General features: G+C 43.5%; 6 protein-coding genes and 1 long non-coding RNA gene across 13 annotated transcripts; 2 read left to right on the top strand and 5 right to left on the bottom strand.

Moving 5' to 3' along the window:
* Window positions 1-3,743: 3,743 nt before the first annotated feature.
* Window positions 3,744-78,734, bottom strand: LOC110486468 (myosin-10). Of its 4 annotated transcripts, none has more exons than XM_036941156.1 (40): window positions 77,431-77,453; window positions 76,956-77,328; window positions 66,132-66,288; window positions 45,524-45,551; window positions 43,220-43,322; window positions 42,774-42,806; window positions 39,480-39,572; window positions 39,008-39,071; window positions 38,071-38,169; window positions 37,704-37,847; window positions 37,523-37,618; window positions 36,444-36,562; window positions 36,141-36,293; window positions 35,836-36,009; window positions 35,577-35,750; window positions 34,649-34,763; window positions 30,210-30,403; window positions 26,928-27,049; window positions 26,528-26,597; window positions 26,133-26,293; window positions 25,867-25,975; window positions 25,576-25,707; window positions 24,991-25,197; window positions 24,696-24,833; window positions 24,460-24,583; window positions 24,196-24,367; window positions 23,175-23,532; window positions 22,826-23,032; window positions 22,636-22,740; window positions 21,950-22,102; window positions 21,551-21,799; window positions 21,204-21,416; window positions 20,813-21,025; window positions 20,520-20,681; window positions 20,228-20,356; window positions 19,881-20,093; window positions 5,585-5,794; window positions 5,182-5,289; window positions 4,496-4,652; window positions 3,744-4,401 (listed from the first exon to the last, which is right to left on the bottom strand). In XM_036941156.1, exons 2-40 carry the CDS (start codon window positions 77,298-77,300, stop codon window positions 3,989-3,991), a joined length of 6,216 nt encoding a protein of 2,071 aa, XP_036797051.1. In that variant the 5' UTR covers window positions 77,301-77,328; window positions 77,431-77,453; the 3' UTR covers window positions 3,744-3,988. The 4 variants fall into 4 exon arrangements, with proteins under 4 accessions (XP_036797051.1, XP_036797052.1, XP_036797053.1 ...); XM_036941158.1 differs by lacking the exons at window positions 3,744-4,401; window positions 4,496-4,652; window positions 5,182-5,289; window positions 5,585-5,794; window positions 77,431-77,453 and adding exons at window positions 16,579-18,270; window positions 18,376-18,548; window positions 19,080-19,188; window positions 19,472-19,680; window positions 78,400-78,718; XM_036941157.1 differs by lacking the exons at window positions 42,774-42,806; window positions 77,431-77,453 and adding an exon at window positions 78,400-78,734.
* Window positions 8,246-10,737, top strand: LOC118938302. The gene is made up of 5 exons (XR_005035555.1): window positions 8,246-8,439; window positions 8,599-8,730; window positions 9,588-9,990; window positions 10,161-10,430; window positions 10,646-10,737. It is a non-coding gene; the product is annotated as an uncharacterized LOC118938302 (long non-coding RNA).
* Window positions 10,739-12,157, top strand: LOC118938297 (ubiquitin carboxyl-terminal hydrolase 26-like). The gene is made up of 4 exons (XM_036941165.1): window positions 10,739-10,783; window positions 10,887-10,960; window positions 11,401-11,470; window positions 11,572-12,157. The coding sequence occupies exons 1-4, from the start codon at window positions 10,765-10,767 to the stop codon at window positions 11,712-11,714; spliced, it is 306 nt and encodes a 101-aa protein (XP_036797060.1). The 5' UTR covers window positions 10,739-10,764; the 3' UTR covers window positions 11,715-12,157.
* Window positions 78,735-79,379: 645 nt separating the features above from the next.
* Window positions 79,380-82,432, bottom strand: ddx47 (DEAD (Asp-Glu-Ala-Asp) box polypeptide 47). The gene is made up of 11 exons (XM_021558094.2): window positions 82,248-82,432; window positions 81,837-81,930; window positions 81,505-81,693; window positions 81,342-81,413; window positions 81,042-81,232; window positions 80,806-80,922; window positions 80,560-80,706; window positions 80,285-80,422; window positions 80,108-80,178; window positions 79,883-80,012; window positions 79,380-79,795 (listed from the first exon to the last, which is right to left on the bottom strand). Exons 1-11 carry the CDS (start codon window positions 82,380-82,382, stop codon window positions 79,625-79,627), a joined length of 1,455 nt encoding a protein of 484 aa, XP_021413769.2. The 5' UTR covers window positions 82,383-82,432; the 3' UTR covers window positions 79,380-79,624.
* Window positions 82,433-82,706: 274 nt separating this feature from the next.
* LOC110486466 (WW domain-binding protein 11) lies at window positions 82,707-89,106 on the bottom strand. 3 transcript variants are annotated; one of them, XM_021558092.2, is made up of 12 exons: window positions 88,935-89,106; window positions 86,771-86,857; window positions 86,485-86,516; window positions 86,298-86,391; window positions 85,980-86,176; window positions 85,722-85,855; window positions 85,459-85,610; window positions 85,110-85,349; window positions 84,855-84,977; window positions 84,358-84,642; window positions 84,036-84,221; window positions 82,707-83,750 (listed from the first exon to the last, which is right to left on the bottom strand). In XM_021558092.2, exons 2-12 carry the CDS (start codon window positions 86,832-86,834, stop codon window positions 83,101-83,103), a joined length of 2,157 nt encoding a protein of 718 aa, XP_021413767.2. In that variant the 5' UTR covers window positions 86,835-86,857; window positions 88,935-89,106; the 3' UTR covers window positions 82,707-83,100. The 3 variants fall into 3 exon arrangements, with proteins under 3 accessions (XP_021413767.2, XP_036797049.1, XP_036797050.1); XM_036941154.1 differs by lacking the exon at window positions 88,935-89,106 and adding an exon at window positions 87,116-87,134 and having other exon boundaries at window positions 83,101-83,750; XM_036941155.1 differs by lacking the exon at window positions 88,935-89,106 and adding an exon at window positions 87,038-87,075 and having other exon boundaries at window positions 83,101-83,750.
* A 789-nt stretch (window positions 89,107-89,895) lies between these two features.
* LOC110486465 (bone gamma-carboxyglutamate (gla) protein) lies at window positions 89,896-91,681 on the bottom strand. The gene is made up of 4 exons (XM_021558091.2): window positions 91,527-91,681; window positions 91,246-91,293; window positions 90,977-91,070; window positions 89,896-90,226 (listed from the first exon to the last, which is right to left on the bottom strand). Exons 1-4 carry the CDS (start codon window positions 91,585-91,587, stop codon window positions 90,124-90,126), a joined length of 306 nt encoding a protein of 101 aa, XP_021413766.1. The 5' UTR covers window positions 91,588-91,681; the 3' UTR covers window positions 89,896-90,123.
* A 3,849-nt stretch (window positions 91,682-95,530) lies between these two features.
* LOC110486464 (matrix Gla protein) lies at window positions 95,531-100,095 on the bottom strand. 2 transcript variants are annotated; one of them, XM_021558090.2, is made up of 5 exons: window positions 99,967-100,095; window positions 97,859-97,953; window positions 97,726-97,755; window positions 97,384-97,486; window positions 95,531-96,075 (listed from the first exon to the last, which is right to left on the bottom strand). In XM_021558090.2, exons 2-5 carry the CDS (start codon window positions 97,917-97,919, stop codon window positions 95,925-95,927), a joined length of 345 nt encoding a protein of 114 aa, XP_021413765.2. In that variant the 5' UTR covers window positions 97,920-97,953; window positions 99,967-100,095; the 3' UTR covers window positions 95,531-95,924. The 2 variants fall into 2 exon arrangements, with proteins under 2 accessions (XP_021413765.2, XP_021413764.2); XM_021558089.2 differs by having other exon boundaries at window positions 97,859-97,950.
* Window positions 100,096-125,126: the final 25,031 nt, after the last annotated feature.

Raw genomic sequence — 125,126 nt, 5'->3', positions numbered from 1 at the left:
GAAACCAGTATACACAGGCAGTTAGAAAAGCCAAGGCTAGCTTTTTCAAGCAGAAATGTGCTTCCTGCAACACTAACTCAAAAAGTTCTGGGACACTGTAAAGTCCATGGAGAATAAGAACACCTCCTCCCAGCTGCCCACTGCGCTGAAGATAGGAAATACTGTCACCACTGATAAATCCACTATAATTGAGAATTTCAATAAGCATTTTTCTACGGCTGGCCATGCTTTCCACCTGGTTACTTTCCACCTGGCTCAACAGCACTGCACCCCCCACAGCAACTCGCCCAAGCCTTCCCCATTTCTCCTTCTCCCAAATCCAGTCAGCTGATGTTCTAAAAGAGCTGCAAAATCTGGACCCCTACACATCAGCCGGGCTAGACAATCTGGACCCCTTCTTTCTAAAATGATCTGCCGAAATTGTTGCCACCCCTATTACTAGCCTGTTCAACCTCTCTTTCGTGTCGTCTGAGATTCCCAAAGATTGGAAAGCAGCTGCGGTCATCCCCCTCTTCAAAGGGGGGGACACTCTTGACCCAAACTGCTACAGACCTATATCTATCCTACCCTGCCTTTCTAAGGTCTTCGAAAGCCATGTCAACAAACAGATTACCGACCATTTCGAATCTCACCATACCTTCTCTGCTATGCAATCTGGTTTCAGAGCTGGTCATGGGTGCACCTCAGCCACGCTCAAGGTCCTAAACGATATCTTAACCTCCATCGATAAGAAACATTACTGTGCAGCCGTATTCATTGATCTGGCCAAGGCTTTCGAATCTGTCAATCACCACATCCTCATCGGCAGACTCGACAGCCTTGGTTTCTCAAATGATTGTCTTGCCTGGTTCACCAACTACTTCTCTGATAGAGTTCAATGTGTCAAATCGGAGGGTCTGCTGTCCGGACCTCTGGCAGTCTCTATGGGGGTGCCACAGGGTTAAATTCTTGGACCGACTCTCTTCTCTGTATACATCAATGATGTCGCTCTTGCTGCTGGTGAGTCTCTGATCCACCTCTACGCAGACGACACCATTCTGTATACTTCTGGCCCTTCTTTGGACACTGTGTTAACAACCCTCCAGGCAAGCTTCAATACCATACAACTCTCCTTCCGTGGCCTCCAATTGCTCTTAAATACAAGTAAAACTAAATGCATGCTCTTCAACCGATCGCTGCCTGCACCTGCCCGCCTGTCCAACATCACTACTCTGGACGGTTCTGACTTAGAATACGTGGACAACTACAAATACCTAGGTGTCTGGTTGGACTGTAAACTCTCCTTCCAGACCCACATCAAACATCTCCAATCCAAAGTTAAATCTAGAATTGGCTTCCTATTTCGCAACAAAGCATTCTTCACTCATGCTGCCAAACATACCCTTGTAAAACTGACCATCCTACCATCCTCGACTTCGGCAATGTCATTTACAAAATAGCCTCCAATACCCTACTCAACAAATTGGATGCAGTCTATCACAGTGCAATCCGTTTTGTCACCAAAGCCCCATATACTACCCACTATTGCGACCTGTACCCTCTCGTTGGCTGGCCCTCGCTTCATACTCATCGCCAAACCCACTGGCTCCATGTCATCTACAAGACCCTGCTAGGTAAAGTCCCCCCTTATCTCAGCTCGCTGGTCACCATAGCATCACCCACCTGTAGCACGCGCTCCAGCGGGTATATCTCTAGGGTCACCCCCAAAACCAATTCTTTCTTTGGCCGCCTCTCCTTCCAGTTCTCCGCTGCCAATGACTGGAACGAACTACAAAAATCTCTGAAACTGGAAACACTTATCTCCCTCACTAGCTTTAAGCACCAACTGTCAGAGCAGCTCACAGATTACTGCACCTGTACATAGCCCACCTATAATTTAGCCCAAACAACTACTATTTCCCTACTGTATTTATGTTATTTATTTATTTTGCTCCTTTGCACCCCATTATTTTTATTTCTACTTTTCTACTTTTCTACCACTTTTCACATTCTTCCACTGCAAATCTACCATTCCAGTGTTTTACTTGCTATACTGTATTTACTTTGCCACCATGGCCTTTTTTTGCCTTTACCTCCCTTATCTCACCTCATTTGCTCACATCGTATATAGACTTGTTTATACTGTATTATTGACTGTATGTTTGTTTTACTCCATGTGTAAGTCTGTGTTGTTGTATGTGTCGAACTGCTTTGCTTTATCTTGGCCAGGTCGCAATTGTAAATGAGAACTTGTTCTCAACTTGCCTACCTGGTTAAATAAAGGTGAAATCAAAAATAAATAAAATAAATAGACAGGTGTGTTCCGTTCCAAACCTTGTACAATCATGTACAAGTATTTCTTTTTTTATTTTGTATAAATTTGCTACAATGTCTAAAAACCTGTCTTCACTTTGTCATTATGGGGTATTGTGTGTAGATTGCTGATTTTTTATATCCATTTTGAATAAGGCTGTAACATAACAACATGTGGAAAAAGTCAAGGGGTGTGAATACGATCTGAATGCACTGTATAAGAGGCAATCTCTATCATTCATTCATGTTGGGTAAAAAGAGGAAAAAGTTAATATTACAACAATATTGTGTGTCTGTGCACAGTCTATCTACGCACTCCCTCAGGGTTTTAATGTAACCACAAATACAATGAAGTAATGGAACAATGAATGGCAATGTAACATAGACCATACATCACATATCAGTTTGGAGACAGTCTTGACCCACAACTACTGTGGGAAAGACTAAGAGGACATCAATGTGTTGCACAATAAATATAGAAGAAAAACAATATTTTTCTATAATGGATATGTTTATTGGTCTTTTACAACAACAACAAAAAAAGTCTAGAAATACAAGAAATAAAAGGAGATAATGAATACCTGGTCGTCAACAGCCAGTCCACTAATAATAACAACCTTCAGGATGTTAAAGCTTTGAACCCAATGAAATTCTACTTTCTGCCTGGCAGACAGAAGGCTCCATAAATCATTCTGTTATAACACTGGTTCACACCAACACGATGGGAGAGGTGCTTATGGTATAATATGACACTAAAGCTATGAAACTGGTTCAAACACTATACACTTTTTTCCCCCTCATGTCTTTATTGAGAAGTGTCTTTCAAAAGAAACAGATAAACCTTTTTTCCCCCAATTTGTTCTGGCTTAAAATAATAATAAAGGCCTCAAATATGTAATTAGTCATTTACAAAATGGTCATTTATGTTTAATATTTAATAATCAAGGCATCAACAAGTGTGCATATTCAAATTGAATGATTGCTCTACCCTGAACCACTGAATTAAAACCTGAAATTTCCCTTCTGTAAATCATGCTAATATTATTCAGCCATTTGAAATGCATTGAAATGAAGGTGACACGAGATGTCAAAGAGACCTTTTTGAGTTAAGTATTTTGTACATGGTACAGAAAACATAACTGAATAGCCAGAATTATACATAGCAATATTATAGTATGTCAAGCACACATTTGGGCTGTCTTTCTAAAAAAAAGGGCCTTTGCTCCAAGTCTGACAAACCTAATTCCACACATTATCGTACACTACTTAAAGTAGATTGATATGTCAAATATAAAATGGTGGGTTATTGGACAAGGTTATATTGGTAAAGTTAACAGGGTCTTTTGCTGGTCATATATATAGGGGGAATGCTGAGGCAACATGGCGTGGTACAATCTAATTCACTACAAACCTGCTACCAAAGAGTTAGTCACATAGTTATTTTTATACTAAACTAAAAAAATTTGGTGTGATCGTCATTTAGGCTACCATTTAAAAATAATTCCCTCGCTTATGCTGTGCTTTGTTTTACATATCCTGGTCCAATACTGTACAATCATGAAAGACACATGTTTTTACCGACGTGTGTGCAGTCGTCCACCTGTGTGCCAGTAAACCAGCTGAAATGACAGTGGTTAATTCTAGCTAGAGGGCTGTTTGATTCTAATGGCTGTTCCAGGGAAGTAGCTTAACATAATTATGGTAATCTCCTGCTATTTGTTTTCGAGTGCCTATGCACACTCAGACGCCTATGCAATAAAAATGCACTATTATTTGCAATTGATGTTAAAAACGAATCCAAGGCATGATGTGCGGTATATTCATATGGAGGAGGTGATGGATTTGCTTGGCCCTGCAGCTTGCCATAGAGGGGTAAGGCAGAGTGGTGGGGTCCACTGCTGGTGTCTGGGGTTAGGAGGACAGGGGTAAGGTTTGGGCTGTAGGGAGCGCGTCTACTCTGTTTGGGGAGCTGCTGGCGTCTCGTTGGCATTGGCGTCCGTGGTTTTGTTTTCCACCTCATCGTCGGATAGGAGGTCGAGCGATGTTCCCTCCACCTGCAGCTGACGCCTGCCCGAGCGGCTGGAGGAGAAACTGATGGGGCCTCCACGCCTTCAGGGGACAGAGAGGTATTAGTAACGAGGACCATCAATTTGGCCAATATACACAACTGTTTGTGTGTGTGGGGGGGGGGGGCTCTAAATACCTGAGGCGGCTCTTGAGTGTGTTGACCTCACGGCTGAGACCCTCGCTGCTCTCAGTGGCATCGTCCAGCTCCCTCTGCAGCTTCCTGCGGTAGGCGTTGGCACGTGCTCCTCAAGCTGCCTCTTCAGCTGTTTCATACGAGAGTTGGCCTTCTCACTCTGACCCAGCCAGGTGTCACAACAGACATCAACAATGATGAACAGTCAATACTAATACTTACAATACTCAGCATTCCTATGGTCCAGTGGTTACTGGAATTAACCTACTGTAGGAAAGACTCCAATCCTAAATCTTCACACCTATCCAATCCTGTCCCACCTTTACAAGTTGTACTGAATTGGATAGAAATCCTTCTTTAGCTGTGGAACATCTTAAAAATGGACTATGCAGAATTCACCTAATTTCTGTTTGTGTCAAAACAAGCAGTCATTGTGTAGAGAATCCATAACCAAAAATCTATATATTTTCAGCTGTTGTACAAAACCGAAAGTAAAAGACGCAAAAACTAAACTAAAAGCATAGAAATGGAGCACTTAGAACGGATCTATCGCTTCTTAGACTTGTTTTCAATGAGAATTAAATATCTCTAACTCAAATTTCTATGTTAATTTGGTTAAGTCTCCCAAAAAGTGACATATTGTAGCTTTAATATCTGGGACGTCCAAACTTCCGTGACAAGCTCCTCACCTGTTCCTTGTACTGGTCGGAATGGCGGCGCTCGTCCTCCACCTGCATGCACACCTCCTTCAGCTTCTTCTCTGTCCATCTCACAAGCTTATTGGCCGCTGCTCGCTCCCTGATAGGAGGACAGAGGAATGAGGTCATAGGACAGTTAGAGCACCACAGGAACCGCACTGTAACAAAGGCTGTCAGTCATAGATCTTCAAGTACATCTCTTAAGATTGCTTTTGACTCATTACATTAATCACGTTAAGATTTAGATCACATTCAAGAACCTCTCTTCCAACGGGCTTAGCTTGTTCTAAGGCTCATGGCTCAAGGCTCATGAACTCCTCCTGAGTCTTGGTCTCCTATTTCACCTTGTCTAATAAGGTATGGAGTTGTTATAAGAGAGTTGCTGTGTTTCTACCTTAGCCTCCTGCTCCAGCTGCTCCTCCAGCTGCAGTATCTTGGCCTCCAGGGCGGTGATGGAGGCCTTGAACTGGCTCTTCACGGAACCCTCCAGCTCGCCCAGCTTGGCCCTCAAGTCCTTGTTCTGCCTCTCCAGCTGCTGGCGCGCATTTTCACTCTTCTGGGCCATGCTGCGCTCTGCCACAAGCTCCAGGGTCAGGGTGTCCACCTGGGGGAGGAGAGGGGGAAGAGAGAGGTGGAGAGAGGAAAACAGGGAATGAAGGAGAGAGGGGAAAGTGAGAGAGAGATAAGGGTACTTTTTATGGTAGGGCTGAATAATGGATTGTTCCATGGTGGTAGTAGGATCTACAATCTACTCTGCGAGAACAAATGATGCTTGCATTTATGTCATGATCTGTTGACAGTTGTGACTGGTGTGGTAGTGACCAACTGGGTTTACAGAACAGCAAATATACAACAAATGTACTAACGTTAGTATTTTTGTTTAGTTTACAGTCACTAGGCAGAGTGGCAACTTTTCAATGAGGTACGGTCAGAGATTAATAGATCCTTTTGTGTTAAAGTGCTCCTAACAGTATACGCTGATGAAGACAGCTTGTCGGTCGGAAAGGTTGGACATTAGGTTATTAAATTATTGAGTCTGCGCTAGAGTGTGCAGCTCTCCCTTTCTTTTTCAAAGGTCCTCCTAACAACCATTGCAAAGCTACATTCGATCTGTATCAGATGAGCGTAAACTGAAGTGAAATAGGCATTTTACTTTCCATAATAAAATGTTTCTCTTAAGTATCTTAAAAAGATAGAAGCTAATAAATATGTTTTATGTTTACTGTATATTGTATAGGCTGTAAATGTGTCTTTACGTTTGTCTATTAATGGCAGCACCAATTCATAGTCAAATTCTGTGAATGTGTGAATGTAGGCCACTTGGCTAATAAAAGTTGTTTTGATTCTGATAGACAGTAACATTACTTTGAATGTCCTAGCCTCTTCCCATATCCCATACAATCACGCGTCAGTGGCCCAGGGAGCGTGGGAGAAAGATAATCCAATGTTTTCTCAATAAAAAACAGGTGTATTGGCAAGAACCTAGTTATTTTGTATATTTTATGAAATAGGAATAACTCTGAATACATGCTAAATTCATTTAGTAAATTATTTTTCAACATTTTGGTGTGTGTGATTTGTTGGCTATTTACGCTGGTAACGCGTAGACAGGCGCATCATAATTTGGTTTATGACATCACAATGTGAAATAGGCAACATATTTTGATGTTCTGCAAACTAAGGCACAGTCTACAAATACACTGAAATGGGATGTTTGTGTTGCTGTAAAAAGGTATGTGTCAATTCTGGGCTAGAATTTGTCTAATTCTGTTACAATTTAGAGTATATTCTATTCTTTTCAGCTATTACTAGTTGTTTCATTGTCTATTTATTTGTGCCAAATGGCAGGATTTGGGACAGAGGGTATAACTGTATGGTTACAATGGTTTTATTTTTATAAACATGTATTTTTGCTATTTGTTAGCCTATGATACAGAATTCAATATGATTGGGCGACAAGTTCTTTATTTTATGGTCAGATCACGTGGTTTGGGTGTGACATTTGCTGCTAGTTCAAATATAACATATATAATGTTTCTCCAAACAGAAAAAGAAGTGCAGAGTTCGCCTCGGGATTGGGAGCCGCTGTCCATCGCCGTTCCCAATCCCACCCAAACTGACGTCATTGGATGCCAGCATGGTAACTGCGTCAGTTTGGAAAAACCGGGAGAAGAAGAACGTAAAGGATCACCACCAACTTGATTCTTCCTTTGTCTCTTCTTTCCATTTGAAACCTTCTACAACATCTCTGACGCCCCTCGACCCCTTGTCTGGCCGAACACCAATCGGCACTCCATCCCCCTCACCCCCTGGATCCCCTGCCAGATCCCCTTCCACTCTCTCCAAGTTCTTCGGCCTCTCTTCCCTCTCCTCTCTAAACATGTCATCTCTCTCTTCTTCTTCTTCTTCTTCAGTGGAAGGATCACAGACCTCCTCCACTTTTAGTGTTTCTTCTGTTTCCCTGGCAGTCTCAACTCAGTTATCCTCCTCTGGAACTCCCCCCAGTCCTGCCTGCCCTTCCTCCACAACTCACGTCTCCTCCCCTGCCCCCCAGTCCTCCTCTCCAAACCCCCTGCACCGCCATGGAGAGACCAACAAAGACAGTGAGACTGCCAGGTACTGCAGCCTGATATCAAATTTCATGCCAACCAACACCATTAAATTGAAATGAAAAAGCCAATATAATATAGCTAACCTAATGCATATGTCTGTGTGTCTTTACAGAGATCTTATGAGCTCTGAGGTCAAAGAGGTGGGGGCAGTTGTTCCACAGACAAAGAGAATGGTACCCCTATTTGCTGGCATTGCAGGTCTGTAAACGGGTGCCATTTTTTGGTGCTACTTGTCTCAATTCATCTTTGACAAAGCTTCTCTCTTACCGCTCTCCGTCTCTCGGTCTCTCTCTGCAGAGGCCTCCATTGACCTGAAGGCTTCCTCTGTCTCCTTGGAGAGGTAAGTACTGTAGACAATAGCCACCTTCATCTCACTCAACTCTACATAAGAGTGGTCACTCACACCATGACATGGTAAGGAATATATGTATGCCTGTACATTAAAACAGTGTTCAAACAGACCGATTGGTGTTGAGCTACTGCTACTGAGGCCTCTACCCTGTCTCTCTTCCTCCAGGCCATTGGTCAGGTCTCGGGAAGCCATGGCTCGCCTTCCCAACCTGTTCAGCAAGAGTAGCACCCAGCTGGGGGAGCAGAGCTGCACAGGCGAGGGCGAAGACAACACCAAGCTCCTCGGGTAAACACACACACATCTACACACACACACATACACCTACTCTTATCTCTGAGCTCTGCTTTTTGTTTTAAATACAAATCCATTACAAATCCATTCATTAGTTTACCTTTGGTCCACAGTTCAGATACTAGTGTGTAACTGATGGCTTCTTTCCCACAGGTTGCCTAATATTGGCAACACCTGCTTCATGAACTCTGCTCTGCAGTGCCTGCTGGGGCTGCCAGCATTTTGCAGAGACATCCTGAGACAGCAGAATATCTGGAGTTCCTCCCCCTCCTCTAAACTGCTATGGTATACAGCCTCGCTCTCACCCTCCTGTCCCACCTGTACACACACTGACCCAAACACCTAGACGCTTATAGTTACAGTACACAAGTTCCGCCTCAATGTATGTGTCAGTGGAAGCTGCTGAGGGGAGGACGGCTCGTAATGATGTCTGAAATGGAGCAAATGTAATGGCATCAAACACATGGAAACAATATGTTTGATGTATTTGATAGCATTCCACTGATTCCGAACCAGCCATTACCACGAACCCTTCCTCCCCAATTAAGGTGCCATCAACCTCCTGTGGTATGTATGTATGTATGTATGTATGTTTGTATGTATCCATCCATCTATCTATCTATCTATCTATCTATCTATCTATCTATCTATCTATCTATCTATCTATCTATCTATCTATCTATCTATCTATCTATCTATCTATCTATCTATCTATCTATCTATCTATCTATATATCTCTCTGTATGTATGTATGTATGTATGTATGTATGTATGTATGTATGTATGTATGTATGTATGTATGTATGTATGTATGTATGTATGTATGTATGTATGTATGTTTTTATGTATGTATGTATGTATGTATGTTTGTATGTATCTATCTATCTATCTATGTATGTATGGATGGATGGATGGATGAATGGATATATATTGTCCTTCGTACACTCTTAGTGTCTCATATGATTTTTAAGATAAAACCACACCCAACTCAGCTTCTGATTAACACCAGAGATGATTTCCTGTCACAGTCAGGAATCAGTTGAATCATATTTGATCAGAAGTTAAAGTAGAAGCACAGAGCTAATCTGTGGCCAAGGTGAGAGAGTGAAACCTGAATGCATGCTCTTTGTCTCCCTCCACAGCTGCTTTGCCGAGTTACATCAGGCCAGGCTTTCTGGAGGCACTGTTAATGCTAAGAACAAGGAAAATAAGAAAATCCTTCAAACAGTCAAGCGCTGTCTTTCCGTTGTCAATGAGGACTATGAGGACGACAATGAACAGGTAAGATATTATTTGCTAAAAGACTCACTTAACAATAAACCTGGGACACGTGACAGTGTTTTTCCTCAGCTCTGTTTCAGTTGTAGTTGTTGATGTATTTTCTGCTTCTTTCCCATTCTTCTCTTAGGATGCCCATGAATGTGTGTTGCTCCTCCTCTTTCAGCTGAAGGAGGAGGGTATGGCATTAAAGGGCTCACCAGAGCCATACACCTGCCCCGTGAAGCAGTTAGAATTCAAGCTGAAGACTTCCCGTACCTGCACCAGGTAACAGCTGTCATTTGTATACGGTGTACCTTGATGTCATCATCACATTTGTAAGGAGGTTTAATGTCAGCATAATATGCAGGATACAGAGGTAAAGCATTAAGATAGTGTGTAGAGGATCAAAAGGTTTGTGTTGGATAGCTGATGCATTTCTCTCCGTACTTCTGAAGCTGTGGAGTTATAGTGTATGGTCAGGAGGATTACAATCACTTGTCCCTGAGCCTGAGCCATTACCTGCCACACAGCCTGGACCTCTACTTTAAGGTCAGCACTTAGCTTAAACCAAGAGTTAGTATGTCAAGGAACACTATCATTAATGTCATAATGTTCATAATTGTATTGCTATCCTTTGTCACCTAGCCATCTGCGTTAGAGTGTGCATGCAGGGTGTGCTCAGGCAGCATGGCATCTGTGACTATGCACTTCCTCACGCTGCCCCGGTGAGTCCCCCCATCATCATCTCAGATTACAATTGACAGTCCTGATCTAACTCACCAAACTGGGTTATTGAATTGAGTACAAGACTGATTCCTTTGTCTGTGTGAATGCCTACCTGGTCGTCCGTCCGTCCGTCCGCCCGTCCGTCCGCCCGTCCGTCCGTCCGTCTGTCTGTCTGTCTGTCTTTGTGAATGCCTGCCTGTCTGTCTCTGAGCAGGGTCCTAATGCTTCATATCAAGCGATTTACTGCAGGCGACTGGGAGCCAAAGAAGGTGGATGATCCCATGTCCATCCCTGCAGAAATAACCCTCCCAGCCATATGTGGGAAGACAGCCCATGTCCAGTATGGAGCCAGGTTGGTTTACACTCTGTTTTGGGACATTGCACATTGAGTAGCCAACACACACCATGATTTTCACACACTAGATATTTATTTTCAATGCCATCAATTTACACAGGGCAAGCTCCCTGGGGAAAAACAACATGGACAACAAACCTGCAAACTCCCCGAAAGGCACCCTTGATAGACCAGGTAGGACATTGTGTTACTGACATCATGCACAATACCCTCTCATGAAACAGGACTGTTGAGGAAAGCAAGTCGGAAGCTGAAGTTAAGAGTATATTTGTTGATAGGTTTCCACTTCACTTTCTGGTTTGTATTTACACTATATTTGATATACCCCCACCAGCTTCAAATTCCTCTGACCAGCTAGAGAAACCAGCTGACAGTGAGGAAAAGCAGCAGGCAGCCGCTGTGGTGAGGAGAGAGAGAGAGAGAGAGAGAGAGAGAGAGAGAGAGAGAGAGAGAGAGAGAGAGAGAGAGAGAGAGAGAAATAGAACAGATAACAGATAATTAGATCCAGTTGAGATAGTTGAGATAGTGGACGGATCAAGATAAGGCAGTTATAGAAGGCACCCCTATCCTGTAGACAAAATAACAATCCTATTATTAAATGTGTTTCCTTACAGAGACACCAGCCAGACAATATCTACAAATTGTCAAGTGTGATCTCACATCTGGGAGACAACATGTATACAGGTATGCAGGCATGCAGGTATGCAGGCACGCAGGTATGCAGGCACGCACACACAATTATGAAAGCTAAATGTACACTCTATTTTGTTTCCCTTGTTCCCTAGGCCACTACATCAGTGATGTTTTGGACAGCCGTGGCAGTGGGTGGCTCTGCCTGGATGACACACATGTCTTGAGGACAGATGAGGCCACTGTGCTGAAGGCGATTTCACAGACTGCCTACATCCTGTTCTATGTCTGCAGGTAAGGCTCTAGGCCACAAATTTGAGAAGAATGTCACAAATGGAGTCAATGACGACAATCAGTCCCTTTCACCTGTAATCCCTCTGTATGTGTTATTTTTCAGACATTGTATGTACATGTAAGATCTCCCTGTCATTTCTCATTGAAGTGGAGCAGGTGAAGGAGACCAGGCCCCTCACTACCAGGAGAAGGATCAGGAGAACCCATCATTAAACTCAGGGAGAGGCACAGCGCTCAGGGACCACCTGGAGTAGCACCTACCACACACCAAGAAACATCAGATTAATCGAATTAGGCTGCCCTACACCACCCTCAACTGCCTTAGACCACCATAAAGCTGCCCTAGACCACCATCAGGCTGCCCATCACCACCATCAAGCTGCCCTAGACCACCATCAGACTGCCCTACACCACCATCAAGCTGCCCTAGACCACCATCAAGCTGCCCTACACCACCATCAAGCTGCCCTAGACCTCCATCAAGCTGCCCTACACCACCATCAAGCTGCCCTACACCACCATCAAGCTGCCCTAAACCACCATCAACTGCCTTAGACCACCATCAAGCTGCCCTAGACCACCATCAATTCTCCCTACACCACCATCAGACTATCTTTCACCACCATCAAGCTGCCCTAGACCACCATCAGACTATCCGACATCACGCTGCCCTAGACCACCAGAACACCAGGCTGCCCTAGACCACCAGAAGACCAGGCTGCCCTAGACCACCTGGACATCAGGCTGCCCTAGACCACCAGGCTGCCCTAGACCACCAGAAGAAACAGCCTACACCACAAAGCATGTACCCACTCTAGGCCATCTACTGTATGTTTACAATTATATAAATATAAAACATCTCACCGACCGAGTGCAATTAATCTTCTTTTACTGTACATGGTAGTGAATAAATGTACCTACAGTGCATTCAGAAAGTATTCAGATCCCTTGACTTTTTCCTCATTTAGTTAAGTTACAGCCTTATTCTAAAATGGATTAATTTATTTTTTCTTCTTCTCATCAATCTACCCCAGAATGACAGCAAAAACAGGTTTTTAGATTTTTTTGCAAATTTATCAAGAAAACATAAAGCTAAACTATCACATTTACATAAGAATTCAGACCCTTTACTCAGTACTTTGTTGAAGCATCTTTGGCAGCGATTACAGCCTCAAGTTTTCTTGGGTATGACGCTATAAGCTTAGCACATCTGTATTTGGGGAGTTTCTCTCATTCTTCTCTGCAGATCCTCTCAAGCTCTGTCGGGTTGGATGGGGAGCATCGCTGCACAGCTATTTTCAGGTCTCCAGAGATGTTCAATCAGGTTCAAGTCCGGGCTCTGGCTGGGCCACTCAAGGACATTCAGAGACTTGTCCCCAAGCCACCCCTGCGTTGTCTTGGCTGTGTGCTAAGGGTCGTTGTCCTGTTGGAAGGTGAACCTTCGCCCCAGTCTGAGATCCTGAACGCTCTGGAGCTGGTTTTCATCAAGCATCTATCTGTACTTTGTGCCGTTCATCTTTCCCTCGATTCTGACTAGTCTACCAGTCCCTGCTGCTGAAAAACATCCCCACAGCATGATGCTGCCATCACCATGCTTCACCGTAGAAATGGTGCCAGGTTTCCTCCAGACATGGCGAATGGCATTCAGGCCAAAGAGTTCAATCATCAGGTTCCTGATAGCTCAGTTTGGCCAGGCGGCCAGCTCTAGGAGTCTTTGGGGTTCCAAACTTCTTCCATTTAGGAATGATGGAGGACAATTCCTTCGACCTCAGGGTTTGGGTTTTGTTCTGACATGCACTGTGAACTGGGACCTTATATAGACCTTTCTTATACAGGCCTTTCTAATCGACCTGGCCGGGGTATCCTGGAAGGATATTGATCTCATCCCGTCAGTAGAGGATGCCTGGTTATTTTTTTTAAATGCCTTCCTACCCATCTTAAATAAGCATGCCCAATTCAAGAAATTTAGAACCAGGAACATATATAGCCCTTGGTTCTCCCCAGACCTGACTGCCCTTAACCAACACAAAAACATACTATGGCATTCTGCATTAGCATCGACCAGCCCCCGTGATATGCAGCTGTTCAGGGAAGCTAGAAACCAGTATACACAGGCAGTTAGAAAAGCCAAGGCTAGCTTTTTCAAGCAGAAATGTGCTTCCTGCAACACTAACTCAAAAAGTTCTGGGACACTGTAAAGTCCATGGAGAATAAGAACACCTCCTCCCAGCTGCCCACTGCACTGAAGATAGGAAATACTGTCACCACTGATAAATCCACTATAATTGAGAATTTCAATAAGCATTTTTCTACGGCTGGCCATGCTTTCCACCTGGTTACTTTCCACCTGGCTCAACAGCACTGCACCCCCCACAGCAACTCGCCCAAGCCTTCCCCATTTCTCCTTCTCCCAAATCCAGTCAGCTGATGTTCTAAAAGAGCTGCAAAATCTGGACCCCTACACATCAGCCGGGCTAGACAATCTGGACCCCTTCTTTCTAAAATTATCTGCCGAAATTGTTGCCACCCCTATTACTAGCCTGTTCAACCTCTCTTTCGTGTCGTCTGAGATTCCCAAAGATTGGAAAGCAGCTGCGGTCATCCCCCTCTTCAAAGGGGGGGGACACTCTTGACCCAAACTGCTACAGACCTATATCTATCCTACCCTGCCTTTCTAAGGTCTTCGAAAGCCAAGTCAACAAACAGATTACCGACCATTTCGAATCTCACCATACCTTCTCTGCTATGCAATCTGGCTTCAGAGCTGGTCATGGGTGCACCTCAGCCACGCTGAAGGTCCTAAACAATATCTTAACCACCATCGATAAGAAACATTACTGTGCAGCCGTATTCATTGATCTGGCCAAGGCTTTCGACTCTGTCAATCACCACATCCTCATCGGCAGACTCGACAGCCTTGGTTTCTCAAATGATTGTCTTGCCTGGTTCACCAACTACTTCTCTGATAAAGTTCAGTGTGTCCAATCGGAGGGTCTGCTGTCCGGACCTCTGGCAGTCTCTATGGGGGTGCCACAGGGTTAAATTCTTGGACCGACTCTCTTCTCTGTATACATCAATGATGTCGCTCTTGCTGCTGGTGAGTCTCTGATCCACCTCTACGCAGACGACACCATTCTGTATACTTCTGGCCCTTCTTTGGACACTGTGTTAACAACCCTCCAGGCAAGCTTCAATACCATACAACTCTCCTTCCGTGGCCTCCAATTGCTCTTAAATACAAGTAAAACATTAAATGCATGCTCTTCAACCGATCGCTGCCTGCACCTGCCCGCCTGTCCAACATCACTACTCTGGACGGTTCTGACTTAGAATACGTGGACAACTACAAATACCTAGGTGTCTGGTTGGACTGTAAACTCTCCTTCCAGACCCACATCAAACATCTCCATTCCAAAGTTAAATCTAGAATTGGCTTCCTATTTCGCAACAAAGCATTCTTCACTCATGCTGCCAAACATACCCTTGTAAAACTGACCATCCTACCATCCTCGACTTTGGCGATGTCATTTACAAAATAGCCTCCAATACCCTACTCAACAAATTGGATGCAGTCTATCACAGTGCAATCCGTTTTGTCACCAAAGCCCCATATACTACCCACCATTGCGACCTGTACCCTCTCGTTGGCTGGCCCTCGCTTCATACTCATCGCCAAACCCACTGGCTCCATGTCATCTACAAGACCCTGCTAGGTAAAGTCCCCCCTTATCTCAGCTCACTGGTCACCATAGCATCACCCACCTGTAGCACGCGCTCCAGCAGGTATATCTCTAGGGTCACCCCCAAAACCAATTCTTTCTTTGGCCGCCTCTCCTTCCAGTTCTCTGCTGCCAATGACTGGAACGAACTACAAAAATCTCTGAAACTGGAAACACTTATCTCCCTCACTAGCTTTAAGCACCAACTGTCAGAGCAGCTCACAGATTACTGCACCTGTACATAGCCCACCTATAATTTAGCCCAAACAACTACCTCTTTCCCTACTGTATTTATGTTATTTATTTTGCTCCTTTGCACCCCATTATTTTTATTTCTACTTTTCACATTCTTCCACTGCAAATCTACCATTCCAGTGTTTTACTTGCTATATTGTATTTACTTTGACACCATGGCCTTTTTTTGCCTTTACCTCCCTTATCTCACCTCATTTGCTCACATCGTATATAGACTTGTTTATACTGTATTATTGACTGTATGTTTGTTTTACTCCATGTGTAACTCTGTGTTGTTGTATGTGTCGAACTGCTTTGCTTTGCTTTATCTTGGCCAGGTCGCAATTGTAAATGAGAACTTGTTCTCAACTTGCCTACCTGGTTAAATAAAGGTGAAATCAAAAATAAATAAAATAAATAGACAGGTGTGTTCCGTTCCAAACCTTGTATAATCATGTACAAGTATTTCTGTTTTTTATTTTGTATAAATTTGCTACAATGTCTAAAAACCTGTCTTCACTTTGTCATTGTGGGGTATTGTGTGTAGATTGATGATTTTTTATATCCATTTTGAATAAGGCTGTAACATAACAACATGTGGAAAAAGTCAAGGGGTGTGAATACGATCTGAATGCACTGTATAAGAGGCAATCTCTATCATTCATTCATGTTGGGTAAAAAGAGGAAAAAGTTAATATTACAACAATATTGTGTGTCTGTGCACAGTCTATCTACGTACTCCCTCAGGGTTTTAATGTAACCACAAATACAATGAAGTAATGGAACAATGAATGGCAATGTAACATAGACCATACATCACATATCAGTTTGGAGACAGTCTTGACCCACAACTACTGTGGGAAAGACTAAGAGGACATCAATGTGTTGTACAAGAAATATAGAAGAAAAACAATATTTTTCTATAATGGATATGTTTATTGGTCTTTTACAACAACAACAAAAAAAGTCTAGAAATACAAGAAATAAAAGGAGATAATGAATACCTGGTCGTCAACAGCCAGTCCACTAATAATAACAACCTTCAGGATGTTAAAGCTTTGAACCCAATGAAATTCTACTTTCTGCCTGGCAGACAGAAGGCTCCATAAATCATTCTGTTATAACACTGGTTCACACCAACACGATGGGAGAGGTGCTTATGGTATAATATGACACTAAAGCTATGAAACTGGTTCAAACACTATACACTTTTTTCCCCCTCATGTCTTTATTGAGAAGTGTCTTTCAAAGGAAACAGATAAACCTTTTTTCCCCCAATTTGTTCTGGCTTAAAATAATAATAAAGGCCTCAAATATGTAATTAGTCATTTACAAAATGGTCATTTATGTTTAACATTTAATAATCAAGGCATCAACAAGTGTGCATATTCAAATTGAATGATTGCTCTACCCTGAACCACTGAATTAAAACCAACGCTCTAACACTCAATAAAACTTCAATAAAACATGAATTACCCTTCTGTAAATCATGCTAATATTATTCAGCCATTTGAAATGCATTGAAATGAAGGTGACACGAGATGTCAAAGAGACCTTTTTGAGTTAAGTATTTTGTACATGGTACAGAAAACATAACTGAATAGCCAGAATTATACATAGCAATATTATAGTATGTCAAGCACACATTTGGGCTGTCTTTCTAAAAAAAAGGGCCTTTGCTCCAAGTCTGACAAACCTAATTCCACACATTATCGTACACCACTTAAAGTAGATTGATATGTCAAATATAAAATGGTGGGTTATTGGACAAGGTTATATTGGTCAAGTTAACAGGGTCTTTTGCTGGTCATATATATAGGGGGAATGCTGAGGCAACATGGCGTGGTACAATCTAATTCACTACAAACCTGCTACCAAAGAGTTAGTCACATAGTTATTTTTATACTAAACTAAGTGGATTGTAGTATCTCTATGACAGTGGTGGTTTTGATGAAAAAAATTTGGTGTGATCGTCATTTAGGCTACCATTTAAAAATAATTCCCTCGCTTATGCTGTGCTTTGTTTTACATATCCTGGTCCAATACTGTACAATCATGAAAGACACATGTTTTTACCGACTTGTGTGCAGTCGTCCACCTGTGTGCCAGTAAACCAGCTGAAATGACAGTGGTTAATTCTAGCTAGAGGGCTGTTTGATTCTAATGGCTGTTCCAGGGAAGTAGCTTAACATAATTATGGTAAACTCCTGCTACTTGTTTTCGAGTGCCTATGCACACTCAGACGCCTATGCAATTTAAATGCACTATTATTTGCAATTGATGTTAAAAACGAATCCAAGGCATGATGTGCGGTATATTCATATGGAGGAGGTGATGGATTTGCTTGGCCCTGCAGCTTGCCATAGAGGGGTAAGGCAGAGTAGTGGGGTCCACTGCTGGTGTCTGGGGTTAGGAGGACAGGGGTAAGGTTTGGGCTGTAGGGAGCGCGTCTACTCTGGTTGGGGAGCTGCTGGCGTCTCGTTGGCATTGGCGTCCGTGGTTTTGTTTTCCACCTCATCGTCGGATAGGAGGTCGAGCGATGTTCCCTCCACCTGCAGCTGACGCCTGCCCGAGCGGCTGGAGGAGAAACTGATGGGGCCTCCACGCCTGCAGGGGACAGAGGGGGCCAGGAGAGGTATTAGTAACGAGGACCATCAATTTGGCCAATATACACAACTGTTTGTGTGTGTGTGGGGGGGGGGCTCTAAATACCTGAGGCGGCTCTTGAGTGTGTTGACCTCACGGCTGAGACCTTCGCTGCTCTCAGTGGCATCGTCCAGCTCCCTCTGCAGCTTCCTGCGGTAGGCGTTGGCACGTGTGGCCTCCTCCTCAGCCTCCTCAAGCTGCCTCTTCAGCTGCTTCATACGAGAGTTGGCCTTCTCCATCTGACCCAGCCAGGAGTCACAACAGACATTAACAATGATGAACAGTCAATACTAATACTTACAATACTCAGCATTCCTATGGTCCAGTGGTTACTGGAATTAACCTACTGTTGGAAAGACTCCAATCCTAAATCTTCACACCTATCCAATCCTGTCCCACCTTTACAAGTTGTACTGAATTGGATAGAAATCCTTCTTTAGTTGTGGAACACCTTAAAAATGCACTATGCAGAATTCACCTAATTTCTGTTTGTGTCAAAATAAGCAGTCATTGTGTAGAGAATCCATAACCAAAAATCTATATATTTTCAGCTGTTGTACAAAACCGAAAGTAAAAGACGCAAAAACTAAACATAAGAATGGAAAGCATAGAAAGGGAGCACTTAGAACAGATCTATCGCTTCTTAGACTTGTTTTCAATGATAATTAAATATCTATTCCTCAAATTTCTATGTTAATTTGGTTAAGTCTCCCAAAAAGTTAATATCTTTAATATCTGGGACGTCCAAACTTCCGTGACAAGCTCCTCACCTGTTCCTTGTACTGGTCGGAATGGCGGCGCTCGTCCTCCACCTGCATGCACACCTCCTTCAGCTTCTTCTCTGTCCTTCTCACAAGCTTATTGGCCGCTGCTCGCTCCCTGATAGGAGGACAGAGGAATGAGGTCATAGGACAGTTAGAGCACCACAGGAACCGCACTGTAACAAAGGCTGTCAGTCATAGATCTTCAAGTACATCTCTTAAGATTGCTTTTGACTCATTACATTGATCACTTTAACATTTAGATCACATTCAAGAACCTCTCTTCCAACGGGCTGAGCTTGTTCTAAGGCCCTCATGAACTCCTCCTGATACTTGGTCTCCTATTTCACCTTGTCTAATAAGGTATGGAGTTGTTATAAGAGAGTTGCTGTGTTTCTCACTTAGCCTCCTGCTCCAGCTGCTCCTCCAGCTGCAGTATCTTGGCCTCCAGGGCGCTGATGGAGGCCTTGAACCGGCTCTTCACGGAGCCCTCCAGCTCGCCCAGCTTGGCCCGCAAGTCCTTGTTCTGCCTCTCCAGCTGCTGGCGCGCATTCTCACTCTTCTGGGCCATGCTGCGCTCTGCCACAAGCTCTAGGGTCAGGGTGTCCACCTGGGGGAGGAGAGGGGGAAGAGAGAGGTGGAGAGAGGAAAACAGGGAATGAAGGAGAGAGGGGAAAGTGAGAGAGAGATGAGAGTACTTTTTATGGTAGGGCTGAATAATGGATTGTTCCCTAAAAGTCAGAGGAACAAGGGTAGTATGATTACAATGATCAAGTCTGCAACCTGAAAAGGTTTCCTCCTGGCTCATACCTGCATGGTGGTCTTGCGGAAGCGGTCGTTAAGCAGCTCCATGTTGCCCTGTTCCTCCTCTAGTTCCTCCTCCAGCTGAGCAATGCGAGCCTCCAGCCTCCTTTTCTCATCCATCAAGGCAGACTTGCCCGAGGTGCTGTTGGAGATCTCGTCCGCTAACTCATCCCGTTCCTGCTCTGCGTGGCGCCGCGCCCTCTCTGACGCCGCCAGGTCCTACAGGGCAGAGGTCACACAGAGGTCAAACACAGGTCACCATTTCTCACAGTAAGACGAGCCAGTCTAGACTACAGGAAACAGAAGACCAAAACACAGAGTTATGACAGGAGCAATACTACAGCCCACTGTACCTCATGCAGCTGGAGAACCTCGGCCTCCAGGCTCTTCAGCTTCTTCTCGTTCTCCTTGGATTGGGAGAATATCTCATCCCGAGAGGCCCGGGCGTCCTCCAACTCCCTCTGGTAGTCTTTCATCTGGGACTGAGGGAGAAAGTGGAGATATATTTTGGTCAATAATGGGATATATATATATATATATATATATACACATACATATATATATATACACACACACACATACAATTTGTTTTTACATTTATTTTTATTTGTCTCGTCTGTTCTACAGATAGTGTGAGTTTATTACCTGCAATTTGCGTAGCTGCTTGATGGCTTCGTCACGGGCCTTGTTGGCGCCCTCTATCTGTCCCACCATGTCCATCAGGTCCATCTCCAGCTTCTTCTTAGCAGCCAGGGCCAGAGCTCTCTGCTTCCGCTCATCCTCCAGCTCTGCCTCCATCTCACGCACCTGAGGAGACCAGGACAGACCAGGTCAGAGGAGGGGAAGGTGTACATTCTCTGAGAGTATGACAACATATTGTTCCTGGAATTTTTTCACACAATTCTTGTTTGTATGGAAGTGATATGTCCTCTATGCACCTGTTTGACAAGCGCCCTTTTCTTCTCGTCGTTCTGGTCGTCTCGCCCTGCCAGGTCTCTCTCGTACTGGGCCTTCATGGCCTGCATGTTGACCTCCAGACGCAGCTTGGCGTCCTCCGTGGCCTGCAGCTCGTCCTCCAGCTCCTCCAGCTGAGTCCTCATCTCCTCCAGCTGCTGATCCAGAGTCCTCTTGGACTTCTCCAACTCATGGACCTGGACGATGGTAGAGAAGATACTTTGAGGTGATGCTATTTGGAATGAACTGGCTTTTATAGTTTAAGTTTAACCTAGTTTATTTCTGTAGGATGCAGAACAGTCCATCTGAAAACAACAGATGCAAACCATTCTGCCCTCAGCTGAACAAAACACCAGTATTCAGTGCAACACTCACGTTCTTGCCCACGTCGTCCTTGGAGCTCATCAGGTCCTCCATCTCACTCCTCAGCTGCTTGTTGAGTCTCTCAAACTCCTCCTTGGCCTCCAGAGCCTCCTCCAGAGCCCGGGCCAGAGACAGGGACTTGGTCTCCTTCTCCCTGGCTTCTGCCTCAGCCCTGTCCTTCTCCTCAGCATAGCGTGCAGAGATGTTCTTCTCCTCAGCCAGCAGCTACAACACAGGGTAAAAACTGACTTACAGAGGGAAATGTCCACCATCTATCTACACAATGTCATTCCATACTGTGCTCTAAGACCAAGCCAATTTAGCTACCATTATGGATGGCTTAGAGTGATCAGTCAAACCTGGTCAAACTTCTTCTGCTTCTTCTCCAGGTTGGAGACGATGGTTCTCTGGTGGTCCAGATCCACCATGAGGTCGTCCAGCTCCTGCTGCAGGCGGGTCTTGGTCTTCTCCATCTTCTCAAAGGCGATGCCCTTCTCCTCCAGCCTCAGGGTGGCCAGCTCCATGTCCTTCTGCAGCTTCCTCTTCACTTCCTCCAGACCCTCCACCATCCCCACGTCATCCTCCAGCTTCTTCTTGGTGTCAACCAGCTACACATACATAAAGTTTATAATGATAGGATGCTCACTGAAGGATGGCTACAGTAGGTGGTAGATTGTTATGGTGATAACATCTGTATTGCAATTAATGTGTAATATTATTTGAATAGATACAATTAAGCTGTAAGGCGCTGTATTGACCTGGGCCTGCAGTGTGCACAGCTGTTTCTCCAGGTTTCTGCGCGCCACCTCGTCCTCCTCCTGCTGCTCCTGCAGGGTGCTCTTCTCCTCCTCCAGCTGGCGGATACGACTGCTCATGTTCAGCTTCTGACGCGTCTCTTCCTGGAGAAGCTCCTACACACACAGACAGAGAGAGACACAGAATGCCACCTCCTCTTAATGTAAAATGCCCAATACAACCACTTTTATATCAAATAATTTCTAGGTAACAATGAAGTACTTTATTGTAATAGATTTCCATTAAAATGGGCAAAGATAGCTTTTAGCAAAACACAATTTTTCAAGCAACAATTTCACTGGGACTGTCTGGGAGTGGGGAGTGGGAAACTGAAAACTAGCTGCTATTGGCAGATAGGTTTGGATCTCCCTTTGTTATTGGTCTATTAATCAGTTTACATGGCAATGTCACCATGGAAAGCCGAAGCTCCTACGCATGCAAACCTGCTGATTAGAAGGACTTGCTGGTTGAAAATACAATTTATGCAACTACCAGGAAATAACACTGATCAAATTTGTTCAGTGTTAGTTTCATTAGTTGTTGTACAATATGATATAAAAGACAGGAAAACAAGATTTTGTCTGCACTGGGCCTTTAAGATAAACATGATGTATTCCTCTCCGTTGAGAGGTTGTCCAGTCTAGCTCACCTGTGTGTCCTGCAAAGTGCTCTCCAGGACAGCGGTGTCTTTAACCAGCTTGATTCCCTTCCTCTCTGCATCTTCCAGCAGAGCAGACACACTGTCCAGCTCCGTCTGCACACACAGCAAACAGCCCAGTTGAGAGACCATCACCAGCAGAGGTTAACGTGTGTGTGTGCTGCAAATGGCCCTCTCTCACCTGTAGTTTGAGGGAGCGGTCGGCCAGCTCTCCCTTGCCCTTCTCTCCCTCTGTGACCCGGGCCATGAACTCCTGGAGCTGGGCCTCCAGCTTCTTCTTCTTGTGTTCTGACTCCGTCTTGGCCTGCTGCAGCCCCTTTACCTCACTGACCAGCTCCTTGTTGGCACTCTCTGTGCTCTGCTTGTTCTTCTCCAGGTTGACCTTGAACTGGACACAGACCAAGAGATATTACAATAGGAATCATGCTCAGACAACACATAACATTTAAAACAGAGGAAGTACTACCTCAACCATGTGAAACATTTTCTCTGACTAAACATGACCATGGGGTTGTTGTGAAGCCACCCACCCTTTTGGCCTGCTCTAGCTGCTCAGACAGCTCCTCCAGGGCTGTGGAGTGTCTCTGTCTCATCTCCTGGATCTGGGCCTCGTGGTTCTTGGTCTCTTCGTCGATGGCCTTCTTCAGCTCCGTCACCTCCTGCTCACGCTTGGTCCTGAGCTCCTGCTGGGCTGCGGTGGTGTCCAGGGTGTCCTCCAGCTCAGTCTTTAAGGCCTCCAGTTCCTCACTCAGATCTCTCTTGAGCTTCTCAGCCTTGTTCCTAGAGACCTTCTCTGATTCCAGGTCTTCCTGCAGCTCTGCCAACTGGGCCTGTAGCTCCCGTACCTGCTTCAGGGCGTTGTTCTTCTGGGTCACCTCCTCGTCTCCCCTGACACACACATTTTAAATTCTTTATTAGGATGCAAAATACAACATTGTCGTACAAGTACAAAGGACCCCAAATAGTCAGGCCTATGGTTGGAGAGTTGAACTAAGTTACTATGCATGTATTTTCCACTGGGTGGCAGTATCAGACAATATATCCTGAAATAAACACAGTTACCTTGTTTCTGTCACTACCATTGAGTATGTGAGTTGGTCCTGAAAGAGCAGAGTGTTTTTAATGGCCAGTGTTCAACACAGACTAGACGTGGGGCCAACATTTACACATTCCAACCCAGTGAGATCTGCTGAATAAATAGCTGCTGGGTGGTCTGGTCAGCACTGTTTTCATGACAAGAGGGCATAAAAATGGTAAATGCTCATAGGGTTTTAATAGTCAGATTACAAGATTACCGGTGCAAGTCTGGCCAACTGTAGACCTACCATTGTTAAATATGGCATATAAAAAGACAGGTGTTGAGACAATTAAAATAGGAGGACATTTGATGACGGCGCTACACAGCTATGTGATAATTACTTCAGTCAGAGAATCAGACTTCCTCGCAGTCAAACACCTTCCAATTGCAAAAGACAGCTGAACTACATCTCCAGGTGGCTTCCATCCAGCTTTGGCCCTGTCTGTCAATCTGTCAGTCTGTCAGTCTGTCACCTGGCCTGTATAGCCTGCAGCTCCTCCTCCTTCTTGGCCAGCTGCACCCTGAGCTCCTCTATCTGGGCCTGCAGCTCAGCTATCTGGTCCTGCAGGTCTGTGGTCTCTCCATCCAGCTTCCTCTTGGCCTTCTCCAGCTCCTGACGAGTCTTCTCCTCCTTCTTCAAACGCTCTGAGGGGAGAAGGGAAGGAGACCGATGGTGTTAAAGTGTCTGGACTCACTACCTATAACAAGTGAGACCTTGTAGGTAAGAGGACACCTACCTTCCAGGTCCACCATCATCACCTCCTGCTTGTTCTTTGTCTTGCCCAGGTTCTTGGCCTTCTCCTCCTCCTCAGTCAGCTGGGACATCATCTCATTGACACGGTCATCCAGGAGCTTCTTCTCCTGAAGGGGAAAAGAGGAGTCCGGTTGTTTATAATGATAGTAAAGTCCAGCAGCATAATGTTAGTAAGGTCCAATATTTCTCAACCCTAGACTGCCTTTCATCTCCACTCACCTTCAGGAACTTGGAGTTCTGGTCCTCCAGGAGCAAGATGTCCTCCTCAAATTTCTTCATCTTGGCCTCGGCTGTCACCTTCTCCAGCTGCAGCTTCTGCCTGGCAGCCTCCTCCTCATCCAACTGCTCCTCCAGGTCCTGGAAGAAATAAAATCACAGCATTTATTAAGAAGGTAACTGGTAGAAATGCTTTGGGTCCACAGAAAATGTATTTTCTGTCATAAAACACGTGCAACCACTTCCATGTTCAATCTTCTCAAGCTTCCACTCTGCAGCCTCCATGTCTCATCAGTACCTGGATGTGAGACTGCATCTTCTTCTTCTCACTTTGCAGGCCCTGGGTCCTCTCCTCCTCCTCTTCCACTCTAGACTCCAGGTCATGAAGGATCTCCTCCAGCTCCTGCTTCTTAGCGGCCAGACGGGCTCTCATCTCCTCAGCCTCGGCAAACAGCTCCGTCTCAGCCTGCAGCTGCTCCGCTAGGATGTTCTTCTCCTCAATCAGCTACACAATGCAAACATGGGCATAATGGACTGAACGGTACAATGCGGAATTGAAATTCATAAAGGGATGATCCTTAGGGTCTCCCTTCTACCTGAAACCTTTTTGGTTTCAGGTAGAACCCTTTTTGGTTTCAGGTAGAACCCTTTTTGGTTTCAGGTAGAACCCTTTTTTGTTTCAGGTAGAACCCTTTTTGGTTTCAGGTAGAACCCTTTTTGGTTTCAGGTAGAACCCTCTGTGGAAAGGGTTCTACATGGAACCAAAAAGGGTTATTCAAAGGGTTCTCCTATGGGAACAGCCAAATAACAATTTCACGTTCTAGATAGAAAACAAGGTGCTAAGAGTGTAGTCTACTATAGTTGGTGTGGACTGGACACTGACCTGTGAGTGCTTTCTCTCCATTTCCACCAGTTCTCCCTCCACCTTGGTCTGCTTCTCCTTCACCTTGACAAGCTCATCGTCCTTGGCCTGCATCTCCTCCTCCTGCCTGGTCACCTGCAGCAGGGGCTTTACCTGGGGGACAGAACAGACCTGGGGTCAGCCACTGTTCAAACGTAGATGACTAGGAGCCTTATCATATAGCTATATAGAGAGACGTGACAATGCTGGTGTTACAAAGACAGATTAGCCATATACAGTAGATATAGTGTACTGTAATGGAGACATGCCCACCTTGGTAAAGAGTCTCCACCACTGCCAATGCTTCAGCTTCAGGTAGGCAGAACAGTTCCTCTGAAGCACCTTCAGACAATTCAGTTGCTGCTGCTTCTTAACAAACGCCCTGTCAGGTGAGAGAGGGGAGGCGTGGTCAGACATACTGACCAAGAAGGTCAAAGGAAACATATATCTGTGGCATCTTTCTGTCCTAAGAAGTGTTGTAGTGGTCACGAAAGGAAGGAATTGAGGAAAGGTAAGGCCATTACATATAGAGAACTCACTTGCGGGCCAGGTATCCCCGGCAGACAGACTGGAAGTAGATGATGATGTCTGTGATCTTCAGGTCTCTCTCCTCCTCCAGGTGAGCCAGCACTCCAGCCCTGAAGAAGATCTTACTCTGACCAATCCTGAACAGATTAGGATCCAACTCCAAGGCTCGGATCTGGAGTGAAAATGGGTCATAGATTTAAATCCAGGGAAGGAAGGCCAAATCATAATAAACAGTGTCATTTAAGCGATGCCCTATAAATACTAAGGAAAAATCATGTCATGGGTGTTTATGAAGTCGATATACATTTAACATGCTTACCGTGCTCTAGCTTGTAAAAGGACAAAGAGCCTCTCCCAAGTATTCAATGTGCTAAACACAGTAAAATAGTGACACACAAATCCTCACCATTCTCTCACAGGCTTGCTTGCCATCCATGAAGCCCTTGGGGATGGCGTTGGGGGTGAGGATCTCATACCTGGCAACAGAGTGGACATGAATGTGTAAAGGCCCTGGGTCATTACACCACACCTCCATGTTGACTAGGACCAGGGTGTGAGGAGAGACGTGAGAGGCCTCGGATCTTACAGAAGCCTCACTGTTCAGAAATAGAACAGCTCCATGAGATAATCAAAGCACAACACCCAGGGCAATGGGAAACCAATGCCACTAGACACTGTATAATCTCTCTCTCTAAAGTAAACACAGGAGCTTATCAATTGGGTTGAAATACATAAATAGGCTGTATGAGGTATGAGGTGTGTGTATGAGGTGCGTGTATGAGGTGCGTGTAGAATGAATACAGTACCTCTGTCTGAACTCCTGGAAGACGATACGGTTGGGGAAGCCCTGTCTGCAGATACGGATCCCCTCCAGAACACCATTACACCTCAGCTGGTCCAGAACCAGGTGGGGGTCTAGCTTACCAGCCTGTAGGGAGGGAGGGGCATTGAAGTGAGAGGTCAGGGAGAGATACAGTACAGTACCAAACTTCATGCAAAGAAGATTATTCTAAACTAATAGCAATTAAAATGCTGTTACTGTTCATTCAGCTTTTAAAATTTCATCCAGAAAATATTTTATAGGGAAACAATGTTACTTCAAATATATTTGTGTAATATTATGCAAAATGCCATTCTACAATTAGGATTGCATAGGGACTAGACTAACTACTTGAACACATTCACACCAAAAAAACAGTGTTTATATCCTCTTCTCCATCCATACCATCCATTTATGACAGTCATTTGTGGTTGCGCTGCAGAAACAAGCGTGTCTAGTCTAAATCCCCTGGAATACATTAGGGAACACTTAACAAGCCCACATAGCCCATAACTCTCCACTCTGCTATTGTTTCATTTCCAGCCTTCCATCTGAGCTGTTGTTTATGGAGGCAGAGGGCCCACTGAGGCCTGGTAGCAGAGTGTGTCTCCAGGGGTTCTGGTGGGTGGTGGAGGGGCTGTAGTCTGGGCTACAGTGGTTCTCGTGGGTGGAGGAGGGGCTGTAGTCTGGGCTACAGTGGTTCTGGTGGGTGGTGGAGGGTCTGTAGTCTGGGCTACAGTGGTTCTGGTGTGTGGTGGAGGGGCTGTAGTCTGGGCTACAGTGGTTCTCGTGGGTGGAGGAGGGGCTGTAGTCTGGGCTACAGTGGTTCTGGTGTGTGGTGGAGGGGCTGTAGTCTGGGCTACAGTGGTTCTGGTGTGTGGTGGAGGGGCTGTAGTCTGGGCTACAGTGGTTCTGGTGTGTGGTGGAGGGGCTGTAGTCTGGGCTACAGTGGTTCTGGTGGGTGGTGGAGGGTCTGTAGTCTGGGCTACAGTGGTTCTGGTGTGTGGTGGAGGGGCTGTAGTCTGGGCTACAGTGGTTCTCGTGGGTGGAGGAGGGGCTGTAGTCTGGGCTACAGTGGTTCTGGTGTGTGGTGGAGGGGCTGTAGTCTGGGCTACAGTGGTTCTGGTGGATGGTGGAGGGGCTGTAGTCTGGGCTACAGTGGTTCTGGTGGATGGTTGTGGAGGGGCTGTAGTCTGGGTTACAGGGTTTCTGATGGCTGGTTGTGGAGGGGCTGTAGTCTGGGTTACAGTGGTTCTGGTGGGTGGTGGAGGGGCTGTAGTCTGGGCTACAGTGGTTCTGGTGGGTGGTGGAGGGGCTGTAGTCTGGGCTACAGTGGTTCTGGTGGGTGGTGGAGGGGCTGTAGTCTGGGATACAGTGGTTCTGGTGGATGGTGGAGGGGCTGTAGTCTGGGCTACAGTGGTTCTGGTGGGTGGTGGAGGGGCTGTAGTCTGGGCTACAGTGGTTCTGGTGGGTGGTTGTGGAGGGGTTGTAGTCTGGGCTACAGTGGTTCTGGTGGGTGGTGGAGGGGCTGTAGTCTGGGCTACAGTGGTTCTGGTGGGTGGTTGTGGAGGGGTTGTAGTCTGGGCTACAGTGGTTCTGGTGGGTGGTTGTGGAGGGGCTGTAGTCTGGGCTACAGTGGTTCTGGTGGGTGGTGGAGGGGCTGTAGTCTGGGCTACAGTGGTTCTGGTGGATGGTTGTGGAGGGGTTGTAGTCTGGGCTACAGTGGTTCTGGTGGGTGGTTGTGGAGGGGCTGTAGTCTGGGCTACAGTGGTTCTGGTGTGTGGTGGAGGGGCTGTAGTCTGGGCTACAGTGGTTCTGGTGGGTAGTGTGGTGGCTGTAGTCTGGGCTACAGTGGTTCTGGTGTGTGGAGGAGGGGCTGTAGTCTGGGCTACAGTGGTTCTGGTGGGTAGTGTGGTGGCTGTAGTCTGGGCTACAGTGGTTCTGGTGTGTGGTGGAGGGGCTGTAGTCTGGGCTACAGTGGTTCTGGTGGGTAGTGTGGTGGCTGTAGTCTGGGCTACAGTGGTTCTGGTGGGTAGTGTGGTGGCTGTAGTCTGGGCTACAGTGGTTCTGGTGGGTGGTGGAGGGGCTGTAGTCTGGGCTACAGTGGTTCTGGTGTGTGGTGGAGGGGCTGTAGTCTGGGCTACAGTGGTTCTGGTGGGTAGTGTGGTGGCTGTAGTCTGGGCTACAGTGGTTCTGGTGGGTGGTGGAGGGGCTGTAGTCTGGGCTACAGTGGTTCTGGTGGATGGTGGAGGGGTTGTAGTCTGGGCTACAGTGGTTCTGGTGGGTGGTGGAGGGGCTGTAGTCTGGGCTACAGTGGTTCTGGTGGGTGGTGGAGGGTCTGTAGTCTGGGCTACAGTGGTTCTGGTGGGTGGTGGAGGGGCTGTAGTCTGGGCTACAGGGGTTCTGGTGGATGGTGGAGGGGTTGTAGTCTGGGCTACAGTGGTTCTGGTGGGTGGTTGTGGAGGGGCTGTAGTCTGGGCTACAGTGGTTCTGGTGGATGGTGGAGGGTCTGTAGTCTGGGCTACAGGGGTTCTGGTGGATGGTGGAGGGGTTGTAGTCTGGGCTACAGTGGTTCTGGTGGGTGGTGGAGGGGCTGTAGTCGGGGCTACAGAGGTTCTGGTGGATGGGTTGTAGTCTGGGCTACAGTGGTTCTGGTGGATGGTGGAGGGTCTGTAGTCTGGGCTACAGTGGTTCTGGTGGGTGGTGTGGGGGCTGTAGTCTGGGCTACAGTGGTTCTGGTGGGTGGTGTGGGGTCTGTAGTCTGGGCTACAGTGGTTCTGGTGGGTGGTGTGGGGTCTGTAGTCTGGGCTACAGGGGTTCTGGTGGATGGTGGAGGGGTTGTAGTCTGGGCTACAGTGGTTCTGGTGGGTGGTGGAGGGGCTGTAGTCTGGGCTACAGTGGTTCTGGTGGGTGGTTGTGGAGGGGCTGTAGTCTGGGCTACAGGGGTTCTGGTGGGTGGTTGTGGAGGGGCTGTAGTCTGGGCTACAGTGGTTCTGGTGGGTGGTTGTGGAGGGGCTGTAGTCTGGGCTACAGTGGTTCTGGTGGATGGTGGAGGGGTTGTAGTCTGGGCTACAGTGGTTCTGGTGGGTGGTGGAGGGGCTGTAGTCTGGGCTACAGTGGTTCTGGTGTGTGGTGGAGGGGCTGTAGTCTGGGTTACAGTGGTTCTGGTGTGTGGTGGAAGGGCTGTAGTCTGGGTTACAATGGGCAGAGGGGGGGAGGGACTGGTGTTCAATGAAAGGGGGAGGTTAGTGTGCTGCTCATTGCTCACCCTCTTCTCGTGGTTGGGGATGATGCAGCGGACAAAGTTGGGGTTGGTGTTCCTCAGAGTGGCCATGAGCTTGGTGAGAGACTCCTTGTAGAGCTGGCCCACCGTGCGGAACATGCCCTTCTTGGTCTTATAGGCTGCGCCGAAGGCCGTCTCGTTCATCCCTGCTACCTGGTCCAGACCCACGATACGGTCCACTGACAGAAGAAAGAGGGACAGGAGACAAGGGCAGAGTTAGATGGGTAGACGCTGGTAGAGGGGTGACTGGTGCGTGAACTAAACATATATACTGTATAATCAAGCAGCAAAGGACTAGAGGCATGACCAGGACAGATGAGGGCTTCCAAGCGTAACATGTATACAACATGACTAACAGCCAGAGTGGGTGGGATGGGCGGTTGGCCCTAGCATGACTACATGTTCATTAAAAGCAGACAAAGGAAACAAGACTGAACCAAGCTATTGCAAAACCTAATCCAACTAAACTCAAAACATGTTCATAATGCAGCTGTTTTTCCAAGAACAGCACGGCCATTTTATTTGACCTTTCCACCCCCGCCGTTACATAAACTGCAGTCAATTGGTTTTATTTGAATGTAAATAGACTAGCTAGATCAGTTGTTGTTCTTGCCATAGAATACAGAGAAAAATATCAACAATACCATCTTGTTTGCATATTCAGATAGCATCAATATATGAGGCAATGTTCTTTGCAGAGATCAAGGGGAACTGAAGGGAAGAGATGTTATTATTCAATGTGATGTGTGGCAGCTCACCTTCCTTTAGAGACCAGTTGGCTGTCTCCATTTAGGACAGACAAAACAACCTCCGGGCTAAAAAAGGCATTCCTCAGAGTATTACTAACATAGTGCCTTTGGAAAGTATTCAGACTCCTTGTCTTTACAGCCTTAATCTAAAATGTATTACAGCGTTTTTTCCCCCTCATCAATCTACACACAATACCCCATAATAACAAAGCAAACAGGTTTTTAGAAATGTTTGCTAATTTATAAAAAAAAAAAAATGAAATATGACATATACATAAGTATTCAGACCATTTACTCAGTACTTTGTTGAAGCACCTTTGGCAGCAATTACAGCATCGAGTCTTCTTGGGTATGACGCTACAAGCTTGGCACACCTGTATTTGGGGAGTTTCTCACATTCTTCTATGCAGATCCTCCCAAGCTCTGTCAGGTTGGATGGGGAGTATTGCTGCACAGCTATTTTCAGGTCTCGCCAGAGATGTTAGATTGGGTTCAAGTCCGGGCTCTGGCTGGGCCACTCAAGGACATTCAGAGACCTGTCCCGAAGCCACTCCTGCGTTGTCTTGGCTGTGTGCTAAGGGTCGTTGTCCTGTTGGAAGGTGAACCTTTGCCCCAGTCTGAAGTCCTGAGCGCTCTGGAGCAGGTTTTCATTAAGGATCTCTCTGTTCATATTTGCCTCGATCCTTCCACTGAAAAACATCCACACAGCATGATGTTGCAACCACCATGCTTCACCGTAGGGATGGTGCCAGGTTCCCTCCAGATGTGACACTTGGCATTCAGGTCAAAGAGATGAATCTTGGTTACATCAGACCAGAGAATCTTTTTTCTCATGGTCTGAGAGTCTATAGGTGGCTGTTGGCAAACTCCAAGCGGCCTGTCATGTGCCTTATACTGAGGAGTGGCTTCCGTCTCGCCACTCTACCATAAAGGCCTGATTGGTGGAGTGCTGCAGAAATGTCTCGACACAATCCTGTCTCGGAGCTCTGCGGACAATTCCTTTGGCCTCATGGCTTGGTTTTTGCTCTGACATGCACTGTCAACTGTGGGACCTTATATAGACAGGTGTGTGTACCTTTTCAAAACATGTCCAATTGAATTTACCACTGGTGGACTCCAATCAAGATAATATAAAGATAATCAATGGAAACAGGATGCATATGAGCTCAATTTCAAGTCTCTTAGCGAAGGGTCTGAAAAATGTTTTCTATTTATAATAAATATCAAAAAAACAGTTTTTGCTTTGTCATTATGGGGGATTGTGTGTAGATTGCTGAGATTTTTTTTTTTAAATGAAAAAATGTTAGAATAAGGCTTGAAGTCAAGGGGTCTGAATACTTTCCAAAGGCACTGTATAGTTAAGAAGCGATATCATTTTCAAAACAAGAACTAGATGGAAATGGAACCCCGACTGGGTGTCTCAATGTAATTAAATGACACAATCTAATGCATTTGATTTAACAAAAACATAAAAGGAGAAATACTGCTACCGAAGGATAAGTGTGAATTATCATACACTAGAGCAACACATTGGGGGATAAATTTCTTTCTGTATTCAGAGAGAATGATATGTCACAAAGAGCACAACAAAACCCAAAAGTAATATATCTTTCATTCACCAATTCCAATTATGAACACGTAATTGCCATCTCTCTTTCCATAAGGTACACAGCAGAGCTGAAATTGACCTGTTTGGTGAACGAGGGTGAACACATACAGACCGTGCTGCAATGGGCTATAAATCAGAGCTATACTACTGAATCTATATACTGTACTGAAATATCTTTCAGAAATCCTCTGTTGGGGTCAGTCAGTATTTCCCTTGGCAGGGATGCATCATGCCTCTTTGATGTGATTTTAGAGGCTTATTAGGAAACCATGGTTTCACAGTGTAGTTGGCTGTCCTTAAATATGGCATGGTAAGCTTAATTAGCATGGTAAGCTTCATTGGCATGGTAAGCTTCATTGGCATGGTAAGCTTCATTGGCATGGTAAGCTTCATTGGCATGGTAAGCTTCATTGGCATGGTAAGCTTCATTGGCATGGTAAGCTTCAGTCGCCTTATTATGAAAGAATCTGGACATATGCATACACATTCTTCATAGATGGTGCAAAGGATAAAGTCATCAGATGAAAAGGGCCCTGATCCATTTGGAGAACCAGAACCAGGCTTCTAAGCATATGGCAATGGTCAAGACTGACAACTGATTGGAACAGGAACAGAGCTGAATCATTACAACTTTTTGAATCATACTCTCCCCTTAACTCTCAGTGACTGCTCGGATTTACTTCAATATCCAAGGGTGACAGAAGTTTAAGGAGTGTGTGCGAAGGTTAAGTGACACTGACTGATGAATCTTTTCTCCTTCAATCATTGTCATTCCACATCAGCTTCACCGATATCTACAGGGTGATATTATAAGCAAAGCTTCATTTCACAATCTATATTTTTAAATAAAAGGTTATGGAAATCAGATCAGTGGTCTGGCATGCAGGTTAAAGTTGCTAAAAAATGTACCCTCAAAAAATAGGCTTAGCTCATGCTAAAGGGATTATGAAATCCAGCAAAGTCAGTGTGATCTGTAGCTAAAATATCCTGTGAAAGAGGTGGAGGAGGAAGTCGGTCTCTATCCATCACTCTCCAGTCAGCTCCAAGCCTTACTGTCGTCAGTTTACAGGTGAGTGTTGAATACATTAAACAGCCATGGCCCTGGCAATGTCCAGGCTTTTTCTCATACATTTACTCCACACCGGCAGATGTCTCCATGCTAGTATTCTTCAAGGTCCTACCTCTTCCAAACAAATTATAACAATCCTGGTGTTTCCTTGTGCAGGTATCTCAAATAAACAATCTGAGCTGAGATTTGACTGAGACAGAATGGCACCAGACAAACCAGCATCGCTGAAAGGTACGGTCTTGGTTAGCAACAGTGCATTATGGGTCATGCAAAGCCTAGAGGCGGTGGGTGCATCTAAGGGTGCAGAGTGCAGCCGTGAGCGAGCAGGAAGAACCCTACAGAGCTGCAGCAACGTGTGCATTCACCTGGAGGCTCAAGGAGACCAGAGGCCTTGTCATAGAAAGAGGCTCTCTGAAAGGTCTGAATGTCTACAGCTCAGAAACAGAGAGAGGGGAGGATGTGAGGGACAACTCAGCTTTACATAAACATCCATGCAGACACAGATTTATTCGTATTATGTTACCGCATACACACTCACACAAACAATGATTAGTTGTGTACATTGTAAAGGACAGACATATTGCTGTTACTGGTCTAGTAGAATATTCCATGCACAAAAACAAAGCAATTCAGTCATTTCCTTTCTATTAGTTGTTTTTGTATACATTGTAGATGTCCAATGACTCATAATGAAACTCAATCGCTTTTTAAAACAAGTGGATGTGCCAAATGGGGAAATAAAAGGCGGGAGGAGATTTACGAGCGGATATTTCAGGTTACCTCACAAACGCACAATATTTTGGCTGGCAATACTCATCACAGAGAAGCGAGCAGCTGAATATGAACCAGACAAGAAGTCTAATGGATGAGAGTGCGTACAAAATACTCCCTCCATAGACACTGTCCTAAGTTCCAGGTTTTAAGGGGATTCTTCAAACAAACTCAAACAAAGTGACAACTACATGGTCCAAACAGGAAGAGAGTATGGGACACTCACCGTCCTTCCACAGTTCAGACACAAACTTGTCAGTGGACTGGTTGAGCAGCGTGGCCACGTTGTCGTTCAGAGGGTCCATGTTCTTCATCAGCCACTCGTCAGCCTTGTAGTCCACCTGAGGAGAGACAGACAGACGTAAGCTAAACAGGCTATGTGTACCGGTACATCGTGTTAAACAGCTTCCTATAATCTTGTCTCACTGACTTTCATGTCTGAACAAATTAAATAGATACCTGGTCAAGAGAAAATGAGTTTATGCGCTGTAAACAAAACCTATTTATTAAGTCTTAACATGCGTGAGGACTACTGGTGCTGTGACCAGAACAAAATGTACATCTGAATTTTGTGTGACAAATTTAATAAGAAAATGGATGAAGATGATATGAACTTTATTTCATGTGGAGTCTGGCCTGGAATGTACACAGGCCCTCTGCAGATGGGAGACCACACTGAGGTCAAAGTTGAAAAATCCTTGATTATGTAACAGTGTCAAATCGGTCTCACACCAACGTGAACCAGATGTGGAGATTGGGAGCAGAACTGGACTTTTGTGCTAAGGCAATTACCTGTTAACTAGAGCTTTAGTGGAGACATGTCTGCTGCCTCAAAGGCAGCACTTTAACATTGACTGGTTACAACGTCATTCAGAAAACAAACATGTTTCTCAAGACATTATGGAGCTGAACAATCATTCTAATTTCAAAAACACTGCTTCATCTTTCCAACACTCCAACACCTAACCAGGCAAAGCAACAAAAATGTCAATGGCAAATCAGTTTCTTTGAATGAATGAGGCCCTCAGCAGAAAAAGGGAGCTCATATGGCAGAAATACCTTGTTTTCACCAATCAATGATACGATATGAGAGGACGAGCTGAGGAGAGGAAGTCATTTCAGTGTATTAAGACCCAGGCTCTGTGTGGACGTACCCTGCCAGCGTAGTGAATGATGCAGAAGTCGGCTTTGTCCTTCAGCTGCCGGGGTTTCTGGAACTTGGGGTGGGTGCCCTGCTCCTGGAGCACCTTGTCTACAAATGTCTTATCAGTGGCCTTGGGGAACCAGCACTCCTCATCCAACAGGGCCAGAACTCCTGGAGGGTTGGTCTGCAGACAGAGAGAAAGGAGAAGAATCTGATGAAGTTCCTCAGACATAATCTGAGTAAAATATGTGTAAAGATGAAAAGCTGACCGGTCTCTCAATGAGGTCGATGCAGGGCTGCAGGTCCAGGCCGAAGTCGATGAAGCTCCACTCGATGCCCTCCCTCTGGTACTCCTCCTGCTCCAGGATGAACATGGTGTGGTTGAACAGCTGCTGCAGCTTCTCGTTGGTGTAGTTGATGCACATCTGCTCAAATGAGTTCAGCTAGAGGAGGGATATGGGGAGAGAAAGAGATGTGAGAGATGAGTATTACAGATCAATAAGACAAGACAGTCCCTCTTGGACATGATTATATGTCTGCAACAAGAGATGAATGATCTTGAAAATAAATTTACCTCAAAGATCTCAAAGCCAGCGATGTCCAGAATGCCGATGAAGGAGGCTCCCTGTCTCTTGGTCCTGTCCAGGGCCTTGTTGATGCGGTGGACGAGCCAGCGGAACAGACGCTCATATGTGGCCTTGGCCAGGGCTTCCACTGCAAAGTCAGCCTGAGGAGAGAACCAGAGAGCGATAGACGACAATGTGCTGGGTACCAGTCTGTTTCTGCTAAGGCCAACTTCATGGACCTGCATAGATCAGTGTTAGTGAATTCATAAACAGGAGTGTACAACTGATGGGAACTGGAGAACAGCTCCTACCTGTTCTTTGGTCTGGGCCTTCTGGACGTAGTCTCGGCCCACTTTGATGCGGGGGGACAGAATGGCCCTGGTAAACTCCATCACATTCAGCCCCAGCAGGTGGCACAGCTTCTGAGCCACTGGGAGGAGAGACAGGACATTGGGTTACTAGTGACCCATCAGTGTTGCCCCTGGAAATGGGCACAGACAGAGCCTTCTATACAGTACAAATAGAGAGCTTTGTATGCAGCCTAACCAGTCTCAATTCAAAACAGTTGGGGAAATGTCAGACAGGAATATGTAATGAAAGACCTCAGTAAAGCACTACCGCTACATTTCACCCCAGCTACCCAAGGATATGGCCACAGTCTGATGTATGATTCATCAGTCAAAATCACCAAGGATAAATCTCAGCAGAGACACATCCATTTTCCTAATGACAACCAAACTGCATGGTTTACCGTTATCAACTGACCATTAATGCAGAGCAACGTGCCAGAAAGAAATACTAGCCATCTCCTTCTGAAGTAAAATACAGACACGTAGCATGAGCCCCAGGGTATAACATACCTGATATGGACCGCTACAATGTGCCTGCATGTCTTTATATTAACAAAAACCGGACAAAGAGCTCCAGCCAAGACACTGTCACTGCAGGAGTTCCTAGGAATCTGACCTCAGTTCAGTGAAGTGTCTCTGCGCTGCCAGACTTCATACTGTACTAAGGACAGACATCTGGAGCTGCTGACGCTTTGCTATCCTTGTCTCAGCCACAACGGTGAAGGATGACTCTACTCTGCTAGGGTTGTGATTCCAGCGGACTCACACTAAGACCCAATACTGATTACAGCATCATTTTAATGAAGCTGTTCTGCAGTAAGTTACGTGGACCAAGTGAGTGGACTGTTTTTGAGACTGAGCAGCATATTGTGGGAGGATGATCAATGTTGAAGACTTGCAGCCCAGAGAGTAAGCTCACTGTAAACTGGGACAATGTTTTTTCAGCTGTGTGGTGAGAAATGGTCAAACATAAGCTGGATGATTTCAAAGTCCTGGAGTGTTGGTTGGATTATGTATGGCCTCTGAGGGTATAGCATCACCTGTGTTCTCGGGCATGGAGGCCTGGTCTGTGTTCCTCTCCTTCTTGAAGACAACGTTACCAAACTGTAGTACTGCAGACACCACCTTCAGCATGCCTGCAACCACAAGGGAGAGTGAATCAGACAAGAGGCAAGGACAGACATTGATACTACATGTATGGTCTAGCGTGTGTGTACTCACATACGATCTCCTCATGGGAGAAGCTCATGATGTGCATGGCATCCATGGTCTCTTGGAAGTTGTCCTTGTCCTGCTGGCCAGGGATGGTAATGTTGCCGTTGGACAGGAAGCGGTAGTTGTTGAAGCCCTCCAGGAGCAGGTCGGCTGAAAGGAGAGGGGTAGAGGGAGACAAATCAAAAACCAGTAGTATAACAGAACAGCCAAGACTTATAACATGAGGAGAAATAATGAAATGGTATTATTTCTGTTCGAGCCATTTCTGGCACAGAGCACTGACAAACTGAAAATAATAGACATTGTTGTGATTCTTCTTGCAGGAGACACTACTGACAATCATTATAATTGGAATGGTGTATAAGATACTGACTTTTGAGGTGCTCCCCGGCTCCTGCAAGAAGCTGGTAGAAGACATGGAAGGTCCTCTCGTCTTTGGCCTGGCGAACGGCCCTGGACTTCTCCAGGAGGTCTGGTAGTCAGGGAGTCAAGGTCCAAAGGAGCAATGCCATCATTCCTGTGCTGGTAAATGGCTTACTGGTTATTGTGCCATGCCTAGCAGAATCTTCTCAAACATACAATGGATTGGTATGAATTGCTGCTTCTTGCTATACTCGTATGATATACTGTAAAATAATAAGTGTTTATTTCTGTTAATGCCAATCTCAATAGACTTTAATATGTTAAATGCGGTCCCAATCTAGAGATACTGGGCATAATTTGCTGGCCCTAAAACGGTAAAGTCCTGTGTTTCTGATCACTTGTGTCTGAATACAGGGTGTTTTGTCTAAAGAGCGACCATTTTGGGCTTCAGGCAAGAGCTCAACTGTGCACATCACTGGACCTTAGTTTTACAGGAGACTGAAATGCCCACTGAGTGGGTTGCTATTTAGTCCGTGTTTCCAGAAACCTTGACTACCACCATCTCAGAAAGAGGAATGCCTGTATAGCACACATCACACTGCTTTATAAAATCATACTTTCTGCAACGCCAAATCTTGCACAACATGCTATTCTTGAGGGACACAAATTTGACATATCTCACAAGCATAACGACCAGATATAATTCAATCTTAGAAAACGAAAACCAGTATTCTCCAAAGTCAACCTAATCATGAATAAACAAAGGCTGAGTATGAATATATCTAGCTCTAAGAACCTAAGTCTATCTACAATCTGGTGAGCACTCTGAATTGAAGTGTGGCACAAATCCCAGAGCCCCTTGAGCCAAACCCCGACTATGTATGTACATCTGCAGACTCCTGCATCCCCTCCCCCTTCACTTCCCAGTCTCCCATCTTTGAGGATACAGGTCTCGATATTGGCCCCAACAATGTAGCCGGTCACGTCAAAGTTGACTCTGATGAACTTGCCCTGTAGGGAAGGATACAAAATGTGTAAGGCAGCAGTTCTAAACATTGTGTGACATTGTAGGCCTCTGTGAGCCCAAAAGTCCCCACTGAGTCAACAGTATCACTTCTGCAGACATCCGTGACGTAGAATGTCAGGTCTGGTCGGAAGTGGGGATACACTGTGTGTGTGTGTGTGTGTGTGTGTGTGTATGCCAGGATTATGGAACATGGAAAGCACATTGCCGTGCTCTTTAGCAGACAGTGTTCTCCTTCACACACTTTTTCACTGTATTCTGGAGAGGCAGGTCCTACAATACCTATTTACACAGAGGGTCTGTGTGTAGACCGTCTACAAATGTGTACATAAAACATACAGTACAACTGTCACATTCAAGACTATTTGTATCCAAGTGTAGCTTTTTGAACTTACAAAACGTGACGAGTTGTCGTTTTTCACCGTCTTGGCATTGCCAAAGGATTCAAGGATGGGGTTGGCTTGCAGAAGCTGCCGTTCCAGCTCGCCCTGTAAAGTGAGGGAGAAACTGAGTGATATAGAGCCAGTTAATACCGCCACTACCTAAACCAGCCATGAACCGCTAATGAAAGATGTATTCAAATCGGAATGGACAAGTGCCATTGCTTTCACCACAGGGTGGACATGGGAAGTAAAGAGAGTGTGAGAATGGAACCTCTGTTATGCAGTAGACATCTGCTATATTTCTACTGAATGAATAACCCATTAAAAGTATGATGTCAGTAAGACGACATTGTACCCAATTATTTCATGCAATGTTGAGAAACACTAAATGTAAACCATATGGTTCAGCTCATCTGCAAAACGGAAGGTTCAGTGCACTCTTGACTGAGGCTTTCTTTAATAATGCATTCCTCAATATCAATACCAGTCTTTGGAGAGAAAAATAATTTTTGTTTGACTGAACACAAAATGGTGCAGCACTAGAATCCTCCTCAAAGGGCCTGATCATAATGCTCTTAAATCAGATGTGGCGGTCGTGTTATGCTCATATTAACATCTGGGACTAAATATTATACAGTTTAATAATATTATCTCAAAACATACACCAACTGATCAATTCGAGCTATTGAGCAGAGCGAATACAAGCCTACTGTATGAATCATGTAGACAGAGGTTTATATGCTGTTTATATGCTGCTGGTCATGTCCATCACAGGTTGGAGGGCATAGCCAACCACAGGGCATAGCCAACTGTCTCACAGGGTTTGAGAGGCCACTAGTCTACTTCTTCCCCACATACAGAGAGGACAGAGGGTAAAAAGCAGCACTGCCTGAAGTAACTAAAGTGAGATTGTGGGGTGGTGAGAACATTCCTGTGGTTGTGACGCTGCTCACATGCACCCTCCACTTCCGGGAGGCACTGCTGTGATGGGGCGGTGGCTACTTCCCAAATCCTCGAGCGGTGGAGGCATTCCACCATCCCGCACCTCGCCCCCTTTACCCACTTTAACCAGGGCGCTGGCTGTGTGGGCACAACAGAAATAGCACTGCAACCAGCCAGCCTGTACCACCCTGGTTTCTCTACGGTGATGGGACACTGGGGCCTGGTTTTTGTTGACCCAGTGGGCCAGAGTTTTCTGTGATTTTAAAGGTTGGGGGGTAGCGCTGCCCAGCCCCACCACAGATATGTGGGACAGGCTCAGCCTACATACGGGTGAGTGAGAGAGTGGTGCAGAGAGAAGTAGGGCTGCTGCCCGAAGGACTGGGGTCTGGCCCACTTAAACATACTGCAGCCTCTACCGCGTAGATGTGTCGCAGCCAACCCTGAAGCACATCCTATAACTCAGGTTTCTAGAGTTTGAGAAACACACTACAGAGCATACATACACTAAACCCCTGGTTCCGGACAAGACACATTCTTGACTAAATGTTTTCTGAATAGTTAAACATGTCAATGTAAGAGATGGGAGCATCATCGGGGTAGCTTGTGTTTAATTCGCCCCAATGACTCCACATATAAATCATTTCCAGGAATGAGACTGGAGTCGGGGTGCCTGGCGGGGCAGAACAGGACGTGAGGACTATTTTTCTTTCAGGATTTCAACTCAGGGTGGAAATCAGATCTAAACTGTACAGATCACATGGGGGTATTGAGTTCCTCCTCCCACTGTCTGGATCAGAGTCAGAGAGCTGCTCCAGTCAAACTGCTCTCTCCTGATGGCTGGACGATAGGGAAGGGTGATGTGGACATATCACTCCCTCTCTTATCCTTTACCTACTACACTGCACAATACCTCCCTACCTCCCTAATGCACACACATTGTATCAGATCAATGCAATACTTCCACTGCTCTGCCCCACAAAAAAAGCCCCAAGTTCCTGGCTACTGGGTGTCTGGGGCCCACTGTTCTATCAGATCTGCTACTTTGACCCCAGCCTCCCCTCTCCTCCCTCCCATCATCCCCTCGCTCCACATTCCTCTGGCCCGTGCTCATAGGGATCCTAACTGGACACAGAGGCAGCGTGGTGTGGGAGAGCAGTGAGCTGTAGTGGACTGGTGTATTCTGGCACAGGGACCCAGGTACAGAGTTACAGCCAGGATATCGCCACACATCAACACTGTGTAGTACATATACACAACCTGGGTGAGTGTAAAACCGGGGTGTTTAATCATAGCAGCATCTGCTTCAGCAAAGCATAGCTTTACTGAGGGGGAAAAAAGGCTTTGGGAAAGAAAAATAGCTCCTGGGCAAACTGAGTGGGGGGACAATGAGGGCCAGTAAATACTGTATCTCAGTTATACTCAGAAGTATGCACAGTGGAGTATTCAGTTGGAAAGAATGATGTAATGTTAGAAGTCTCTGTGGGGGAACAGTGGATCATGAATCAAGCTGAAACATTCTGCACGGTGTATTAGTCCCAGGTGAGTAACTCCATTGTTACTGAAGCATGCCCATGTTATGCAGCAGAGAGACAATAGTAGCTTCATTTCATTCCCCAAGATGTCCAGGTGAGGATCGCGATGGAGATGGGAAGGTCAAAGCATTCCCACATCACTGACCCAACATGTGCTTATTGATTAGGAACAATCAAAAGCAACAGCTACTCACAGACTGTACTGTAGGACAGGAATCCACGGTGTGTGAATGAGCAGTCAGGTGTTATTATGGACACAAACCGTATTCGTGTGGCCGTGGGCATTAACCGTGCATGAAAGGTATTTGAAGCTATGCCAAAGGCTTTCTGAGCTAAATCAAATGAAAAGCTAGCATGAATAAAGGAGAATGGTTGAGATATTAGAGGGCTGTTGTGGAAGAGGGTTTGGAGAGCCACAGTCTGATGTGATTTCACAGTTCACACCAAATCCCCTCATTGCCATGGACATTCAAAGTGGGAATAACAAAGATAAATATGAGTAGAACCTAACCACAAAAAGCACATGCATATGGGGTTAGTTATTGTAAGGTCACTGCAAATTAACAGCCACTGTGTTTCAAATGACAAAATATTTGTTTCCCTTTTTAAGGCTTACTGTATGTTGACACTGTTGGGCATTTCCTTAAAATAAACCTAAAACAACTGATAAAACACAATGTAATGCAAGTCTGTCGGTTTGATAGCAGACTTAAACGTTTTGCCAGCACAAACAAATACCACATATACCAGCCAGTACAGTTTGATTTCGGGAAGGGCATGCAAAAACATCCAAACGGAGCACAAGTGTTTTAGAAAGTGGGGAAACACTTGCCTGGAGCTTGTTCAACGCTTTAGGGGATTCGGGCTGTTTGTTTCAGGTAATAAACAAAGGGAAGGGTTAGACCTGGAGGTGCTTATGTCAAACACAAGCCATAAGCAGTGAACCTACTGGTGGCTAACATTATCCTGCTAACATTATCCTGCTAACATTATCCTGCTAACATTAGGCTCTGACAGAGTGGCACTGAGCACCACAGAGCTGGAGCGGAGACCGTTCAGGTTCAGGCGGTACACAACAACAAACTGATTAGACTCTACTGGAGGAGCTGCGTTAGCCATTAGCATCAGTGGTCATTAAACTAGAACACATTGTTTAGAAGCAAGTTGAGTACACACTGTGGTAAAGCCTCTGCCTTTGGATCCAGCATGGACACATTGGAGGGTTTAACAGGAGGAGTTCAGGAAGGGAACAGGGAAGTAGGGAATGGTAACACTCACAGGAATGTTGTGGTCTTTGCGTCCTTTGTGTGACGAGGCGACGTGGGCCAGGTACTGGATGACCTTTTTGGTGTTTTCTGTCTTGCCGGCACCCGACTCGCCTCTGTGTGAGGAGGAGACAGACAGGACCAATACATATCAGATTAGACAGAGGAGGAAGAGAGGATGGGGAGAGAGAGAGGGGGGTGGGGTGGAGGGATGAGGGAGAGCAAAGAAACTGGTCTAGTCTACTACCAAGCAGGCCTCATAAAATAAATAACATTTCAGCACTGTTGAACACTTCCAGCAAATACTTATATAACCCTTTGTCTACTGTTATAACTGTGCCTTTAGTTGCCAGACAGAGCCAAGCTTCCTGGAAGGCTTCCACATATAATCTCAACCAAGTACAGTCAAAACACATAAACGACCCAGCCCAGCCCATAGGCTCATCATGTCAGATGGGGTGGCTCTGCTCAGCCCTGGGACATACTATAGACTAGAGAGTCTGATACTGTTGTTTGTTTTGCCTGCTCTGCTCTGTCTGATTTGAACTCCAGGGTCCTGTGGTTGGGTGGGCAGGTCTCCAGGGTTTCTAGGCTCTGCTTTTGGCCTGGCTCTAATGACAGGGACGTCCGCCAGGACCCAACTCTCACTCCCCTCCAGAACCAGCACACAGCCACATACCCGTGGCTTTACCATAGCCAGCTATTAGCTCTCCACACAGAATGCTGGCTTAATGGATAAATGGCCAGAGTGCAACTCAATGTGAGTCTCCTCCTCTACACTTTGTATATGGGTGATATGGGGGTATAGTGTAATATATGTTAATCAAATGCCATTTCAGATTCATTTGATGTCACATTACAATTGTGAGAACAGTGAGATGTTTTAGGTTGAAATGACAACATCAGATTTGGGCATGGGACATACTTTTCTTCATTCCAAGCAGACTGACTTTCTGAATTAGTCACTCTTCTTGTTCAAGCACAAGGTAGCCAGATCATCAGTGTGTGAGGCCTGTGACTCTTGCATCAGTGTGTCACACTCTTAAGGTGAGAGATTCCACAGGTCTGTGGCCCAGTGGATCACTTCCTGTTCTGTAAACCAAATTACTTAATCATCATGTGGACTGTCATGTAAACCAGTCCTCACTGGTTTTCAATGACAGGAAGACTGGATTCTCTCTCAGATAGTACAACAGAGTAGGTTTCTGATTGGACATGACAACTTTATAAGATGATGTAAGATTGGTGTGCTTATTTCTGTGATAATGGGAGGGTCTAAATGAGATCATTGGCATATAGCACTCAAGAACTCGCACAAAGTTTCTCAAAGGCCAACTTAGTTACATAACTACATCATAAAGCTTTTTAGATCTAGTCCATAACTGAAAACCAGCAGCAACTAACAGATGCTAATGCTGCTCACTTCACTCCCACATACTGTAGGCTTGTTCTGCCTTCTTCCCCGAGTCTAAGAGCTCGACTGTAAATCTGAAAGGAGTGATTGGGGTGCAACTCTGCATGGAGGAAATCTCCAAAAGTGAACTCAAGGAAAAGAGGGGGCACGTCACTGAGACCCTACTGAAGGTGCAGCCACATCAGTCTCAGCGCCAGACAGGTTACTTTTCCAGCTCATAAAGCCACTAAATCTCCTCTGGAATCGGCCCACCTTAAAAAAACAACCTCTACCCTCTGAGTCCTCTTGGAGAGATGGTGTCAGAGCAGGACTTGGCAGGCTGAGGCGATCTGTTTTCCTTACTGGGCAGTTTAATGAGGTAATGTTTCAGGAGCAGGACAGCTAGCATACTGACGGAGCAGAGAAGAGGCCTCTGAGAACATCATCAGGCGTCATCAGGTGCATTAGCATGATGCAGTTTAGATAAAGGATTGGGCTGATAATACACCTCTGATGTGGAACACTGAAACATACACATAACACATTTTTTGATATGTTAAATTTAGTCAATGTCATTACCACCATTTGATTACGTCGACTAACCTGTACCCCTGCACATTGACTCGGTACCGGTACCCCCTGTATTATAGCCTCGTTATTGAAATGTAATCTTATTGTGTTACTTTTTATTTTATACTTTAGTTTATTGAGGAAATATTGTCTTTACTCTATTTCTTGAACTGCATTGTCGGTTAAGGGCTTGGTACGGTAAAGTAAGGTCTACACCTGTTGTATTCGGCGCATGTGACAAATACAATTTGATTTGAAAAGCAAGCTGTTTTCAATCATGTAAAATGTTTCATTGAAATGTGAGTGGAAAGGATGTCTAGAGAAATGATCCCAACAGAGTAGTAGGATACTCACGTGCAAAGGATTGATTGGTCTTCACGATCTGTGGGGGGAAAAAAACCAAAAAGACGGAGTCAGAATCAGCCTATTCCACTACAGATAGTGCGCACACACACACGGGCCATTTCATGACATCCAGACAAGAAATGAACACCCCCCCATGCAGTGTTTATGTCAACAGGAGTCCCCTGGCCTGCAGTGACAGTGTGGTCCTGTTCTGCCCCAGCAGACACTGAGGAGTGTGATCAGATCAGCCTTACAGCCCATTCATAAAGACTCTAGCTGTATGAGAGACAGTCATAACCATCAGGGTCAGGGTCAGATCTTAACACGTCTTTCATTTCAAAAGAGATTTCAAAAGAGATTTCGATCCATAGCAGATTGGACATGCCTAGTCCTAAACTCTGAGGGCAGCCATGTAGACTACAAATCCTAGGATCCACAGAGGACTGCTCTGACACCCTGGCTCTGTGGTTGAGGAGGTGCTTGATATTATCAAATCATGCCCTAATTTCATCCATATATTGAAAAACAAGATATTCAATACGACATAACTACTAAAGTTGAACACCCAGTTACAGGGAAACCCAGATGAAAGCCGCCAACTTGGCAAGCGTCTTTCTCCACGCTGCAAGGCAAGTGTTTAATCCAGTAAACGCAGGCAACGGATGAGGTTAAAGAGTACTGGGCCTAAGTCTCAGATGTAGCTGGATATACAGGTGCTCTGAAACTTGTGCATAATAGTGTTTCCATGACCTTTTATTCTGCCAACGGCGGTATGATAAGATCCCTAGCTAGCTACAATTGGGGGCTACTAAATTAAATCAATATTCCATTTCATTTGGAACGGCAAGCCAGACAAAATTAAACAGGCATATTTATTAATGAATATGAATTCAGCGGGCATAAATGATGAAATATTAAAGCATTAGACCAAAGGCCCTGTTCCAACCCTGTTCCTGGAGAGCCCGCGTCCAGGTTTTTGCTCCAACCCTAATCAAGCGCACCTGATTCTAATAATTAGCTGGTTGAAAAGCTGAATCAACGAGGTTACAACTGGGGTTGTAGTAAAAGCCTACAGGAGGGTAGCTCTCCAGGACCTGGGTTAGAAGCATAGATAGAGACAGATTCTAGATAGATCAGGGCTCTGCCAGAGAAATAGAGAAATGCCAGAGAAATACCTGCTGCAGCTGCTCTCCTCGTGATTCTCCTTTTGCCTCTCATTATTCACCCCCTCTGACTCAGCATCTATTCACCATCTCCTCTAACAAGAACCTGCTCTGTGGACTGGACACACAGTAACTCAACTCCATAGATTGACTCTGATGAAGCTCTTTAGTGGGTGTTGTGGAGGCATGCCAGTATTTCTGAGTGGCTATCAGCCCCAAAAATGTAATGGAACAGGACCTGTCGGAATGATGTGACAGGCACTCTCTCAACCCCAGAATGTATGGGAAATGAAATCACAAAGTTATTTGGGGATAGGTGACATAGCTGACATGACACAGTGACACCAGAAGGTATATCATCCGGAGGGATATAACACACGGAGTCAACACAATGAGGGTCTCTGGGTAGGAAGCTATTTGAGTCCAGATGGAAACATCTTGTAATGTGGACAAACATCATAGCCACGGAGGCCCCTCTGTGTTTGGATAACCTTTTCTCCTAAAATGCAGACAACATTCTGAAGCTGTAAGGACGGAGTCCTCAACATTCCTGTGGAAGATAGACAGTGTCACACCCTGATTCGTTTCACCTGTCCTCATTATTGTCTCCACCACCTCCAGGTGTCGCTCGTTTTCCCCAGTGTATTTACCCCTGTGTTTCCTGTCTCTCTGTACCAGTGTATTTACCCCTGTGTTTCCTGTCTCTCTGTGCCAGTTCATCTTGTATGTCCAAGTCAACCAGCAGTTTTTCCCCATTCTCCTGCATTTGCTCTTTCTCCTTCTTCTAGTCCTCCCGGTTTTGTCCCTTGCCTGTTTCTGGACTCTGTACCCGCCTGCCTGACCATTCTGCCTGCCTTGACCTCAAACCTGTCTGCCTCTCTGTACCTCCTGGACTCTGATCTGGTTTTGACCTTTTGCCCGTCCACAACCTTTCTCTTGCCTACACCTTTTTGATTATTGAACATCTAAGACTCCAACCGTCTGCCTCTGGGTCTCGCCTTGAGTTATTATACAGAGGTTGTTTCATTTCCTGTGGAAATCCTCCAAACGTACAGTTGAAGTTGGAAGTTTACATACACTTCGGTTGGAGTCATTAAAATTTGTTTTTCAACCACTCCAAAAATGTATTTTTAACAAACCATAGTTTTTTCAGTCATTTCTCCAACAATTGTTTACAGACAGATTATTTTACTTATAATTCACTGTATCACAATTCCAGTGGGTCAGAAGTACATACACTAAGTTGACTGGGCATTCAAACAGGTTGGAAAATTCCATAAAATGATGTCATGGCTTTAGAAGCTTCTGAAAGGCTAATTGACATAATTTGAGTCAATTGGAGGTGTACCTGTGGATGTATTTTAAGGCTTACCTTCAAACTGAGTGCCTCTTTGTACATCATGGGAAAATCAAAAGAAATCAGCTAAGACTTCAGAAAAAAAAATTGTAGACCTCCACAAGTCTGGTTCATCCTTGGAAGCAATTTCCAAATGCCTGAAGGTACCACGTTCATCTGTACAAACAATAGTACGCAAGTATAAACACCATGGGACCACGCAGCCGTCATACCGCTCAGGAAGGAGACGCATTCTGTCTCCTGGAGATGAACGCACTTTGGTGTGAAAAGTGCAAATCAATCCCAGTACAACAGCAAAGGACCTTGTGAAGATGCTGAAGGAAACAGGTACAAACGTATCTATATCCACAGTAAAATGAGTCCTATATCGACATAACCTGAAAGGCCGCTCAGCAAGGAAGAAGCCTCAGCTCCAAAACCGCCATAAAAAAGACAGACTACGGTTTGCAAATGCACATGGGGACAAATAGTAATTTTTTGAGAAATGTCCTCTGGTCTGATGAAACAAATATAACTTTGGCCATAATGACCAATGTTATGTTTGGAGGAAAAAGGGGATGCTTGCAAGCTGAAGAACACCATCCCAACCGTGAAGCACAGGGGTGGCAGCATCATGTTGTGGGGGTGCTTTGCTGCAGGAGGGATTGGTGCACTTCACAAAATATATGGCATCATGTTGCAGGAAAATTATGTGGATATGTTGAAGCAACATCTCAAGACATCAGTCAGGAAGTTAAAGCTTGGTCGCAAATGGGTCTTCCAAATGGACAATGACCCAAGAATACTTCCAAAGTTGTGGCAAAACAAAGCCCTGACCTCAATCCCATAGAAAATTTGTGGGCAGAACTGAAAAAGCGTGTGTGAGCAAAGGAGGCCTACAAACCTGACTCAGTTACACCAGCTCTGTCAGGAGGAATGGGCCAAAATTCACCCAAATTATTGTGGAAGGTTACCCGAAACGTTTGCCCTAAGTTAAACAATGTAAAGACAATACTACCAAATACTAATTAAGTGTGTATGCAAACTTCTGACCCACTGGGAATGTGATGAAAGAAATAAAAGCTGAAATCAAATCACTCTCTACTATTATTCTGACATTTCACATTCTTTAAATAAAGTGGTGATTCTAACTGACCTAAGACAGGGAATTTTTACTAGGATTAAATGTCAAGAATTGTGAGTTAAAATGTATTTGGCTAAGGTGTATGTAAACTTCCGACTTCAATTGTACCTTGAATTCCTGAACATTAATATCAATGGGAGGAATGACCTCTCCACTAATACCAACACCTCTTACCACCTCCATCTATATCTAACCAGTATTGCTGTGCTCCCCAATCTCTGAAGGGGTTGGATTTCACAGCCCCTCTGCTGTAGGTTACACTGATATTTTAATGTGACAAGCCAACTTTATGTCTGTGTAGCCCCGGCATTACAAACAACCACGCTGTGAGTGGTCTCTGTCGCCAGCAGAGCGTATCCCCTACACTGTCTGCTGAACCAGCAGCCTGCCTGACGCCCCTAAATCTACCCACCCTGGGGGCGATGCTTTGAGCCAGGGAGAGAGTGGGAAAGGGGTGAACTGAGGACACACTGATTCTTTGTGTGCATGTGCATCATGAATAGCTAATGAATCCACTGCAATTTTTAGAAGAGAAAGGCATGTCGCAAACGCTGAAAACTGACATCGTGACAGCCACAGTGGATGGTTATAGATTAAACAGAGCATTCTCAAAAGGGATCAGAGGGACACGAGCTAGTATGTGTTGGTTACAAGTCTGGTCCTATAGCAACCCCCTCCCTCTGTGTCTCTGTCATAGCTCTGTCCTCACTCCCTAAAAGCTCATTGTGCCTCAGCTCCATTCAGACTCACCCTGGTGGCCCATGGTATGAGGTGTTGTCAGTATGAGGGGGCCTGTGGAGGCCTGTGGGTGACTCAGCCACACTGAAGGTCACCATTGGATACCCTTTAAGGTCACTGTGTTTACCTTACCAGCCCCATGTCCCTCTGACTAACAGATTGGACAGCCACAGAGGGCAGCTGTCACTGCTAGACCCTGCGTCATGGGTACATTGCTCCCCAGCCCAAGCCCATATTATATTTGAGCTTACATGGTTTTATTAAGCCCACAGATCCGGGACAGATTTGAACAATGAGTCCCAGGAACAAATATAACTCTACGGATGATCATCTTTAAACTCAAATGATGGTTGGAATGATAAATAGTTCATGTCGGTCACCTTTCATCAGAGAACTGACTGGCTACCTGAATGTCTACCAGGTGTTATAGGCACGACCTTTTGTTATGTCACTATAGTGTGAACTGCTGCTGGCGACTAGTCGCACTGATAAATGACCATATTGTTCAGCGCTCCGATTTCTCTGACCGGTGGTGCTCTTTTTTCCTCCCAGAGACTCACGGTCTGTTTCTACTTGCATGCGTCTGATGAGAATAGTAAAACAGGAGGGATGATCGATGGGTTGCTGAGTAGAAGTGGCCAGGTTCCTGACGACACACCAGACTCCAGAGCTCCAGTTTGATTACTCTCCCTCTCCGTGACAGAGCTTTTCACTGGGTTTTCATGAGAATAACTTTCTATGAAACTCAGATGGTTATCATCCACGTCCTGTTGATTTTCAACCAGACATTGTAGCTGTGATCGATTTGAATCGAAGCACCCAACACCGAGCTACATCAACTCAGATATACATGATCAGAATATGATTCACATCAGAGACCAATCGCGTTTTTCAAAATGGCAGCTGAACGTCGGTAGTCAGCGATAATTATGACCTCAGCCATTGATTCGTCGATCCAGTCACTGATATAAAATGGTATGCTGGTCTCTACCTACTTCCTGTTTTCTCTTGTTCTAATATTCTCTCCTTGACACCTGCCTTACTCCCTCTCCAATGACGAAGGGTTAGGCATTCAAACGGTCATTTATCATCTTTAATTCTCTTCTAAAGCCAAATAAATAAATAAATCTGATATTGACTTCAATTACCCGTCTCTGTGGGCCATTTATAAAAAGGCATTTCACAATCAGAGCACAGAGCCAGACACCCAATAAGCTGAAGTCATTCTGTAATACATGGCTCATATGATCTCCATGTTCTCAGAAAGCATGCTAGCTAAAGGTCATTATGTGAATGGGGAAAGTAATCTTTATTACATAGGATAGATACTTTATACCTACCACAAAATCATTCATTTAGTATGCATTGTGTTATTATACTCACTATAGGGCTAATAATTATATTATCATATGAAAGAGAAATCTATTGGCTCCATACATTCATATCAATCAACTAACTGATCCAAACCCATTGCCTGGTGAAGTGAGCCAGTAGCTCCTCCATTCTGAACAGCCACCAAATATTGATCAAACCATTGACTTTGTCTCTCTTGTTCCCATGCACAGAGGGCTGTCTGACTGAATCCATCTGTTCTGCCCATATATGCTCGATCCCTGGCTGTTTCCTAGAGTACCAGTTTCACATACCCAGGACGGGACCAATGAAAATTGTTCTACCAATTTCACACTCTATTGGCTCATCTCTCTCCCGACTGTTGCTCTCATCTCTTATTCTCTCCGTCCTCTGACAGAGTCCTTCTCTCCCTCTGCAGCCATGGCACAGAGCCAAAGTATTACTCAGAAATAAAACAAAAGCTCTTTTGCGACCCACAGGTCCTTGATTTGATCGATTAATCAGCAATTCCAGCACAGTTTTTGTTTCCTCCCAATGAAGTTACAAGCCACCATTATCCTGGGCCTAACAAGAGGACAGGGTCAAATCAGTCCATACATTCATCAAGCTGTGGACTACTGAAAAACCCTTTCTGAACGCTCAGGAAGGCTGATCTCAGTCTCCTGCCATCAATTCAGAGTGAACAGTTCACTATAACCAGGGGAGAACCTATACCCCTACCAACGAAAAACAACAGTTCAGATAATGGTTGGGTAGAAACAAACATGTCCTTGGCCTTGTTGTCTGTTAATCCACACAGCATGCAACAACTACGGGAATGAAAGAGATGCAACTGCGACCTGGCCAAGATAAAGCAAAGCAGTGTGAGACAAAAAACACAAGAGTTACACATGGAATAAATAAACGTACAGTCAATAATACAATAGAATAATCTATATGCAGTGTGTGCAAATGAAGTAAGATTAGGGAGGTAAGGCAATAAAGAGGACATAGTCTCGAAATAATTACAATTTAGCAATTAAACACTGGAGTGATAGATGTGCAGAAAATGAATGTGCAAGTAGAGATACTGGGTGCAAAGGAGCAATAAATAAATAAATAAATAACAATATGGGGATGAGGTAGTTGGGTGGGCTATTTACAGATAGGCTATGTACAGGTGCAATGATCTGTAAACTGCTCTGACAGCTGATGCTTAAAGTTAGTGAGGGAGATATGAGTATCCAGCTTCAGTGATTTTTGCAATTCGTTCCAGTCATTGGCAGCAGAGAACTGGAAGGAAAGGCATTCGGGTGACCAGTGAAACATACCTGTTGGAGCACGTGCTACGGGTGGGTGCTACTATGGTGACCAGTGAGCTGAGATAAGGCGGGGCTTTACCTAGCAAAGACTTATAGATGACCTGGAGCCAGTGGGTTTGGCGACAGATATGAAGCAAGGGCCAGCCAACGAGAGCGTACAGGTCACAGTGGTGGGTAGTATATGGGGATTTGGTGACAAAAATGGATGGCACTGTGATAGACCATCATCCAATTTGTTGAGTAGAGTGTTGGAAGCTATTTTGTAAATGACATCGCCGAAGTCGAGGATCGGTAGGATGGTCAGTTTTACGAGGGTATGTTTGGCAGCATGAGTGAAGGAGAGTTCTATGGCATTGAAGCTCGTCTGGAAGTTAGTTAACACAGTGTCCAAAGAAGGGCCAGAAGTATACAGAATGGTGTCGTCTGCGTAGGTGTACATAGGTCTACATCTAGGTCTACATAGACATACAACCCTCTCCTCATCTCCACCCTGGGCCACGCAGCAGGAGACAGACTGGGGATCCGACAAATTAATCTACTCATTCCACACATTCCAGACCCCCCCCCCCCCCCAGGCCACCCATTTTACCCCCTCAACCTCTCCCCTCCTCCCTCAACTAGCCCCCTAATCTCTCAACATTCCCATCTACTCCCCAAAACATGTCCAAGCCTCCCTAATCTTTAACCGTAGAAGTACAGTAAAGCCCAAGTATGGATTGTAGCCTACTCCATTCCACGCTTCCTGCTGGACCACTCCAAATTCAAACAAGTCAAAAAGGCAGAGAAAATAATGGTTATATTCTAGAGGTCGACCGATTAATCGGAATGGCTGATTAATTAGGGCCGATTTCAAGTTTCATAATCGGAAATCGGTATTTTTGGACACCGATTTAAAAAAGTATATATTTTTACACCTTTATTTAATCTTTATTTAACTAGGCAAGTCAGTTAAGAACACATTCATATTTTCAATGACGGCCTAGGAACGGTGGGTTAACTGCCACGTTCAAGGGCAGAACGACATATTTTCACCTTGTCAGTTCGGGGGATCCAATCTTGCAACATTACAGTTAACTAATACAACGCAATAACGACCGTTGCACTCCACAAGGAGACTGACTGCCTGTTACGCAAATGCAGTAAGCCAAGGTAAGTTGCTAGCTAGCATTAAAATCTTATAAAAAACAATCAATCATAATCACTAGTTAACTACACATGGTTGATGATTTTACTAGATATTACCTAGCGTGTCCTGCGTTGCTATAATCTGACTGAGCATACAAGTATCTAAGTATCTGACTGAGCGGTGGTAGGCAGAAGCACGCACGTTAACATTCATTCAAACAGCACTTTCGTGCGTTTTGCCAGCAGCTCTTCGTTGTGCGTCAAGCATTGCGCTGTTTATGACTTCAAGCCTATCAACTCTCGAGATGAGGCTGGTGTAACCGAAGTGAAATGTTTGGCTAGTTAGCGCGCGCTAATAGCGTTTCAAACTGTCACTCGCTCTGAGCCTTGGGGTGGTTGTTTCCCTTGCTCTGCATGGGTAACGCTGCTTCGAGGGTGGCTGTTGTCGTTGTGTTCCTGGTTCGAGCCCAGGGAGGAGCGAGTAGAGGGACGGAAGCTATACTGTTACACTGACAATACTAAAGTGCCTATAAGAACATCCAATAGTCAAATGTTAATGAAATACAAACGGTATAGGAGGGAAATAGTCCTATAATTCCTATAATAACTACAACCTAAAACTTCTTACCTGGGAATATTGAAGACTCATGTTAAAAGGAACCACCAGCTTTCATATGTTCTCATGTTCTGAGCAAGGAACGTTAGCTTTCTTACATTGCACATATTGCACTTTTACTTTCTTCTCCAACACTTTGCATTATTTAAACCAAACATGTTTCATTATTTATTTGAGGCTAACTTTATTTATGTATTATATTAAGTTAAAATAAGTTTTCATTCAGTATTGTTGTAATTGTCATTATTACAAATACATGTTTTTAAAGAAAAAAAAAAAAAAAAAAAATTGGCCGATTAAATCGGTATCTGCTTTTTTGGTCCTCCAATAATCGGTATCGCCGTTGAAAAATCATAATCGGTCGACCTCTATTATATTCTGACATGGGGTCTGTAGTTAGTGAAATATGATCACAGACTAGGGGAGACAGGGTGAGAGCTGGTATGACAAAACCACCTCACCACCACTTCAACTGGATACTACACTCTTTTTCCACATCCTTCTTCCTGCTCTCTAAATTAGCTTAATAAAAGAAGTCATAAAACCTGAAACAAACGCAGTGCTAATTCTAGAGCCATGGTTACCACTTTGCACACATCAGAAATCCTGAGTGATGGCCAGTATTCCCCATAACTCAAAGGGTATAGCACTACCCAGGCCTACCCACCCTGTACACACACACACACACAGACACTCATCAGACATAGTAGAGCAGAGGCATGGATCATCTACTAGGACTGGTCATTACAGCAGTAGCAATAGAAAGAGCTGTGGCCTGTTTACTCATATAGAGCAGTCAGGATGGATTCCAGGGGTACTTAAAGCCGGAGGAACAAAAGACTGAGTGTCTGTGTGAGAGAGAGTGAGGTCCCTGCCATGTCTGGGGTTTCTCACTGCTGTATTGTCAATGCTGCGACGCAGGGAGCCTAGTCCAATCTCAATACCCCCTCCACACACACACACACACACACACCAGCCTACATTCTCAGACGGGTGAACTGGTAAACACACAATTAGATCTGGCTAGTCCTCTCTGTACCTGCTCTGTGTAACTGTCACCTCTGGGCTTCTGAGCTGTTATGATAACCCACACTAACACTGTGGAGTGCTGCTGCTGAGAGGACTGGGCCAGAGAGAGAGGCCGACATGCACAGTTCATTAAAGCATTAACAACACAGTATGACTCTTCCTTGGTCTGAGGGGGATTCTGGTCATATATCCTGGCGGTAATGAAGAGCTCGCCAAGCCTGATGAATGTTGTAATGGAGACTGGGTAATATTTCTCCTTTTTTAAACGTATTTTACCAGGTTTTGTCTCATTAAAATACCTACAAAGTGATACTTTCAGACCAGTTTGACACAAAGCTGAGAAGTGTGAGATCAGAAGAAGACCCTCCAGTTCTGCCAGCTAGCAGTGCATTGTGGGCTGCAGTCAGTAATCAGTTATGACTGTTGGAATTCGGATGCCCATGGTTCCCCTCACCATCAACGCTGGGGTCCTGGGGCGAGGACATTCCTGTGATGTCACAGAGGGTGGCCAGGCTTCCTGGCCCACAGCAACTGGTAGGGGTAAAGGGGAAGAGGTGAGGGGGCAGAGGGGGAGGGGAGCTGTAGACTGCACCTTTCAAGGCCATGGAAACCCACTGACAGTAATGCATAGAGAGCAGCGTGGTGGACCAGACCTGGGCATGCAGTGGGCAAGGTAGGATGGCATCAGTCAACTCAGATACACAGATGAGGGCATTCTAGATGTGGCATTGTAGGCCGGAATGGAATGTGTAACTACTGTAGCTACAGTAACTACTGTAGCTACAATAAATAGCTTCCGATCCTATGAGAGAGACTACTTTATTGGTTTGACTCAATTACAGTGGAAATTGAGATCATTGGTAGGAACGGAATAAGGGTCAGAAAGAAGGACTGTTCCCTGTCTAGTGGATATGACAGGGAAGGGAGGCTGTGTAAAGTGACCAGTGGGACTAGAGAGAGAGAGCGAGAGCGAGACTGCACATTAAAGGAAGGAAGTCATTGTCCTGCCTCACACCTAGCGAGGCTTCCTTCCTCCCACACCTAAGCCTGTTGACCCCCACAGAGGGTAACGGCCTCACACACACACACTTTGCTCATACCTCACAAAGCACATTTTCCACATGCTTCTGATGCGGGGTGAAATGAGAAACACCTGTGAATGTGTAACAGCAGTAACAGAGGCTCATCATGGGGTTCTAATGTAGCCCTGCTGCTGGTGTCAACATCCTAGGGCTTATTGGAAACTGGAATACAATGTCTCTATTCCACTGAATTCACCGCAAGCTGCTCTGAGAGGAGATATAGAGGTACAGGAGAGTGGAATGAGAAGTCATGGTCTCACTTCAAAGGAGGAGTACAGATGTATTACTGTTCACTGGAGGGTTAGGTGGGTCAGACAAAGTAGAGACCCATGCAAGGGACGTGCATTAGAAATTATGTTTCTGAGCAGTGTTGTACACACACACCAACAGCAAGATTCAATGTTCCTTTTGGTTCACTAAGCCCATTGCCCCGACAGACATCCAGCAGCACCAAAATAGCAGAAGACACACACTCATGTTCTCAATGTTTAGGCTAGTCACAATAGAGAGGGGGAGCCACCCTACCCTGCTCCTGATACAGTCCCTGTTCAGATCCAATCCCTACGTCTGATACAGTCCCTGTTCAGATCCAATCCCTACGTCTGATACAGTCCCTGTTCAGATCCAATCCCTACGTCTGATACAGTCCCTGTTCAGATCCAATCCCTACGTCTGATACAGCTCATCCCTGTTTGGACCCATTCACTAACCCAACAGAAAGCCATCACTGATTTAAACACGGATGCACCTCATGCTGTTTAGAATGCAGTCCCCTGTAAAACAGACTGTTATTCATCTTACCTACAGAGAGCCCAGTCTGGCAGAGCCCCAGCCTACAGTCATCACTGTGAGAACTACAGAATGACTCAAACCTGTCTCCACTCTTAAATATGCTGAAAACAGGTTGAGTCTGAGCATAGAACACCTGCTGCCATCGGGAGTAATACTGTAAACCCAGGTAGTTGATCTGAATTCCTTGAATTGCAACTTCAGATATTCCAAGAGATTTGTCCCAGTGTACCATGAGGCAATCATGCAGTCCAGTCCTGTCCGTACATATCTACATTCTAAGGGTGTAGTCACTGCTACATTCTCCAGACAGTGATCTAAACACTCCCTGCTTCCACAGAGATCCTCCATGTCAGAATGGATCACATTACCAAGTGACCTGGTTGTCACTGTTCATCTGCCCACTTTCCATGCATGTCACTTTCAAATAGTCCCAAGACATATCCCTTGCTCTCATTTTATGGAGCATATTTACATTCAGGCACTGCTGCTACTTTATCCCCAGAGGTCCACTAAATGTGTGTTTGTTAGAAAGAGTTGGTTGTGTACTGTCCTACATGTCCCTCCTTGCCCTCCACAGTGGCTGGTGGCAGCTCCAGGGAGGGAGGGAGTGAGTGAGGGGCAGCAGCTTCAGGTAACCTCATCTCCCTGGCTCAGACTGCAGCTATCCCAGCTATGTGTGACCAATGAAAACACTTCTAGACGGATGCTGCTGGTTCTCGCTCTTCACCCACCCACCCAACACCATGTCTCCAGTGGTGCCCTGCATGCCCAGACCGTGGGTGGATAGGTGGCATTGTGTGGCCACCCAAGACACAGGCCCCAGTAAAACATTGGACAGACCTGCAGCGCTGGGGAAGCTGCCATTCTACCTGAGGTGGTTGAGCTCCCCTCTCTACCCTTACGGAAAAAAGACATGAATTTGTGTCCAAAAACACGTCTCCATGTGATCTTATGTGAAGTTAATACGATAACGTGGCAACATGTGATAACATGAAACTACACTTGAAAACGTGATCACGTGACGCTTTCCACAAAACATGTCTTCACATTAATACACGTGAAATTTCATGGGAAATAATGTGATTTTCCACATGTGAAATCATGTGTTTTTTCTGTAAAGGTACTTAGAACAGCCCGATAACCTCTAACATATACAGTAATAAAGCACCTATGATAATAATTTATTTAATAACAGGACTGTCACTCATAGCCATGCACGTACAGTTGAAGTCAGAAGTTTACATACACTTAGGTTGGAGTCATTAAAACTCGTTTTTCAACAGCTCCACAAATTTCTTGTTAACAAACTATAGTTTTGGCAAGTCGGTTAGGGCATCTACTTTGTGCATGACACAAGTAATTTCTCCAACAATTGTTTACAGACAGATTATTTCATAATTCACTGTATCACAATTCCAGTGGGTCAGAAGTTTACATACACTAAGTTGACTGTGCCTTTAAACAGGTTGGAAAATTCCAGAAAATGTTGAAAGGTTAATTGACATAATTTGAGTCAATTGGAGTTGTACCTGTGGATGTATTTTAAGGCCTACCTTCAAACTTAGTGCCTCTTTGCTTGACATCATGGGAAAATCAAAAGAAATCAAAAGAAATCAGCCAAGACCTCCATAAGTCTAGTTCATACTTGGGAGCAATTTCCAAACACCTGAACGTACCATGTTCATCTGTACAAACAATAGTACGCAAGTATAAACACCATGGGACCACACAGCCGTCATACCGCTCAGGAAGGAAAAAGTGCAAATCAATCCCAGAACAACAGCAAAGGACCTTGTGATGATGCTTGAGGAAACAGGTACAAAAGTATCTATATCCACTGTAAAACGAGTCCTATATCGACAGAACCTGAAAGGCCACTCAGCAAGGAAGAAGACACGGCTCCAAAATTGGCATTAAAAAAAAGCCAGCCTTCGGTTTGTAACTGCACATGGGGACAAAAATTTTACTTTTTGGAGAAATGTCCTCTGGTCTGATGAAACAAAAATAGAACGGTTTGGCCATAATGAACATCGCTATGTTTGGAGGAAAAAGTGGGAGGCTTGCAAGCCAAAGAACACCATCCCAACGGGGGTGGCAGCATCATGTTGTGGGGGTGCTTTGCTGCAGGAGGGACTGGTGCACTTCACAAAATAGATGGCTTCATGAGGATGGAAATTTATGTGGATGGAAAATTATGTGGAGATATTGAAGAAACATCTCAAGACATCAGTCAGGAAGTTAAAGCTTGCTCGCAAATGGGTCTTCCAAATGGACAATGACCTCAAGAATACTTCAAAAGTTGTGGCAAAATGGCTTAAGGACAACAAAGTCCAGGTATTGGAGTGGCCATCACAAAGCCCTGACCTCAATAGAACATTTATGGGCAGAACTGAAAAAAGCGTATGCGAGCAAGGAGGCCTACAAACCTGACTCAGTTACACCAGCTCTGTCAGGAGGAATGGGCCAAAATTCACCCAAATTATTGTGGGAAGCTTATGGAAGGCTACCCGAAATGTTTGACCCAAGTTAAACAATTTAAAGGCAATGCAACCAAATACTAATTGAGTGCATGTAAACTTCTGACCCGCTGGAAATGTGATGAAAGAAATAAAAGCTGAAATACATCATTCTCTCTACTATTATTCTGACATTTCACATTCTTAAAATAAAGTGGTGATCCTAACTGAGCTAAGACAGGGAATTTTTACTAGGATGTGAGGAGTTGTGAAGAACTGAGTTTAAATGTATTTGACTAAGGTGTATGTATGTAAACTTCTGACTTCAACTGTATGTTGAGCAAACTCCCCACATCGTCAAGGGCTTTCATGGGGTCTCCATTCAAGCCCGGTCTGTAATCTCAGACTCTGCTCCCTCCCACCAGTGAAACCTCTAAAAACCAGTGAACTGAGGAGAACATGTTCATGTCTCTGGTTTATTAAGGGTGCATTCTTTCCCCCTATTGGAGAGACTCAACAGTTCATGGCTGTCTGAGATCAGAGATCTATGACAAGAGTCTGCCAACAGAAATACCATTTTATACTGAATGAACTCCACAGCTGTCTGCCATTAGGGGAGCATCTGCCAACATGTGTCTATATGAGTGGGATTGTGTGTGTGTGTACACTGCCATTTGTCTGAAACTCTAGTACATCCACCAAGGAACACAGAGTTATTTCACTACAGAGAGAGGGTCCCCTCTTCCACCATACCCCCGTCCTGCCTGGCCCTTCACACCTGTCCTGTCACTCAGACCTGACCTCTTCCCTGCAGTCAACACTCTCTGCCCCAACACAAGACCCTCTATTCCCAGCCCTGTCGGTCCTCCCCATACTGCACCCTGGCCCCTTCTCCAGGCAACACAAAGCCCCCATTGTGAGCCACAATACAGGCCGCCCCATTTCTCTCCTGTCTGCTCTGGAGTGCAGGAGCACGTCAGCAGCAGAGCGTGCTTCGGACGAGGGGGTCAGAGCAGAGAGAGGGAGCCTCGTCTGTAGCAGTCCCTGAGACTCAAACATGTGTCTGAGAGAGACAGAGAGTGTCAAACACAAACAAATGACCTGAGGAAAGGGCTACATCCCATAATAAGCACCTAGAACTATTCAAGCTGTGCTCCTGCTGACAGCTTAGGTGCAGTGAGGCCTCGGTACGGTTCGGTTGACTAACCCCCTGACTGAAGCCAGAGGGCCAGAGACGCTGTTACTGTAAATGAGGGGAGAAGAGAATGGGACAGAGATAGAGAGAGATGGTCATTGGTTGAGGCAGAAAATAAACTGTAGAATGGTCTGTGAACCTTCCATAGCAATGCTAGAGCCATAGTCTGGGCTGAAGTCAGAACACAGACATTCCACACACTTGTCCTCCTGTGTTCTCCTCACAAAGGAACCACGTTGGGTAAAGAGAGCGCACAAAGCCACCCGGTTGTATTTTTCAGTTAACAGTGCTGTAAGTGAAAGGGTCCCAGAAAAGCCCTGGCAGGATGAGTGGAATTTTTCCTTCAACGTCCTCCGAGCCAGAACATTTTGAAGAGAAGGGGGAAAAAAAGACAGAACAAAATAAGGAACAAAAGAAAAGAAGTGGAAATGAGATAGGTTGGCTTGTTTAGTTCCTGAGAGGAGAAGAAAGAGAGCCATTACAGAACAGTGGGGGATCCCTAAAAGCCTGAGATGGCTTTTGAAACATCAATAGAGGCAGCCTTTCCACTCCCAAATGAAATAATCTGTATAACACACTGTAAGCACTACGCAGATCATAAGTTATTCAACTGTGCAAGATACAATATGCTGTCAATATAAGGTCAGCTACTCAGAAAGTGAGCTGACACACTAACTCCTCTGTGTGATGTGCCAGTGCGGGAATGTTATTTTGGTCACACTCATATCCATAATGAGGCATCCCTCTTCAGGCAGCCGGACAGTCTGCACTCCGCAGTGATCTGAGGCCCATGACACTACTACGATGACTCAGTTCTTAGCATGCTGCGGATCGCTAAGACAAGGGATGACCTCATTCCACAGTAGAACCCATAGGGAGTGTACACAATGACCACTATGTGGCAGGACTGTGGGCAGTGGGGCAATGAGGGGGGTAGATTTGACATGGGGCCCCAATTCAAACACCTCTCATGTTGAAACTGGAAGGCAGGCTGGCCACAATGGGTGAGTGCTCTGTGCAGGGACTAAGCCTATATTTAGTTAATGGAAAGTATGATGGGGGGGGGGGGGGGGGGGGGGTGATTGGTCACAAGGGTTTCATGGCTATCATTGGTTAAGACACCATAATGTATGTGTGGATGGGGGTCACCAAAGGAAGTCAGTGATGAGACTTTGGGTGAGGTGGGGGGATAGAGGTGTTTGAATTGGACCAACCGGTAAAGCACTTGACCTACTGAATACGTGAGGTCACTGGCCAATATCATAACACTACTCAACTCCTCAATAGAACTAAGAAGCAGGAAGGATTACTGCTCATCGCTTTAAGCTCTGGCTAAAAAAACTAGACACAGACAGTACCAGTCAAAGGTCAGGACACACCTACTCATCCCAGGGTTTTACTTTATTTTTACTATTTTCTACATTGTGGAATAATAGTGAAGACATCAAAACTATGAAATGACACATGCAGTGCCTTGCGAAAGTATTCGGCCCCCTTGAACTTTGCGACCTTTTGCCACATTTCAGGCTTCAAACATAAAGATATAAAACTGTATTTTTTTGTGAAGAATCAACAACAAGTGGGACACAATCATGAAGTGGAACAACATTTATTGGATATTTCTAACTTTTTTAACAAATCAAAAACTGAAAAATTGGGCGTGCAAAATTATTCAGCCCCCTTAAGTTAATACTTTGTAGCGCCACCTTTTGCTGCGATTACAGCTGTAAGTCGCTTGGGGTATGTCTCTATCAGTTTTGCACATCGAGAGACTGAAATGTTTTCCCATTCCTCCTTGCAAAACAGCTCGAGCTCAGTGAGGTTGGATGGAGAGCATTTGTGAACAGCAGTTTTCAGTTCTTTCCACAGATTCTCGATTGGATTCAGGTCTGGACTTTGACTTGGCCATTCTAACACCTGGATATGTTTATTTTTGTACCATTCCATTGTAGATTTTGCTTTATGTTTTGGATCATTGTCTTGTTGGAAGACAAATCTCCGTCCCAGTCTCAGGTCTTTTGCAGACTCCATCAGGTTTTCTTCCAGAATGGTCCTGTATTTGGCTCCATCCATCTTGCCATCAATTTTAACCATCTTCCCTGTCCCTGCTGAAGAAAAGCAGGCCCAAACCATGATGCTGCCATCACCATGTTTGACAGTGGGTTTGGGTTCAGCTGTGCTGCTTTTACGCCAAACATAACGTTTTGCATTGTTGCCAAAAAGTTCAATTTTGGTTTCATCTGACCAGAGCATCTTCTTCCACATGTTTGGTGTGTCTCCCAGGTGGCTTGTGGCAAACTTTAAACAACACTTTTTATGGAAATTTTTAAGAAATGGCTTTCTTCTTGCCACTCTTCCATAAAGGCCAGATTTGTGCAATATACGACTGATTGTTGTCCTATGGACAGAGTCTCCCACCTCAGCTGTAGATCTCTGCAGTTCATCCAGAGTGATCATGGGCCTCTTGGCTGCATCTCTGATCAGTCTTCTCCTTGTATGAGCTGAAAGTTTAGAGGGACGGCCAGGTCTTGGTAGATTTGCAGTGGTCTGATACTCCTTCCATTTCAATATTATCGCTTGCACAGTGCTCCTTGGGATGTTTAAAGCTTGGGAAATCTTTTTGTATCCAAATCCGGCTTTAAACTTCTTCACAACAGTATCTCGGACCTGCCTGGTGTGTTCCTTGTTCTTCATGATGCTCTCTGCGCTTTTAACGGACCTCTGAGACTATCACAGTGCAGGTGCATTTATACGGAGACTTGATTACACACAGGTGGATTGTATTTATCATCATTAGTCATTTAGGTCAACATTGGATCATTCAGAGATCCTCACTGAACTTCTGGAGAGAGTTTGCTGCACTGAAAGTAAAGGGGCTGAATAATTTTGCACGCCCAATTTTTCAGTTTTTGATTTGTTAAAAAAGTTTGAAATATCCAATAAATGTCGTTCCACTTCATGACTGTGTCCCACTTGTTGTTGATTCTTCACAAAAAAAATACAGTTTTATATCTTTATGTTTGAAGCCTGAAATGTGGCAAAAGGTCGCAAAGTTCAAGGGGGCCGAATACCAAGTTCATATTATGGCAAGAACAGCTGAAATAAGCAAAGAGACATTTCAAGAACTTTGGAAGTTTCTTCAAGTGCAGTCGCAAAAACCATCAAGTGCTATGATGAAACTGACTCTCATGAGGACCATCACAGGAAAGGAAGACCCATAGTCACCTCTGCTGCGGAGGATAAGTTAATTAGAGTTACCAGCCTAAGAAATTGCAGCCCAAATAAATGCTTCAGAGTTAAAGTAACAGACTCATCTCAACATGAACTGTTCAGAGGAGACTGCATGAGTCAGGCCTTCATGGTCGAATTGCTGCAAAGAAACTACTACTAAAGGACACCAATAAGAAGAAGAGACTTGCTTTGGCCAAGAAACACGAGCAATGGACATTAGACCGGTGGAAATCTGTCCTTTGGTCTGATGAGTCCAAATTTGACATTTCTGGTTCCAACCGCTGTCTTTGTGAGACGCAGAGTAGGTGAACGAATGATCTCTGCATGTGTGGTTCCCACCTTGAAGCGTGGAGGAGGAGCTGTGATGGTGCTTTGCTGGTGACATTGTCTGTGATTTATTTGGAATTCAAGGCACACTTAACCAGCATGGCTAACACAGCATTCTGCAGCAATATGCCATCCCATCTGGTTTGCGCTTAGTGGGACTATCATTTGTTTTTCAACAGGACAATGATCCAACAGGCTGTGTAAGGGCTATTTGACCAAGAAGGAGAGTGATGGAGTGCTGCATCATATGACCTTGCCTCCACAATCACCCGACCTCAACCCAATTGTGATGGTTTGGGATGAGTTGGACAGCAGAGTGAAGGAAAAGCAGCCAAGTGCTCAGTATATGTGGGAACTGACTGGGAACAAGACTGTTGGAAAAACATTCCAGGTGAAGCTGGTTGAAAGAATGCCAAAAGTGTACAAAGCTGTCATCAAGGTAAAGGGTGGCTACTTTGAAGAATCTAAATTCTTACACTTTTTGGGTTACTACATGAGTTTATATTTTATTTCCCAGTTTTGATGTATTTACTATTATTCTACAATGTAGAAAATAGTAAAAATAAAGAAAAATGTCTAGATTCTAACACAGGGACGAGGCTGCTAAGGGGGCATGTGTCCAGCACCCTTCCCGGTACAAAGAGAATAGCGCAGCTTCTTCCTGAAGATGAAAAGACCTGAGATTCTTTCTCTTCCTGTAGCTCTAAGCTGCAGTAGCAGTGATAGTGACAGCAGTACTGTAGGGTGGAAGCCAGAACAGCCAGAGCAGCAAGCCACAGTTCTGGATATATCCAGTTAGGGCCAGCCTGAGGAGCTGTAATGACAGAGAGGCTCCAGGCTCCATCAAATAGAACTTAGCTGAGAAGGCAAAACCAGACCCACTGAGACTGTACAGAAGGCTGACGTTACTCTGAACTCATTGAAACTGAACACACACTGTATCTATTGAAAAGTATCCCTTTCCAAGGAGCCAGAGATAGATAGAACGTCTCACTGGAGGAAGAATATTAACAGTGAGTGGTACATTTCCCTAGGATCCCAGGTTGAGTTAATAGCATCTTAAGTCTTGATCCTGGGATCACACTCTCCAAGTCCCTCAGTCAGTGGCCATCAATGTTAACAGGCTGAACTTTCACCTCTAATTAAACTGGTTCTTATCTGCAAAAGAGCCAGTGAGGTCCTGGTCCAGAGCATATGCCATCCCACCTGGGATACAGGACAGTCGGCAGGGCAGTAGAGGGGCCTCAAGGAAGGCTAATTATGTGCGCCAAGTGGTTTTTAACTTAACGCAAACAAATACATGCCATGGTCTGAAATTGAGGCATTCATGTTTTGCAGACAATGTACACAACTTGCAGATAGACTGTACTCTTTGTGGTTTGTGAAACTACAAGCCTATTGTTGAGCTTTTACACATTACGTAGTCTATAAGTGGTACAGTATAGTCTGTCTGTCTCAGTAGATCCACGTCAATAAGTAGTCTGTCAGAGGCAGGGGGGCAGCTCAACCATGACTAACGATGCCACTGCCTCCCTGACTCTGTAACCTCACACACTAATCTCCTGGATTATGCAGCAAAACCCACGCAATCCACAACTCAGCAGGGCACCTGCCAGTCACACTTTATGCACGTTGCGTCGCAGCAAAAGAGAGAGACGGAACGAGACCACTGAGGAAGGAGCTATACCTTCCAAACACTGCACAAAACAGAGTGAGAGGGGAGGTTTACCTTGGAGCATGCAGCGGTATGCTGACTCTGAAATGGCGTAGATGTGTGGTGGCATCTCATGACGCTTCTTCCCTCTGTACATCTCTATGATGTTCTCGGAGTAGATGGGCAAGTTTTTATAGGGGTTTATCACCACACAGAACAGCCCAGAGTAAGTCTATGGGGGGGAGAGAGAAACAAAACACAAATACAGTAAATTAACAAAATAAGAGTAAGTTATGAATACAGATTTTATCTCTAGAAGAGGTTAAAATGGGACCGGAAGTTTTTCCAAGATGAGTTTCCATTGTACTGTGTGATCTAGGAGGATAAACACTTGTTAGTCTGAGAAGTGATCAATATCTCTGTGGTTGAACTCAATCATCATGCATAATTCAAAATAATTACTCAATCATCATTTTCTAACTCTAGAGTGGCTCTGAAGTGGTCTGCAAAATGTCAGTGTAATAATTAAATCATTATTCTACATTTTAGTCCCTTACATAGAGGCAATAGTAGAAAATGGATCAAGTGGGAGAAATAGTTGTGGGAAAGGCAGTCAAATAGTAGACTAGCTTATCATGAACTATCCAGTTGAATGTAAAACCTGGCAGCTCCTTAGTGACGCCTCCCCATTAAACAGTCTGAACTCCACGGCCATAGTGAGTGCCTCCTTATCAAGCCCTGTGGCTAATGTTCTGAGAAATGACAGAGGCCTTGGTGGGACATTAGCTCATTCTCATGTGACTGGGGCTTGACATTCCCACTAAAGAGTGGAATGATCCCTCCCTACCCTCACACACACACACATTCACCACTGCCATGCTAGAATAATACAGTAACACATATTTTCCAACGTGCAATCATTGGAAAATAAAATGGATGACCTACGATCAAGATTATACTACCAACGGGATATTAAAAACTACTATCTTATGTTTCACAGAGTCGTGGCTGAACGACAACACTGATAAAATAGATCTGGCAGGATTTTCCATGCACCAGCAGGACAGAAGAGCTACGTCTGGTAAGACGAGGCGCGGGGGTGTGTGTCTATTTGTCAATAACAGCTGCTGGTGCGCAATATCAAATATTAAAGAAGTCTCGTCTGAGGTAGAGTACCTTATGATAAGCTGTAGACCACACTATCTACCAAGAGAGTTCTCATCTATATTATTCATAGCCGTCTATTTACCACCACAAACCAATGCTGGCACTAAAACCACACTCAACCAACTCTATAAGGCCATAAGCAAACAAGAAAATGCTCATCCAGAAGCGGCGCTCCTAGTGGCCAGGGACTTTAATGCAGGCAAACTTAAATCCGTTTTACCTCATTTCTACCAGCATGACACATGTGCAACCATAGGAAAAAAAGATGCACACAAAGCTCTCCCCCGCCCTCCATTTGGCAAATATGACCATCATTCTATCCTCCTGATTCCTGCTTACAAGCAAAAACTAAAGCAGGAAGTACCAGTGACAAGCTCAATACAGAAGTGGTCAGATGATGCGGATGCTATGCTACAGGACTGTTTTGCTAGCGTAGACTGGAATATGTTCCGGGATTCATCAAATGAAATGACATTGAGAAGTATACCACCTCAGTCATCGGCTTCCTCAATAAGTGCATCGACAACGTCATCCCCACAGTGACCCGTACGTACATATCCCAACCAGAAGCCATGGATTATAGGCAACATCCGCACTGAGCTAAAGGCTAGAGCTGCCACTTTCAAGGAGCCAGACACTAATCCGGACGCTTATAAGAAATATAAACTTTTTAAAAATCATTTTGGAGAAATTGTTCTGCCTTCTGTAAGAAACATTGCCTTGTGCCTTGGAATTCCGTTACAAACCCCCCCACATATCTTTAAGATACTGTATGTTCTCCTTTCTCTCCATCATGAGTAGGGAGGATAATGAAAGTTCATAGAAGTAACAAGTAAAGGTAGACTAGCAATTAGTTAGTGTTTTTCATTATTATTATTTTTTCAAGAATTATTAAGTGATTAAAACCAAAATCTGTAACGAAATTTCAGAGAAATCGGGAACAACATTGCTGGAATTTAATTGGCTAAAATGAAAAATCATAGTAGTCACAAACTACAGTTGGGTTCACAAGTTTGGACAGCACAGTACAGCAAAGAAAAGTAGCGGATAGTTTAGTACACTACAGCACACTAGAGTTGAGTACACTATAATGTACTGTACTCTATTGTACTGTTCTGTGTTGTACTATACTGAGCTCTACTGTGCTGTAGTTTGTCACTTTGTCCCAACTTGTGAAACATAGATGTCTATGATTGGTTCAGATTTGGTCTGGTTTGGACCAAACAAATTTGGTCTTGTTTGGAGGCAGAGCAGAATTAGGATGATACCCACTGACTATCAAAATCCAGAAAAGAGCCCCAGGACAGCAACACAATTAGACCCAAACAAATCATGAGTAAACAAAAAGAATTACTTGACACATTGGAAAAAATTTACTAAAAAACAGAGCAAACTGGAATGCTATTTGGCCCTAAACAGAGAGTACACAGTGGCAGAATACCTGACCACTATGACTGACCTAAAATTAAGGAAAGCTTTGACTATGTACAGACTCAGTAAGCATTGCTATTGAGAGATGGCGCCGTAGGCAGACTTAGCATGGGTCCTCAGATCCTCAAAATGTTCTACGGCTGTACCATCGAGAGCATCCGGACTGGTTGCATCACAGCCTGGTATGGCAACTACTCGGCATCCAACCGCAAGGCTCTACAGAGGGTAGCGCGTATGGCCCAGTACATCCATACAAGGCGGTGTCAGAGGAAGGCCCTAAAAATTGTAAAAGACTCCAGTCACTCTAGTCATAGGGTTAGGGCAAGCGGTACCAGAGGGCCAAGTCTAGGTCCAAAAGGCTCCTGAACAGCTTCTACCCCCAAGCTAGAAGACTGCTGAACAGTTAATAAAATGGCTACCTGGACTATTTGCATTAACACCAGTTTTTTTTATGTCGCTGCCATTTGCTGTTTATTATCTATGCATAGACACTTTACCCCTACCTACATGTACATATTACCTCAATTACCTCGATTAACCTGTTTATTATCTATACATAGTCACTTTACCCCTACCTACATGTACATATTACCTCAATTAACCTGTTTATTATCTATACATAGTCACTTTACCCCTACCTACATATTACCTCAATTACCCTGTTTATTATCTATGCATAGTCACTTTACCCCTACCTACATGTACATATTACCTCAATTAACCTGTTTATTATCTATGCATAGTCACTTTACCCCTACCTACATGTACATATTACCTCAATTAACCTGTTTATTATCTATGCATAGTCACTTTACCCCTACCTACATGTACATATTACCTCAATTAACCTGTTTATTATCTATGCATAGTCACTTTACCCCAACCTACATGTACATATTACCTCAATTACCTCGATTAACCTGTTTATTATCTATACATAGTCACTTTACCCCTACCTACATGTACATATTACCTCAATTACCTCGACTAACCTGTTTATCATCTATGCATAGTCACTTTACCCCTACCTACATGTACATATTACCTCAATTACCTCGACTAACCTGTACCCCTCGCACATTATAGCCTCGTCATTGTTATTTTATTGTGTTGCTTTCCTTTTACTTTATTTAGTAAATATTTTCTTAACTCTTATTTTTCTCAAAACTGCATTGTTGGTTAAGGGCTTGTAAGTAAGCATTTCACGGTAAGGTCTACTCTACTTGGCGTGTGTTGTATTCGGCGCATTTGACAAATACAATTTGATTTGAGGTGGAAGCTGATTAGAGAAACATGTTTCCCTCAGATTACACCGACACAAAGAACTTGAAAACAAATCAAATTTTGATAAACAACCATATCTATTAGGTGAAATACGACAGTGTGCCATCACAGCAGCAAGATCTGTGACCTGTTGCCACAAGAAAAGGGCAACCAGTGAAGAACAAACACCATTGTAAATACAACCCATATTTATGTTTATTTATTTTCCCTTTTGTACTTTAACTGTGCAAGGCTATAATATTTTGTGAGTGTAATGTTTACTGTTCAATTCTGATTGTTTATTTCTCTTTTGTTTATTATCCATTTCACATGCCAATGAACCCCTTTGGCGAGCGGGAGAGTAAGTTCATAGAACACACAGAGGTAACACACCAAATATGACTGACGGAGCCTCTGTTTAAAAGGCTTCTAATTCTAAGAACTCTAATTTCATGCCTGAGGCCCAGTGGCTCCATTCACCTCTTCCAAGGGGTCTGGATAAGGCAATGGGCAGAAGTGACCACAATAGAAATATAACAATAAATAATTATACTTTTATGAGACCACCAAAATATATGGCATACTAGACCTTATCCTAAACCACAGAGGTGAAGCCCATGGGTTGTCTATTTGTGAGCCATAAGATGCAACCCTGTCTTAACAATCAGGAGTCAGCCAAGCAATTAAGGCAGAAGGATAATGACTCAGCAGCCCAGCCACCGACAAGCGGCCCTGGAGAGCATGCTCATGATGTAAGAGGAGCCCAGTCAGCTCTTTCAGGGGAATGCCTTGCCAAACACTGACAATGACATAGGGAGAGGAAGAGAGAGAAACAGAGAGAGAGTGGGCTGTAAGGAGAGAGAGGGGAAAGGAAGGAGAGCGAGAGAGAGCGAGCAAGTAGGCTGTAAGGAGAGAGAGGGGAAAGGAAGAGAGAGAAACAGAGAGAGAGTAGGCTGTAAGGAGAGAGAGAGAGGGGAAAGGAAGGAGAGAGAGAGGTGGTCTCAGTTCATCGGAGCTGGTCTGTGAGGCAGCTGAGCTGACAAGAATCCCTGTTGGTAGAGAAGCAGGGCATAATGATTCTATCAGCCTCCGCTCACTCCTTCTATACCTTATGGGAGGTTAATAGGAGAAGCCAGCCCTATGTAACTCTAACTTGAAGCTCCATATTGTAGCTAATTAAAAATGGATTCCCTTGATCTGAAAGCAGGAGCTATTAATAGTGTGGCAGTGCCTCCGTGACTAGGCAGAGCTACCTGGCTGCACCCACAGCAATCCTCTCAGAGCCTACTGTAGCATCCTACCAGACTGCAGCAGGGCCGAGATGGTTAGACACCAGACCAGGATGAAACAACAATGTTTCTGGTTTATTCCTGATAATAACTCTATAATAACATAATCAACAGTATTGATTTAAAATAACACTTTCCCTTCATACTGATTATGCTTACTTTCAGGTTAAATGTGAGTGTGTGTTAATAGCGAGTTAACACTGTTAACACTGTCCATTACTCTGGGTAGACCTACAATACCTTATAGATGCATAATTTGTCTCCAGTCACAAATTCAGCTACGTTGCAGAACACTAATAAATGCATTCTACAGTACATTCTACTCAGGAGGCCTCTCTTTCTCCCCCTCACCAAAATGTGAATCCCTCTCCCCTTCCCTCCCCACTCTCCCTCCCTCTCAGGAGGGGCTGGAGGCAGCAGCCTCTTCAGCGGAGGACGGAGTGGTAGGCCAGGCCTGCTGCTGGAGGGAGTGGGTCAGGTTAGCTTGCTCTCCACGCACCATGCTCCAGGGAAGGGGATATTTCCACTGTGAAATCAGATCCGGGGAGGGATGCAGTGGCTTAGTAACAGCGGAGAAACACACAGGCAACAGCAGACATAACAGTCACCTTCATCTGCCATTTGGAATTAATAGCACCCCGACTGCAGCAAGGTGAGGACGGCCTAGTCCATTGATCTGTGGAGAATGACCTTGACAGTGCATATTCATAAAAGCTAATAACCCTTCAAAGTATGCTTTGAAATAGGATCAATACTCTTTGCGCAGACATATTGAATGAAAACGAGTTTCAAGTCAGTAGCAGGGTGTTCAACTATCTTGATTTGATAATGCAATGGGCTTTAACATAATCATATTCATAATACCTGGGAAACTGAAAGAAAGAGAGCTATGCCTTAAGCGGAATTGTGGCATATACTGTAAATGCAAGGCACTAATGTTACATAGCTCTTAGCCCATGACCTTAACCACCAGCTTAAACACAAAGCCACTCAGACCTTCTCAAAACAGAATATTTTTTATCAAATAAAGAAGCTGTTGCTCACTCTTTCTGGATAATTTAATTCAAAAACAACCACTGTAACTGCATGATGATCCATGAAAAGCCTGGTGCTGGTTTGGTATCCATGGTGTTTGTGTGTGTGTGTTTGCCAAGTTCATGGTAACACCTAAGTTGTTTACATGCAAAAGAGTTCTCCATGGAGCAATGGCAATGCCATGACAACAACAAAGCACTCAAGATATGACTATGTGGGAGGCCTGAACACAATGCCACTCTTGAGAGAGGGTTAATGTACCCTTTATGCATACACATAGCGAGTGAAAGCTTGTTCTCGAACCTCAAAGAAACATATTAGCCAAACAAGAATGACAAGACAGATAATTAGTAGGGGTTTTTCCATTAGTGATACCACCTACATCCTGTCAACCAAGAGGCAGCTGGCCTCCACAAGTACAGAAGCTCAGCCAAGACTGCATTACATTTATTAAATGTTTGAACAATCAAACATTTGAAACACCCAAAGAAGTGCAGGAATAAGGTTATTGGCGTTGGCCAGAGCATTAGGACAGAGAAAAGAGAGAAATCATAAATTAGAGAGTGAGTGTGGGAAAGGAGACAGGACAGTCAGACATATTGCAATGAAGTGGGCGGGAGACAGACGGACGCTTTTTTCATGAAAGAATGCTGAGGCTTTCTGACAGCTGGGGATTATATGCTGACACAAAGGCCTGGTTGTAGCATCGCTAGCTAGCTTTCCGGTTAGCCTGTTACCCACTGGACTGGCTCAACTCCCTGACTTCACATGAAGCCAAGGCTACGCCACCATGCCGTACTGGGGCCTCGCTGACCACAACGCACAGAGCCACATTACCCACGGGGCTCCCTCTGCATGCCAATCCTAGCTCAGACACACAACGCCTGGGGCAGCAGTGTACAGCACAGCTGGGGATGGGTTATGCCCCACTGTGAAGGGAGGTCACCCCCTGGGGCACTCTCCCACTGACAAAAACAGTGTGAACAGGCAGTGGCTCAGGTGGTTGTTGTCCTTGATGATCATTTTGGCCTTCCTCTGACATCGGATGCTGAAGGTGTCATGGAGGGCAGGCAGTTGTTGTGCAGACCACACCACCCTCTGGAGAGCTTTATGGTTGAGGGTGGAGCAGTTGCCGTACCAGGCTGTGATACAGCCCGACAGGATGCTCTTGATTGTGCATCTGTATAAAAGTTTGTCAGCGTTTTAGGTGACAAGCCAAATTTCTTCAGCCTCCTGAGGTTGAAGAGGTGTTGTTGCGCCTTCTTAACAACACTGTCTGTGTGGGTGCACCATTTCAGTTTATCTGTGATGTGTATGCCGAGGAACTGAAAACTTTCCGCCTTCTCCACTGTGGATAGGGGGGGTGCTCCCTTTGCTGTAAACCACTGTGGATAGGGGGGTGCTCCCTTTGCTGTAAACACACCAGCCAGCTGGTCTGCGCATGCTCTGAGGACGCGGCAAAGGATGCCGTCTGCGCCAGCGAGGGTTAACACGTTTAAATGTTTTACTCACGTCGGCCACAGAGAAGGAGAGGGCGCGCAGTCCTTGTTAGCGGGCCGAGAGAGTGGCACTGTATTATCCTTAAAGCGGGCGAAGAAGGTGTCTAGTTTGTCTGGAAGCTTGACGTCGGTGTCCGTGACATGGCTGGTTTCTTTTTGTAGTCCATGATTTCCTCTAGACCCTGCCTCATACGTCTCGTTTCTGAGCCGTTGAATTGAGACTCCACTTTGTCCCTGTAACGGCATTTCGCTTGTTTGATTGCCTTGCGGAGGGAATAACTACACTGTTTATATTCAGCCATATTCCCAAATCTTTCTTGAATCTTGAAGCATGGGTTCCAATTGGTCAGAACAGCGTTGAATGGTTCTAGTCACTGGTACATCCTGTTTGAGTTTCTGTCTATAAGACGGTAAGAGCAAGATGGCGTCGTGGTCAAATTTGCCAAAGGGAGGGTGGGAGAGGGCTTTGTATGCATCGAGGCAGTTAGAGTAGCAGCGGGGAAAGTTCGTCCCACTGGCCTCACAACACATGTAACCGCGCCAGCCCAGGACCTCCACATCCGGGTTCTTCACCTGCGGCATTGTCTGAGACGAGCCACCCAGACAGCTGATGAAACTGTGGGTTTGCACAACTGCAGAATTTCTACACAAACTGTCAAAAACCATCTCAGGGAAGCTCATCTACGTGCACGTCATCCTCACCAGGGTCTCAACCTGAGGGTCTCAACCTGCAGTTCGGCGTCATAACCGACATCAGTGGGCAAATGCTCACCTTTGACGGCCACTGGCAAGCTAGATAAGTGTGCTCTTCACGGATGAATCCCGGTTTCAAATGTCCCGGGCAGATGATGAGCGGTTTGCGGATGTCAATGTTGTGAACAGAGTGCCCAATGGTGGAGGTGGGGTTATGGTATGGGAAGGCATTAGCTACAGACAACAACAAAAAAAAGGCATTTTATCGATGGCAGTTTGAATGCACAGAGATACCGTGACGAGATCCTGAGGCCCATTGTTGTGTCATTCACCTGCCGCCATCACCTCATGTTTCAGCATGATAATCCACAGCCCCATTTCGCAAGGATCTGTACACAATTCCAGGATCTGAAAATGTCCCAGTTATTCCATGGCCTGCATACTCAGACAGCTCACCCACTGAGCATGTTTGAGATGCTCTGGATCGATGAGTACGACAGCGTGTTTCAGTTCCCGCCAATATCCAGCAACTTTGCACAGGTATTGAAGAGGAGTGGGACAACATTCCACAGGCCACAATCAACCTGATCAACTATATGCGATGGAGATGTGTCGCGCTGCATGAGGCAAATGGTGATCACACGAGATACTGACAGATTCTGATCCACGCCCCTATTTCTTTTAAAGGTATCTGTGACCAACAGATGCACATCTGTATTCCCAGTCATGTGAAATCCATATATTAGGGCCTAATGAATTTATTTCAATTGACGGATTTCCTTATATGAACTGCAACTCAGTAAAATATTTGAAATTGTTGCGTGTTGCGTTTAGATTTTTGTTCAGCGTAGTTTATTTTTCACTACGGCCAATATTCAACAAAAGATGAAGAGAGCCTTGTGTCTCCTGACCCCTCCTGTCTCAGCCTCCAGTATTTATGCTGCAGTAGTTTATGTGTCGGGGGGCTAGGGTCAGTTTGTTATATCTGGAGTACTTCACCTGTCCTATTCGGTGTCCTGTGTGAATCTAAGTGTGCGTTCTCTAATTCTCTCCTTCTCTCTTTCTCTCTCTCGGAGGACCTGAGCCCTAGGACCATGCCCCAGGACTACCTGACATGATGACTCCTTGCTGTCCCCAGTCCACCTGGCTGTGCTGCTGCTCCAGTTTCAACTGTTCTGCCTTATTATTATTCGACCATGCTGATCATTTATGAACATTTGAACATCTTGGCCATGTTCTGTTATAATCTCCACCCGGCACAGCCAGAAGAGGACTGGCCACCCCACATAGCCTGGTTCCTCTCTAGGTTTCTTCCTAGGTTTTGGCCTTTCTAGGGAGTTTTTTCCTAGCCACCGTGCTTCTTCACCTGCATTGCTTGCTGTTTGGGGTTTTAGGCTGGGTTTCTGTACAGCACTTTGAGATATCAGCTGATGTACGAAGGGCTATATAAAATACATTTGATTGAGCCTTCAAGAAACATGGAGAAGCATAAAGCTACTATCTAGTGGAATTCGTCATCAAGCCTGGTAGAGAAGATAAATCAAAAAGACTGCAGTTCCTCCAGAATCCCCGTCACCATGTCTCTGGTGATAACCAATCCACATTCTATTCCTGGAACGCATGTCACTAAATGGGTCAAGATCACGACGATACACTGTATATAGGACATCATTAGCTAGACACATCAGCACCGAAACATAGCTGCAGATAACTCACACACAGTGAAAGCACCCAATTTAAACCAATGCAAACTCGGACGTTGGATTTTATTGCACGTGTGCTTAGATTTTTAAAAAGTTAACGGAATCCAGAATGGAGGGGGTAGCTTTAGAATCTCCCTAAATGTGTGACATCATATACATCATTGACACTGGCTATCGTCTAATGGAATTCTGGGATTTTAGGAGGTTTTTCTACCGACGGCTCATGTGTGAGAGGACAAAGGCTCACGACTATAAAAATGAACCAGACCTATCGCAGCCAGTCTGGGCCATAGAGCACAGCAGCAGCAGTGACAGGAGGTGGGCCAGTGCCTCTCCCAGTCTGCCACCCTGCCCTGGGGCTCCATAGTCAACACACAGGGCCAAATGTGTTTGCTTTACTACCCAGGGACCCCATTAGATGAGAGAGCCCCACAGACAGCTCAGAGATCAAACAGGGCAACCTCAAGGAATGGGGTCATACAAACAAACTGACCCACCAGTGTTTATGGTAGAAATGTCACCTTTAAAGGTGAAAGTAAAGAAGATGGCAGGTAATCTAGATACAGAGAGAGAATTTACCATCGGTCTGAACTATCTGGAAACGGTTATAGACTGTGATCAGTATTTGTGTTTATTTTAGGTGCTATCTAGAACCTAACAGGGTTCTTCAGCTGGCCCCATATAAGAACCCTTTGTAGAACCCTTTTTCGTTCCAGGTAGAACCCTTTCCACTGAGGGTTCTACATGGAACCAAAAAGCGTTATCCTAACCCTTTTGCAACCCTTTTTTCTAACAGTGTACAACAACACAACCACTCACATAGATGAGGCCAGAGTAGTAGCGGTCCTTGAGGTTGTGCAGCACCGAGGCCTCGTTCAGGCAGGTGAGCTCGGCCATGTCTTCCACCTTGCTGAACTTAGGCGGGTTCATCTTCTGGATGTCGTCCTTATTGACAACGGCCTTCTTGCCATTCTCTGACAGTTCCACCACCACCTCCTCTCCCCGCTCCTCCTTGATGCTGGCCGCCTCAAAACCATGACGCTCTGAAGGGATCCACACCACCTTCTTGGCTGTCCAGTCAGCCTGTGTGGCCGGGTTGTAGACGACAGCGCGGTCCACAAACAGGTACCGCTCCGGGTCCTCCAGCCCACTTCGATGAGCCATTTTGGGGGTACCAGAGCAAGAGTGGCACCTGGAAGAGGCAGAGACAGACAGAAACTCAGTATAGCAACATGTTTGTCATGATGTTAAGCACTCTCAGGCATTGCATTTATCAAGGTGACATTAAAGTTACCCCCTTTTCAAGTCTAGGTGTAGCCAGCAGATCCGACCGGCTTGCTTACAGCTGCACTGGGGTTAGACAGAATTCCTGTGTAGATTAAGACACCATGGAGCCTGCACGAATATGGCTCGGGAAAACGTACCTCAATCCAGGGATGAGAAATACATTGCACTCTGAGAATTGTCCCATTATCCCAACTGTTACACCAATAAGATTGAACTACTGCTACATTGTATCTGTACACGCAAAAATAGGCCTACAACGTCATTGTTATTTACAGCATAATTTATCACAAATTCCTCATCCAAGTAGATGTTTGCAGCCAAACATGGAAAGCAATTCCTCACTTTCAGGTAGAGTATTCAACGTGTTGAACAAATGTATTCAGAATAAAGTACCAAACAATTGTATTTTTTGTTGTTGTTGATTTGCCTTTGTTGACTCATTTAATAACACGCGTCTTACTCTGACTTGACTAGAGCCACCTCGCGCGCTGGTGTAACCGTGTTGTGAATGGTACGCAATCGGTCCACACATGACAATCAACATAGACAATAAACATGTATTTATTAGATCAGCAGGTCCCTGAACAACCTATATCACTATTATAGATCACGTAGATTCAGATAGCTGCACGTTATCTGACATTTAACCACTTTGATAATAACAGAAACCTTCTGAAATCATGCAGCGAGCTGTACTGGTCAAGGGAGTCAATTTTGGTGTAGCAACATCTCTAAAGTCATCATTTCAATTTCATTCAATTAAAATATTCAATAAATATAACGCAATATATGCCTTAAACATATTTTAATTCAACGTATCTGGGTAATCAATAGTCCTGAACGTAATATAGCGACATCATTGCAAGTACCTCCACAGTTACGCAATTTAGCCTAAATCCATCCAGCCGGACAGTCTTCAAGTTGCTAATATAACCATGTAGAATTACAATTATTCCTAAAAGAGCTGGTAATTTACCTGGTGCTGTGACGGAAGAAACGAGGACAACTGTTCACAGGAATAGACCGACCTCCCTCTTTAATAACACTTTCTGCAACAACACAATTGATATTCAGGCATCTGTCTAGGCTTTGGTATGCACCAAAGACACTGCCCCTACGGTTGGGCCCCTCAACCGCACAGATCTGACCGCTGTTACTCCGCCTACGATGGGTTGTGCAGACATGAATATTGACCAATAGATCAGTTCATCCGAATTCAATAGCTCATTGTGATGCTTTACGTGCTATATTTTCTACAGTGTTGATATCCTCTGACAAACAGACGTCTAATGATAAACAAATACAAATCGTGTTTTATTCTGAAGCCACATGAGGTGAATATAGTATCTAGTTGTGAAAGTCTATGCACTGCACACGCCTACTAGATGCGGCTAAAACACAATTGGATTCTCATGCTGCAGTCTCTAGTACCCTTGCCTCCTATTGGCTAAAAATAACGACCCTAGAGAAAACCAACTATTTTCAGAGGAATGATTTCTGGTCCATCGTTCCACCTGTTCCTGACACCGTTTTCAACCTGACCCTCAACATGAGAAAAAAAGCGCCCGATTAAATCCTTATGACCAGTGCATGAAATAACAATGCACATATTTGTTCCTTGTCATTAACACGCTGTTGATGCAAATAACGATCTAAAGTTTTTTGTATGTTCATCGGGTATTGCATGGAGTGATATTTGACATGGTACAAATGTTACAATGAGCTACCACATAATAACTGGTTAGATATCATGATATGCAACACCCCCATCTTGTGTCCAAAGTGGTGGGGCTTATTTGTACCATTCTCTTCTGGGAAATATAGGTCATTGTTGGTTTAAAGTCTATTTTCGCTATTATTCCACAAACATAGTTCAACCCTGTTCATGTCACCTGCATTGCTAATCTACTTTCAAAAGATTTAATACAAATTCATGAAGATGTTATCATACCAGGATTCCATTCATGTTGACCAAGCTTTATTATCAAATTGTGAACACAACTCACTGAACATAAGCTTGATTTTACATAAACATTTTATTACAAATGGAAATATTGATTAGTAAATTGAACAAGTGATCGGTAATTAAATAGCCTGTCTCCATGATGTGGTGGTTGTGATGATGTTGATGTTTTATATCAAGAAGAAAATTACATAGTATCTGACAACATGTACAGTATTGTGTATCTCTACTGGCAACTTTAACGTCCTCCTCTCCATGCTGCTCCACCACGTTTTCCTCCTCCTCCGCCCCCCCCTCCGCCACCACCAGCGCCACCTCTTACTTTCTTCCTCACACCGCTGGACTGCTCTGTGTCATCCCCCTCTTCTCCTCTGGGCCGCTTCCTCTTTTCTCCTTGTTCCTTCATTTCCTGAGAGGGAAAGAGGTTATTGTGACTGACTTTAGAGCTATCACAATGGATGACGACATTGCTGAAAAGACACTGATTGAGACTCACAATTCTGGCGAATCGCTGCGCCTCGCTCACTCTCTCCACCAGCATCATCACTTCCTCCTCCTGCGTGGGGAAGGCAGGCAGCTTCTTGCCAATCAGAGTTTCGATTCGCTGGAACAACTCCACATCATACCTGAGAGGTCAATATGTCAACCAGAAGAAAATCTTTGGACAAAGTCACCAATTTCAATAAGATTGGTTGAGAGCGAGCATAAAGGTGGCCCTTACTGTGTGACAAATGTGATTGATTTTCCAGACCGTCCTGCTCTGGCGGTTCGCCCCACTCTGTGGATGTAGTCCTGAGTACAAACACACACGGTAAAATGCCACTAAACTTGCTCGGTTGGGTCCCTCATTGAAGAGACTGCAGACAGGGAGAAACATTCACACAAGCAAGACTGATACCTTTGAGTGAGTTGGGATGTCGTAGTTAATAACACAGTCTACATGTGGAATGTCCAGTCCTCTTGATGCCACGTCCGTCGCCAGCAACACAGAGCGAGACTTAGACTTGAACTTGTTCAGCGACCCTAGACGTTTGTTCTGACCAACAGAGAAAGACATTTATTATTTATACATGCAGATTCCACTGATGTGTAAAACATTTGGAAGTGTTATAGAGTATGATATTTGGAGTGAGTATGTTGGTAGACAGTAGTGTGTTTGGATAAGGGGGGTACCTGACTCATCTGCCCATGCAGGGGGATGGCAGTGATGCCCAAGTTCCTGAGCAGCAGCGCCACACGCTGGGCATTGTTACACGTACTGCAGAAGATCATGAAGGAGTTCCCAGCCAGCTCGTTGATGATGGACACCAGGTAACAATCCTGGAGACACAGCCAGTTAACTTACAATCCAACACTAACCATACACAGCTTCTGACTTCTCAGAGACAAATTACCATTAGAACATCAAACTTAACATACTTTGTATTTGGAGGGTATGAAGACGTAGTACTGCTGAAGTTTTTCTACTGTTGAATACTTGGTGTTAACGGCACATTTAACTGGATCCTTCAGAGCTGCTCTCTGCAGCTTGGCGACCTTGGTAAATATAGAAGACATAGAAGGGTTAGTGTGACAGGCCAGATGTTAAAGATACTCTGACAAGTCTCAAATGAAAAGCTAAAAGGAATAGATAATAGGAGCTATTACGTGGTTACCTTTTTGGTCATGGTAGCAGAGAAGAGGAACGTTCGTCGGTCTCTGGGAATAACCTTTAGGATCTTGTCTACCTCAGTCTCAAAGTCCATGTTGAGGATCCGGTCTGCCTCATCCATCACCAGGAACTTCAGCGCTCGCAGTGAGAAGCCTTTTGTGTTCTCTAAGTGGTCTATCAACCGCCCGGGGGTGGCTGTTATGACATACATGGTGAATACACCGTATCAACCAGGAATGCACTTAAAAGATGGTACCATATTATGCAACTGAAAGGGGTAGGTTGGATTAAGTTATTTTCTCACCAATGACAATGTGAGGTTTCTTGGCCAGGACCAGGGATTGGGACATCATGTCAATTCCTCCAACGATAACAGCTGAAACAGAAAAAAATATGAGTTAAAACAACAGTCACATGACACTTGAGTTCCATCAAATATGTTTCTACTCCTTCCAATGCCCACGTACCGGTCTTGACTCCGATGCTGGAGCCCAGGGCCTCAAACTGCTCTGCTATCTGGAAAGCCAACTCTCTGGTGGGGGTGAGTATGAGCGTGTGCAGCCTCTGAGCGGAAGCGAGGAGTGACTGCAGGATGGGCAGAGCAAAAGCCCCGGTCTTCCCTGAGCCGGTCTCTGCTAAGCCAATTACATCCTTTCCTGAGATAGGAGAGAAGAAAGTGCATTGTGAGTGTACAGACAGACATGAGACCTTCCCCCGAGAGGACAGGTCTTTACCAACCGTTTTATACATCTCACAAACAAACAAGAACATTCAACCACCTCCATCCAACTGAACTCACCTTGTAAGGCTACAGGTATGGCCTCTACCTGGATCTTTGTAGGAGTCTTCCATCCCAACTGTTCACAAGCTTCACACAGCACTTCAGTTACACCCTATATTAAACAGATGCATGCCATAGCAGGAATATGTAAACACGTTAGAATATGGAGTTTATGTTACACATCTACACAAATCGCATGGCTGAATGCGCGCCCGATTTTTAAATGCCTGTCAATGACATCACATCACCTCACAGCTGCACCCAACTCTCTACCTGGTGAAGCGTAGGATGCTGAACTGTATGTTGGTGGTTGAAAGACAGTTAACTTGCTAACTTATCAGCGGTAGGTTGGTTTGTTGATATGCTCTTAACGTTAGCTCGCTTCCAAGCTTATCCACCATTTCCATTTAGCTAGCTAGCGTTACTCACCAGATCTTTGAAGGTCTTCACTGGCTTGTCATTTTCCGCGATATTAACGTTACTGTTATCATCATCACTACTAGAATCTTCATCCTTTGCGCCATCTGTTTTTATCGCAACACTTTTTCCCGAGTCGTCCGCCATGCTTGTTTGCCAACATGCCGTCTACGCTAAACTACGCATGTACGGAAATGGATTTCGTGCTAGGATTTCTGGGACTTGATGTTCCCCGCTGAATTCATAAATCATTTCAATTAATTGCAATGTTTAGACCACATTCAGTTGTCAAACGTTGCAGATATAAATGTCACGAATAGAGCTGATGTGATTCCTTATCCAACATAGTTCTTCCATCTGAATGATCCAAAACGTTGCATCCTGCTGAATGAGCCTGTTCATCATGGTGGTTTATTCATTTGTAGTCTGACTTATGAAAAGATGCTTAAAAAAAGATTGGACTGAAAATAGTTAATTGAGTTTAAGTATTTATTTAGTTGCAGGTCTAACCCTTTCAGACAAGCATATGCACACTCATTTGGATTTTCCTACAAACACCCCCTTTCTTTCTTTGAAATCCATCACGTTTCTCAGTTCAACAATAAAATAAACATTTGACAGTCATAAAAAACACTAGCTTTTTCACAAAGATTGAGCCAAATTATCATAGCCATGTACAGTAAGTTGGTAGGGAGGAGATTCTAGTCTCATTGTGAAAAACAAAGCCTTTCTGCTTCATTTAGAGGAACCAATGTGTTTCTGAACAGCATCTGCTTGCTGGTATCACTAACACATTCTTCATGACCCCTACTGTTCATTCCTTCTCAACACACCCACCCTTTTCACCCCGCAGCCCCTGTCAGTCTCAGAGGAGTCCCTCCATCTCCCTCATGAAGGCCTCATACATCTGGTCCTTGGTCTTCATGTTGGGCTGAGAGACTGGGCCCATCTGAGTAGGGTTGGCCGACCCCATGGGGGCAGCCATCGACTGCTGCTTCTGGCCTCCCACCCTTTCCTCTCTTCTTCCTCTCTTTTCCATAGGCCCTCCTCCGCTCCCGGCCCCTTTATCCCTGCGCACCCTCAGCGCTGTGGGCACGAAGCGGGTGACCTCTGTCTTGGGGTTGATGATCTGGGGTTTGGCTGAGATGGTGGCTCCGCCACTCCCCTGGCCTGTTGCCAGATTGCTGCCTCCGGCTGAGATAGAGGTGATGTTGGCCCGCTTCTCGATGGTTGGTGCATGGTGGTGGCTGGTGGGGTTTGTGCCTGACGGCGGGGCACTTGTCCCAGGGGGAGGGGGCATTTGCATCCCTGGGCGCATGGACATAGGCATGGAAGGAGGGGGCAGCATGGAGGCATTGGGGTTGCTATGGGAGCCATCTGGGTTGGAGCCGGGTTTCTGGCGGTGGACAATGCTGGGGGGAGCGCTGAGTACGTTGGAGTTAAGTGGCGGGGGAAAAAGAGAGAGGGGAGGGGCGAGTTGGCGTGGGGGGCCAGATCGTGGTGGAGGGGGGATGCCTACAGAAAGCGAGAAGAGAGGAGATTAGAGTGGGGGGAAATCCTGCTTTATTCCCATGCTTTGCAGCCCAAAGCATGGGCTTTATTTTACATTCATTTTAGCTTGAGGTATGTGCCATGTTGACATATATTTTTATTACTGTTAACTTTGGGTACTGCTGAACTGTAGTTATGTTACATTTGTTTTTGTATGTTTTGACAATGTTCTGTGTTTAAGGAGAAGGGATAAAGTCATATGTAATTCCAATTAAAGGCAAAAAAATACATCCACGCATCCACACAAACCTGGGGGAGCTGGGGGAGGCAGTCTGGGTGGGGGTCCCCGGGGTGGAGGACCAGGAGGGAGGCCTGGAGGGGGGCCTGGGGGAGGGCCAGGGGGACGACCTGGAGGGGGGCCTGGGGGCAGTAGCCGGGGCATCGGTCCCCTTGGACCACCTAGCATACCAGGCGGCCTCAAAAACGGGGGAGCACCTTAGGATGACAAACAAGACATATCATATGACATATCACATCATAGTGCTTTGTTTTAGTAATTTGATAGTAATGAAGCAACGTCATACAAGATGACACTCTACTCCAATCATTACTACACATAAAACCAACTAACCGGGCGGAGGGCCGGGAGGCAGGCCAGAGGGCGGACCAGGAGGCCTCATTGGAGGAGCTGGGGGTGGTCCCAACGGTGGAGGCCCTGTCCCTGGTGGACCCTGCATGTGTAGAGGTGGTTGCTGTCCTCCCATTGGTCCAGAGGGTGGAGGCATGCGCTGATTGGGTATAAGATGAGATTGGTTGTCACCTGGTGGTCCCCTATCCTCGATGTCTGAGTCGTCAGAGTCAGTGTACTCCTCCTCAACTTCCTCTTCCTCCTCTTCGTCTTCAGGGATGGACTGCCCTGTAGACAAATAATAAAGGGGGATGAGTGAAAAAGGGATGAAGGAAGAAAGTATAACCTAGTTCCCATGGAGAAATCATCCTCCAGCGAATACAAACCTCTTTAAAGGTCATTCTCCAAAATAGTGTCAACAATCCAATCATTCATCTGCATCACAAGTCCTGTTCAAGTGTGGTAGTGGTGTTGTGTGAAGACTGAAGAAGACACAGTACCTGCCATCCTAAGCATCATAGCCTGCAGTGGAGTGATGGCCTTTTTCTTCTTCACAATCCTCTTCTTCTTGCTCTTCTCCCTGGGTGCTGAGGGGGGCATGTCTGCAAACCGCACACTGCGTCCTGCAAAACATATCACACAACCTCGTGTAAAACGCCATATCACAACACCAAGCAGTGCAGACTTGAAGACAGAACCCAACACACTTGGGGTGATCAAGCATGCACATATGCGGACAAGGCTCCGCTTCTCACCTGCATGTCTGTCCCCTCTGTCCTCCTCTCTGCCCTTCTCTCTATCGTTCTCCTGCCGGTCCACCAGCATCCTCTTGTCAACCTCGCCTCCTTCATCCCTATCTCCTTCACTGTCCTCTTCAGAGTCGCTGTCGTCTTCCTCGCCATCCTCTCCATCGCTCTCGCTCCCACTGTCCCTCTCTCCTCCCATCAGCATAGTGTCCAGGGCTTTCTCCATGTCAGAGGCCTGGTTGGACAGATCTGGTTGTAGGCAGAGAAAGGTGGATTTGGATAAGAAAGTAGAATGAAGCATATTTATTCCTCCTGATCCCATGTACGAACATGCAGAGGTGAGGTGTGTATGCAGTACCTGCATCTGCTGCAAACTGGGCCCTACGTGAGGCGTACAGCGCGAGGACCTGAGACGGTGGGGGGCCAGGTGGGGGACCTGGGGGTTTCCTACCAGGGGGTAACCGAGGGACGCCTGCCACCGCTGCAGACATGGAGGCACTGATCCCCTTACTGAGAGAGAAAGAGAGAGTGAGAGAGTGTTTACAGAGCAGCTGGTAGGGTTGTGGTATGGTCCACAGGAATGATACTGAGACAGCACTGTAAATTCAGGGGACTGCCCACCTAAACGAGGAGCCCTTCTTCAGGATGGAGGGAGGCTGGGCCCCAGGCAGGGGGATGTCCTGGATCAGGATGCTGGAGGGGGCGTGGGGCATCTCTGGGAGTGGGATGCTATCCACCTCCACCAGTTCAGCATTCTAGTTGACAGAGCGAGGAAGAGGAAGTGTGAGTAGTGAACAACAGCAACAATTATGACATGATCTCAGCACTGCTCGGTTTATCTGTGCAATTCATACATGTTCATCAGCATAGCATACACACCTTGACTGAGTCGAAGTAGAGTGACAGCTTGCCGCGATTGCTCTCATAGTCCAGCTCCAGTTTGCGTAGCTCCTTGTAAGTGTCTGGGTTCTCTCTTTCATACAAACGTACGATGCGCTCAAACGTCTCCCGTAGCTTCTTCCTCTTGTCTCTCAGCACCTTCTCATTCAGCAGCGGCTGCTGCACAGGGTTGAACTCTGGCACAGAAAAAAAAACAGAGAACAGATGTGAACAGGAGAGAATACAATTATTAGCAAGATCCTTTTGGAAGACAAATAAACGCACAACCTTGTTTAAAACCCGTTTGCAATGGCTCACCCATTTCATCCAGCTTCTCCATGTCTTTGATGATCTGTCTGGGGTCCTTCATCTTCAGTACAGCTGTTCTCACCATCATCCTCTGCTTCTTGTTCTGTGGCGCAGCAAAGAAGAACACAGTGAGATTTATAGACAGAATACAAAGTCAACCTGTCATTGACATTCAAATTGTCAGCCAAGGTCTTACCTTCTTCAGCTCCCGTTTCCTGGCCTCCTTCCCTGAAGAGGAAAATGGCACCGCATTAGGTTTGATGTAGAAACTGTTACCTGACAGTTCCTCTACGTTGATGCATTTACTATTGTTCATAGTGCTGCTGAGCTCAAAAAGACACTGAAATGATTTTCCTTTCACATACATGGGATCCCCTGAAGCTTAAGTAACAATGGGTGTCCACGGATGTGTTCATGCTCAAGTTGAGGTGAACGTATGATGTGAGCAGTCATGACGACGGAAAGGGTATGACGTTACTTACTGGCCTGGTCGGTGGGGTTCATGAACTTCCCACTCTTGGTGGAGGAGGTCGAACGTCGCCCCATGGTGATGGCGCGTCTCCTTCACCCTGCCAAGTAAGATACAGTATCAACTGAAAATAAAAATCTATAAAGTTATATTTCTAAGATAGCTGCTGGGATGGTGTAAATAAAACTAGGCTGCATTACACCCTGCAATGGATATTCCAACCATGAGCCCCAGCCTGCTCTGCTCTTGCTGATCAAAAACATTTTGTGTGATTCCTAACCAATGGCTGTGCTGTGTAGGCCTATGGTGGCAGTTCATAGGGAGAGTCAGGGGCTTCTTCCAAAAATTGCACTCTTACGGATGAACAGTGTTTCCCAATCCTGGTCCTCTGGTACCCCCAACAGTACACATTTCTATTGTAACCCTGGACAAGCACACCTGATTATACTTGTCAACTAATCATCAAGCCCTCAATGAGGTGTGTTTGTTAAGGGCCACAACGAAACGGTGTACTGTTGGGAGTATTAGAGGACCAGGGTTGAGAAACACTGCTATAGGATATGTTCAGATAAGTTTGAGAAGGAGTGCGAAGATGAGGAGGACCGGAGGTCAACTGTTATAGCTTGCTACTACTATAATTGATTTGATTAATGATGATGTAGGCCTATTTATCAGAGTTATTGACCTCACAATAAGCAAGATTTGAGTAACTTACAATGTGGTGCTGAAACGAAGCAGCGGCACAATCAATCAGAAAATGGACAGCTCATTGTGCTGAAAGTAGGCAAATTCAAGTAGGCATAATTAATTTCAACATTCTTAATTTTAATTAGTTTACTAACAACAAGAGGGCTTTGTGTTGGAGCCTATTTAAGAAATAAGAGGTAGGCCTACATGTTTGGCAGACTCACTTAGGCTATAGACTGCTATGTCAATCAATTCCCCCCCATCCACTCTTTAAATAACAGCACTTCACTGACACAGAGGTAGGCTAAGTTAAAACCAAGACACAAATTGATGGGGTAGGAGACGTTATGCCATAAGCCAGCTTTTTATTGAAGAAAATGGCAGAAAAGACTAAACAAATCTGATTATATAAAGTGATCTATAACAGTACTTTGGTCCACGATGCTTTATGCTAGAAACAAGCTGTAAAATATCCAGGAAAGACGTGACTCCGATGCATATGGGAATATCATTGTTTCTAGCATAAAACACACAAAAAATGTCCTTTGCTTGGGAAGTAATCTAATGCTGTCACTATCAATTGATTAAGTTATTCACTTCCTATACAATATAAGATGTTTAAAACCAGACAGCTTTTAGGTAAACACTTCTGACCTCTCATTGGGTTGAGCTACAGAAGAAGAGTAGCGAGCAGTTAAAGCTTCCATTTTTCTGCATCGGTAGGTCTACTCTGTCTGGGGTGATAAATTAGGCCTAACTTTGGAAAGCACCATGCTCAGATTCCTAATGAGGTCTCAGATTGTATTACTTGCAAGCAGGGGCAGTTTCATTGCAAGCAAGACACATTGATTTGGCATTGGAGAAATATGATGAGATGAACACAGGCATATGTTCATTCTTAGCCTGTAATTTAAAAAATATTAATCTTTAAGGCTATGGTATGTCCAAGAAGTGAGTAAACGCTAGACATGTTCTCTGCTATCCACTTTGTTTTGATTATTATTTTGGCTATAGGGGAGGAAATATGTTTTGCTCTAGGGAGGGCCATCCATTTCAGAGAGGTCCTTATTATAAATAACTTTCACTCTCGCTGCGATTAAACCAATAATGAATTGCCTTTTGACATTGTGCTGAGAAACATACTTGTACATACAAGTTCGTCTCCCAGCACAATGTCACAAGACAATTATTGGTTGAATAGCAGCTAGTCAGAAGTATACGTTAACTAGTCCCAACTAACAACCAACGTTAGCTAAATTAGCTAGCAACGCTGTGCAAGTTATAATGTTAGCTAGCTATAGATGATGCAAATACTCGCCAATATTAATTTACTGAAATGTTAAATAGTTAGTTAGCAAATTTTGTAACCAACGGTAGCTATATCACCAAATTCTGCAGGTTTCACATCAGCATAACGTTAGCTAGCTAAATTAGCCAGTCAACTAGCTCGATGAACAGGTAACGAGAAAGCCAACTTGAATTGACTCTACCTTTATCCACGTGAAAACTGTGGGCAGTTTGCCTTTCCCCTCTCTTACTTTCCAATCGGGTAAATGGTCAACTATAAATGTCGTTGCCTGTATCAAACTAATATATGTGATATCCTTTTAGATCACACTGACATAAACGCTTTTGGCTAATTGATGCAGTTCACCATGTTTTGATTGCCGCGAGCTAGGGCGGAAGTCTCGTGTGAGATAAACCGGAAACGCCAAAAAAGAAGGTCAAACAAAATACGCTCAACCCCCCCCAGTGGCTGACCTAGTAGACTGCAGTTTTGCACTCAAAGTCTTTGCTTCATGTCTGCAGTTTTGGGTGAACCTGCAACCTTTGCTACTGCTACTCTTACGAATAGCCTACGCTTCAACCAAGTTCTCTTGCAGGTGAGTGAGTGCCTTTTGCATTGTATTATACATATTTTTTGGGGGTAGAATGGCCAGGTTACACCAATCTTAAGGCAAGATGACCTTACATAAATACGAACATTATTGACAGGGATGACCAAGTTAAATGCCCCAGCCTTGGGATCATTTATGCATTTGAACGTGTCTTTGTTTTGACAGAGGCACCACAGGTAGATAGATATGTTTGTTCATGCAATATCACATTGAATGTAGTCTAAATGTTTTCAGCTGTCATAGATTTTTTATATTCATGAAGGTGCTGAAGATCTGTACATGTAACTTTTCTCTTTCAATATTTGTAAACAAAGTCATTAATGTCATGCCAATGGAACTTTTTGCTCCACTATAGTTGCTCCACTATTTTTGCATCAAGGTCTTTACCAGCCTTTGATACCACAGAGGTCATTTCTTCAGGTCTCCGTTAAGTGTGTAGCCTAATCTGTTTCTCATTTGTTCCCTTTAGGAAATAACAGATCTCGTACAATATATCATGTTATAACATTGTTAGAATATTGTTATGTAATATTAAATAAATTGATGAAAGACACATTGTTTAGATAATTTTATTGACCATACTACACTACAGAATATTACCAAATAGTTATTTTAATAACTTTTCATTGTCCTCTTTCTCTCTCGCTCTCCCTCTAACACCGTATCAATTTATACTTCATTTATTTAGATTTATTCAGATGTTTCATCCTCAGAACATTACACCTATTTCTCTCCAAAAAGCCTTGCAGAATAGAAGTTGGTTTGTGGAGTGGGTTGACATCTAGTATGGGATTGGTCCATAGAATTCGGTGTAGGCAGCAATGATCCCAGCTGTGTCCATCATGTTCTCACACCAGTAGTTAAGCTCACACACCTCCCTCAGACTGGGAATGAAGGGGTTGGGCAGTTTACATCAAATAAGAGGAAGAGGTGAAAGAAGAAAGGAGGAAGAAAAAAACCCAGATGAAAATCTGGATATTATCCAGTGTGAAGAAAGAGGCTTATATAATTAACTTTTCACTCCATGATAACAACAGGAAATTCCCTGAAGATTTGAGCACATTTAATCTTAAATGATTCTTAAATGAAGTGGAAATTATGCTTGTTCCCATACAAACATTGATTAACAGCAAAACACATACACTGAGTGTACAAAACATTAAGAACACCTGCTCTTTCCATGATATAGACTGACCAGGTGAAAGCTATGATCTCTTATTGATGTCACTTGTCAAATCCACATCAGTCAGTGTAGATGAAGGGGAAGAGACACGTTAAAGAGGGATTTTTAAGCCTTGGGACAATTGAGACATGTATTGTGTACTGTGTGTGTTCCATTCAGAGGGTGAATGGGCAAGACAAAAGATTTAAGTGCCTTTGAACAGGGTACCAGGCGCACCGGTTTGTGTCAAGAATGGCAACACTGTTGGGTTTTTCACACTCAATAGTTTCCAGTTTGCATTAAGAATGGTCCACCACTCAAATTACATCCAGTCAACTTCACACAACTGTGGGAAGCATTGGAGTCAACATGGGCCAGCATCCCTGTGGAACACTTTCGGCACCTTGTAGAAAACAACCTTGTGTGCCAGGCTATCAGATGACAGACAGGGGACAACAGAACAGTACTGTACCTCTCCAGCTGAGTCAGGGACAAGTCTGCAAGGGCAGTGCTGGCTCTCTTCTGTCGCACCAAAGTGGAGGCCAGGTCCTTCTTAACAAACACACCTGTAAGGTCATAGAACATATTCACTTTTTAAAATGAAATAAATTTAAACAAGTGTAATCCCACTGCACTTAGAATAACCATGTTCAGTGCATCTACGACTGGTCATCAACATTACAGTACACACAATCAGACCCCTGCAATTCTGGTACTAATTATCCTAGTGATGTTTCTTACCCACTCTTTTCTCACTTGCAGGCTTTGAGGCAGTGGAGGTAGAGGAGTCTGTGTAGAGAGGAAACAGTATTGTACATGATTAATCATCTCGATCTGAAAACACAACTACAACATTATAAATTGTTTACATATTTTATTTATTCTTTAACATTTATATGAAGTTTCATTATTTATTTGATTATTTTCCTTATTCCATTTATGCTGAAATTCAAAAAAATAGTTGCACATTTTGCACAGGTGCAGAACCTTGACTAACGCTGTCGCTCTATCTCTGCTCTTACCTCCAATAGAGTGGCACACACATGCCAGAGCACAGAGGACAAGGATGGCCAAGGTCTTCATCTTTCTCTTTGCTGTTGGTTCACGATCTGGACGATCAACAAGTATGAGATTTAGACTGTTCTGTCTTGCTTGTCTTTCTCACCAGTACATGAACACACACTCAGTTTATAGTTATGACCCTCACAATATCTTGAGTTTGTGATTGGTTGAGGAATCATGTATCATACACCCACAACAACAGCAAATGTACACTGGCACGAGTAAACAGATACACACACACACACACACACACACACACACACACACACCCTGAATTCTCAAATAATTTAGCATATATTCTAAACATTTGAAAAAACATTCTACATTTATGCTTCATCATATTTTTTGGTGAGGTCATGCTTTAAAAAAACACAATTTTTTTAAAAACCCCATGAAAAAATAGTGTTCCAACTTTTATACTCAACTGTTGTAAAAACATATGTACATGTGTCTAATAACTCCCACACCCACAGTGGGGGCCGAAATGTACACCCTTGATCATATTACTGAGTTAAATTGTTGCTCAAAAAATGTGGAAACGCTATTATCTTATACTAATAGACAGTGGTGGAAAAAGTACCTAATTGTAATACTTGAGTACTTGATACCTTAATAAAAAATGACTAAAGTAAAAGTGAAAGTCATCCAGTAAAATACTACTTTAGTAAAAGTATTTGGTTTTAAATATACTTAAGTATCAAAAGTAAATGTAATTGCTAAAATATACTTAAGTATCAAAAGTAAAAGTAGAAATAATTTCACATTCCTTATATATGAAGCAAACCAGACGGCCTTATTTAGATTTTTTTACGGATAGCTAGGGGCACACTCCAACACTCCGACACTCCAACAATTTTCCTGTCCTGCTAAGCATTCGAAATGTAACAAGTACTTTAGGGTGTCAGGGGAAATGTATGGAGTAAAAATTACATTATTTTCCTTGGGAATGTAGTAAAAGTAAAAGTTGTCAAAAATGTAAATAGTAAAGTAAAGTACAGATACCCACAACAACTGCTTAAGTAGTACTTTAAAGTTTTTTTTACTTAAGGACTTTACACCAATGCTAATATAATTCTTCAGAGAAAGACATTTTGTTTCAAGTAATACTTTTTTTCTCAAAAAGTTAGGGGTAAAAACTATTGACATCCCTGTTTTCAATACCTTTCAATAACTCACCTTGCTAGGATAATGGCAATGAGGCATTTTATTTTATTAGTTGGAAAACATATTGGGAGGGATCTTAGACCATTCCTCCATACATAATCCTTCCAGATCCTTGATATCCTTCGTCTGGGCTTATAGATTGCCCTCTTCTATTCAAACCACAGGTTTTCTATGGATTTCAAGTTTAGAGACTGAGATGACCATTCCAAAATGTTGATTTTGTAGCCAATTAACCCTTTCTTTGTGGATGTTGACGTGTGCTTGGGGTTATTGTCTTGCTGGAAGATCCACTTGCTGCCAAGTTTCAACCTCCTGGCAACCAGTTTTTGGCTAAAATGTCCGTGAACTGGGTACAGTTCATGATGACGTTGACCTCAGCAAGGGCCCCAGGACCAGTGGAAGCAAAATAGCCCATAACATTCAAGATCCATCACCATATTTTACAGTTGGTATGGGGTTCTTTTCTGCTTATGCATTCTCAATTCTACGCCAAACCCACCACTGGTGTACGTGGCCAAAGAGCTCTATTTTCATGTCATCTGACCATAGCACTGATTCCAATACAAGTGCCAATGCTGTTTAGCAAACTCCAGGCGTCTACATTTGTTGGATGACATGAAAATAGAGAATGAAAATGTCCTATTTTTTTTTAGCATAGAATACAGCTCAGTATTTGAATTATTTATTTTATACAGTAATTTTCACTCATCTTTATCAAGGGTGTCAATAATTTCAGACCCCACTGTATAAAGACAACACTCCTTTAAATGTGCAGTACCACCAGACAACCTCAAGAGGTCCGAGTTTTAAAGCATGCCCACACGAAATCCTATTCAAACCACTAACTAACTACTGGTTGATAAAACCATATGATACTATTTGAACAAGAAGAGAAAACGCCACCCGTCATTTTGTGACAGACTTTTGATCAGAGGTTTTGCTTTTTTTATAACAAACCACAGTAATTTCCTATATGAAGAAACTGAAAGCAATTTTTTGATTGATTGTTGATTGTGTATTCATTCACCAGTAATACACATGGACGGGAATATCCAGTGCCTGTATGGAGCATTGATAAGCATATAATAACTAAAACACATAAATTGTTCAACTACTGAAGTAGAACAAAATTCTATTCTATTCGGCTCCATTCTATTCTGCTCCATTATTTTCTATTCTGCTTCATTCTATTCTATTCTGCTCCATTATATTCTATTCTGTTCCATTCTATTATATTACTCGTTACCTTTTCCCCACTCATGTTCAACTTCTTAATTAAGTAGCATATTATTGCTTGACAGCATTGCAGAATGTAGCGTTACGTAAAAACCTAAACTCTTAAGGGAAATTTCCCTCTATATTTTGCTCTCTCAGTTTCTTTCCAAGTCGGACTTCTGGACCGCTGAATTGGCCCCAAATTGCGGTGTGCAATTTCAGGGTCTGGGTCAGTGCTGGTGTCGTTCCTCCATGTAGGGACAAAGTTCAGAAATCTATCCTAGCAAAGCCTTAATTATGAACATTTTGGTTCTGCAGAATCACAAAAAAACATCAATGTGATTGCCCATTCGTGGGCAGTGGTGAAAAAAAGTACCCAATTATCACACTTGAGTAAAAGTATAGATACCTTAATAGAAAGTTACTCAAGTAAAAGTGAAAGTCACCAGGTAAAATACTACTTGAGTAAAAGTCTAAAAGTATTTGGTTTTAAATGTACTTAAGTATCAAAAGTAAATTGAATTGCTAAAATATACTTAAGTATCAAAAGTAAAAGTATAAATAATTTAAAATTCCTTATAATAAGCAAAGCGCACGGCACCATGTTCTTGTTTTTAAAATATACGGATAGCCAGGGGCACGCTCCAACACTCACACATTATTTACAAAAGATGCATTTGTGTTTAGTGAGTCCGCCAGACCATAGGCAGTAGGGATGGCCACGTGTTCTTTTGATAAGTGCCTGAATTTGACAATTTTCCTGTTCTGCTAATCATTCAAAATGTAGGGAGGACTTTGGGTTGTCAGGGGAAATGTATGGAGTAAAAAGTACAATATTATCTTTAGGAATGTAGTGAAGTAAAAGTTGTCAAAAATATAAATAGTCAAGTAAAGCACAGATACCCCAAAAAACGACTTAAGTAGTACTTGAAAATATGTTTATTTAAGTACTTTACACCACTGTTCGTGGGTGTGCCATGACCAGATCCAATGTCCTGCTTGTGTCTCTCTCGTCTTCTAGAGACTGACATTCACTGTGTTCAGATGACCTCGGGTTTTTATGGTAGGGCAAGGAGCTGCGTCTTGTCTACATAAACAGTGACCAGCTGACTACTTATTTGTGTATGTGACCTGGAAATTAACATTTTCTAATGATACCATTGATGCTCCCATTTGCAAAAGTTAGGGAAAAAGCTACCAAAAATATATACATTTACATTCCAAAAGTGGAAGATGAGGCCATACAAACTATTGGATAATCAAACAGATAGTAACTGACTTTGAACATCATTTACACTTACAGTTTAAAAACAGGTGCAAACGTTGTCATGCTGGTGCAAAAATGTAGCTTCCCTTAGCTTTTATTGTTTCCACACTACATTTTTCTGATTTGTTGCTAACACACTGGTCAAACTGGGACAGCTATTAGCGTTCACACATTTGCTCCCTATTCAAAATCCTATTCAGCTGAAATTCGGTAACACGTGGAACCAAATGAGGTGGAATTCTGTAACCCACAAGTAAGGTTACTAAGCCCCCCTGAGGAATATCGTGACACCATAGGATTTAGACAATGAATGTAAGAAACTCTTCAAAAACACTTTTTAATACATATAAATACATATGGGTTAGACAGAGACGGTTGTCTTAGTGTGGATGGAAAAATGGAACAATGGAGGTGGGTGTGAAGCTAATCTTCACAAACACAGATTTCTGAAAGCAGTTATTCTTTGAGGGTGTGGTGATTGTGAGTAGGCTATAAAGTTATACAATAAATGGAGCTTGAATTATATAAATACGCAAGAATATTGCTCACTATATTCGTAATTGATTCACTGATATGTTTTCATATATTTGTCACATCTCTTTCACTGTTACATCACCGAACCAATATCCTGTTACGTAATGTCAGAGTGTGTTGAATGAGCGTACAGTAAATCAATAGCAGGAATAATTGCTATGATAAGATGGACAGGGACTCAGAATCCACGGCTCCCCGTCGTGCCTGGATTCCTGGCTCCAAAATATCTCTGATAGGCCAGCTGGTAACCATAGCGATGGGCAAAGAAGCGACAGGGAGAGTAGTCCTCACATGTCTCCGAGCGCCTCTCCGCTGGAGACTTCATTGTTCTGAAACACAGACACAAGTCAACTACAATCACAGTCAACCATTATGAAACACAGGTAAACAAAGAACACAGAGGCCTACCTTTGCCTTCAGAAAGTATTCATATTTCTTGACTTTTTCCACATTTTGTTGTGCTACAGCCAGAATTCTAAATGGTTTTAATTGATATTTTTTCTAAAAACATGTTTTTAGAAATGTTGGCAAATATATTGGCATTTAAATACAAAAATATAAATGTACATAAGCATTCATATCCTTGAGCCAAAACATGGTCATGTTCACTGTCTTCTTGGTAAGCAACTCCAGTGTAGATTTGGCCTTGTGTTTTAAGTTATTGTCCTGCTGAAGGTGAAATAATCTCTCAATGTCTGGTGGAAAGCAGACTGAACCAGGTTTTCCTCTAGGATTTTTTTTACTGTGCTTAGCTCCATTCCGTAAATGTTTTGTCCTGAAAAACTCCCCAGTCCTTAACGATTACATGCATACCCATAACATGATGCAGCCACCATTATACTTGAAAATACAGAGAGTGGTACTCAGTAATGTGTTGTATTGGATTTGCCCCAAACATAACACTATGTATTCAGGACAAAACGTTAACTGCTTTGTTTTTCAGTATTACTTTAGTGCCTTGCAAACAGGATGCATGTTTTGGAATATTTGTATTCTGTACAGGCTTCCTTCTTTTCACTTTGTCAATTAGGTTAGTATTGTGGAGTAATTACAATGTTGTTGATCCATCCTCAGATACTCCTATCACAGCCATTAAACTCTGCAACTGTTTTATAGTTACCATTGGCTTCATTGTGAAATCCCTGAGCAGTTTCCTTCCTCTCCGGCAACTGAGTTAGGAAGGACGCCTGTATCTTTTGTAGTGACTGTGTGTATTGATACACCATCCAAGGTGTAATTAATAACTTCACCATGCTCAAAGGGATATTGAATGTGTGCTTTAAAAACAGAAAAACAACATCTACCAATAGGTGCCCTTCTTTGTGAGGCATTGGAAAACCTCCCTGATCTATGTGGTTGAATCTGGGTTTGAAATTCACTGCTCAACTGAGGGACCTTACAGATAATTGTATGTGTGGGGTACAGAGATGAGGTAGTCAATCAAAAATCACATTAAAACCTATTATTGCACACAGAGTGAGTCCGTGCAACTTATTATGTGGCTTTTTTAGCACATTTTTACTTCTAAACTTATTTAGGCTTAACATAACAAGGGGTTGAATAGTTATTGATTCAAGACATTTCAGCTTTGACATTATGGGGTATTGTGTGTAGGCCAGTGATCATGTGTGTGGTACCTCCTGTAAGTGCTGCCTCTTGATGGAGTGTTGTAGGCACTTCCCCTCTGTGGACTCTGTGGGTTGATGAATGAGTTGGCTCGGTATGGACTGACAAACACATCTGGAATGCAATGGAACTAAATTAAACCATTTTATTAGAAGAAATTACCCCCATCTCAACAGGGGCGGGCATATAGATTTCAGTGGCAAAATCATATTGAATTCACAGAATGGCCTAGTTAGTCTGGAATTCTAAATCAGATGAAATAAAATAAAAAAATATATACAAATATAGTGTTTTTATAATACATCAAATGTGTGGGAATGTTTTACTGCCATGAGAATCTGAAGGTCAATCACCTTCAAAGGATTCCGTGCTTTCTTGAGAATCTGTGGAAAAGAAGGGGAAAGTTATTTGTGACTTATCACTGTAGATCACCAGGTTTACTAAAAAGATTCTGAATTGACGTAGTGTTGATTTGTAGAAATGTACCGTAGCAGACGCAGAGAGAGATGGTGACACACAGGGCCACACACTGGAGGAGAGTCCTCATCCTCACTCTGGCGGTCTGTCGGTCTCTTGGTCTGCTGGAGAGAAGACATGTTAAAATGTGTCATAATACCACCACCACCACGAGAGAAAGAAGGCATGGAGGGAGCGCATGACGTTACTGTACGTTAGGGACTGTGACTGAGCTATAAAACGAGTGAACTGGCGGTAAAGATTCTACATGGGTCTGTATGTGGGTTTATGTACATGTTAGCGCAGCCATAAATCCATTGACTACACACTATTTCTCAATGTCAACAAAAATAGTAATATCTAGGCCTATACATGTATGTATTTCTAGAGTAGAGGGCAAAACAAATTCCTAAAACCAATGCTATTTTTGTGTGACTGGATTTTAAGGTCCCTCATGTGATGTACAGACAGGAAGTACAGACAGAGTTTCTTTGGGCATACGAGGGTGTGAAAAAGTATTTACCCCCTTTCTCATTTTCTCTACTTTGGAATATTTATGTTGCTGAATGTTATCAGATCTTCAACCAAAACCTAATATTAGATAAAAGGAACATGAGTGAACAAATAACCAAACATTTACATTCATATTTAATTTATTTCAGAAATTAAGTTATGCAACACCCAGTGCCCTTGTGTGAAAAAGTAATTGCCCCCTTACACTCAACAACTGGTTGTGCCACTTTAAGCTGCAATGACTCCAACCAAACGCTTCCTGTAGTTGTTGATCAGTCTCTCACACCGCTGTGAAGGAATTTTGGCCCACTCTTCCATGCAGAACTGCTTCAACTCAGCAACATTTGTGGGTTTTCAACCATGAACTGCTCGTTTCAAATCCTGCCACAACATCTCAATTGGGATTAGGTCTGGACTTTGAGTAGGCCATTCCAAAACTTCAAATGTGTTACTTTTTAGCCATTTTCATGTAGATTTTATTGTGTGTTGACCCAGCTGCACTACAGCTTCTGCTCACAGACGGATGGCCTGACATTCTCCTGTAGAATTCTCTGATACTTAGCAGAATTCATGTTTCCTTCTATTATGGCAATTCATTCAGGTCCTGAGGCAGCAAAGCATCCCCAAATCATCACACTACCACCACCATGCTTGACCGTTGGTGTAAGGTTCTTATGGTGGAATGCATTGTTTGGTTTTCGCCAGGCATAATAGCACCCATGTCGTCCAAGAAGTTATACTTTTGACTCATCTGTCCTTAGAACAGTCTTCCAAGAGTCTTGATTATCATCCAGGTGCTTCCAGGTTTTTTTTGGCAAACCTGAGTCAACGTTTTGGACGGATCCCATTATGTCTGGTGAAAACCAAACACACACACACACACACACACACACACACACACACACACACACACACACACACACACACACACACACACACACACACACACACACACAGTGACCTTGCCACGTTTCTGACACCTGTACAAATAGCCATCCCAGATGTCAACAAGACCCCAACCTTCCGAACAAACCCCTGTCGTCTCCTGTGTTTGTAGGGTTTGGATGACAACCTGGTACAACGCCCCTCCTTTACATACCCAACGGCACACGTCAGCCCTCCAGGCATGGGGCACAGCTGGCCCACAGGGAGGGAGCTCACAGACCTTACAGGCAAAATGGTTACGAGGATATCAAGGAGTGGGTGTGTGTGTGTCTGTGTTAGTGAGGTGCTGACAGCATCGTCTGCAGCCTTTTATGCGTGTCTGCAGCCTGGAAGGCACATGCAGGATGCTACTAACCCACAGAACTGCACCACCAGGCTAATGAGCCCTATTCACTCAGCACTCAGTAGTACATCAAACAAACTGAAGGCTGTACCCATGCATCTCACTGTATTACTATTTTAATGGATAAAAGTCTGTTTGTTTTGTTATTTACAGTTACACTTCATTCTCAGTTGCAAAAAGTGACAGCCAGTATTTACACCTAAACATTAACCTCCTTTATGGGATTTCTGTTAGAGTTAAGTCAAAGTTACCTATATCAAATGTATATCTTGTTTTTAGTATATTGTGGATAGTATATTGTTATGTAGCTATAAACCTATGAGATAGTTGTACTTACCCTAAGAAGGTAGTTATGGTGTCAACTCTGTTGGTAAAGTTTCTTTCACAATCTCTCTCTCTGTCTTTCTCTCTGGTTGATATTTCTTTATTCTGTATAGCAAGGCTTATATACTGTTATACCTCTTCTCCCCCCACCCGTCTGTTTCCCCCTACTCCCTCTTTCTCAGCCCTCCCTCTCTCTTTCTCCTCCCTTCTTTCTATCAGCCCATTCCACCTCCTCAATCAGACCACACTTTAACTCACTCTCTCCCTCTCTCTTCTATAAACACACTCACACGTTCACTGAAAAACAGATTATGGAAAGGTGGAGTGGAATGAAGCAAAACAGACAGGGTGTAAACAGAGAAAGAGAGCGGGATGGAGGAGAGGAATAGAGAGGAAGTCCAGTAGCGGAGTTACCTGCTCTATCACAGCTACCTGACAATATTTACTGCTGTTTACCAACATGACAGCATGGCATGAAAAGAGCAAGTAGCATACAAACTCCACACGGACTGACTCCACTATTTATCATCAACACTTTATGAAAATGTCAGTCCTTGTCCTTTCATGTTTTTGACTATAGTGCCAGTCCTTGTCCTTTCATGTTTTTGACTGTAGTGCCAGTCCTTGTCCTTTCATGTTTTTGACTATAGTGCCAGTCCTTGTCCTTTCATGTTTTTGACTATAGTACCAGTCCTTGTCCTTTCATGTTTTTGACTGTAGTGCCAGTCCTTGTCCTTTCATGTTTTTGACTGTAGTGCCAGTCCTTGTCCTTTCATGTTTTTGACTGTAGTGCCAGTCCTTGTCCTTTCATGTTTTTGACTATAGTGCCAGTCCTTGTCCTTTCATGTTTTTGACTATAGTACCAGTCCTTGTCCTTTCATGTTTTTGACTGTAGTGCCAGTCCTTGTCCTTTCATGTTTTTGACTGTAGTGCCAGTCCTTGTCCTTTCATGTTTTTGACTATAGTACCAGTCCTTGTCCTTTCATGTTTTTGACTGTAGTGCCAGTCCTTGTCCTTTCATGTTTTTGACTGTAGTGCCAGTCCTTGTCCTTTCATGTTTTTGACTGTAGTGCCAGTCCTTGTCCTTTCATGTTTTTGACTATAGTGCCAGTCCTTGTCCTTTCATGTTTTTGACTATAGTACCAGTCCTTGTCCTTTCATGTTTTTGACTGTAGTGCCAGTCCTTGTCCTTTCATGTTTTTGACTGTAGTGCCAGTCCTTGTCCTTTCATGTTTTTGACTATAGTGCCAGTCCTTGTCCTTTCATGTTTTTGACTATAGTGCCAGTCCTTGTCCTTTCATGTTTTTGACTATAGTGCCAGTCCTTGTCCTTTCATGTTTTTGACTATAGTGCCAGTCCTTGTCCTTTCATGTTTTTGACTGTAGTGCCAGTCCTTGTCCTTTCATGTTTTTGACTGTAGTGCCAGTCCTTGTCCTTTCATGTTTTTGACTGTAGTGCCAGTCCTTGTCCTTTCATGTTTTTGACTGTAGTGCCAGTCCTTGTCCTTTCATGTTTTTGACTGTAGTGCCAGTCCTTGTCCTTTCATGTTTTTGACTGTAGTGCCAGTCCTTGTCCTTTCATGTTTTTGACTATAGTGCCAGTCCTTGTTCTTTCATGTTTTTGACTATAGTGCCAGTCCTTGTCCTTTCATGTTTTTGACTATAGTGCCAGTCCTTGTCCTTTCATGTTTTTGACTATAGTGCCAGTCCTTGTCCTTTCATGTTTTTGACTATAGTGCCAGTCCTTGTCCTTTCATGTTTTTGACTATAGTGCCAGTCCTTGTCCTTTCATGTTTTTGACTATAGTGCCAGTCCTTGTCCTTTCATGTTTTTGACTATAGTGCCAGTCCTTGTCCTTTCATGTTTTTGACTGTAGTGCCAGTCCTTGTCCTTTCATGTTTTTGACTATAGTGCCTGTCCTTGTCCTTTCATGTTTTTGACTGTAGTGCCAGTCCTTGTCCTTTCATGTTTTTGACTATAGTGCCAGTCCTTGTCCTTTCATGTTTTTGACTGTAGTGCCAGTCCTTGTCCTTTCATGTTTTTGACTATAGTGCCAGTCCTTGTCCTTTCATGTTTTTGACTATAGTGCCAGTCCTTGTCCTTTCATGTTTTTGACTATAGTGCCAGTCCTTGTCCTTTCATGTTTTTGACTATAGTGCCAGTCCTTGTCCTTTCATGTTTTTGACTATAGTGCCAGTCCTTGTCCTTTCATGTTTTTGACTGTAGTGCCAGTCCTTGTCCTTTCATGTTTTTGACTGTAGTGCCATCCTTGTCCTTTCATGTTTTTGACTGTAGTGCCAGTCCTTGTCCTTTCATGTTTTTGACTATAGTGCCAGTCCTTGTCCTTTCATGTTTTTGACAATAGTGCCAGTCCTTGTCCTTTCATGTTTTTGACTATAGTGCCAGTCCTTGTCCTTTCATGTTTTTGACTGTAGTGCCAGTCCTTGTCCTTTCATGTTTTTGACTGTAGTGCCTTTCCTTGTCCTGTAATGTTTTTGACTGTAGTGCCAGTCCTTGTCCTTTCATGTTTTTGACTATAGTGCCAGTCCTTGTCCTTTCATGTTTTTGACTGTAGTGCCAGTCCTTGTCCTTTCATGTTTTTGACTGTAGTGCCAGTCCTTGTCCTTTCATGTTTTTTACTATAGTGCCAGTCCTTGTCCTTTCATGTTTTTGACTATAGTGCCAGTCCTTGTCCTTTCATGTTTTTGACTGTAGTGCCAGTCCTTCTCCTTTCATGTTTTTGACTATAGTGCCAGTCCTTGTCCTTTCATGTTTTTGACTATAGTGCCAGTCCTTGTCCTTTCATGTTTTTGACTGTAGTGCCAGTCCTTGTCCTTTCATGTTTTTGACTATAGTGCCAGTCCTTGTCCTTTCATGTTTTTGACTGTAGTGCCAGTCCTTGTCCTTTCATGTTTTTGACTGTAGTGCCAGTACTTGTCCTTTCATGTTTTTGACTGTAGTGCCAGTCCTTGTCCTTTCATGTTTTTGACTGTAGTGCCAGTCCTTGTCCTTTCATGTTTTTGACTGTAGTGCCAGTCCTTGTCCTTTCATGTTTTTGACTATAGTGCCAGTCCTTGTCCTTTCATGTTTTTGACTGTAGTGCCAGTCCTTGTCCTTTCATGTTTTTGACTGTAGTGCCAGTCCTTGTCCTTTCATGTTTTTGACTGTAGTGCCAGTCCTTGTCCTTTCATGTTTTTGACTGTAGTGCCAGTCCTTGTCCTTTCATGTTTTTGACTGTAGTCCCAGTCCTTGTCCTTTCATGTTTTTGACTGTAGTGCCAGTCCTTGTCCTTTCTTGTTTTTGACTATAGTGCCAGTCCTTGTCCTTTCATGTTTTTGACTATAGTGCCAGTCCTTGTCCTTTCATGTTTTTCACTATAGTACCAGTCCTTGTCCTTTCATGTTTTTGACTATAGTGCCAGTCCTTGTCCTTTCATGTTTTTGACTGTAGTGCCAGTCCTTGTCCTTTCATGTTTTTGACTATAGTACCAGTCCTTGTCCTTTCATGTTTTTGACTATAGTGCCAGTCCTTGTCCTTTCATGTTTTTGACTATAGTACCCGTCCTTGTCCTTTCATGTTTTTTACTATAGTGCCAGTCCTTGTCCTTTCATGTTTTTGACTATAGTGCCAGTCCTTGTCCTTTCATGTTTTTGACTATAGTGCCAGTCCTTGTCCTTTCATGTTTTTGACTATAGTGCCAGTCCTTCTCCTTTCATGTTTTTGACTATAGTGCCAGTCCTTGTCCTTTCATGTTTTTGACTATAGTGCCAGTCCTTGTCCTTTCATGTTTTTGACTGTAGTGCCAGTCCTTGTCCTTTCATGTTTTTGACTATAGTGCCAGTCCTTGTCCTTTCATGTTTTTGACTGTAGTGCCAGTCCTTGTCCTTTCATGTTTTTGACTGTAGTGCCAGTCCTTGTCCTTTCATGTTTTTGACTGTAGTGCCAGTCCTTGTCCTTTCATGTTTTTGACTGTAGTGCCAGTCCTTGTCCTTTCATGTTTTTGACTATAGTGCCAGTCCTTGTCCTTTCATGTTTTTGACTGTAGTGCCAGTCCTAGTCCTTTCATGTTTTTGACTGTAGTGCCAGTCCTTGTCCTTTCATGTTTTTGACTGTAGTGCCAGTCCTTGTCCTTTCATGTTTTTGACTGTAGTGCCATTCCTTGTCCTTTCACGTTTTTGACTGTAGTGCCAGTCCTTGTCCTTTCATGTTTTTGACTGTAGTGCCAGTCCTTGTCCTTTCATGTTTTTGACTGTAGTGCCAGTCCTTGTCCTTTCATGTTTTTGACTGTAGTGCCAGTCCTTGTCCTTTCATGTTTTTGACTGTAGTGCCTGTCCTTGTCCTTTCATGCTTTTGACTGTAGTGCCAGTCCTTGTCCTTTCATGTTTTTGACTATAGTGCCAGTCCTTGTCCTTTCATGTTTTTGACTGTAGTGCCTGTCCTTGTCCTTTCATGCTTTTGACTGTAGTGCCAGTCCTTGTCCTTTCATGTTTTTGACTGTAGTGCCAGTCCTTGTCCTTTCATGTTTTTGACTGTAGTGCCAGTCCTTGTCCTTTCATGTTTTTGACTATAGTGCCAGTCCTTGTCCTTTCATGTTTTTGACTATAGTGCCAGTCCTTGTCCTTTCATGTTTTTGACTATAGTGCCAGTCCTTGTCCTTTCATGTTTTTGACTATAGTGCCAGTCCTTGTCCTTTCATGTTTTTGACTGTAGTGCCAGTCCTTGTCCTTTCATGTTTTTGACTGTAGTGCCAGTCCTTGTCCTTTCATGTTTTTGACTGTAGTGCCAGTCCTTGTCCTTTCATGTTTTTGACTATAGTGCCAGTCCTTGTCCTTTCATGTTTTTGACTGTAGTGCCAGTCCTTGTCCTTTCATGTTTTTGACTGTAGTGCCAGTCCTTGTCCTTTCATGTTTTTGACTGTAGTGCCAGTCCTTGTCCTTTCATGTTTTTGACTGTAGTGCCAGTCCTTGTCCTTTCATGTTTTTGACTACCAAAACAGTGTTCTTAACTGCATAGTGGGGTGATGCATTTATTATACTAATCATATCTAGGACTATTTGAGTATAGTTCTACAGTTGGTTGTATGTAATAACCTCTTTAGATTTCAGCTCAGATGAGAATATAAATCCCTTATGCAATCTCACTTATGTAACCTCACTTAAGTTGGAATGTTCTAGGAATAACTCAGTGAAACCAGACCTGCCCAAAGGGAAACAAACAGAAGGTGAAGAGCCAGACGGATACAGTGCCTTCAGAAAGTATTCACACCCCTTGACTTTTCCCACATGTGATTGTGTTACAGCCTGAATTTAAAATGTATCAAATGTAGATGTTTTGTCAGTGGCCTATACACCATACCCACAATGTCAAAGTGGATTTATGTTTTTGAAAATGTTTACAAATTAATAAAAAATGAAAAGCTGAAATGTCTTGAGTCAATAACTAAGACTAAATAAGTTCAGGAATAAAAATGTGCTTAACAAGTCATGTAATAAGTTGTAATGGACTCACTCTGTGTGCAATAATAGTGTTTAACATGATTTTTGAATGACTACCTCATCTCTTCATCTCACACATACAATTATCTGTAAGGTCCCTCAGTTGAGAGGTGAATTTCAAACAACGGTTCAACCACAATGACCAGGGATGTTTTTTCCAATGCCCCGCAAAGAAGGGCACACCTACCACATTGGTAGATTGGTGAATATCCCTTTGAGCATGGTGAAGTTATTAATTACACTTTGGATGGTGTACACCCAGTCACTACAAAGCTACGGGCATCCTTCCTAACTCAGTTGCCGGAGATGAAGGAAACCATTCAGGGATTTCACCATGAGGCCAATGGTAAAACAGTTGTGATAGGAGAAAACTGAGGATGGATCAACAACTTTGTAGTTACTCCACAATACTAATCTAATTGACAAAGTGAAAGAAGGAAGCCTGTACAGAACACAAATATTCCAAAACATGCATCCTGTTTGCAAGAAAACGTGGCATATTACTGAGTACAACTCTCCAAATGTTCAAGCATAGTGGTGGCTGCATCTGTCACGACTTCCGCCGAAGTTGGCTCCCCTGCCTGTTCTGGCGGTTCTCGGCGGTCGTCGTCACCGGCCTACTAGCCGCCACCGATCCCTTTTTTGTTGTCTGTTTGTTTTGTCTTATTAGTTGCACCTGTGTCTATTTGTGTGCTTGATGGGCTTCCTTATTTAAAGTAAGTTTACCCACCCTTGTTTCATGCCGGATTACTCATATGTTACGTGTGTATGTTTTTCGGTGTTCGTGCTCTGGACCTGGTACCCTGTGTGTTGGGTTGGTCCACATTTTCCTCGCCCTGTGTTGTTGGGCATTATTCTCAGTGCGATATTAAAAGTGCACGTCTTCCTGTGGAACTTTATGCTCTCTGCGCCTGATTCTTCCCTCACGCACCAAGTTACCCGTGACAGTATCATGTGTTGGGTATGCTTCTAATCGTTCAGGACTGGGGTGTTTTTCAGGATAAAAAATAAACAGAACGGAGCTAAGCACAGGCAAAATACAAGAAGAAAACGTGGTTCAGTCTGCTTTCCAACAATTCACCTTTCAGCAAGACAATAACCTAAAACAAGCCAAATCTACACTGGAGTTGCTTACCAAGAAGACAGTGAATGTTCCAGTTTTGACTTATATCTACTTGAAAATATATGGCAAGACCTGGAAATGGTTGTCTAGCAATGATGAACAACCAATTTGACAGTGCTCGATTTAAAAAAAAGAAATAATATTGGGCAAATGTTGCACAATCTAGGTGTGGAAATCTCTTATTATGGTTTTCACATATAGTCCTCTTTAAAATAACCTATATCAGTCCTCTTTAAAGTGAACTCGGGTAAAAAAAAAAATGATGTTTAAAGAGCTAGATCTCAGTTCTCGTTGTATTCACACTGCCCTTGCCTTTGAATGAGGACTCAACTGCATGTTCACTGCCTGTTCACTCCGCTACCATCCAGAAGGCGAGGTCAGTACAGGTGCATCAAAGCTGGGACCGAGAGACTGAAAAACAACTTCTATCTCAAGGCCATCAGACTGCTAAACAGCAATCACTAACTCAGAGAGGCTGCTGCCTACATAGAGACTCACTAGTCCCTTTAAAACAATGCCACTTTAATAATGTTTACATATCTTACATTACTCATCTGATACGTATATACTGTATCTTAAACCATCTATTGCATCTTGCCTATGCCGCTCGGCCATCGCTCATCCATATATTTATATGTACATATTCTTATTTCATCCCTTTAGATTTGTGTGTATTAGGTAGTTGTTGGGGAATTGTTAGATTACTTGTTAGATATTACTGCACTGTCGGAACTAGAAGCACAAGCATTTCGCATTAACATCTGCTAACCATGTGTATGTGACCAATAAAGTTTGAATTGATTCGAACTATTTTTCCAGTTCACTTCACCTATTTTGTGGTCCAAATCCTCTTTGCATTCTCATTGCTATGTTTAGAAAGGAACCAAGATCTTTTTCCAACATTCCCTCAGTGCCCTGTGGGTTTTACAAACTGCAGGATAAACCATTCCACATCAGAATGTGTTATTGCACAGCTAGATATACTCTACCATATACCTACTTACATTTTGGAAGCTAATAGATAGCATTTAGTTAAAAGGTGAGACATAATAAGTGTAATCAGAAGATACTATTAATATGCACATTTTATTGGTAACAGAATAAATAGCAGAATAATAAATGCAGATTAAATAATGCTATAATTGGAAAATGTACACCTAATGTAGGCTACTGCCCCTTTAAGAGCTAGAATAAATGTTAAACCTTATGTTGTGATTCTTACCAGGTATGGTTTTGTCTTCCTACACTATTCAAACCCCACAATCGATCAAACAGTTTGTGAAGCCCTCTTAGCCTACAGATTACATATTCAAAACAAATAATCTGAACTAAAAACTCCACATATATTTTGGAATGTCTGTGCATCCTTGACAGTCGCTAAGCAATTTCCAAAAACAGCATACGTATTTTCCGCGAACATGCCCAACATTATTTTCTTTCTTTTGTGGCAGCAATGTGAGTTGCTATGGCAGGGTAGGTTAGTGTGTGGTGCGGGATTAATTACAAGCGAACCTGTGGAGTTTTGTGTTCACATTGCCCTAAAAAGGGGAACCGGACCACGGAATTCAAGCGAACTGAACTCTCAGTTTCTCTTCGGTGCTTATTTGAGTGGTCTGAGTTCCTTTGGAGTGTTTTTACTGTACACAAAGTTAAGCAAACCGCACTAAATTCACTACAATTGACTGAAAGGGACCAAGGGTGAAACACCCTTAATAGAGACTTACCCAGAAAGACTCACAGCTATAATCACTGCCAAATGTGCTTGTACAAAGTATTGACTCAGGGGTGTGAATACTTATGTAAATTGATTATTTCTGTATTTTCATTTCAACAAATTTGAAATTCAAAACAAATTCTTAAAACATTTTCACTCTGTCATTGTGAGGTATTGTGTGTAGATCGGCGAGAGAGATAACATCTATTTAATCCATTTTGAATTCAGGCTGTAACACAACAAAATGTAGAATAAGTCAAGGGGTGTGAATACTTTCTGAAGGCACAGTCAAAATTTAAGGCAGGGGCGTAGGCACAGGTTGTCAAACAGACGTTTGGCGCTCTGGTTCATACAGGGTTAGTGATGTGGTCATATTAGGGTTACAACACTGGGCATGAGCGGTTGTGCTGAAGTTGAATATCTAATGGCAATATTAAAGATCCTATTTCCTTCTACAAACATCAACAGGAAGGAGAGAGGCTGAAAGAAAAGGGAGAGGGATCATAAGAGAGAGAGGAATGCAACCAGACAAACATGAGAGGGAGCATATGTGTGCATTGATGTTATTTTTGTCCTGCTTTCACTGGTATTTATATTGATTTAAGAGCTTTGGAACACGGCCCAATCATTACAATGCCAAGATAGTCTTGTTTGATTTAGATATTTTTTTCAAAACATCTAGGGGAGAGACAGAAAGACAGAGGCAGAAAGAGAGAGTAGGCGGGAAACAGAAAGAAATGGAGAGAGTGAGAGCATGGAAATATTGACAGCGGTGTCCATGCTTTTTCATCATCTCTCGCTCTTTTTTCCCTTTGTCTTTCTTTACTCTAAACTAGTGGTATATTTCCCCCTCTCTCTCTCTCCTCTTGTCTTTTCTCTGCTCTCTCTCCCTCTCTTACTCTCTCTTACACGCTCTTACTCTCTCTTACACGCTCTTACTCTCTCTTACTCTCTCTTACGCAATTGCTGTCCTGTTTTCACCTATCACCCTCTGTCTTTTTACAATTTAAATATTTACCTCAAGAGAAATGTTCTGGATGTCATTCCAAAAGAAAAGCCACAAAACAAACTGTGCCAGATGCACCCTGCACTGAAAACTACCCTATAAATGAAAAACAGGATGAGAGACAGTCATCCGAGCCGACGGGTCCAGTTGTGACTAACATAGTGCACCTGTGTGTCTGGCTCTAAATCCAGAGTCTTGACCAAGACCCAGTGACAGTCATAGTGAGAGGGAGAGAGAAATTGTTTTCTTGACAATGCCACACACTCAATGTGGAAGTTAGATTACCGTAACCCAACACATCAGGTCTCAAAACATTCACACTCAAGACAGTCTTCTCTCTATTTGAAGCTGTCTAACAGGTATAGGTCTACATTGGGGCTCTATCGGCTGGTTTTCTGGTCAGTGGGAGAACAGAACCCACAAAAACACTGGGCTAACATTCACTCCAAACCCAAACCCATAACCAAGCTTCTATAGTAAAGCCTATCTTGGCCAACACTTGTGTTTTTCCAGCTATTTTTCCAACATATTTTTGTAATAGTCGTCGCTATGATTCACTGTCTTAAGTTATTAGAAGACAGTAGACACATTTAGCTGCAGACACATTTAGAAAATGACTCAATGAAATGAGGAAATACAAACAGTAAACAACAGTGTGATATCATGCCGTAGCTCCACCAATACGTCGTCCAGTGTGGGATGTTACGAGACTGGACGTATGCAGACATTACTTAAGACCGTCTCCCTATGAGCCAACAATGGTCCCACTACTGTCCCAGTCCCTAGCTGGCCTGTGACAAGCCTGCGTGGGCCTTGTGCAGGGTGGAGTGAAAGTTTGCTAAGTTAACGCTTCAATTCATCAGAACTGTAAAGTATATGCTCTTCAGGTTTAACATTTCAGCTGGCTCTTGTAGAATATGCATTCATGACAGGTACTTGTTATGCCAGAGTTGTTATTTTGATGTTTGCTATTTCTCCTCTTGCTTGGCCAATAAAGTATGTTTATTCAGTCCCACATCTCAGCAACAAACACGTCTCCTCTAATTGTCAGTGGGAAGGAGGAACAGGCAGCTAGCTGAACATTGCCAAATCCAAACATCTCTCTCTCTCCACTGCTCAACAGGTTATTACTTAAACACCAATTATGCATTATTTCCTGAATTAATTCATTGTGTTTTGTCTGCCATTTCCTTTTAAATGAATTGCTCTCCATTCTCTTGTATACGCCCTTTGTGAATTATACAAAATCAAGGAGGAAAAACTATTTATTACAGCAATATCTCTGTGCAGCTTTGTCAACAGTTATGATAATACTTGTTTTCATAATACTTACCATAACACGGTGTTCCTGGATGTTTGGGCTCGCTAGACAACGGTTTGAATTTGTCAACGTGACAGCATGTCTGTGTATAGGATACATGTGCAAGCTGTTAAGGTTTATTCAAGGATGGGGTTAATTGTGTCAATAAGTGGGGTCAGTCAAGGAGAGAGGTGGACTTTGAAAAGTGTGTGTATGCATACAGTATGTGTGTGTGAGTATAGTTCTGTCTGCATTCCACAGTTTAATCTAATTCTATTCCTTGTCTGAGATCACTATCCAACTTTCTCTTTTTAAGTCATCTCAGTCTCTCTTGCCTCAGTTTCCCTACACTTCCTCAGTACCAATATCAACAAACTGTCCTGCACAATGCCAACACTCATTCTACCCTGTCAGCAGTTTGTGGTACGTACATACACACTCAGACATATCAAATACCTAAACAGACAGTACAGTCACAAGAATATTTAACCACATCCTGTACGTGGATTTAATCACACGTTTGGTACATTCACAAACACACACATTCACTGTAACAGAGATACACTGACACAAGACAGGATAACATATGGTGTCAAATGCGAACAGTACACACACAGAGACACATGCAGAGAAGTTTGGACACACCTACTCATTCAAGGATTTTTCTTTATTTGACTATTTTCTACATTGTAAAATAATAGTGAAGACATCAACACTTTGAAATAACACATATGGAATCATGTAGTAACCAAAAAGGTGTTAAACAAATCAAAATATATTTTAGATTAAGATTCTTCAAAGTAGCCACCCTTTGCCTTGATGGCAGCTTTGCACACTCTTGGCATTCTCTCAACCAGCCTCATGAGGTTGTCACCTGGAATGCATTTCAATTAACAGGTGTGTCTTGTTAAAAGATCATTTGTGAAATTTCTTTCCTTCTTATTGTGTTTGAGCCAATCAGTTGTGTTATGACAAGGTAGGGGTGGTATTCAGAAGGTAGCCCTATTTGGTAAAAGTCCATATTATGGCAAGAACAGCTCAAATAAGCAAAGAGAAACAACAGTCCATCATTATTTAAGACATGAAAGTCAGTCAATCCGGAAAATGTCAAGAACTTTGAAAGTTTCTTCAAGTGCAGTCGCAAAAACCATCAAGCGCTATGATGAAACTGGCTCTCATGAGGACCGCCACAGGAAAGGAAGACCCAGAGTTACCTCTGCTGCAGAGGATAAATTCATTAGAGTTAACTGCACACCTCAGATTGCAGCCCAAATAAATGTTTTACAGAGTTCAAATAACAGACATACAGTATGTGAACATCAACTGTTCAGACGAGACTACATGAATCAGGCCTTCCTGGTAGAATTGCTGCAAAGGACACCAATAATAAGAAGAGACTTGCTTGGGCCAAGAAACACGAGCAATGGACATTAGACCAGTGTAAATCTGTCCTTTGGTCTGATGAGTCCAAATTTGAGACATTTGGTTCCAACCACTATGTCTTTGTGAGACGCAGAGTAGGTGAACGGATGATCTCTGCAAGTGTGTTTCCCACGTGAAGCATGGAGGAGGAGGTGTGATGGTGTGGGTTGCTTTGCTGGTGACACTGTCTGTGATTTATTTAGAATTCAAGGCACACTTAACCAGCATGGCTACCACAGCATTCTGCAGCGATACGCCATCCCATCTGGTTTGCGCTTAAAACACACCTCCAGGCTGAGTAAGGGCTATTTGACCAAGAAGGAGAGTGATGGAGTGCTGCATCAGATGACCTGGCGTACACAATCACCCGACCTCAACCCAATTGAGATGGTTTGGGATGAGTTGGACAGCAGAGTGAAGGAAAAGCATCCAACAAGTACTCAGCATATGTGGGAACTCCTTCAAGACTGTTGGAAAAGCATTCCAGGTGAACTTGGTTGAGAGAATGCCAAAAGTGGGCAAAGCTGTCATCAAGGCAAAGGGTGGCTACTTTGAAGAATCTCAAATCTAAAATATATTTTGATTCGTTTGACACTTTTTTGGTTACTACATGATTCCATATGTGTTATTTCATAGTTTTGATGTCTTCACTATTATTCTACAATGGAAAAAAATTGTAAAAGCAAAGAAAAACCCTTGAATGAGTTGGCGTGTCCAAACCTTTGACTGGTATTGTATATTGTTAATCGCCCATAAGTTTGAAGTTTTTGAGTGTTTTTAAGCAATATAGCCCAGCCCTAATCTCACCACAAGCTAACATTTTAAAAGCAGTCACAGGTGTCTCTAACTCATCTGCTGACATAGGTCTAGTGTAGTCAACCAGTTTATACTCTTGATATCCATTATCCTATAAACCAATGTATTTGGCGCTAGTCAATTATAAGTCTGGAATCTTATGCCACTGTGCCTCTTTAGTGGAACCTTTAGTGGAATCTACTTTGAATAATCTTAAATATAAAATATATTTTAATTTGTTTAACACTCTTTTGGTTACTACATGATTCCTTCCATATGTGTTATCTCATAGTTTGGACGTTTTCACTATTATTCTACAATGTAGAAAATAATTTTAAAAAATAAAGAAAAACCCTTGAATGAGTAGGTGTGTCCAAACTTTTGACTGGTACTGTACATAATATTGCACATTCACATAAAGAATCATGCCTTTCATAAAAGGGTGGTGAGTTCAATGACATGAAAGCAGTGGACAGGCAAACTCTGCCCTTTGCAATCTGTTTTAGAAGCATTTCCTCAAACCAAATCCCCATAGTGATTGTTATGCATAACCACAAAGACGTAAATGCAACAGTCCGCTCATCTATAAATAATTCTCAATCTTATTCACTCCCTCTCTCTTTCTTTCTCTTTTTTCATTCCTCAGCACAACAGTACTTTTCTCCTCTGTGGAGTTCCTTTCCTTTGGCTATAGGCTCCCCACTAATTATCCACAACCAACTCTGAGCTCAGTTTGTCTTCTCTTTTTTGGAATCTATACTTGAACTTTATAGCTGAATTTCTCTGTCTATGTAGGGCATAACATGTTTTATAATAATCCTAGTCCTGAACTTTATAGCTGAATTTCTCTGTCTATGTAGGGCATAACATGTTTTATAATAATCCTAGTCCTGAACTTTATAGCTGAATTTCTCTTATAATAATCCTAGTCCTGGTTCTACCCCTCATCATGTCTGAGTTAAACACCTGTCCTTTTTACTGGGACACATTCACTCTTTCCTTTTCCTATGATTTCTTGCTTTTCATCTATATTTGATCAGTCACAGATTTAATTTAATTTCCCTCCCACCTTTGGTGCACTCTCTGCCCTCTGACACTCTCTCTCGCCCCCTTCCTCTCTCCCCCTCTCTGTCGCCTCTCCCTCTCCCCCCCTCTCTCTCTCTGACCCTCTCTCTCACCCCTTCTCTCTCTCCCCTCACTCCCTCTGTCTGTCTGTGGTTTGTTGAGGTCTGTGTAATAACATGTGTTGAGCCACAAACACAACACGCCAACACAGAATGTAACCAGCAAGTGACACACAGCCAGTCCACAGACAGACAGATACACAGAGCACAGAGTACAGCAGGGATGTACTCAACAAAACCCATCAACTCCCTCTCTTTAGCAGACTCTCTCTATAGTTTAGAGATGGTCATGACAATAACATTGTCCACACTCATGTTCATTTATAGACTAACACAGTCATTACTCAGTGTAGTGCTTCCGAGAACTGTTTAAGAATTATGAAATGTTGAATGTAAGGATTAACTATAAAAATATATCATGTTTTTTTAAGCATTTTACATGTAATCAGTTATTTAACCCATGGAGATTATTAACTATGTTCAGGCCATATTCACTTGTGAATTAGACAGCATAAACCTATGGGCTGCATGTGAATAATATAACACCGCAAAGCCCTGATCATCTTTTCCTAATCTCTCACTGTCAATGTACCAGTATAAAGCCGTTTACAGTCCCTGCTCAGTAGAGTTAGTCTGCCCTCTGCAGGTGGATAGTGAGAGGTGTCTGCATGTGGTCAGTGGAACCTTTTTGGCAGACAGTCCCCTGGCGTCCTTCTGTTGAGGTTTTACTTTGAACAAGGATGCCACAGATGAGTAAAGTCGATGAAGGACATGAACATTTGGACATTGTATAGCAATGTTTAGAAAAATAGAATGACAGTAAAATTTGGGAGAAATATAAATGAGTTGTAAAATAAAACGTATTTAGATCAGAGACAGATCTCAGATTTTAGGCAGATACACACAGAACAGATTCGTACAGTATGCAGGCTATTTCAACACCATCCCTTTTGCTCTGAGCCTCTTTCATTTACGGTGGTTTTGGGGTGCTTGCCAATCCCATAATTCCTTGCTTGCGGCCTCATTTCCTGTCCGCATGCACCCTCCAGGCTCCAGCTCCAACTTCCCTACCCTCGCCAGGAAGATCACCAGCCAACAGGGCTTGGCACTTGGAGGCCCATGCCTACATAGCCCCATTGCCACGGCGACAGAAAGGTCCTGTGCCAAACATATGGTTACAGAGAGAGAAACAGAATAGAGATGAATGGTATAGCAACATAATAATGACAGCAACTAGGAATAATGGTCTGTATATCACTGTTCCACTATGAGTGTTTCCATACCAGTCTCTCTCTTCCACTATGAGTGTTTCCATACCAGTCTCTCTCTTTCACTATGAGTGTTTCCATACCAGTCTCTCTCTTTCACTATGAGTGTTTCCATACCAGTCTCTCTCTTTCACTATGAGTGTTTCCATACCAGTCTCTCTCTTTCACTATGAGTGTTTCCATACCAGTCTCTCTCTTCCACTATGAGTGTTTCCATACCAGTCTCTCTCTTTCACTATGAGTGTTTCCATACCAGTCTCTCTCTTTCACTGTGAGTGTTTCCATACCAGTCTCTCTCTTCCACTATGAGTGTTTCCATACCAGTCTCTCTCTTCCACTATGAGTGTTTCCATACCAGTCTCTCTCTTTCACTATGAGTGTTTCCATACCAGTCTCTCTCTTTCACTATGAGTGTTTCCATACCAGTCTCTCTCTTTCACTATGAGTGTTTCCATACCAGTCTCTCTCTTTCACTATGAGTGTTTCTATACCAGTCTCTCTCTTTCACTATGAGTGTTTCCATACCAGTCTCTCTCTTTCACTATGAGTGTTTCCATACCAGTCTCTCTCTTTCACTATGAGTGTTTCCATACCAGTCTCTCTCTTTCACTATGAGTGTTTCCATACCAGTCTCTCTCTTTCACTATGAGTGTTTCCATACCAGTCTCTCTCTTTCACTATGAGTGTTTCCATACCAGTCTCTCTCTTTCACTATGAGTGTTTCCATACCAGTCTCTCTCTTTCACTATGAGTGTTTCCATACCAGTCTCTCTCTTTCACTATGAGTGTTTCCATACCAGTCTCTCTCTTTCACTATGAGTGTTTCCATACCAGTCTCTCTCTTTCACTATGAGTGTTTCCATACCAGTCTCTCTCTTCCACTATGAGTGTTTCCATACCAGTCTCTCTCTTCCACTATGAGTGTTTCCATACCAGTCTCTCTCTTCCACTATGAGTGTTTCCATACCAGTCTCTCTCTTTCACTATGAGTGTTTCTATACCAGTCTCTCTCTTTCACTATGAGTGTTTCCATACCAGTCTCTCTCTTTCACTATGAGTGTTTCCATACCAGTCTCTCTCTTTCACTATGAGTGTTTCCATACCAGTCTCTCTCTTTCACTATGAGTGTTTCCATACCAGTCTCTCTCTTCCACATGAGTGTTTCCATACCAGTCTCTCTCTTTCACTATGAGTGTTTCCATACCAGTCTCTCTCTTTCACTATGAGTGTTTCCATACCAGTCTCTCTCTTTCACTATGAGTGTTTCCATACCAGTCTCTCTCTTTCACTATGAGTGTTTCCATACCAGTCTCTCTCTTTCACTATGAGTGTTTCCATACCAGTCTCTCTCTTCCACTATGAGTGTTTCCATACCAGTCTCTCTCTTTCACTATGAGTGTTTCCATACCAGTCTCTCTCTTCCACTATGAGTGTTTCCATACCAGTCTCTCTCTTTCACTATGAGTGTTTCCATACCAGTCTCTCTCTTCCACTATGAGTGTTCCCATACCAGTCTCTCTCTTCCACTATGAGTGTTTCCATACCAGTCTCTCTCTTTCACTATGAGTGTTTCCATACCAGTCTCTCTCTTTCACTGAGTGTTTCCATACCAGTCTCTCTCTTTCACTATGAGTGTTTCCATACCAGTCTCTCTCTTTCACTATGAGTGTTTCCATACCAGTCTCTCTCTTTCACTATGAGTGTTTCCATACCAGTCTCTCTCTTTCACTATGAGTGTTTCCATACCAGTCTCTCTCTTTCACTATGAGTGTTTCCATACCAGTCTCTCTCTTCCACTATGAGTGTTTCCATACCAGTCTCTCTCTTCCACTATGAGTGTTTCCATACCAGTCTCTCTCTTCCACTATGAGTGTTTCCATACCAGTCTCTCTCTTCCACTATGAGTGTTTCCATACCAGTCTCTCTCTTTCACTATGAGTGTTTCCATACCAGTCTCTCTCTTTCACTATGAGTGTTTCCATACCAGTCTCTCTCTTCCACTATGAGTGTTTCCATACCAGTCTCTCTCTTTCACTATGAGTGTTTCCATACCAGTCTCTCTCTTCCACTATGAGTGTTCCCATACCAGTCTCTCTCTTCCACTATGAGTGTTTCCATACCAGTCTCTCTCTTTCACTATGAGTGTTTCCATACCAGTCTCTCTCTTTCACTGTGAGTGTTTCCATACCAGTCTCTCTCTTTCACTATGAGTGTTTCCATACCAGTCTCTCTCTTTCACTATGAGTGTTTCCATACCAGTCTCTCTCTTTCACTATGAGTGTTTCCATACCAGTCTCTCTCTTTCACTATGAGTGTTTCCATACCAGTCTCTCTCTTTCACTATGAGTGTTTCCATACCAGTCTCTCTCTTTCACTATGAGTGTTTCCATACCAGTCTCTCTCTTCCACTATGAGTGTTTCCATACCAGTCTCTCTCTTTCACTATGAGTGTTTCCATACCAGTCTCTCTCTTTCACTATGAGTGTTTCCATACCAGTCTCTCTCTTTCACTATGAGTGTTCCCATACCAGTCTCTCTCTTCCACTATGAGTGTTTCCATACCAGTCTCTCTCTTTCACTATGAGTGTTTCCATACCAGTCTCTCTCTTTCACTATGAGTGTTTCCATACCAGTCTCTCTCTTTCACTATGAGTGTTTCCATACCAGTCTCTCTTTTTCACTATGAGTGTTTCCATACCAGTCTCTCTCTTCCACTATGAGTGTTTCCATACCAGTCTCTCTCTTCCACTATGAGTGTTTCTCACTCTCCCTAATTGCCTATGTATCCTTTTCTCAGCTCTCAGTAAACAGCTGTAAGTGACAATCTGAGAGTGGCTTAAAGGTTATTCCCCGTTTTCCTTTCTTTTCACCATCTGATGCTTTGCCTCCCATCACTCCCTGTCACGTTTTAGTTTTTTTTTTCTGTCTCTATCCTCATTTCATCTCTCAGCAACATTTCTCTCTCTCTCTCTCTCTCTTTCTCTCTCACTCTCTCTCTCTCTCTCTCTCTCTCTCTCTCTCTTTCTCTCTCACTCTCTCTCTCTCTCTCTCTCTCTCTCTCTCTCTCTCTCTCTCTCTCTCTCTCTCTCTCTCTCTCTCTCTCTCTCTCTCACACACACACACACACACCCTCTATCTCGCTCCATCTATCTTTACATTTTCAACAGTGTGGGTGTGACACTGAGAGTGAGACTGAGACCACTGAACCACAAGGCTGGACTGAAGTGTGGGAGCAGGAGGAAATCTGGGGAAGTTCAATATAGACTCTACGCTCCATGAGCCAACAGTCTGAACATCCACTTAACCCGTGTTGGGGAAGTCCGTTACATGTAAGGGATTGCAAAACACGGTAACTGTAATCCGTAAAGTTACAAGCAAAAAAATTGTAATCGGATTACAGATACTTTTGAAAAACTAGATGATTACTTCAAGGATTACATTCAGGAAGGATGTTTACGACAAACAAATCTTTGACACTTCTCTGTTCTCTTAATGACATTCAAATCAGCATTGAAAAAAGTCTCAAATTTAAGTCTACTCACCAGGTAGACCCCCCTCTACCTGAGCGAGTCTGACCACAAGTCAAAAACCACTATGACGACACACCAAATGTGTTTGATGGCTCGTGAGAAAAGAGCAGGAATAGGCTTTTGTAGGCTACAGTCCAAGCTATGTCTTCCAATGGTGTGACTACTGTCGGCATCCAAAGATTATCCAACTTGAATAAACTCTTGGAGGTAAGGATGACAGCAGTGGTGTAGTCTACGGCGACACGGATATAATTTATTATTGATCAAAGCATGCCATTCCATGAGCACAGCATTCATTTTTCAACTCGAATCAATGAGCCCAATCAGTTCACCATGACAACAACATCATAAACAACAGAGTAGGGCTGGCTAATAAGTCCTTCATTTTGGTGCTCAGGTAAAACATTATGGCTAATCTATACTTCCATATTTCCAAGTTCTATTCTTGAAGATCAAGGGGTATAACATTTATTACAATAACTGGAATTCTGACAGACTTTGGTTTTTAATGTAAGGATATAATTTAATCGTATTATTATATCTAGTAGAAAGTGATGGGTTAGAAGAAGCCTACATAACCAACCCATAAAGTAAAATTGAACATCCATATATGGCCAGCTATGTAAACTTTACATTGATTTATCCTGCAATAGATGTCGATCAATTGGTAACATACATTTTTTGTCTTCTTCTGCCTCTTAAAGGGAAAGTAATTTTAAAAGTAACTGAATGTAATTCGATTACATTACTGAGTTTTGGGTAATCCAAAAGTTACAGATTACAATTTTGGACAGGTAACTAGTAACTGTAACAGATTACATTTAGAAAGTAACCTACCCAACCCTGCACTTAACACACAAATAGCATGAATGACAGGGGTATAAATATACCCAGTGTTGTCTGACATGCTTATAAAAAATGACATATGCAGTAAGTAAGTAGAATAGCATAATATTATCTGGATATATGATTAGTTCAGTGGTGTGTTCTATTCAGTAAGAGATACATGTGTAATAAGGGTATGCTAAGGGTATGCTTAGCTGTGACTGTGTCTATAATCTCTCGTGGGCAGACTTCGCAAACATTACGCAAGACTTACTGTGCCTACAAAGGTCTTTAGAAAACCTCTGCTGTAGGTTCGCGGAGTTTGTTTTCTCCTGATTTGTTTACTGTTGCACTAAAGGTATTGTCTGACACAGATTAAAAGTAAACATAGCGTTTTTTATTACATTGAAGCCTAAATGTGGGAAGTTGTTGGGTCGTTATAGCTTCTTTGTTTGGCTTGGAAAGAACCTGTGCTGTAGCAGACAACACTACCGGGAAAGAGTGAATGGCGAGCCAAGAAATACCCTGGATACAGGATTTCATAATGACACTTGACAAGTCCTGTCAACCATTTCCCCCTGTTTTTAAAGAGACAGACCCATCTAAAGGACTTTGAGCTGGAGAACGTAAGGTGTACTTTTGAGAAATATTTAGTTGGTGTACAGTATCAAGACATATGGCACATTGTTTGTGTAATTGTTTTGCAAAGAGTTGGGCTTGAATAGTCATCCAATGTGTGTGTCTGTGTTTGAGGGGGGAGCATGCATTAACGCTCTCACAATTCAACTGAACCCACTTGTGAAAGCTATTTTTTTCCTTGATCAAATTAAATGACGTAATGATCTTTGGTACTGTAAAACTCCCACCAGGTAGACCCCCCTCTTCCAGTTTTCAGAATAAGTCATGTGGGCGTGGTTCCACAGGGAGACTGGCCCATGTTGACTCCAATGCTTTCCACAGTTGTGTCAAGTTGGCTGGATGTCCCTTGGGTGGTGGACCCTTCTTGATACACATGGGAAACTGTTGAGTGTGAAAAACTCAGCAGCGTTGCAGGTCTTGACACCAACCGGGGCGCTAAGGCACCTACTACTATACCCCATTCAAAGGCACTGACATTTTTTGTCTTGCCCATTCACCCTCTGAATGGCACACACAATCCATGTCTTAATTGCCTCAATGATTAAAAATCCCTCTTTAACCTGTCTCCTCCCTTTAATCTAAACTGATTGAAGTGTGTTTAACAAGTAACATCAATAAGGGATCCTAGTTTTCACTTGGTCAGTCTATGTCATTGAAAAATATGTTTTGTTTAGGCAGTGTTTATATTATATCGGGTTCAATTCAGTTCCAGTCATGATGTTTTGAACCCAACATCCGAGGATGTGTACAATGAAAATAACTCAATCTGTAACCAATTAGATTGAGTAGTAAAAGTCTACATATGGCAAGTATATACATTGACTATTTGCTGTAATGTTCAATGATCAGAAATGTTACCAAAATGAACTGTTATTTCTCATTAAAGTTATATTTTATTGGTGGGTTAGGTTGGTCTGTTGAAACTGAATGTGGCTCTGAAATCTCTCATTTCAATCCAAATGAATGCATTTTTGACCACATTTAAAGGATAGCCAAAGTCTTAGACGCCATGAGAAAACCTCGGCGATGTAAAAGCAGAATGTAAGGAGACGACGGGGAACCTCAAGTGTATAACATTAAATGAGACTGCAATGAGAACTCACATCAGATCAAATCAAAGGCATCATTTCCCCCTCAGTGTTCTGCTTCTTCATGTTGGGGTATGTTACTGTGAGCGCTGACTTTGAACTTTGGCCACACTGAATAACGTCTTTCATGATGTTTATTTTTCTGGTTCTCATCTCAAGTTACCCCCTTTTATACTTTCTCTCTCTCTCTCTCTCTGTCTCTCTCTGTCTCGCTCTCTCTCTCTCTCTCTGTTTCATTCTTTCTCTCTCTATTCTCTCTTTCTCCTCTCTCATAAATACCTACTATATGTGTTACAACCAATTAACCAATTTACAAGGCACATGCAGTGTTAGTGTTGTTCACCTTGAATGTTCTTTGCTCTGCAGAGAGCCATTAATTTAATTAACATGAATGCATACCTTCACCCATGCATGCACAAGTGAACACAGACAGACAGACAGACAGACAGACAGACAGACAGACAGACAGACAGACAGACAGACAGACAGACAGACAGACAGACAGACAGACAGACAGACAGACAGACAGACAGACAGACAGACAGACAGACAGACAGAGACACCCTTTCCCTCATATCCTTCTCAAAGCTTGGATTCAGAGCCTATTTGTGTCTAGAAAGCATCATTAGCTCACCGTGTATACATGGCTCGGCTTAGCATCGTTGCCATACGGTGTGCATGCCATCCCTCTGTCACAGGTCCAGGCTCTCAGACATAGTGGTGTAGAGTACTTATGTAAAAATACTTCAATGTACTACTTAAGTTGTTTTGGGGGGTAACTGTACTTTACTTTATATTTTTGACAACTTTTACTTCACTACATTCCTAAAGAATTTTTTACTCCATACATTTTCCCTGACATGCAAAAGTTACTGTTAAATTGTTTAATGCTTAGCAGGACAGGACAATTGTCTAATTTATGCACTTAAAGAGAAAATCCCTGGTCATCCCTACTGCATCTGATCTGGTGGACTGACTAGACACAATTCCTTTGTTTGTAAATTATGTGTTGGAGTGTGCCCCTGGCTATCTGTAAATTAAAAACATATATAAGATAAAGAACTAATGTAAAGAATTTGAAATTATTTATACTTTTACTTTTGATACTTAAGTATATTTCAGACAAAATACTTTTAGACTTTTACTCAAGTAGTATTTTACCTGGTGACTCACTTTTACTTGAGTCATTTTCTATTAAGGTATCTTTACTTTTACTCAAGTATGACAATTGGGTACTTTTTCCACCACTGATCTGACGTCAGGGCCCTGATTTTGTCATATCCAATTAGTGTCTGCGCTGAGGGGAAACACTCAGTCCAATCTAATGAGTGTCCTGGCTTTAATACCCATAGAAAGCCTTAAAGCCCAGATTACAACTACTGCTCTCTATCTATTTGGCTCTCTATCTCATCTCTTCAACTTGACCTTTTTCAACTTCACCTGTCCATCACGCTTTCTCTTCAATTCTCTTCCTTTCTCTACCCTTCTCCATGTTTCTAGAATCGACGGCTTTCTGTGCTGCCTCATCCATGCACTGTGTGACTTCCCTTGAGATTAGGGTTGCACTGATTTCCTAAGTATTGTGCACCTCTTCAGTCATGGTTACCATGTTGATGCTAAGAAGTGGTTCTTGTTATTTTGGGAGTGTGGGAGATGGGTTGGGCGTTGAATGATAAGACAGTCCCCTTGTGAAGTGCCCTTTAAAACAAGCATGCTATCAGATCCCAAGCTGATCCAACCGGCATACTGCAGTGACTCACTCCTATCTATTTCTCATCTTCTCCCTCTGTATCTTTAATCTCCCGCTTCTTCCCTCTCTCATTTTTTAACAATTTGTGGTTGATTTCTAACTTCAAAGCCAAGGTCACGTTCAGGAAATCTCACAGTGTATGACATCCTGAATCTCAATGTAGATTTCCCTGTTTGTAATTCAAAATGTTGGTAGCAGCACAGCTATTTGCCAACCCTCACGTTGCTGCACACAAATGAACATGTCAAACACGTCCACTCTCACTGGAGAGTTAAAAACCCAACAGGATTCTGTGACTCCAAGTACCTAGTAGCTATAATTGGTCAGTGAAAAGTGGTATTTATACATCAAGTGAATCTCTTCTGCCAGGCCTTCAATGTGGTAAGAAGGAGAAAGTAGGATCTGAAGACAGCATGTGAATCACAATGGCAGCTGCAAGGCTATACAGTACCTTAAAATCACAGCCAGAAACCGTTTCCAATTTCAATCTAAATTGATGATATAAAAACATTGTATGTGAAACGATTCCTTTTTAAAGGTTGTGTTGAGGTATTTCTATTGTTTCAGGGTATCTTGTATCATTCACAGTAGGACTATTTATATTGTTCCAGTGTATCTTGTATCATTCACTGTAGGGCTATTTCTATTGTTCCAGGGTATCTTGTATCATTCACAGCAGGACTATTTATATTGTTCCAGTGTATCTTGTATCATTCACAGCAGGACTATTTCTATTGTTCCAGTGTATCTTGTATCATTCACAGTAGGGCTATTTCTATTGTTCCAGGGTATCTTGTATCATTCACAGTAGATCTATGTCTTTGTCATTCTGTAATTTGAGCAACAGGGGCTTTAGATCTAAACTGTCACATGCTCCCTGACAAATGAATGAATTCAATATTGCAGTTGTCATTCACACAGCCTAATATAGACATTAACACAACTGGCACCTAACAACTTAAGTGCAGAATTTTGTCAAATAAAGTTTTAGTCTTATTAAAATAATTTGAAGGACCATTCTGTAAATAATTTGTGACTATGTCATGAATGAATGAATTATTAATTATTGTGATTCTTCCATAGAGTCAACTTGTTACACTGGTGTCTGAACGGGTTCAATGACACAATTAAGAATTACATAACGACAAGACACATACATTTGGGAGGATTATTGACACTATAGTGATAACTTATATTGATACTACAGCTTCATAATCAACGTAAGCTAAATGATAACTCTAACATTGGCTTTCAAAGCTGCAATATGTCACTTTTTGGGCAACCGACCAAATTCACATAGAAATGTAAGTTATAGAGCTGTCATTCTCTTCGAAAGCAAGTCTAAGAAGCGGTAGATCTGTTCTATGTGCACTATTTCTTTGCTTCCCAGTCTTAAATTTTGTTTTCACTTCTTTTACTTTCGGGTTTGTACACCAGCTTCAAACAGCTGAAAAGACAATATTTTGGGTTATGGAAAATATATTTTATGGCGGTTTAGATGGTACAATGATTATCTACACTATACTTGCTTGTTTTGTCACAAACTGAAATTAGGTGGGCTATTAGAACTTTAGCAACCAGGAAATGGCGGAGCGATTTCTGCAAAGTGCATCTTTAATCTTTCAATTATATGTCTTTTTTAAATACAGCCTAATGGGGTTAAAGCATTGGTGACTTGTATCTAGCATGTTTGTAGTGATTTTAAATTGGATACAATTATGTTGATTCGCCTACTACTGACAAAATATAGGCAACACAATATCTGATCCATGCCCACATACAAATCAGTCCAATATTGTGATAGGAATGAAAAAGATGTGAAGACGCTGTCTGCGCTACAAGTGATTATAAACAAAGTGTATAATTCTGGAGCTGTGGTGCACTGCAGTGCTTAAAATTCTAATGCAAACAAATTACAAATAATCCATGAGCCAGGGGGGTCGGTCAGGCTCCCTTGGGTCGACGATATCTCATTGTGATTTTCTTGAAATGTCCTTTGAGTTGGAAAATGTGTGATAGCAGTGCAGCAATGGAAGCTTTCTCTGTGTTATCACTCTTTCTTTCATCCCTCCACCCCATTCATTTCTCCCATAGG

This window comes from Oncorhynchus mykiss, chromosome 13 (genome assembly GCF_013265735.2).
Source record: "Oncorhynchus mykiss isolate Arlee chromosome 13, USDA_OmykA_1.1, whole genome shotgun sequence".
Classification (NCBI taxonomy): domain Eukaryota; kingdom Metazoa; phylum Chordata; class Actinopteri; order Salmoniformes; family Salmonidae; genus Oncorhynchus; species Oncorhynchus mykiss.
The sequence above is the reverse complement of the archived record's forward strand: the minus strand, read 5'-3'. Positions and strand labels throughout refer to the sequence as shown.

Excerpts from the sequence above, each read along its gene's own strand:
- LOC118938297 (XM_036941165.1), top strand. Across the intron at positions 10,961-11,400 it reads AGGCACCCTTGATAGACCAG|AGACACCAGCCAGACAATAT; the intron begins GTAGGACATTGT and ends GTTTCCTTACAG. Across the intron at positions 11,471-11,571 it reads GGGAGACAACATGTATACAG|GCCACTACATCAGTGATGTT; the intron begins GTATGCAGGCAT and ends CTTGTTCCCTAG.
- LOC110486468 (XM_036941156.1), bottom strand. The coding sequence starts at position 77,300 with ATGGCTCATCGAAGTGGGCTGGAGGACCCGGAGCGGTACCTGTTTGTG. Across the intron at positions 22,741-22,825 it reads ACCGCTCCCTCAAACTACAG|ACGGAGCTGGACAGTGTGTC; the intron begins GTGAGAGAGGGC and ends CTGTGTGTGCAG. Across the intron at positions 20,357-20,519 it reads AGCAGCTACGCAAATTGCAG|TCCCAGATGAAAGACTACCA; the intron begins GTAATAAACTCA and ends TTTCTCCCTCAG.
- ddx47 (XM_021558094.2), bottom strand. The coding sequence starts at position 82,382 with ATGGCGGACGACTCGGGAAAAAGTGTTGCGATAAAAACAGATGGCGCA. Across the intron at positions 81,414-81,504 it reads CAGCATCGGAGTCAAGACCG|CTGTTATCGTTGGAGGAATT; the intron begins GTACGTGGGCAT and ends TTTCTGTTTCAG. Across the intron at positions 81,233-81,341 it reads GAAACCTCACATTGTCATTG|CCACCCCCGGGCGGTTGATA; the intron begins GTGAGAAAATAA and ends ATGTCATAACAG.
- LOC110486466 (XM_021558092.2), bottom strand. The coding sequence starts at position 86,834 with ATGGGGCGACGTTCGACCTCCTCCACCAAGAGTGGGAAGTTCATGAAC. Across the intron at positions 86,177-86,297 it reads GGAGAAGCTGGATGAAATGG|AGTTCAACCCTGTGCAGCAG; the intron begins GTGAGCCATTGC and ends TTTCTGTGCCAG. Across the intron at positions 85,856-85,979 it reads TCTACTTCGACTCAGTCAAG|AATGCTGAACTGGTGGAGGT; the intron begins GTGTGTATGCTA and ends TCTGTCAACTAG.
- LOC110486465 (XM_021558091.2), bottom strand. The coding sequence starts at position 91,587 with ATGAAGACCTTGGCCATCCTTGTCCTCTGTGCTCTGGCATGTGTGTGC. Across the intron at positions 91,294-91,526 it reads TGTGTGCCACTCTATTGGAG|ACTCCTCTACCTCCACTGCC; the intron begins GTAAGAGCAGAG and ends CTCTCTACACAG. Across the intron at positions 91,071-91,245 it reads TGCAAGTGAGAAAAGAGTGG|GTGTGTTTGTTAAGAAGGAC; the intron begins GTAAGAAACATC and ends ATGACCTTACAG.
- LOC110486464 (XM_021558090.2), bottom strand. The coding sequence starts at position 97,919 with ATGAGGACTCTCCTCCAGTGTGTGGCCCTGTGTGTCACCATCTCTCTC. Across the intron at positions 97,756-97,858 it reads CTCTCTCTGCGTCTGCTACG|ATTCTCAAGAAAGCACGGAA; the intron begins GTACATTTCTAC and ends TCTTTTCCACAG. Across the intron at positions 96,076-97,383 it reads AGAGGCAGCACTTACAGGAG|AACAATGAAGTCTCCAGCGG; the intron begins GTACCACACACA and ends TCTGTGTTTCAG.